This window comes from Alnus glutinosa, chromosome 3 (genome assembly GCF_958979055.1).
Source record: "Alnus glutinosa chromosome 3, dhAlnGlut1.1, whole genome shotgun sequence".
NCBI classification, from domain to species: Eukaryota; Viridiplantae; Streptophyta; class Magnoliopsida; order Fagales; family Betulaceae; genus Alnus; species Alnus glutinosa.
The window spans coordinates 2,657,771-2,792,187 of NC_084888.1; the positions used below are offsets into that span (position 1 = coordinate 2,657,771).

At 35.1% G+C, this 134,417-nt stretch overlaps 12 protein-coding genes across 17 annotated transcripts; 6 read left to right on the top strand and 6 right to left on the bottom strand.

Annotated features, from left to right (window-relative positions):
- Positions 1-4,613: 4,613 nt before the first annotated feature.
- Positions 4,614-19,027, top strand: LOC133865063 (uncharacterized). 4 transcript variants are annotated; one of them, XM_062301536.1, is made up of 20 exons: positions 4,614-5,102; positions 5,541-5,795; positions 7,549-7,673; positions 7,962-8,006; positions 8,112-8,193; positions 8,285-8,353; positions 8,437-8,607; positions 8,700-8,765; positions 10,511-10,579; positions 10,667-10,789; positions 10,947-11,017; positions 11,248-11,493; positions 12,895-13,007; positions 13,182-13,276; positions 13,344-13,385; positions 15,635-15,781; positions 15,860-15,908; positions 16,025-16,086; positions 17,847-17,931; positions 18,555-19,027. In XM_062301536.1, the coding sequence occupies exons 1-19, from the start codon at positions 4,944-4,946 to the stop codon at positions 17,919-17,921; spliced, it is 2,064 nt and encodes a 687-aa protein (XP_062157520.1). In that variant the 5' UTR covers positions 4,614-4,943; the 3' UTR covers positions 17,922-17,931; positions 18,555-19,027. The 4 variants fall into 4 exon arrangements, with proteins under 4 accessions (XP_062157520.1, XP_062157517.1, XP_062157521.1 ...); XM_062301533.1 differs by having other exon boundaries at positions 17,847-17,908; XM_062301537.1 differs by lacking the exon at positions 15,635-15,781 and having other exon boundaries at positions 17,847-17,908.
- Positions 19,028-29,258: 10,231 nt separating this feature from the next.
- Positions 29,259-35,978, top strand: LOC133863739 (putative glucose-6-phosphate 1-epimerase). The gene is made up of 9 exons (XM_062299816.1): positions 29,259-29,490; positions 31,684-31,758; positions 32,507-32,563; positions 32,657-32,817; positions 33,326-33,466; positions 33,957-34,059; positions 34,159-34,258; positions 34,387-34,633; positions 35,658-35,978. Exons 1-8 carry the CDS (start codon positions 29,386-29,388, stop codon positions 34,599-34,601), a joined length of 957 nt encoding a protein of 318 aa, XP_062155800.1. The 5' UTR covers positions 29,259-29,385; the 3' UTR covers positions 34,602-34,633; positions 35,658-35,978.
- A 4,017-nt stretch (positions 35,979-39,995) lies between these two features.
- On the top strand, positions 39,996-47,714 carry LOC133863079 (uncharacterized). Of its 2 annotated transcripts, XR_009899366.1 has the most exons (3): positions 39,996-40,262; positions 43,579-46,904; positions 47,035-47,714. XR_009899366.1 is itself a non-coding variant. In XM_062299066.1 (2 exons), exon 1 carries the CDS (start codon positions 40,808-40,810, stop codon positions 41,984-41,986), a length of 1,179 nt encoding a protein of 392 aa, XP_062155050.1. In that variant the 5' UTR covers positions 39,996-40,807; the 3' UTR covers positions 41,987-42,199; positions 43,579-43,951. The 2 variants fall into 2 exon arrangements, 1 of the variants encoding a protein (XP_062155050.1); XM_062299066.1 differs by lacking the exon at positions 47,035-47,714 and having other exon boundaries at positions 39,996-42,199; positions 43,579-43,951.
- Positions 46,487-50,052, bottom strand: LOC133863080 (uncharacterized). The gene is made up of 2 exons (XM_062299067.1): positions 49,743-50,052; positions 46,487-46,878 (listed from the first exon to the last, which is right to left on the bottom strand). The coding sequence occupies exons 1-2, from the start codon at positions 49,846-49,848 to the stop codon at positions 46,682-46,684; spliced, it is 303 nt and encodes a 100-aa protein (XP_062155051.1). The 5' UTR covers positions 49,849-50,052; the 3' UTR covers positions 46,487-46,681.
- An 8,135-nt stretch (positions 50,053-58,187) lies between these two features.
- Positions 58,188-72,863, bottom strand: LOC133863686 (ribulose bisphosphate carboxylase/oxygenase activase, chloroplastic). The gene is made up of 12 exons (XM_062299733.1): positions 72,484-72,863; positions 72,307-72,392; positions 70,325-70,334; positions 67,420-67,482; positions 66,905-67,018; positions 65,978-66,039; positions 64,090-64,144; positions 63,710-63,911; positions 62,869-62,975; positions 61,462-61,517; positions 59,568-59,660; positions 58,188-58,505 (listed from the first exon to the last, which is right to left on the bottom strand). Exons 1-12 carry the CDS (start codon positions 72,800-72,802, stop codon positions 58,398-58,400), a joined length of 1,275 nt encoding a protein of 424 aa, XP_062155717.1. The 5' UTR covers positions 72,803-72,863; the 3' UTR covers positions 58,188-58,397.
- Positions 72,864-76,917: 4,054 nt separating this feature from the next.
- LOC133862616 (uncharacterized) lies at positions 76,918-77,869 on the top strand. The gene is made up of 2 exons (XM_062298457.1): positions 76,918-77,047; positions 77,124-77,869. The coding sequence occupies exons 1-2, from the start codon at positions 76,918-76,920 to the stop codon at positions 77,867-77,869; spliced, it is 876 nt and encodes a 291-aa protein (XP_062154441.1).
- A 1,367-nt stretch (positions 77,870-79,236) lies between these two features.
- On the bottom strand, positions 79,237-81,466 carry LOC133863920 (E3 ubiquitin-protein ligase RSL1-like). The gene is made up of 2 exons (XM_062300070.1): positions 80,414-81,466; positions 79,237-79,607 (listed from the first exon to the last, which is right to left on the bottom strand). Exons 1-2 carry the CDS (start codon positions 81,235-81,237, stop codon positions 79,541-79,543), a joined length of 891 nt encoding a protein of 296 aa, XP_062156054.1. The 5' UTR covers positions 81,238-81,466; the 3' UTR covers positions 79,237-79,540.
- A 4,980-nt stretch (positions 81,467-86,446) lies between these two features.
- LOC133864540 (E3 ubiquitin-protein ligase RSL1-like) lies at positions 86,447-87,921 on the bottom strand. Its single transcript, XM_062300912.1, has 2 exons — positions 86,877-87,921; positions 86,447-86,740 (listed from the first exon to the last, which is right to left on the bottom strand). Exons 1-2 carry the CDS (start codon positions 87,704-87,706, stop codon positions 86,665-86,667), a joined length of 906 nt encoding a protein of 301 aa, XP_062156896.1. The 5' UTR covers positions 87,707-87,921; the 3' UTR covers positions 86,447-86,664.
- Positions 87,922-90,715: 2,794 nt separating this feature from the next.
- LOC133862618 (E3 ubiquitin-protein ligase RSL1-like) lies at positions 90,716-93,914 on the bottom strand. Its single transcript, XM_062298461.1, has 2 exons — positions 93,133-93,914; positions 90,716-90,791 (listed from the first exon to the last, which is right to left on the bottom strand). Exons 1-2 carry the CDS (start codon positions 93,912-93,914, stop codon positions 90,716-90,718), a joined length of 858 nt encoding a protein of 285 aa, XP_062154445.1.
- Positions 93,915-97,532: 3,618 nt separating this feature from the next.
- LOC133864809 (E3 ubiquitin-protein ligase RSL1-like) lies at positions 97,533-101,172 on the bottom strand. 2 transcript variants are annotated; one of them, XM_062301226.1, is made up of 3 exons: positions 100,890-101,172; positions 98,023-98,993; positions 97,533-97,929 (listed from the first exon to the last, which is right to left on the bottom strand). In XM_062301226.1, the coding sequence occupies exons 2-3, from the start codon at positions 98,886-98,888 to the stop codon at positions 97,863-97,865; spliced, it is 933 nt and encodes a 310-aa protein (XP_062157210.1). In that variant the 5' UTR covers positions 98,889-98,993; positions 100,890-101,172; the 3' UTR covers positions 97,533-97,862. The 2 variants fall into 2 exon arrangements, with proteins under 2 accessions (XP_062157210.1, XP_062157209.1); XM_062301225.1 differs by having other exon boundaries at positions 98,023-99,004.
- Positions 101,173-116,113: 14,941 nt separating this feature from the next.
- On the top strand, positions 116,114-119,775 carry LOC133862920 (4-coumarate--CoA ligase 2-like). The gene is made up of 5 exons (XM_062298840.1): positions 116,114-117,175; positions 118,537-118,735; positions 118,869-119,082; positions 119,205-119,307; positions 119,396-119,775. Exons 1-5 carry the CDS (start codon positions 116,180-116,182, stop codon positions 119,513-119,515), a joined length of 1,632 nt encoding a protein of 543 aa, XP_062154824.1. The 5' UTR covers positions 116,114-116,179; the 3' UTR covers positions 119,516-119,775.
- Positions 119,776-124,049: 4,274 nt separating this feature from the next.
- LOC133862288 (uncharacterized) lies at positions 124,050-126,281 on the top strand. Its single transcript, XM_062298057.1, has 2 exons — positions 124,050-124,463; positions 126,158-126,281. Exons 1-2 carry the CDS (start codon positions 124,136-124,138, stop codon positions 126,220-126,222), a joined length of 393 nt encoding a protein of 130 aa, XP_062154041.1. The 5' UTR covers positions 124,050-124,135; the 3' UTR covers positions 126,223-126,281.
- The last annotated feature ends 8,136 nt before the right edge of the window (positions 126,282-134,417 follow it).

A 134,417-nucleotide genomic window follows, 5' to 3' on the forward strand; every position in this document is an offset into this window, starting at 1 on the left:
AGTGAAAGTTTGTAATTTTAAAATAGATCGTGTCCCTACACATTTGATCCTTTTCTTTTTTCTTTATTGTTTCTTTTTTGCTTACAAAAATAATAAGTAAAGAGAGAAGCAGAGTTTGGAAATAAAAATAAAATAAAATAAGATAAAGGATCTACAATGGTCTTTCATTTATAAAGGGTCTTTCAATATAGATTTTTCTTAATTTGAAGACAAATAGTGTTGAGACATGCTATTTCCCCATCTCTCATTCATATTTTATCCATCCCTTTTTAAATTTATTATAGGATCTGTATGACTCATTAAGAGTCAATGGTAAATTTGAAACAAATATAAATAAAGATGAATGAGAGATAGAAAAATAACATTTCTCTTGTTTAAAAGATCGGATGTAAATGCGTTTACCATGCTTTAGTGCAGTATGATTGGTTGTGCATATAGAGTTTTGTTTATATATATATATATATATATATATATATATATATATATATCAACTTCCTTTCAATCACAAGTTTACGTAATAATAACGATAAGAGAAAATGTTATTTTTCAAATTCTTATTCAATCAATTTGAATAACTGTTTTTAAAATTAATCATTGGATATTGGATATGTAAGGCCTATATGTATGAAAACAGATCTAGTAGTTAGTTTGAAAAAATGTTGAATGCGAGTTTGACAGATTTCTTTTTTTTTTTTTTTAAAATAAAGTCTAACAGGAATTAGAGAAATAGTAGGTCTCTAACCATAATAATAAGTAACAAGAATAATAGTAATAATAATGGTCAACATTGTCGTTTTGGCATTTTTGCTTTGTTTAGATAATCATGGTTAATTATTTTCCATAATACTTGTTAAGTAGCTTATTTATCCCTAAATCGGAGGCAACATAAAAATCATCCGTTAAAATCCGTTCGAGATTCCATTGATGCCAATCGTTTCCATAAACTCAAGTCCTGTGTTTTAGTATTATCAAGGGTCAAATATCAATAATTTGTTTGTATTTCAATGGTTCAGATTTTGTCGTATCAACGGTTATAACTTCAAATTAGGTAAATAGGAATTATAGGATAACTAATGAAGTTATATCTATCGAGTTCTTAAAAGTGATAATTGTTGATAACCGATAACATTAACATGACAAAATCTCCAACCATTGAATTTCAAACAAATGGTTAAGATTTGAAGAAATTTACTCCATAATATATCTTAAGAATTATAAGAGTGTATGAATGACATTAATGTTTCATGTTTTGATATCTTTTATACTTTTCCATTTGAATAATTCATTATTTTAGCAATTCCATTCAGAAAATTGATAATTTTTCCTTTTTGGGGTAAGTTCTAATCCTTGGCAAAATTTGTTATAGTCTCTGTCAACTTTTTTTCTTTTTCCTTTTCGATAATAATGGCACTGATTTTCAGAAATTGGACAAGATCGTTCAACTATATAGAAGATGCATAGTACATGTAATGTTATGATCAGCTTCCATTCGTTATTTTTGACATTGTCGATGACACTTTTTGAATAGTGACACGTCTATTGTTGATTGAGTCTTTGGTTGCAAAAAAGGAGTTGTCGGAGGTTGGCCGGCGGCGCATTCTCTAACAATCAAGTTAACGAGAGTCTTAATTGGAAGTAAATGATATTAAAAGTGTTAGTTTGCCTGAGTTAATGCTTTCCTTGTATATTCAGTCTTTCTTATCTTGTTTTTCATTTAAGGCCTTAAGATATTTTGGATATTCTCATTAGATGCTAGCACGTGTGAGTTATCATGAAAGCAACGATTAGGCAGTACTTTCAAAGCCTTGGCACGATTCGTGGGGGACAAGTCAACATTAGATGTAGACACTTTCCCTATGCAAAGGCTTGTGTTGACCGGTCTAGGACGGTGCGCAATAAATGCTCACAATATTAATAAATTAAGTGGATTTTGAACATTTAATGTCTTTACCCCATTTCACCCCGGCTTCTTCCTTACTAGTAACCTCGGACTTGGCATCTGAGATTCCAAATCTCATGGTTCCTCGAGCTTCCGAACTGACCCGATGTGCCGGGGTCTAGGCATCTTTGTAACAGCGATAGACTTACCTCAACTCTCCTTTGGTCTTTGGAGTATTAGTCACTTAGCCACGTATTCCTGATAACGTCATGGCTGGCCCACTTTTTGATGGTGAGCTCCATTCCTTAGGTTGGGGGAGTAGAATCCTCCCAAGTCCCAACAGACATATCATATACAATCAGAAGAATCATGAATGCGGAATATGTATAGTTTAGACATAATTGGCCAAATTTCGAACCTCTCAATGGATTTACATGCAAATGACCAAAATTTAGAGATTTTGATGCAGGTTGGATAAAAATGCCAAAAAAATAAAAAATAAAAAATAAAAATAAAAAACAAAAAAAAAACCCTACATTCAACAAGAGTTTTACCGGACAAATTCCACTGCATGCTTTGACTGGAATACAAAAGCACACTTATGAAGATTGTCTAAACCCTAGTTCTAATTTGATTCACGTTGGGTTAAGCCCATTTATTGAATTACAAAGTTAATACCCTTGATTCTTGAAATTAGAAAAAACATATAATTAATAGAAAAATGCAAAATCAGCCCATATGGCTATACTGATTTGCAAGAAGATCTACAAGATTTTAAAAGTGACTTAAAACTCAATGTAATAAGCATAAATGGCAAATAACTTCTCACCCCAAATTCCATTTAAAATTTTAAGAAAAAACTCAAAACTAGTCCGCGTAGTTTCACTAATTTGTAATAAGCTTCACGTGGTATCAAAATATTATGAGAGCTCCTTAGCGTATGCATAAATAACAAATCACTTCTTACTATCAAATTTCATAAAAAGAAAGTATATTTTTTAAAAGTAAATAGACTCGTTTCAAAATTGAGTTTTTAGCAAAAATAATGCTAAACATTACACTTTTTTGTTATTTAACTAATGTGACAATGCCAATTAACACTTACATACTTTTTTTTTTAACAATAATTAATTTAAAATAAAATAAAAATTGAGTGTATAACATTTCCAAACAAATTTGGGCTCTAAAATATATGACGTGCAATCATGTGGTACATGCATGTTTTTACCTTTCTTAAATTCTCAATTGAAAAAGAAGATCATGTGACATGCCCTTCCCTTTTCTAGGATAACCAAGCAAGCACAACAAAAGAAATATCTCTGCCTCGTCCATAAGCTAAAAATATCTTAGTCATGTGAACATAGTTTCACGTGAATCATTTTTTTTTTTTTTGCTCATAAAAGAATGTGAATTTAAATTCAGAATTATTTGCATTCTCTTAACTATTTTAATTTAAAGTGAAATAGATATGAATTATTTTATGATTAATATTAAATCTTACAAATAGTATATATGTTGTTACTGTATTTAAATTTTTAAATGACATGATGTCATATACACTGTTAAATATAATAAAATAAAATAAAGACTATAAAATAATTATATTTATTTTATTTGAAATAGAGAGAATGCTATTAATTATGTAATTCTCAAATATTGAAGAGAGGTAGAAATATATTATGAATACATTATTAACGCTAAATAGATAATATATAGATAGATATATCTATCACATAAGGGTGTGATCTTCTCGTAAAGTTTATTTCCATGTGATTTGAGAAATCGAATATCATGGATTTGAATATAATTTAGTTTGGAATCGAAATATATTAATTAATTCAAATGGATTTGTTGAAACTGGGACACTTCCCAACAGGCAACAGCTCCAACTCCGAATCCGTGTAGCCTAGTATGGGTCAGATTCAAAACAAATTATTTAATTGCATTAATAAGTTTAGATAGATAGACCGACCGACCGACATACTAATACTATTTAATATAATGTTATATGATGGCATAAAATTGGAATAATGTAACAGTTAAATTGTTGTATTACAGTTTATTAAATCATATTATTATAATTAATATATTTATTACGGAATAAGATTCTCTTAATTTCAAATTAATTAAAAGAAGAATTATTTTAATGATTCAGATTACATTCCACAACTATATATATATATATTAGTGCCACCGTATTTAAAAATAAAGTGATAATATAGGTAATGGAAAGGATATTCGTGAAATGGAAAAGATGTCGCTAGAATTTACTTGAAATGGAGAAGATTTTTCCATCTATAAGATAAAAGGGTGTGATCTAGTGATCAAGTTGATCAATGTGGTTTGATAACAATCGAACGGTATGGATTTGAGTCTGGTTTATGGATGTTCGGAGAGCACGAGACCCACGGTCATTATCAATGGGGATTGGTGAGATAGGAACTACCGAACTACTGAACTGTGAAGTGTGAACTTGCTAAAAGACAAAAGATTGTCACGTGCATCATCACGTGACAGTTTGTTACTTAAAACGAAACAAAAAGCTCCAGAATTTGCAAAGAAAGCAAGTGGCGGGATTCCTGCGTACAAAAACAAACGCTTCCCCATTTCCCCGCCCAGTTCGAGCGGCGATCCGATAGCCTCGCTACCCCCTATCTCTCTCTCCCCCCCCAAACAAAAAAAAAAAGAGAAGAAAAAATCACGAGAAGCGGATGGAGAAAGAGAGAGAGAGAAAGAGATAGAGGCAGAAAGTTGAGAAACAACCTCGTCATCATCATAGTCATCAATGCTCCCATTTTTTCCTAATCTCTTTCGTTTTGTTTTATTTGGTTACATGTGACAGCATAGCGTTCCATTTATTAATCCCCTAAACTTTTTCCTTCTTTTCTCTTTTGGCCATTCATTCATTCACCCACCTTTTTTTTTTTTTTTTTTGTTCTTCCGATTTCTAAATCTCCTCATTCTTATGTGAATGAATTTCTGAGAGAGATCTGAAAGATTTAATAATATAAGAAGAAGAAGAAGAAGAAGAAGAAGAAGAAGAAGAAGGAAGGAGGAGGAGGAGATGGAGAAGAAGAAGTATCCGATTGGACCAGAGAATTACACTCTCTACGAGGAGGTCGGGCAGGGTGTGAGCGCTTCGGTGCACCGTGCTCTATGTAAGACCCTCCGCGAGGAGGTCGCCATCAAGATTCTCGATTTCGAACGTGGCAATTGCGATCTGGTATCTTCCATGTTTTCAACGCATGGTTGAAGTTTCGATCAATGTGTTTTTGTTTTTTGTTCGAATTTCCTACATTTATAAATTGCTGATCGGCAAGTATTTGGGTTTCGATAGTATCTATTTGAGGATATTCAAGATTATAGAACAGAAAAAGAAAACGGAAAATCCCTAATCGTTCGTTATACTTCAATGTGAGCTCTCTCAATTAAGTGCATTTTGAGATATTACATAACTTTATTCGACCGGGGAGCTTGATTGCAAAATTAGCTTATTTGAGATTTAAGATTTGGTTTGTCAATTTTCGCAATGCCGGAATTACATATGGGGGTATAAAATGTTTTCTAATTCAGGGTTTGTATCATATAACTCTTTTGCTATTCTTAATTATAATGGTTGCTATTTTGTCTTGATATTTTCTTTCATTTGTGCTTTCCACAGAATAGCGTTTCTCGTGAAGCACAAACAATGATCTTGGTGGATCATCCGAATGTCCTTAAATCACACTGCTCCTTCGTCACTGACCATAATCTGTGGGTTGTCATGCCGTACATGGCTGGGGGATCTTGTCTTCACATTCTGAAGGCTGCATATCCTGATGGTTTTGAAGAAGCGGTTATAGCAACCATACTACGTGAAGTGTTGAAGGGTTTGGATTATCTTCATCATCATGGGCACATACATCGAGATGTCAAAGTGAGTATTGATACTTCATCATAATTCGGTTCTTCACATATATATATATATATATTTTGATAAGAATTCGGTTCTTCACATATCGAGTTTCCAACTTTTATCTTTGTCTAATTTTGCATCCCTAGAAATGTTTATAAGACTTCCTTGTTTGGGAGCTCTACCATTGTTTTGAACTAATACTGCCTTTTCTGATATGATCTCTCTTATCCATAGTTTTGTATCACTTTTAAGGTTCTTAATGTTTAAGTACTACAAATATTAATTTCATTTTACTAGGATTTGCAGAGTCTGAAAGCTTAACTCTAAATTTCTTGACATGAATTTGCCCTTTTTCTCTTCTCCTTTTCTTTCTTTAAGAAACTATAACGAACTTGTTTATGTAATTAATAGGATACTTGTCTGTTTTATGTCGTTGATCTTCAAAAAGCATATGAATGTCTCCAGCTCTTTCTCGATGTATAATGATTAACATCTGTGCACAGCTATCAAGAAATTTAATTTGAAAGTACTGATGGCAGTAAGCTATATAAATTTTTATTTAGTTTGAATAGCTGTAAAAGCTTTGTACTTTGTGCAATATTATACTCATCAATTATAGCATTTTGAATAGTTTGTAGATTTCATGGTAAATCAATTTTGTGGTACTGGAGGAGACATTCCCCTCTTTTATCTTCAAGAATCCAACAAGCCTACATTATCCGTATGCTAATTTACGTGGATTGTGCATGTTAAGAGGTTCTGGTAATTACCTGTTTTATTTGACTTGAAGGTGATCTTTCTGGTACCCTTTCAAGCATTTTCACCTTGGGCCTCTGCTCAGGTGGGTGGGGACTGTGTTATTGCTCTTAGACCCAAGAGAAGGAGATTAAGGTGAATATCTTTTTGTGGCTTGTAACCACTCATTCTAGCCCTCCCCCTGGTATCCTTGGTGCCTTTAACTTGAGCCAACATTACTACAGGTGCACTCATTGATATGTGATGCACATGCCCCTTGCATCTTAGATCTACTCTTGCTCATCTTGAGTTTAATTGGTTGGACCTCCAACTTCTCATTAAGAAGAATGGCCGCCGGCTGCTTTAGCTGGACAACTACCATGTCCACTCTTACTTGGTTGGGTTTGGGAACCCCTCAACCAGAGTAGGGGAAAGTTTGGGATGCTCCTTTCTATCCCAATGGGGGTTGGAGGCCAGATAGGGTTTAACGACTTCCAACCAGCCCTGCTCTGGCATACAATATGTTTAACGAATAATTTAAGTCTAGACCCTTGGATGCAAAAAATTTCCTTTTATGATAATAAAACATATAGCTTTCCTTCAGAATCATTGTTAACCAACTAGGTTAAATGCAAAGTGATAGTAAGATAGTGGTGAGTAATGTAAAAACTATTAATAGATGCAGTCCAAGAAGCTCAGATCAGATATCTAGCTTGATAAGAAGGGAAAAACTTTTTGACCAATCTTACTAACATGCCATTGAACTCATTAGAGAAGAGAGGATAAGGCCAAGACGTGTAATTTTGGTGAATTAAGGGATGTGGAAGTTGAACGACATTGTATGGGATGTTAAGTTTTGTGGCTAGAAAGAGAGAGGTCACTTCTTTGTATTGCATATTGCTACCTCAACTAATTCCCATGAGAGCTAATTAGTTGCTATATTGTTAACAAGTGTATTTATAATTGTTTCCGTAATTACCATCTGATATTTTTCTTCTAGTTCCTTGCTTGCCATTGTCTTATATTACGATTGTTATAGGCTGGGAATATTCTCATTGATGCACGTGGTGCAATCAAGCTGGGAGATTTTGGTGTTTCTGCCTACCTTTTTGATTCAGGTGATAGGCAACGTGTGAGGAATACATTTGTCGGGACACCTTGCTGGTATGTACTTATACTATCTGCATATACTCATTCCCTCAAGTTCCCAATTATGTTATTGTGCAAGATATTAATGCCATAAAATGTTTTCTTGTGCCTTGGTGCACCCTTAGCTGACATTACAGAGAAGTACAATCTTTATTCAATCAATTAATGTTTTGTAATAGTAGAAAATTTTCAGTTTATTATAAATTGAACAGAATGTTTAAACAGCATATGGCTCCTTGGTTCATTGTCTTATTTCTTGTTATGCAACTCAAGAATGAAGAATTTTGCGTATTTGTTTTGTAGGATGGCGCCTGAAGTTATGGAGCAACTACACGGTTATGACTTCAAGTCAGACTAAGTGTCCATTGTTTTCTTAATGTTTTTACACCTTTTTTGACTCCTCCCCCCTTCCCCCTCCTTAGACAGTTGTGTTTGCTCAACACTTTCCTGCAGGGCTGATATCTGGTCTTTTGGTATAACTGCATTGGAGCTTGCCCATGGCCATGCTCCTTTCTCAAAGTATCCTCCGATGAAGGTGCATAGATTAAATGTGACATGGTTTTATCAGCATCTTCTCTGAAACACCCAGGAGCTCATTGAACCTAAAGCAAGTTTACTGTTGCCAGGTACTGCTTATGACATTGCAAAATGCACCCCCTGGCCTTGATTATGAAAGGGACAGGAAGTTTTCTAAGGTATTCTCTCAACGATATGTTAAATTCACCCATTGATCATTGTTATGTCGCAACACTTTCTGATCGTTCTTCTTTGCCTTCAGTCATTTAAGCAGATGATTGCTAGTTGCTTGGTAAAAGATCCTTCAAAACGGCCTTCTGCAAAGAAGTTGTTGAAGCATTCCTTCTTTAAGCAAGCTCGTTCAAATGATTATATTGCACGGACACTTTTGGAGGGGCTGCCCACTCTTGGTGATCGCATTAAGGCATTAAAGGTTAGCTTATCATTTTTAATGATATGGCCATAGCAGTTCAATGTTATTTTGATCTGTACTATTATTAGTGACGTCTTTTTTTTCAATCACAGAGAAAGGAGGAGGATATGCTTGCACAAAAGAAAATGCCAGATGGACAGAAGGAGGAAATCTCACAGGTTGGAATTCTCTTAAATCAAGAAGAATAAATGCTGATATATTGCTGATCAGTCTGTTATGATGTTTCTTTAATTTTGAAGTTTTCTTTTGCAGTTTTGTTATGCTATATTTTAGATTGTTAATCAATACGAAGAACGATTTGATTAATTTATCAATTTATGTGACCAGGAGTCATTGGGTTTACTTTTATAAAAATATAACATTAATTATTTGGGAAGTATTTAATTAAAACGGCAACATTTGGGCAGACTGTACTTCAACCATAATCTGTGAAAACTGTTAGGTATGCCCTCATCGACAGGGAATTGCTAGAAAATGTATCCTAAAAGACAGGAAATCTGTACAATAGTTGCATAGAGTTGCTGCCTTCATGAAAGTTGCTTTCTGCCTCTTGCCAGTCACCACCTGAAATTGGACTTGCCCATAATCGCCGTTAGAATGTTCTTGGGACACCATACAAAGCGTTCCCTCCACACAGGTCGGGTAAAGCTCAGGCTTTTGCTCGCGGGATGGCTCCAAAGAATTGTTTGTACTCAAGGGAGGTCGAACTTTAAACCTGATATTTTACGAGACACCAAGGCTAAGTGGCTTTCCACTCGAGTCAACCTCTTGGGGTTAGGATGAAAAATAAAAATAGAATTTCTTTTGGTGTTTATGTTCTCGACAAAAAAACAACAAAGATTCTAACTTCGAAGCAATCTTGATAACAGGTATTTTTGAAAGTGAAATCCCACTATGTTTTTATTAAAACAAATAAAAAAATGATGACCGATTTAAAATGAAAGTAAAAGGGAATTTTGGTATTTCATGGGGAATTCTTTTTTGCGAGTACTTTTTATTCTAATGATGTACACTAAACAAATGGCAAAAAAGAGTAGAAGTGCTATGAAATGATATCTTTGGTCATTCAAATGAGTGATATATAGTTAAGATTTTCTTGAGATTTTAATAAAATTCCAGGAGGGCCTCCTTAATTGAATTGTAAGTTACTTATACTATATTCAATTCCGATTTTAACTAATACTAAAGCAAGTTATGCACCAAAAAGTTTGAATTGAACCACTTATTCAGAGTCTTTTAAATAATCTGAGGATGACCAAAATAATCTAAACCACATGGAAGATAAAATTTTTGGGTCCTTTTATATATTATTGGCTTTTAATTGAACGATATTAGACAACGCCCAATGTTTACTAATCTTCCAACTGTTAACTTCATCTGCTTTCATTCCCTTACTGCATGTACTGCATGTGATCCCTCAATGGTGATAGTTAGGCATTTAACAAACAGTGTAAGGATGCCATTCATGAGAAGATAAAAGATTAATATGAACGGGTTCTTAGAGAACGATGTGCATTTTCTTGTAGGCTCTTATTAAGAACAATATTGGTGACTGTAGGCTCATAGATACGTGCATGTCTACTACTTTTCATATTTTTAATTCGGAAATGTCTTGGTTAAGAACAATATTGGTGACTGTAGGCTCATAGATAGTTGCCTAGTAGATTTTTCTGATATCAGATAATTAATTTCTGTCGCTGGTGATAATTTATATGTTTACTCTGAGGATGTGTATCCTGCTTTCTCTTATGTTTGAACTGTATTTGTATCATGACCAGACTGTATTAGTGTCTGTATATCGACAACTTAGACTTCTGAGCAGGGTTTTTATTTCTTGATGCTGGTACAATCATTGTATGTTATAGGTAGCTAGCTTTTAATATATTCTTTTAATGATACGTAGAATGAATATAAACGAGGAATTAGCGGTTGGAACTTCAATCTTGAGGATTTGAAGGCTCAGGCTTCCCTGGTACAGCTGTCTATCTTTTTTCTTTCGTGATATAATCATGTGATATCTGAAGGTCCCACAATTTAATGGTGGTCCTCATTCTCTCAGATCCAGGATGTTGATGACCCCATAACTGATAATATTCAAGGTGGAAGCTCAAATTCTTTATCTGCGGTTGATGCACTTGAAAAGAAATCACAGTTCCAAAACTCTTGCCAAGTTGCGGATATTGTACGTATCAAGTATCATTTACTTTAGTTGGACATATTTGATGTTTCAAAACACTGTTTTTGAAGGTTATATATGTGTAACATACTCTGCTTTTAGATTTTTTTTTTAAAAATTTCTTGTGGAAGTTTCTTTGTGGTCCTGATCAAGTGTTTCATAGGGAGAAAATTATGAGACGCAGAATCAACCAACGCCTCTTCCACTAGTCTGCTCAACTATAAATGAAGCCAAGTATGTTATCAGAAATGGTGTTTTACATCATTACTACTCTATGATGTTGCTTGCTTACTTTATTAATTTTTCAATTGTGAGAAATCCTCTAAAAATACAAAGAGTGCTGCTTGTACCTAGCAAGTTTTGTTTCTCTTCTTTGAAATAAATGCCATAGCCAGACCTTTTAGCTATGATGATGCTTAAGTTGGCCTAAATTAGTTGTGTTTTTTTTTTTTTTCACTTTCCAGAGTCAAATTTTACAAATCTGATGATGAATCTAGCATTGCCAGTTCATGCAATGAACAGCACAGTTCATGGAATTCTTCACCCCGTCATGATGATCATGCTGATAGTTTTTTAGGTGAAAAGCCTAATCTGGAGAACAATGGGAAAATGTTGGAGGGTATGGCCATTCCCTCTTATCAGGGAAACGGAAGTTCATCGGCCATGACCATGTTAGCAGACGTTACTGTTCCACCTATTAAAGGGGAGAGGTTTGGCTCTTAATCTACATAATCATGGGAATTTTTGCATAATGAAACAGTTGGCTTCTTGTAGTTTGCGATTACCATCTTGTCTATTATTGTAATAGGGGAAAATGTAATACTGCACCTTCTCATTCTTCAGACTTCATAGCCAATATGAACTTTTTTTTTTCTTTCTCTTTATTATAATTACTAGTGTATTTTCTGCTTAAGTATATTATCAGGTTTTCTATGAAGTCACCATTAACTGCCTGTCATTTTAATGATTTCATCTAGCACAAACTCAACTCACCTATATGTATATTATCTAGTTTGTGCTGTCTACCCTCTGTCTTTATATTAAGTTGTTATTTCAGTATCGGTTTGATTGCTTTATAAAATTTTGATCTTTTCGTTATATTTCCTTATATTTTATTTTTGTTTGGATGAAAGATCAAGTAGTTTATTTGCATTAACCTCAGAACAATGGAGGAATGAAAAGCTTGAAGGGTAAATCATAACCTGACATTAAATGATGATAAAGAGTAAAATATGTCATTTCACAAAATCCTAGAAATGAGATCATGCCTAACTTGGTATTTTTTCAATCAAGTGCTAAAAGTAAGAATTAGAGTAATTTAATTTTCCAAAAGCTCAAAAATACAAATCTTGTTTGGTCTGAAGTTTCAAGATGAAAGTGGGTATGGTGTCAACATCTGATCTGATAGGTAAAACTAGCCAATACCTTTCATACGCTGTCTCCTATCATTCTGACTTGGCATTATCACAGCTCATCCCAACAGAAGTGTTCATAGAAGGAGAATACAATTTAATGGCATGACCATGGGCTTTTTATGTCAACGTTCATACATATATTGAACTTCAAGCTCAATTACTCTGGAAGCTGAGAATCTTTTTTAGTTCTAGGTTTTCTACTTTTTCATTTTTAACGACTAGGATACAATCATTTCAGCATTAACATTAGAAATGAATCGAAACTGCTTCATCCTCTTGATTACTAGAATTTCCAGTAAACAAGTCTGGAAAGGATAAGTGTTAGTATGAGTATGTTTACCTACTATCGGCTCTCATACCCTACTGCTACCTTTCTCACCATAAGAGAGGCAGGTCTGAGGCTCAAACTATTCGCTTAATGGAAACTAATATATTAGTGTATCTAGTATGCAGTTGTGTTTGTTTTTACATGTATTTATATGCACTGTTTAACTGGCATTAGTGTTAATTATTCTCTATTTGAGTATGTTGGCAGCTCGAATAGAAGTCCTCTTATGATTGTAGCATTGAATTTACTTATTTTTTTTTTTCAAGAAAAAGAAAATGACTACAGCATTGAATTACTAATCATTGTATGTGGTGTCTACCGATTTTATTTTTCTGCAAGTACTCATATAAATTTAATTGAATTTTCAGTGATAGGTTGCAAAATCAGTCCCAGAACACTGCAAATTGCAATGCAGCAACAGTTATACTGGCAGCAGATGATGTTCTCTCTGACGTTGCTTCTAGAGCATCCAAATCATCAGGCAGTGCTAAAAGTTTCTTCATACTTTACTTCTCTTGATTGTTATTTCCATGCAGAAACAATCTCTTGGATTTAGATGTGATTGGTTTTTTATTTTTATTTTTTATTATCACTTTACTCTCATTTTCTGGCAAGGTAATATCTGCATGTTTATTTACCCAAATTATTCTTGCAGCAAACAGTGATGAACTTGATGAGAAGGCAAAGGCACCAGTTGTTCAGCAGAGAGGGCGATTCAAAGTTACATCTGAGAATGTTGATTTCGAAAAGGTGAATTTTACTATTCCAGATCTGACATCTCTTTCTTGTGAGGGCTGATTTTTTCCCCCTCTTTCAGGTGGTCCCATCTCCTGTACTTCAAAAGAGTCACAGCATGCAGGTTAGGTTGGGTTGATTGTGCTAAAGTACATTTAGATTTCCTCTTGTGCCTCTCTCTCTCTCTCCCTCTGCACAAGATTCAATCCTAGGACCTACCTCTACCCACTCTACCCTTTTGCCACTTAAGCTAAGAACCTGGGCCTTTCTTTGCTTGTCTATGTTATGATTCAGTCGAGTTGCATGAATAACTAATCAATCTGAACTGTAAATAAGTTTAATAAATTTATTGCCAGTCTTAAAGAGGACAGGGCAATAGTTTCTCTCTCTCATGCACACACTCACTATCAGAGCAGGAGAAGCAGGAGAAAAAGACAGAAGCATATTGTTCCTGTATAACACAGTCCATATACAATTTCTGGTCACTCATTAATTTTTCACATTCTTGTCAATTGGTCATTGCTTCCAGCAAAACCGCTAAGAGTTATTGGTTCAACGTATCCATTTATCTTGAATTTTATCGTTAGTATTTGGCTTTTTTTCCTGCTTAAAGTTGCATTGTAGGTACCTTGTATTGCTAGAATTTATTAATATCTTTACATTACAAACACTCCCTCCTCTATTATGTTTCTTATTCAGAGCCTCCTTAGCCATGTTGAAAGAGGAAACCACAAAGTTAGGGCTTTTATGCCAATGCATATAGTGGTCCTTGGACCAAATGACATCTCCTCTCCCCATATATAAAGAATGGAGGGTAAGAACAAGTAAAATTCTACGCGGATTCTTGAGTTGCATTTACCTTTCAAAAAGATTTTCATTTATGATAAACACATAATGGACTTGACACACAAATAAGATAGTGCATCTATAAATTTTTAGTTCAAGATACCTAATTTGGGTTAGCCTGGTGCTGTCTCATGTTTTGGCAGTGAAATCGTCACCAGATTTTCAAGGAGACACTTGTAAGCCACCTGTAGCTTTTAGAACAAGCAACCCCTCATTTTATCTGAAATGAAAGAGAGAAGCGTAACCTTATACTTGTTTTCATTGATATCATGAGAGATCCCCCTTTCCTTTGTTCTGTACTCAGTACAACTTCATCTTTCTTTCCTAACGCTTAGGCTCTAGCTCCTTAGAGAGTGAATAAACTTTATGTCTATGTGTCTTTTGTTTCTTCAAAAGCTTAAACCGATAAGAAATTGTGAATTTAATCATTTAATTAAATATTATAACACTCTCTTTCAAATGTGGGCTCAAATTCATTTTTAACAAATGAGGCTTAACATATGAAATATTTAATGAATTGCGGGTACACTGTAGAGTCAGAGTTCGAACTTAGGACCTCTGCTTTAATACTATGTTAAAGCACTGGTTATCCCAAAAGATTAAGCTGATAGAAAATTGTGAATTTAATTATTTAATTAATATTCTAACACTGCTCTCAGTCTTTTTATTTTATTTTATTATTATTAGTAATAGATGCCCCCAATGGGTTTCAAACCTACGATCACATCCTCCACTCTATAATTATATGAAAAGGAGGTGCCATTTGAGCTAGGCTCATTAGCCTTTTCTTTTAATCACTTGCAACCATTTTTGACATCTTTTTTTCGGGGTTTGTTGGGGATGGGGGAAGGAGGGAGGGAAACTTTTCCTGGCGTTGTTAGAGAGTTGGTTTCAATGTCTTTGCATTGAAATGTGACCCAAAACAGCATTTTCGCACCCATTCTATAGATCCTATTTTAGCATTCCAATATCCAGGATATTTTGATGGTTGCAGTTTTTGAAAGAGCAGAAATGTTTTGAATTGGGTCCTGACATATGAGGGACATCATTTTCACGTCAATTCTGGACTTATGTTGTTATGTCCAAGGTTTGAATTCCAGGTGTTGATAGCAAGTCATATTTTGTCAAAAGTAGATGTGGGATTTCAAATTTAGTAAATCCAGTTTTCCTTTCAAATAATGCTAGATTTTTTCTGGATTCCATAAGGTCAATATGCTGAAAGGTTTCCTTGGTAAATTTTAAGGTTTGGGACTGTTTTCCAATGATGTAGCTTTTCACCACCTTATATAGATATACTAAATCGAATATGTATTAAAAGGTAATTTTGGTGATTTCAGACCCAAACTGAAATTTTCTGGATGTGAAAGAAGAGAGTTAAGTGTAGGTCATTGACCATAGAGGGCCGGAGGCTTTATATCCCTTTTGAACTATATTTAGCTAACAGTTTTGCACATGATATGCCCCAGAGATAGAAAAGTGTGTTTATATCATATTTTACTGAATCTCTTACTGTAATGGGTCATGTAGGTGATTACCTCGCACCCTGCAAATCCTCTACCATCACCTGTACTGTCGCCTATACCATCTCCTTCTGATGCTACACCATCAAATCTTGCTGGCTATTCTTTTTTCCCAGTGTTGCATTCTGTTTTGCTGACAAATATTGTTCAAAGGGTATGTTTAGACATATAGTTTTATTTTACATTCTAATTATGATTAAAGTTTCTTTATTTGTTATCTTGTTTTCAACAGGAGAGTATTTTAAGTTTAATGAAGCACATTGCTGCTGGTGACTCTACAGGTTTAGGCATTAACTGACCCTTCAGTTTGAACATTTGAACTTCCATATATATATATATATATATATATATATATATATTACATAATGTTAAATTAATTTTCCCTTCCACACTGCAGCCGACCTTGCGGTCAATAGAGGAGACCTGCTGGCACATATTGCTGCAATGGAGAAATCTTTGGTATGTAAATGGGGTTTTATGTCTGCTTTCACTCAAACAAATCATCATGAAACTCCCAACATTTGCATGCACTCTATGTCAAATTTTCTAACATATTGAATCTTATAATATGCTGCTCAAGAGCACACCAATTTAAAACATTATGATATACATCTACTGCAATCAGCTTGGTTTAAGAGTGTTGATAGTCGGGTTTAAGAGCAGCATAAGCAAAATGTTAACTGGTTTTACCACATTATGTTACAGAACTTAACTAATGCATCTACATTCAAGATAGGCACATTGAATGTTTGAACTAGTATTTGGTAAGTTTTTTGAATCACTAATAGTCTAAACTTATAAAGTGCATGGTTCTCGTCAGTTGGTTGCGCTCTTGGATTGACTTTATAGTGTTTCATGTTGTTAGGATAAGTTATAATACGAAGGTCAAAATTTCCATTATTTAAGGATACCCTTCTGTTTATTTTTTAAAACAAAATTTATAAAAAATTTCAAAGATTTAGGCATGGGTATTTTTGTAAATTCCGTTTAATTCTGTCAAAACTTAAAATTCTAGCAATTTTGTTCTTTTTTTTTTCTTAAAAGAAATTAGGGATATTTTTGGAATTTTAATAGGATTTAACGGAAAATTCTAACGGAGGGTTGAAATTGAAAAAAATTGAAAGATAGATTCCTTAAATTGATACATTTTAAAGTTTAAGTATGTTTTTTTAAAAGTAATTAAAAATCAAGGGTTATAAATGAGATTCTTCTAAAAATTAATTTGAGGCCTTTCGTAGGAAACTCCACACGAATGAAAGCGCAATTGTTGCTTTATATCCATACATCCACTTTTGTACACGAAAGTCTAATTGTTCCTTTACATGGATTGAAAAACTGTATTGTCAAAACTAAAGCACAATATCTCGTTATAAAAGAGAGGCTCAGTATATCCATGGCCCTCACAGTATATCCATTGGCCCTCACTTTATAGCTGCTACCACATCCTTTCCCACTACTGGCTAGGCAGATTTGAAGAACTCAGAAGTCCATGAGGCCCTCGAGCATTGTTTTCTTCATATCAAATAAAGTCCTAATTTCTTCATTTCATATCTCTTTCTCCAAGCCTGCAAGGTGTTCCTATGCATCAGCTTTTGTTTCATCAAAATACATCTGACTCAAACCCAGTAGCTTCTTACAAAAATCAACAGCCACCTCTTGGATTCTCTTCACCTCTTCCACCTTCTGGCCGTTCTCATCCCATTAATGAGTTATGGTATTTCGAGAAATTGTAGCTTTTAGCATCCTATGAAAATAGGATTTATTTGATCTCCCAATTGCAACAACTGATTTCTAGCTTTTTGCTTGAAAAAAGCCTCCTCGGCCTTGGCAATGAACACATACTCATGTAAGCACTCTTTCTCTCTTTTAGCATACATTCAGAACTACCAAAAGATGAAAGCACTGCCTGCTGCGCTAATTCCAGACGAACCCGAGGTTGCAAGACTTTCTGCTGAATATCACCATAACATTCCGCATTCTTTTTCTTCAAAACCCCTTTCAAGGATTTCAATTTTGTATAAAGCTGATACATAGGAACACCTTGCACTTGAACGTTCCAACCCCCATTAACCCAACCCAAGAAATTTGAATAAAGTTTTGACGATACCCTTTTTTAATTCCTTACTTGGAGCTCAGAACTTGAAGCTTTGCATGAATGACTCGACTTGGATATTTTTGCTATGTTACTTTAAGTTAAGGGCATTTATGTCTGATTGCAGCTTGAAGCAGCACATGATAGGGAGAAGGAGTTGCTTCATGATGTAACTGAGTTGCAGTGGAGGTATTTACATTGATATACCGCAGGTAGAATTAGTGATTAAATTATGGGAAAAATATAAAAAAGTTCTTCAAACTACAAGCCGTTTTAAAGTAGTCCTTGAACTATAAAGTGTAGCACTATGACCTCCGAAACTACTAAAGAGTGCCAAAAAGACTCATTTTGTTGAAATATTCCTATAATACCCTTACCACATGTCATATATTCAGTTACAAATAATAAAAACTAAAACAATTTTAAAATTAAGAAATATTAAAAAAAACTAAAACTAAAAAAATAAAAAATATAAAAGTGGCCGAACCACCCTTAAGGGCCATGAGCCACCCTCTTGCCAGCCACCCCTATATATATATATATTTTAAATTTTAATTTTAGGTTTTTTTTTTTTAATATTTCTTTGATTTTTAAATTTAATTTTTTATTATTATTTTTCAATTGAATATATGACACGTGGCAATGGTATTATAGGAATATTTTGACAAAAGAAGTATTTTTGCACTCTTTGGTGGTTTGGGAAATGTTACTATACTTGGTAGTATAGTAGGCTATTTTAAAAACGGCCGGTAGTTTGGAGAGTTTTTTTTTATAGTTTTCCCTTAAATTATCCTCAAATGCTAACATTACTTGAACCTTTGTCCGTTACATGCAGGCTCATATGTGCCCAAGATGAGCTCCAGAAATTAAAAACAGAAAATGCTCAGTTTAACAGATGATATGTTTTTATCACATGCCTCGTTTTGGTTGTATGCCCAGATTCTGACATATCAGTTTCAGGTATGATTCCATTGTCCAGCCGGCGCTCGGGTAGATGTAGAACAAATTCTTCAAAGCCTAGAATACTGACGAGTCTTAAAAAAAGAAAAAAGAAAAAAGAAATAAAAAATAAATAACATTAGTAAGGTTTATATTATGGGTATTATAGGTCTCTTATCTTGTAGTAGGTCATGAGAAACCAATTATTACGTATTTCACCAACTAATGCAGATTCATTGTTGGTGAAACTCATGTACATGATTTTGGAATTCTTTTTTTCTTCAAATTTTTTGCTTATAAGTTGTAAATATAAATGACCTTTATGTCAGTCACATTCTGAATCCATGTAGAATTGGTTTTTCTTTCTCATTTATTAGAATTTTCAAAACTTAACTACAGTAATTGGTGGTGATTTGTTTGTATGATAATCTTGTTCTTATTGAGTTGTAAGGAATCTTGGCTGAACAGGAAGATGGACATGATTGCTTATCTTCTGCTTGCATTTTGTCTTTCCTAATTTTTCACGACCGCTGTTGACCTTGTGACGTAGCGCTGACGGATAAGAGTGAAGAGAATCTATGTTCTCAAGCACAAACATTCAACTCACAAGTTGAAGAAAAAAAAAAGAACTTCAATTTAATGATCATCCATCCATCATCCTTCTTACATTGCCTCCCTATTTATAGTGAAGTCTTAGTGGCTTGTAAAGGAATAAAATAATAGTAAAGATACCATCAAATCCTCATTAATGAGAGGAGATTGGATGGACATGGTAATCCCATGATTTAAGGAAAAGTACAACAAGATAATTATCAAAAATAAAATATGGAAGTCAACAACTCTTTCATGATTTCTGCACAAAAATCCCAGGAAATCTGCTTGTACGCCAGTTGTCCCTGACAGCCTTCGATTCATCTTCACCACGAGCAGTCTCGGTTATTTGTCGAGATTGGATCTCGGCTTTTTGCTGAGACAACTCCCAACACATCTCGGCTATGTGCCGATTCAGAAACTCTGTCTCGGATATTGTTCGAGATGACATTGTCAACCTTTCGAGGTGCCTTCTCGGATTGTCCTACATCACCTTGGTTTTTGACAAACCACCACCTTCCTTCCACTGCTTTCTCTCTCTCTCTCTCTCTCTCTCTCTCTCTCGCTGTTGTAGGGTAGCTGAACCATCTATAGAGTTATGGAAGTGAACCAGAGGTTTCTACGGAGGTGGTCTGTAGAGTCAAAGGATTTCAAAATGGAGATAGGGGGAGGCGTTGCAAGCTTGAGGATTCATGAAAAATGTCACGGCTCGACGAGGTCCATTCTCCTCAACAGAGACGAAACAACATGGCTGTATGGCTCCTTTGAGAATCTTATGGTAGTCAGAGACTCAAGGGTCTTCTGGAACCAATCCATTCCTGGTTTTCCCAGAATCTTAGCCTAGAGATGCTCAAACAGACACGGTCACTTTCTGGTGTTAGAGGAATTTAAAGGTGGGAGAAGGACTGGTTTGGTCCTTGTGTCGGAAGGGAGACACGGTGAAGGTTGGACTCGCTTTGCCTACGAGTTTCATTTAGCCAAGGTTTTCCTCTGTTCTGGACAGGTTGGAGGCTGTAGGAAAGAGCCCAAGGCCATATCGGTGACGAAAAGGAGATCCTACGCAGAGGTCTGAGCGGAGACGCTTCCTCCGCTGGAGGAGTGTTTAGAGTCCACGCTTGGGGTGGGCTCCCCCACAGCTTCTCTTCAGACGACTCTGGAGCTGCCTTATTCGGAGGGCATGGATCTAGATCCACAGACAGCCTCCCCTGGCTCCATCGCGGGGGCTAAGCGCACCGCTGGGCCCTTTTCTCCTGCCCAGTAAGAGACCCATCCACGACTGTCTCCTGTGGTTGACTACTCAATCTCCTTAGCTCTGAATCCTTCCCTGTCCAGGATGGTTGTCTTCATCTCTTCCTAGCCTCTTAGAGAGAATAGAAATGAGCTAGGCTTAGTTTGTCCTGGCTTGGAGGTGGATATTTATGCAGAGGCGGAGCCCACCGCAATTCTATGTTACCCAGCAGTCAATCTTAAGGGGTATGCTGGGCCGCGACACTCCGAATGGATTTTTTAGCTAATCGAACAGCTCAGGCATGTTGTGGGACTCTCGTGCAATGGTTTTGAGGAACAGTTATTGGCCATGTTTATGGCCATTATCACCAGTAATGCTAAACAAGGAACATGCTCTTCCCTAAAGGCGGGAAAAAAAAATTCGAGAGAAGTGAACAATTTGTTCTGCTCTATAAATTATGATACACATAGCGGCAGTGCTTCACGTGGTAGGAAGAAGATGATGGCCCAAATAGATTTTTATGAAGCCTAACTGCTTTCATGGAACATGAGAGGGCTGAACGATGTTGACAAGCGGTTGAAAGTCAGAAATCTTTTGAGACAGTGGAAGGCAGACATTATTTACTTATAGGAAACTAAACTTGAGTTCATTTCTATCAACACTGTCTAAAACATGTGGGGTTGTCTTCATGCTAGTTGGTGCTTCCTTCCTTCTAGCGGGGAATCTGGTGGTATTCTCCTTCTATCGGACAAGAGGGTTGTGGAGAAGATTTAAGTGTATGTGGGACAATATGTTGTGGCCTGCTCCTTCAGAAATATTGCAGATGATTTCACTTGGGCTTTTGCGGGGGTTTATGGTCCAAATATCAACAGTTGTAGAAGGTCTCTTTGGGAGGAGCTGGCTGGACTTCTTAATTGGTGGGATTTGCCTTGGTGCATCGAAGGTGACTTCAATGTCTCCCGTTTCTCTTGCGAAAGATCGAGGGAAGTTCATTTTTGCCCTGCCCTGCCATGACAGATTTTTCAGACTTTATTTTTGAGCTAGGTCTTATAGATCTTCCCCTCTCTGGGGCGTTGTCTATATGGTCCAACAATTCCTCTTGGTCCGGACTTGATCGATTTCTCATCTCTCCGGATTGGGAAACTAATTATCCTAGGCTCATTCAGAAAAGGATTCCCAGACTGTGCTAGGATCACTTTCCCGTTCTCTTTGCCTGCGGTGATATTCAAGAGGGTAAAAAACCTTTCAAATTTGAGAATATGTGGTTGAAAGAAGCTAGTTTTGTGGATAAGGTGAGGCACTGGTGGTCGTCTTATAGTTTTCAAGGCTCTCCTGGCTTCATTCTGGCTCAGAAACTAAAGGCTTTAAAGTTCAATCTTATAAGGTGGAGCATTCAGGTGTTTGGTAATATCGATTCCCTTAAACAAGCTCGCCTCAAGGAACTGCACACTTTTGATAGACTGGAGACAGAAAGAGCCTTAGATCTTGAAGAGAAGCTGAGTAAAAGTTTGATTTCTAATGACTTGGGAAAAATTTCTCTTCAAGAAGAAATTAGTTGGAGGCAAAAATCAAGGGTTCGTTGGCTTAAAGAAGGCGATAAATGCACAAAGTTCTTCCATCGGCTTGCTAACTCGAACTGGAGATTCAATTCTATTGAGTTGCTTTCTGTCAACGGCTCAGTTACTTTTGATCCTCCAGTTATCGGAGATCACGTTGTTCAATTTTATGACTCTTTATTCTCTAAACATCACAACTGGAGGCCTAGATTGGATAACCTTACTTTCGACTCTCTAGAGGTGGAGAAGGCCTCTTGGATAGAGCTCCCATTTGAGGAGAGGGAGGTTTTAAAGGTGGTGAAAGGTATGAATAGAGATAAGGCCCCATGCTCTGATGGCTTCTCTATGGCTTTTTTTCAAGACTGCTGGGATGTAATCAAATATGATCTCATGAAGGTTCTTCTAGATTTCCATACTCACAGCTATTTCAAGAGAAGCCTTAATGCCTCCTTCATTGCTTTAATTCTGAAGAAAGCTGGGGCGATCGATATCTCTGACTTTTGGCCTATTAGTCTTATCAGTGGGGTTTATAAGATCATCGCTAAAGTCCTTGCTAATAGAATGAGTTCTATTATGGAAAAGATTATCTCTAAGCCTCATAACGCTTTTGTTAAAGGTAGGCAAATCCTGGATTCGGTCCTTATAGCTAGTGAATGTTTGGACAGTCATCTCAAGTCCGGTGATCCTGGGTTACTTTGCAAGCTGGATATTGCAAAGGCTTTTGACCATGTCAACTGGAATTTCCTTTTGTATATGTTGAGGATGTGTGGTTTCGGGGGGAAATGGTTCTCTTGGATAGCGCATTGCATATCTTTGGTTCGCTTCTCCATTTTGGTAAATGGCTCTCCAGTTGGCTTCTTCAGTAGCTCTCGTGGGTTGAGGTATGGGAACCCACTATCTCCTTTTCTCTTCACTATAGTCATGGAGGCTTTGAGCAAAATGATCATTGCTACTGTTGATAGAGGTTTTTCTCTCAGGCTTCTTTGTGGGTTCTGGGCCTCCGTCCATAAACATCTCTCACTTGTTGTTCGCGGATGATACTTTGGTTTTTTGTGGGGCCAACCCCAGTCATCTCTATCATCTCCAAGTTCTACTCTTATTTTTCGAAGTTGTTTCTGGTATAAAGGTTAATCTGGCTGAGTTTGTTTTGGTTCCTGTTTGTAATGTGGACAACATGGGTGAGTTGACTGGCATTCTAGGTTGTTGGACCTCCTCTTTGCCCTTGAAGTACCTTGGCCTCCCGCTAGGGGCTTTTTACAAGGCAAAGTCTATTTGGGATGTCATTGTGGAAAAGATGGAGCGTTGATTGGCCAGTTGGAAACGGATGTATCTTTCTAAAGGTGGCAAGGTCACCCTTATTAAGAGCACACTTTCCAACCTACCTATGTACTTTTTGCATCTCTTCCCCATCCCTGCTAGTGTGGCTAACCCCATTGAGAAGCTCCAACGAGACTTTCTATGGGGAGGGATTGATGATGAATTTAAATATCACCTTGTTAGCTAGGCTAATGTTTGCTCCCCGATCTCTGGAGGGTTGGGTATCTGTAACTTAAGAATGTTCAATCGCACTTTTCTAGGTAAATGGCTGTGGCGCCTTAGTATTGAGAGAGATGCTTGGTGGAGAACAGTGGTGAATTCCAAATTTGGCTATTTACGGGGCGGACGGTGCACCCACGTTCCTACAGGAGCTTTTGGGGTGGGATTATGGAAGAGTGTTAGAAAAGGCTACGAGACTTTTTCAGGCTACACCAGATTCGAATTGGGAGATGGAACCATGATTAACTTTTGGCACAATCTGAGGGTCGGGAAGTCGGGAATATGACTCTCAAGGCAGCTTTTCCAGCCCTATTTGGTATAGCCGCTACGAAAGACGCTTTTATTTCAAATAACTTAGAGTTCTTGGGTGGTTCCAACCAGTGGAACATGAGCTTTACTAGAGAAGCGCATGATTAAGAGGTGAATGTTTTTGCTTCTTTTTTTCTAGATGTTGCATTCAAGAATAGTCAGAAGAGGCAGCGAAGACAAGCTTTGGTGGGTCCATTCCAAAAAAGGCATTTTCAAGGTCAATACTTTTTTTCACTCCTTGACTTGTACTATAGGTGCTCGCTTTCCTTGGAAGTGTGTGTAATGGATCCAAGCCCCCTCAAGGGCGGCCTCCTTTTCGTGGTCGACTGCTCTTGGTAAGATCCTCACCTTGGACAATCTCAGGAACGGTCATGTTGTTGTGATAAACAGATGGTGCATGTGCAAGAAGACGGAGGAGTCTGTGGACCATTTCCTTCTCTATTGCTATGTGGCTTTTGCCTTGTGGTACTCTCTTTTCAATCGCTTTGGGTTGTCTTGGGTTATGCCACGACGGGTTATTGATTTGCTTGCTTGTTGGTGGTCTTCGGGCCGGTCAAGGAGTGCTACGGTGTGAAAAATGGCACCCACTTGTCTCTTTTGGTGCTTATGAAGGAAAATAAATAACCGGAGCTTTGAGGGCGTGGAGAAGACCTCTGAGGAACTTTTATTTTCCTTCTATCACACTCTGTATTTTTGGACTACGGCTTATGTGTGTTTCCTTATCTTTTAGCTTCCTTTTGTATACTCCCAGTGTACTAAGAGACATCTCATGCTTTTAATGAGATCGGCTTATTACTTATCAAAAAAAAATTTGTCTTTCCTAAACCCTAGTAGCCATTCTGAGCAGTCATATTCTTAAGTTGATCTTAATGTGTTGAACACTTGTATTGGAGCTATATGTTAACTAAAGATGTATTAAAATACAATGGTAACAATGGTATTTGGAGTATCTCAAGGTAATTGGCCAAAATGGTTGAAATAAAACATAACGATGTGCTTAGTACGAAAACCAAATAAAAAAGGTATCAATTTTCAAAGTAAATTAATCACTAAAATCAATGGCTATTGCCATAATTGATCTGCTGCCAGAAAATCTCAGGAGGTTGACTCTTTTCTACAAAAATTAAGTGTCTAATGAAATTCTAATGAATATTTTGGTATGGGAAGGGGGATGATCTTGTTACGTTCTTTTGTGTTATGATCAATAAGAAAATCTCTGTCGTGAAAACTGAAAACGAAAGCTTCCAAATACTTACCATGCCTTTTAGGTGACATATCATAGCCAAAGAAAGATTGAATCTCATTTTTCAGGACAGATTTGGTCTCATGATATCCCCTGATAGTTGTTGGGGGCATAAGTATAAGTATAAGAGTAATATATTCTTTACTCCCGTTGACGTGGTATGTTTTAAGTGATTTTTCTTTTATTTTTCAAGTGATTGAAATAGGAAGCCACTTATTTAAAACACGCCATATTAGTCGTGTAAAATGAGTGTGAATAGTAAGTAGTTGATATGAAAAATTACTTAAAACATGTTAGGTTAGCAGGTGTAAAATTAATATAATAAATAGGTGTGAAGAGTAACATTATTTTAAGGTTCTGTTTATTTCGGCGTAAAATATTTTATAGATAATGTTTACCGTATTTTCTGATGTTTGGTGCAATCGAAAATAATAGTCGTCTTCAACAATCTACAAATATTTTATAAATAATATTTCACAACGTATACAAAAATTATTTTCCTATTTCACAATCTCCCAGGGACTCGTACTGTTGTACACCTTCATGAACCTTATAATCATACATTTAATGCCTGATTAATGGAACTCAATGGTTTGTTCTCCTAGAGGAATACAAAAATCTTTAGAAAGAGTGAGTTTTTTTTATAAAGTTCAAAAAAATTTGATAGACAGAAATATAGATAAGATTTAGGGAGAGAATTATCGTCGTCTCATGGACTATATATAGACGTCATATAAAGAATTCAAACTTCAGCTGAGAATCCTAAAAATCAAACAAAATAAAAGACCAGGGGAAAAAAACACTAGAAGACACAGAAAACAATGTCTAATTAGGCTGAAATCAAGATCAAACCTCTGGTTACTTGCATTTAATTGATCCAACAACGGATTCATAAACTAATACAGGAAGGATTTTGTGCTTGGAAGCTGACTGATGTGGGATAGGACAAGAGATAATGATAGAGATTTAAAATATTAATCTTGGGGTCCAACCCATAAAAAAAACTTAATTAAAGGCATTTTTAAAATTTTAGGAAATTTTAAAAAAATTTGGGGACCTTTAAAAAATTAGTACTCCAGAATATCTAATTCCCCGGCCCTTGTGGAATAGAACTAAAATCCTGATGTGGCCTCCAACTCTCCAAGTGATACTTCATCTTTCATATTAAATTCAAGCATGGAGTACGATGATATTGAAGAATGAGATTAGTGAAGCAAAATATAAGAGACAGATAAAAGAAAGAATTGAATGCCTGATTAATGAGATAATTGAAAGAACCTGTTTGAGGAGATTATATGCGATCTGATCATAATTCAATTCTATTTATTCCCATTTAAAGGTAGAGAATGCTCATCAATATAAACACGATCTAATACTTTAGTTTTTTTTTAATGGACATAAATTTATGAAACTCTTACAAATTAGTTTCTATATATATATATATATATATATAAAGGTCAAATGATGTCGAAGATTGAAAAAAAATAAGGGGATACCATGAAGGTACATGGGTTTTTAACTTTTTATCAAATTATTTTTTAAGGTCTCTAAGGGGTAGCTTAATCGGTTGGGGACCATGTCTCATGCAGTGGAGGTCACTAATTCGAATTCTCTCTCCTCCTCTTGTGTGGACATGTCAAAATATATATATATATATATATATATCACTTATTAAGGGGTATACTCTCAAATCGCTCCGTCCCTTAAATTTTTTAATAAAAATTGTGATGCGTAGTTAGAAGGCCGCATCATACCCAATAAAATAGCTTTACATATACAAAAATGTCACGTCAACTTGATAGCTAACACGTGGCAAAAACAAAAGAAAAACAATAATTATTAAAGAAAAGAGGTAAGGAAGTAAGTAGGAACCACACACCAACCAATTGAGGCATGGGTGGTCGTCCCACCCGGCTCCCACCCAAGTTTGGCCGGGGTGGTGGCTCACTACCAAATGCATAGGTGTAGCGACCCACTCAAGCCCTCACTGGTGAAAATGGTGTAGGTAGATCACAACCAAAGTCCATCGCGAGTTAGATGACAAAATTGTGAGAGTGACGTCAACCCCCTCCTCTATTGGTAGGTGTGGACCGTGGCACCCTACTATACTGGCAAAGAGCATAAGTTACGTCCCACTAAATGCCCTCATTTACCAATGGCAACATGGGTGAATGAGACGACCTACCCAAACTATAACCGGCAGAAAGACATGTGTGAATCACAGCCCACATCTCCTACTAGTTAGAGGACAAGGTGGTAGGATGACCTCATCCCGCTTTGTTGGTGGGTGGGTGGGTACCCCCTTCTCCGGTAGTAGCATGGGTAAGGTGGGCAGAAAGACCCACACACACCCTCCGTGGGATGGTGCCCTTACTGGCGAGGGACGATGGGTGGCCATTCTCTACATTTTCATTTTATTATTTTTTAAAAATTTATGTTATTATATATATATATATATTCTCTTTGTCACGCGCTAAATCGAGGTTGCAATTCTATTATGTAGAGTTATCTTATACTCAATTTTTAAAAACTCTCTAAAAAAAAAAAATTTAAAACTTTTAACCGAGAGAGCGACTTGATAATAGAGCATATATACCTTAAAGAGTAATTTGATCGATTTTAAAAGGTATATCTTATGAAACTGTAAAATTTTTTTGTTAAAAAAAAAAAAAAAAAACCATCAGCAAAACATTTTATAAGTTCCTAATAATGATTTTATCACGTCACGGCACTGAGAAGTGACACCCATCTTTTTTGCATAATTGCCTTGAAGACGGTGAAATTATTTATTTAATTATATATATAAAAACAAAACACGAAGATGCTGGATCAGGTATTAAAATTAGAATGACGACAATACAAGTTATTTTCTTGTCTAGTGGGTTTTTGACTTCAAGAAACTCAAAAGAGATATATACATAAACCAAATTAATTTATATAAGAAAAACAATTTCACAAACCTAGGAAAATAGGAAGACAATTTTACAAATTACTTTGAAACATTTAGGGTCATAAGTTTTTATTTTCAAGACAAATATTTTAAAAGATAACTACAAACACTCATCAAAAAAAAAAAAAAAAAATCACTTTCATGTCACATCAAAATATGTTAAAACAACAATAGTCCTGTTTGAAATTCCCCCTTCCCTCATATTGGAGGATAAATTTTTTTTGAGTGATTATAAAATATAATTGATGTGATATAAATTTGAAATAATTTATATGAAAAAGTAAAAATAAAAATTATATTGTATTGTTTTTTTTTTTAAATAGTAATTAAAAAGTGTTGGTGTGATATAAAAAGTAAAAAAAATTAAGAATGTTTTAAGTTGATATTTTTTGGGAGAAGTAAAAATAAGAGAAAAGGAAGAGAAAAGAGAATTTCACGCCTATACTTACAGAATCATCTATAATTAATGCTTGAGTTAGAATGAGAAGGGAGGAGAAAATGTACTTATAGTTGAATAAATTATTTATTTATAATAGATACATTGTTCCCACCATTTCTTGGTGGGGCCATAGGGATTCATGCATAAATCATGTTATAACTGTAGGTGATTCTCTCTCGAGAACATCAAGAAAGATTATTTGACGTGGCAAAACATTTACCCCATGCGGAGAAGAGGGAATCGTGTGGTATACACCTTACGCGGTCTAGGTACTCTTTGGCCTTGAGGTAAGTTGCCTCTTAGGCTAGGGCGATAGGCCTTTCGTTGGATTGTTAGAAGTTAGAACCGAGTTTATCCGAATGACTTTAGTGAAACTCTGAATCCTTTGATAAGAGTGGTGTAATTGTCGTTGTGCTCAAAAAACCCTTTGGTGGTTGAGTATACCCGACATTACCAAACATACCCTATACCATAAGAGATTATTTACAATATCCTTTACGATGCTACAAAGTAGAATTATCAATCTTCTAAAATTAGGCATAATAACAAATAGCCCCCTACTATTAAATTACTGTTAAAATATAACTATCTTAATGACACGTGTAAGGTCATGATGTACCACTAACTGAAACCAACTTAAAGTTATAATTTTATACGAGCATTTAAATAGAGTAAAAAGAAAAATAAAGAATAAAGAATAAAATAAAAATCTCTCTCTCCGTCCCTATCTCCTATAAATAGAGGATAACGATAGACGATCTGCGAAGTGCGAAGAGGTTCAAAAATAATTCCAGAAGGAGAAAGAGAAATAAAGAGAGCGATTGTGATTGTTTCCGTGTGTTTGTGTACGCGAGAGAGAGAGAGATAGAGAGAGAATGTCGAATACTTCGTCTGGGGAAATGGCGTATGTGGAGCACACTGCGGGCATCAATGGCCTTCCCAAGGTCATTCTCCGCGAGGTTCGTGGCTGTTCTGCTGAGGTACCATTCGTTCAACGCACACGCTCTCTCCCTCTCTCTCTCTCTCTCTCTCTCTGATCTTTATTTTCTTTATTTGTTTCATGCATAGTATTTTGTGCTATTTCATTAATTTTCTTGTTCTTGAATTTTGGTTTTCGATTGATTTTGTGTTGTCTTTGAGGATTTATGCATTGCTACACATCAGGATTTTGTGTCAATGTTGAATCTATCAATGTATTGCGGAGCTTGATTAATTTCTTTAACGTTCTTCTTCTTAATGAATGGGACTGACAATTTTCTTTGTAATTATGTTCTGTTCATTCTTCTGCGCGACTATGCTGTGATTGTCCTTTGATTGATGTATCTTATGCTCAATTTCGCAACCTTGTTTTGCGATATTGTATATGATTTTATGATTTTTTTTTGTTTTGTTTTGTTTATATGATATGTTATTTTCACACGATGTGAACAGAAATTTGGAAAGAAAACTATGTTATGGGGGGGATCTGGATCGGAACAAGACTGCTTAATGCGTTGGTATCCCTTTCTTGCATTGCTCTGTCAACGATCTTCCTAGATTGAACCCTAGGGACTGGCATATGAGAAACTCTGCTGATTCTTCGGATGAGTTGGCAAAGTTTGGAGTGAAACGAGGAGAAGATTTATGACGATATTGGCTGATGAGTTGGTACTTTGGTACACGGAATGAAGTCAAAGTTTGACATGAAAGTTTAGACATTTTACTCTCTTTATTTCTTCAGGAAAACGTGTGGAAATTTTGTTTAAATCCTTATAATTTTTTGCTTGATTGTGGTGAAAGAAAACTATTGACTGATCGAAAATAGGAAGCAATAAAAGTTCTAGGCATGCAAAAGCAACTGTAACAATTCTCATTTGCCCAGTTCAGTGACCATAACAAATTTAAACGAAACTCGTAATGTTGGATTGTTTTGACATCAGTATTACTGCCTTGATAAAGATTCAAATTGGACTTCTCTTTTAAATCAGCCCCCTTATTTTCTGGAGATAATGTTTTGGTTGAGATTTCTAAATGCACTGAACTCAAAGTTCTTATTACTTTCAGTAAGTACTTATCAACTCTGGAAACTAGACCTGTATTTTGTGCAAATGCTGTCAATCTTTTTTTATTTACTATGAATTACATGGTCATTCTTTTTGAAGTTTACTTAAATTTGTGTCTACTTTTTCTTGCTTGGCTTTAGCTTCTCCTACTCTTTTCTTAGAGGTCAATGAAAAATTGTAAATTGTTACATACTTGTTATTTCTGTTTGTTTTCCTAGTTTTCAATATTAGATTCTTTTGCTTCTACAAGTTTAATCATACGTTTTCTATATGGTTTTTACATTGCTGACTTGGAAATGTAGAATTGCTTGGGGTTGATGCCTTCAATTTTTTAAATGAATTGTGTGTGCCTATAGGAGAAACATGAATGAATTCTACGGGCATGGGTAAATTTCAATGTTGTAGCTTGTGTGTGCAACTGTTGTGTGTACACTTTGTTTTTTGTGTCAACCTTGTCATTTGTTTATCATAGTTTGTGCCAAAATACTTCTGTGAGGACTTGTTGATGGAGATGGTGAATTAAATTGAGGTGTCTCAAATGGCCAAGGAAGTCGAGGCATGTTCTGTGCTGACTCTGGTAGGGACATTATATTTGTAAAGTTGGATGTGTGGCAATTATAAGTTTATGACTAGGTTATAAAATTGTGTGGAACCATATTTAAGTGCCTGTGTAATTTTCTTTGTTTCATACTAGCTCAGCAGCTCTGCAATTTTTATTCAATAGCGAATAGTGTCTTTTGTGCTATATCTATGAGATGTTTAGTGAACATCATTCTTTTGTACCACTCATGCTTTTTCCTTCTCTCTCTCTTATATTCCTTCACTTGCATACTTTTGGGAGCTCTTTTCTGGAGTGTGTTGCCTTTTATGCAACCTGAACTCAATCCATCTGCACCCTATCTTTGGAAGTGTAAATATTTAAATCTATTAACACGGGGAAATTGGTATTCACCACCTTGCTCTGTATACTTAATTGAATCTTATCTTCAGAAGGAGAATGGGATGTCTTTTCTTGATCACATATTTTATTGAACTTTTCTTATTGTTTTCCTTGTCTGGTGTTGACAAGGTGATAGATGCGGCTTATTTAGACTCAACTGCACTTTTTATGAGCTTGTCCTTTTGGAACAGGTGTATTTATATGGGGCTCAAGTTACCTCTTGGAAGAATGAACATGGGGAAGAATTGCTTTTTCTTAGTAGTAAGGTACGTAATGCATTATAATTGTTGCACAAAATTTGTTTATCTGGAGATCATAAATGACTTCAAAATCTATTTTTCATTTTGTTATTTTATAGACGAAAAGTGGTAAAAAAAAATATTTTTCTTGTGCCTGTTATATAACTCCTCTAATATCAATGCATCACAAGCTAAGTTCTAACGATGTTGTTACAGATGGTCGCGTTTAAGTAAACCAAAGTGTATACCAGAGATAGATTGTCATGTGTTATATCTAAACATAACAGAGTTGTTGTTTATTGGTATTATTCCTTTGGCAAACCAGCAATAAATGAGTTTCCGCCTACCCTAATATTATATGCCTGAAATCTTGCAAACATAAAAAATACAATAATACTAGATAACTATTCCTAATCCTAGAATGCTATTTGACTTAAATTACTTCACTCTACTTAATTTGCTTGCAATTTCTTCTTGGGTGTCGCATCAAATGACTCCCAAGAAACATTCTTATAATATTAAGTTTTTACAAAAAAGAAAAAGAAAATATTAGATAGCATTCTTGGGTGTCCCATCAAAATTCTTTGGTGTTACCATTTCTTCCTAGAAGTTTTTGTTGTATTGTGCTCCACCTCCTTGCTTTAATTGGTTGTTTTGCATTAAGTTTGCTATCCGCAGCTTTTCTTTGTTCTTATATTTTTGGCCTTTTTTTTCTCTTCTTCTTCTTCTTTTTTTTTTTTCCCCTTCTTCTTCTTAATATCTATGCTTCTTGCAGGCTATTTTTAAACCTCCAAAGGCAATCCGTGGAGGTATTCCAATATGTTTTCCTCAAGTATGTGGTGGTTCTTTTCTTTCAGCTTTTCTCTTCATTCATTATTGCTTTTCTTTTTCAAAAATTAATAAAAAATTTCTTCTGCATATGCAGTTTGGAATTCAGGGTTCTCTTGAACAACATGGATTTGCTAGGAATAGGTTTTGGATTGTAGATCCTGATCCCCCACCTTTTTTAACTAGTAGCCCCAATAAGGCTTTTGTTGATTTAATACTTAAGCACTCTGAAGAAGATGTGAAGATCTGGCCTCACAGGTGCATGACTCTTTTTTATAACATATTTAATTATGTTGAAGGTTATCATGTAATTGCTTACAAGGCATTTGGAGCATGTTATTTCTCTTCTGTGGTTGCCCTTTTTTGTTTTTCTTCAAATGCAGGATGGGGATCGGGGAGGGATAGTTTTGTGAGGTTGAGCATTAATTTTATTGATTTGTTTGTGAAACAATTATTTAGTTTATTGGAAAATTGTTCTTCTTCTTCTTTGTTTTTTTATTTTTATTTTTTATTTCCCGACTTTAGGATTTTTTGAAAAATTCTAAAGCATGTCACATGTGCATTTAAATACTTGTAACTCTGATCTTTTGAGTAAATAAAGCGTTGAACTAATTGTTTTCATATTTCTAGTTTTCTTAATCTTTTTTCTTTTTTTGGTGAGGTGTTTCTCTTGCATACTTTCTGTGTGCTTCGGTTGCGCCATTTCGGTTTTTAATAAATTTCGATTACTTATCAAAAAAATATAATATATACCTATTATTTGCAGATATGAGTTTCGCCTAAGGATAACTTTGGGACCTGGAGGAGATTTGATGTTGACGTCCCGTATTCGCAATACAAATACAGATGGAAAGTCGCTTACGTTCACGTTTGCATATCACACATATTTTGCTGTTACAGATGTCAGGTTTAATCGTGATACCTATTCTTGTTATCACTTTAGTTATTACTTATGTAGTTTTACCCCCCCACTCCCCCTCTCTGTATTCACTTTTCTGTAAGCAGTAAAAATATCTATCAGCATTGGATTTAACATTTCACATGCTTGCTATCTACCTTAAAAATTCCAGATTTTTCCACTAGCCAATGATTCGGAAGAAAATTGTCTCATCAAATTGATTAATCTTGGGACTTATCAAGAATGAAAAAACTTAATGAAATTTCAGATGTCATGCATATCTAATTTTGAGATATATTTATAATAGATAGTAAAATACCATTGTACGGAAGAACTTTACATCATAATCAGACGAGATACTTAAGAGGCTGGTTTGGTTTCATTAATTTCATATGACCCTAGATCTGCTGTTAACTCTTTTTTTTTTTTGGTATTTTGCTGCAAATTAACTATCATTTTTTTTATAAGTACAAATTAACTATCATGTTATTCTATTCAGTGAAGTTCGGGTGGAAGGACTAGAGACCCTTGATTATTTGGATAACCTGAAGAATAGAGAGCGATTTACAGAACAAGGAGATGCAATAACGTTCGAATCAGAAGTGAGTACTTGTTTGAATGGGAATGCTTTGAATTTTTCACTGACATTTTGTTCAAATATATAGTATTTGCTCCTTTAATTACTCTTTTTGATGGTAAAGGTGGACAAAACATATCTCAGTACCCCAACAAAAATTGCTATTATTGACCATGAAAGGAAGAGAACATTTGTATTGCGGAAAGATGGACTTCCAGATGCTGGTGAGTTGAGTCCCATCCACTTGCTCTGCCAGGATTTGAGTTTTTGCAATTTATGTGTGCTTGCGTGCACACACACATACTACAAAACACAGTTGATTCTGGTTTTATAAGCATCTTTCTCTCTTCAGTGGTTTGGAATCCATGGGATAAGAAAGCAAAGGCAATTCCCGACTTTGGGGATGATGACTACAAGCATATGCTGTGTGTTGAGGCTGCTTGTGTTGAAAAGCCCATTGTACTGAAACCTGGTGAAGAATGGAGAGGAAGGCAGGAACTATCTGCTGTTCCTTCCAGTTATTGCAGCGGACAACTTGACCCACGAAAAGCACTTCAAAGCGGCTAAAGACCGACTATCCCAGTACATATCTTGTACAGGTACTTTACTAGTAGAAAAGATACAATTGTAATGCAGCTTCAATTAAGGCTACATTTGTTTTGACATAAAATGGTTTCTGAGAGAATGTTTTCGGTTGAAAATATTTTTTGGGAAAAATCATTAATTGTCCATTTTTTGGTTGAGACCTTGAAAATAATATCGAAAATATTTCCCAAATATTTTTCCAATATGATTGGAAACCATCCAAAAACCACTCAAATTTACCTAACAATGTCAAATACGGTTCACCAACAATTCAAAAAAAAAAAAAAAAAAAAAACTCCCCACCAAAACATATGGACGGGGAGAGGAGTGGCAGAAGGAGATCTATTATTTTTTAGGAGGGTGAGGGGGAAGTTGTTGGAGGCTGCAATACAGGGGGTGGGGGCAATTGGGCAGGGGTTTGGGGTTGAGAGATTATGATGGATAATGGATTGACAGGCAGAGGAAGGTGGTGCTGAGACTGAGGGGTCGTTAGATTCTTCTATGGTGGTGGGGTTTACCATAGAAGATAAAGATGGGGTGGCTCCAAGGGAAGGGATGGCAGCTGGGTTTTTCCTTTATTTGGTGCTTATATTAGACTATTGTGATAGCTTGATTTGGTCTGAGTTTTGTGTATTTAAATTCTGGCTCTTAATGGTTTTCCAGGTGGATAAATTCAGAATTTTGGGCGTTTTGGAGTAGCTATATAAACCCATGACATTTCTGAGTAAAAGAGCATTAGTCAGAAATGGACTACACCTGAGAATACAGATAGCTAGACTTTTGTTTCTTTGCAATTTTATCTTCGTGTAGGGTTCTGATGTATTGTCTTTTTTGGGATCCCCTCTAGTATATGTGTTCAACCAATTGCACAATCTGGATTCATGAATTGCATTTTGCATCTTTCTCAATTGAGCCCTACTAAGTTTGGGATTGAAGCACTTAAATTCTTTTGTTTAAAAACGTGTTGCTATTTTTTTTTTTCTGCGCAGAAACAGAAAAAAGAAAGAAGTGTTGCTAATTGTAACTGAATTACTGCAGGGTTCTTTTGCAGTCTAGATTTTGTGGCGACTGCGGTCAGTGAATTCTTGCCAGGATTTTTTTTCGGAGGGCAGATTCATTATTAGCAGAATTGTCTATAATGTCCTTGAAGCACTATTTGGTTGAAGAAAAATGAGATAAAGGCAGTTCAAAAAATTTGTATATTACTAGGATCTACAAAAAGAAAGTGGTAGGGAAGAAAGAAAACCCGTCTAGGTCTATCGTTCTTTGGTTTTTGTTTGCTTTTTTTCTCCCCCATCTTTGGTCTGAATCTGAAAGATACCTTTATTTATTTATTTATTTTGAGCGTGCTGGATGATACCTATTTGTTTGAAGAATATGACTTTTGAATTGAAAGTGTTTTTACTACGAGGAATGCTAGACATCCAAATATTTGTTTCCAGAATTTAGTTTCAAACTGATGTGTCACAATCCTATGAGATTGTAGCACACTTCTCAAAATGATAGATCTCATGAGATTGTGACACATCAGTTTGAAACTAAATTCTGGAAATAAGTATTTGGATGTCTAGCATAGACATTCTTCTTTTACTACATCGGAAAAAATAAAAATATATAATAATACAATGGGTCAACATGCAAGTACAAACTTTTTTTTCCCCTGTCAAACAATATATATATAATATATATATAGAACATGGAGGAATAATTTCCGGTTGGAAATGATTCTTAAAATGGTTTCTTTGTGGAAGGAGGCCTGATCTTTTATATGTTGTATAATGGCAGTCTTTGGTAAGCGACGCACCATTCTCTTTTATTTTTATTTTTTTAAGAAGTAATCGAAATTCAAAATATTTCAACTTCATATATCACATCAAACTCTTAAAGAAAAAATTACTTATTTGATTTCTGGAGTTGTACCAAACTGACCCTTAGAAGTTAGAATATCAAAAGTATTTTAAAAATAACTATGTCTATTTGCCCAAAATGGTTACTGTTGTCGGCCAATGATTAATTTGGTACGATTACAAATCCTATAGACTAAATAAATAATTTTTCTTTTAAAAGTTCCTTATTTCGGCATGATTACTTCATTCACTAATTTCACTTGCATGCACGATGGCGTATTTTTTTTTTGACATAATCTAAAAGAGTAGCCTCCTCATCTATATGCATATCAGGGTTGTATATAAAAGGATATTAATGGCAATTATCTGATATTCGCAATTATTTATTATATGCATATGTAAATGGGAATAACAGTTTTAAGGAACGTGAATAAGGTTAATATAAATTCACCAGTAAGAGCTAGTTATTTAAGTTATGTTTAGTTTTTTTTTTTTTTTCTCATTTCATCTAAAACAGGCCTAAAACATTAAAAATATGTTCAAACTATTTTTAAAATCATTTAAAATAGACCATAATGAAAACTCAAAGAAAGTCCAAAAATCTTATTACCTCATATACACAATAACCGTACGAATGCAGATATTACACAAGAGAGCCGCGTAATACCTATATATAGTGGCACAAGAGAGAGCCGTGGGCCCCTTCAATTATATTTGTTCTCCATATTTTTGTAAGTTTGATAAATACGATTAGAACGCTTGCTAAAAATTCTGACAGTTTTATTATTAATTATCCTCTCGCATCCATGGAGTTACGAAGGTAAACATGTTTAGAACAATAGGACACTTGTTTACTATTAGAAAATTCTCACAACCTCGGAATTTAAAATGCTTGAAATTCCTGAGCTCACTGTGACACTATCATACTGTTATCATGTTTGTCCTTTGTTTTATATTTTGAAGAAAATGTATTATCAAACAATTCAAAATAAAAAACTCTTCAAAACATAGACACTTTTTATAAACGGATAATTGCACTGCTGGTTTTTAGGATTGAACTAAATTACGAATCACTCCATGTAGTACAAAAAGTCATGGATGATCATTGTGGTAAACTATAATTACAAATCACTCCTTAAACTCGTTTTCCGTCCACCAAGTTAACAGAGTCCGTTAGTGAATTACAATACAAATGATATTTAGAAGTTATATCACTATTTATATGATGTGGCAAATTAATGGACTCTGTTAATTTGATGGATGAAAAACGGGTTTGGAAAATGATTCGTAATTATAGTTTACCACAAGGATTCTCTATGAACTTTTTGTACTACAGTGAGTGATTCGTAATTTATGCCAACCCTAAGAACCAATAGTACAATTATTCATTTTATAAATTTGTGTTCTGCCATTATTGTATGGACATTTTGAAAAGGCATGTGCTTATTTTAAAATATTTTCCTGTGTCAGATACTATACTCTGAAATATTTTCGCTATCTTAAACAATTGTCTTATTTTGAAGGATTTGAGACATTCAAAAGTTCCTCAAAAAGGAGTAAAAGTAGATTTTAAAAATAAATATTTTATTTTTCTTAGGATCCGTTTAAGTTTGCGATTTTAAAAAGTGTGATTTAAAATCACGATTTTAAAATGTGCAATTTGAAAAAAATGAATTTTAAAAATGCAGTTAAGCGTTTGACAAAATCACAGTTTAACATTTAAAATTGAAAATTAGTCTTTAAAATTCTGCATTTTAAAAAAAAACATCATCTTACCTGCGATTTGAAAAATCGTATTTTTTGCGTTTTTAAATTGCAATTTTTAAATACGCAGTTTCCAAACGATTTATGCTTTGTGATTTGGTTTAAAATCGCACTTATTGTCTACGAAATTGCAATCTCAAACGCACTCTTAACATAAACAAACCTTAATTCATCATCACATTATTCGCACTATTAGCAAACTTTTTGTACCTACGTGGCGCATGATGTGGTAAGATGAATTATAAAAGCTTCTCAAACACTTTTATCTTACCATATCATATGCCACATAGGCTCAAAAGTCTGCCACTAGTGTAATGAAAATGTGTCTTATAGCACTACTCATTCCTGAGAGGTTGATTGGATAAACATGAATCCTGAGAAATCAATTCACTTGAACAATCTATGTTCTTTTATTAAAGTCTATATATAAACACAAAGCTTCCCTTCCAACACAATAAATTTAACAAGTAAAATATATGACCCGCTAAAAAAGATATACAAATATTACGAGAGATCTTCATGCAATTACATTCAAAACAATGTCCAACTCAATCTCAATAAAATAAGAGTGAAGCTACTCTTTATATTAAATTATCTTACTTATTTTATATCCGTTGGCGTGATGTATTTTAAATAGTTTTTCAAGTTAGTTACTTCAAAAAAAAATTATTTAAAACATAGTACGTTAGTCAATGTAAAATAAGTATGAAAATTGACATTACTCGATAAATAATATACTAAGGAGATACCCAATTCTACTACAAATCATATATATATATATAATAGCAGAAAAACTAAGAAGATTGCATAATATAGCCACTTCTTTTATATATATATATATATATATATATATTGGCTTTTTATTGTTTGTGGTTATGTTCTTTTGTAAATTTGACAGTAAATTCAAGGAAATAATGGTGAGTGAGAGAGATTACTACGTTGTTTTTTGCACGGAATATTAACCATATTAATATTATTATTAATTTTCGAGAGAACAAAGTCTTTTGTAGTGAAAAGAAAGTGATATTATGGTTGGGATATGATGGATATACTGTTTTGTTCATTAGGTTTTGTTTATGCTGTTGAGTAAAGATATAAGGATATGTTAAGCATTCATCTTCTAACTATCTCTTACTTATTTGCATACAATTTATGTTTTTTCCTTTTATTTTCGGTTCTAATTTATATATTATTTTGTATTCAAAATTGATTTTCTTTTGAAAATTTCACACTCAATTCATGGAAATGATGGTGAGACAGGAGAGTTTCCTATCGTTATTTTAAATACTAGGTATGCCAATCTTTTATTAGTCTACGCAGTTATTTATTTAATAGCTTTTTTACCTTTTTTTTTTTTGTAATACTTTGTTTGGTACATATTTAATTTGATGGACAACATTGATTTTTAAGGTTTTTTAAATAGATTAAGATTATTTTTCCTTATAATTTTTATTAATTTGGTAGCCTGCTAATTAGTTAATTGAGTAAGAAGTAGAAAATTTGTTACTCATAATCTCTTTAAGACATTTCAAGTAAATTAAATTACGATTAATAAATATACTGCACATAGCACGGGTTATAAGCTAGTTAATATAATAGTTGTAACTTGTCGTCTCATTTTTCATTAACACAAACTATTTTTATTTTATTTTATTTTTTTTAATTTCATCGGGTGAAGTTCAAGTTTCCCAAAAATAGAAAAGAATTCTTACTAAAAACAGAAAGAAGTTTCCCATACAGGAAAATTACAAAAATAATAAAAAATAATAAAAAAATAAAAATCCGTCGCTGCACTAAACAGACACGAAACTGAGAAAGAGTCAGACAGACAGAGAGATCGAAACCCAAAAACCTCACCGAAAGAGCAAGGAATCAATCAAAATGCAGAGCGATTTCTAGAGAGAGAGAGATGCTCAAATGCAGGCAGAGAAGGAAGGAGCTAAATGTTGCTCATTGGTCAGTGCGCATTCCAACTCTCTCTCTCTCTCTGAAAAACCCAAAATTTTCTCTCACTTTCTCCAGCTCCATACAGGTCAGAATTCGAATTTTCTGTCTCTCTCACAAACTTATCTGTGTTATCCCAATTCTCTGCTAAGTTTGAACTTCAATTCCAGAACTTATGTTCTCTAAGCTCTTAGTCCTTGCTGATCCATGTTAGTTTTCCAATTTTCGTGAATATTTCCGTACTTTTAGCTTCTCCATTTTGGTTGGTGAGAGGGTTTCGCTCTACTTACTTTGAGGTTTCTTCAGGAACTTTGTTCATTTTGTAGCTTCAGATTGTAATTAAGGTTAGGGTTTCTCTCTGTTGAAATGGAAATTCAAACTGAACTTTACCCTGATTGAAATTTGGAGGGAGAATTAAAAAAAATCTTTTAAGCTAAGGGACTCAGCTCTCCTTGAAGATGTATTGTGTGTTTTCATTGATGGGTTTTGATAAAGTTAAAGGGGTGTATCTTTTAGGCATGTGGAGAATGGGTTTTTGGATATGGAGTGAAAACCCCCAATTTAGCTAGGGTTTTGGTTAAAAAGAAAGTGGAAGTTGGTGGAGCATTGTGTATGGATTCTGTTTTATGAGAAATGAAACCACCGCCACATCAGCATTCGCGGATCAATCTTGCAGATGTCAAAGCTCAAATAGTTAAGAGACTCGGGCCAGGGAGATCGAAGCAATATTTTTATTATTTAAGCAGATGGTTGAGTTTAAAGCTAAGTAAGGTAGAGTTTAATAAGCTTTGTTTTCGAGTTTTAGGGCGAGAAAATGTTCCACTCCATAATCAGTTTATTCAGTCAATTTTGAAAAATGCTTGTCATTCAAAAGTTCCACCGGCACCAACTCCTGAGAAGGAAGTTCAGGCGTGTACAAGTGATGGGTATCAGCCAAGTGGGCCCTACCCTTTACTGAATGGGGCTGTCTTTCCATCCTCACCTCCAAAGGCAAGGTCAGAAATTCTTATTGGGTCGGTTGGGAAGGTGGGTTTTGCTTCGCCTCAATCAACGGTTACTGTTGATAATGTGATATCAGAAGATGGGGATTGTGATATATGGAAGTCGGTGCATCATCATCAGAGACTCAGAGAAACAGCAGATAGTGAAGGAGAGGTTTTGCTTTCCCACTCTGCTAAATTGAATCTAATAAAGGGATCAACAGATAGTGTAGTTTCTGTACATAGTAAAGACCAGAAGGAAGTATTAGTTGCTGAAGATGGAAAAGAAGTATTCAGTAGAAGTGCAGTCCAGGCCCCACTTGGGATTCCGTTTAGCTCTGTTAGTGTGGGTAGGGTCTGCAGATCTTTTCCTTTAGCAAGCATTGATAGATGCACTAGCTCATATGATAGCGGTGGATTGCTTGAAACCAATGCACTTAGGGAACGGATGCAGCTCATTGCTGCAGCACGGGGCCTTGAAGGGGTGTCAATGGAATGTGCCAATTTGTTGAATAGTGGGTTGGATGCTTACATAAAGGGGTTGATCAAGTACTGCATCGAATTTGTTGGGGCAAGATGTGGACGCGACTTGTCAAAGAAAAATTTCTACAAGCACCAGTTTCAGGGGAAGCTTGTTACTGGTGTCTTGCCAGGTCTTCATTTTCAGTCGCAACGTACCAATAGGCTTTTGGAAGGCATCCAAGAACAGGGACAGCATTTTCTGGTTTCATTGCTAGATTTCAAGGTGGCAATGGAGCTGAACCCACAGCACCTTGGAAAAGACTGGCCATTGCTACTGGAGAAAATATGTACACAGGCATCTGAGGAATAGTACTTCTGGAGCAGACCTTTCTCCCATATGTGATTGATTTAGTTACTGACCAGTGTGAATGGTCATAAAGGTCTGACAGCTTTGCTTGGGCATCATGATAATACTCTGATCCTAACAAGTTGATTGGAATTGTAGCAGGATTGTTTTCCTGCTTTAAACTTGCTCTTGATCTCAAATACCACATTTAACAGCAGCCAGTCAGAAGGGAGTTGAGTAAGAACCCCCCCTGTTTGGTTGCCCTGTTGTATCTTTAGCAAAGTTTTGTTTGTTTCTTATCTTCAGTGTTTTTTTTTTTTTTTTTTTGTAAATTACAGCCATTGAGAAGATAATTTTAGAATAGTTTTGAAGGAATAAGATGTCTAGCTCAGTAGGTAGGTAAAACTATATCATGTAAAAGTTATTGTGCGTGTATTTCAGAATTTAGAATTTGTTGGATTCTTGAATTAACATCACATTCTCAAAAGATTTTTCGTGATGAGTTCAGTTTCATGAATTGAGTGGCGTGGAAATTTGCTTTCTTTCAAACGTTCAGTGTACTAAAATTATAAATTATTTTGAAGCTTCTTATTCTAGGTGTATCATATCGTAGTTAATTATTTGGGCAATATTTGGAAGATAAGTTACTTCTTACTTTTAAAATGTATGAAAGCTCATTGTTTGAGGTGTAAGAAGCTTCCAATTACGCGAGCTCTCTGACAACCTTGATGACAAGCTCTTCTCTAAGGCAGAGAATAGGTTTGTACTCTTCAATCATCAGCCAGGAAAGACAGATACTTCAAAATAGCTGTAGTACCTGTATCTAATATGTATCTAATAGGACATGCTGAGATATGAAACAGGTATCAGATATGTATCCATACTTTTTTTTTTTAAATAATTCTTTTTCATTTACGTTTTGGGGCATAATTTAAAAAATAAGATCATGTTTTCAAAGTCAGAAACCTTTGAAATTCCAATTTTTTTTATAAATAATTTAAAGATAGATTATGCATCATGTGTTCTTTTGTCATTCATGATTTCTAAGTTAGTTTCATCATTTATATATATAATGTCTTTTGACGACTATTATTTATCTTTCAAATTAATAACTAGCATGACATATGTTTAATAATATTTTTTGTATGTTACTTGATGAAATTATCCTAATCGTATCGTATCTTAGATTTTCAAGAATAGATGTATTGCAGTGTTCATATTTCGTATCCTTTGGTGTTTCATAGATCACACGATGTAGTTTTCTTCAATCTTACATATATGGTGCATTCTCAAAGCTCCAAGTTGTACTAATTGCTGTACTGATTCAAGTACAAAAAGTTATTGCATTGGAAGTTTCAAGCATTTGACTCTCCCTTCCCACTATCAATGTTTATTCATTGTATCTACTATTTAAATCCTTTTTGATCCATCTGTATAGCCCTTGCCCATTGAATTACTTGATTGTGATTCTTTTTAGCTTTGATCTTCTCTTGAAGCATAAATATATTTCCTTTATATTCATTTCCATTTTCTCTATAGTCTGCAAGCTTGCAATGGAATGTACAGCTTCTGCAGAATTCTACCATAGATAATGTTCTCCTGAATTCTACATGCAGAAAAGCTTGAAGATATTGGGTAAACATGCTCTTTCAGCAGATTATACTGGGAAAAGCTATTCACTGGAATTATCTTCTGTATTATTCTTGGTTCAGCTATTCCTTATTCTTAAGTTATAAAAGTGCATCCATGACTCAAGTCACTCAACCACAATTTCTGAGATTCATGTATCATTGTGCCTATGGTCCATGGATCAAATAGCATCTCCTCCTCCCATAAATAAATGGTGGATGTGAGGTACGGTTCAATCCTGTGAAGATGTGTGATTTATATTTACCTTATGTATTATTTGTTAAGAAATGGCATTACAATTTCAGTTAAGTTATGTATATTTATGTATTATTTTGAGGACAAAGCACTGGTTTTACGCTATACCAGAGTCTGTAGCATGTATTCAACTCAACTAAATTTAAATTTAATCCCAGCTATTTAGGTAGGCTTAATTGACAGATGTCTATAGTCTGTCCTCTTTGCTATCTCTGTGACAGATGTCCAAATGAGCATCCGCTGGAAGATGAGCATTTATACTATGATAATTTGCAATCATGCTGTTCTCATTGATTTCTGTAAGAAAAATCTAATGTTCTGTTGCTGGCTTGGTCCCCAGTCACTGGCATGTTTTAGTGACAATTATCAGGTTTTCAAATGCCAACCAAATAATTATGTATTTTCGGGGTTTTAGACTTTAAATTCAATTTAAATAAGATGGTCGTGTCATGGTGTTGGTTCACTTGTGATTACCCAAGAGCAGGCTAGTGACTTCAGAATGGAGCTTCACGTTGTGAAGAGAATCATCGTTTGTGGAGAGATTCGAAAGTATTGTAGTAGTTTGGGATGTCACCCTAGCTAACAGGAAGTCAACATGTGTCATCATTTGGTAAATGAGAGGCTTCCATTAGCATGAAACGGGCTAAGGTTGACATGTATCTCATAGGACAGGAATGACATGTATCCCAGGGTACAAAAGAGTGTCATCACCCTAGGAAGGCTGCTGGTTTAGTACATCCTCCACGGCATAGTCATCTCTGTCCCTAGATTGTGTCACTGTGCTAGACAGTTTGCTACCCCGCTGTGCGAGCAAGAGTGTTGCCTTTGGCCAATGCCAGTGTGGAGGTTGTATATGGTAATCACATCAGGTGTGGAGAATCTACTGGGTCCCATTCTTAGAGGATATAAGGTGGAGGTACCCTCCTTGACATTGCCAAACCTCCTTATACTTCTTGGGCCCTGCTTCCAACCCAGGCAGGCATAGGATGCAAATTTGGGTCCTTGAAATTGATGTAAATTCCCAACTGTGCAGAGATGTGTTAAAATGTGGACCCCTCAAATATTGCTGATACAACATTTTTTCATTGGTTGACGGATGCTCTGCAGCTCAAGGTGTATAATTCTCTTCTCATTGTAGAAGTAGTGGTTTGGCTTGGGCACCCCCAATTTGGCATCTCAATCACCGAGTCTTTTTTTCAATAAATGGTAACATTTTATCTCTTTGACCAGCATATATGTTCATATTAGACCAATCTATGAGCTATGAATTATATCGGTTACAAATTTAAAACATAGAGCTGTAGTAGTTTGCTGGCTCATAATAATCGCAGAACATTTCTGCTGACAGTTCCTTGGCAAAGCTTTTGTATTTGAAACAAAAATTAAGCAGAATTTGACATGAGCCGGTGCTGTGCCACTATTTTTTGATACTTTAAATTCACTTCTCCTTTTTTTGATGAGATCAATTGAAATGTTTGTTTAAGAACTAGCTAAAGTAGATATGGGATGCAATAATTTGGTTGGTCACCACTATTATAAAAAATATTCTGGTTGATTACCTGTTAATATTCTAAATGCGGGTGAGAGAAACCGATTCAGAAACTATTCATAATTATCAATCAGAAATCAGAAAGAAAATGAATTTAGAACTATGGAAAATTTCCATGTATGTTTCTTACGGATGTCATAACTGGGGAATCTCTTCACAATAAACTAGTGTAGGGTATTTATTTAGCTCACCATAGCCTACTGATTTTATGTAGTATTTATTTTATTTTTTCGTAATCCGGCATTTTTTAATAATCCAAGAAATTTTGTTATACTTCTATATCAGATGTTTCCTTTACCCTTGTTTGACCTCTAAAACAATTTATGAGCATCTTCAACATCTGGTCATTGGTTTGTTGTTAAGGTCCTTAAGGACTTGAAGCTTATGCTGGTGAGTTGAATAACTGGGAGGCAAGAGGGGTTGGCTCTGAATGGTAGTACAATCTTGATTGTGACTCTAGCACTCAGACATTGTTATCAAATCTTTATTACTGTTAGTTTAAAGAATGTGCTTGTGAATTTAAGTTTTGGATTATCATTATGTTAATTAAAAGGCTTAAAGGCATGCATATGATTTCTAAGTAGAGACCATTGGAGAATATTCAATTTTCTTAAGCTGCTAAAGTGGATTTGGTTAGTTCTGCTCTTGAGTTCAAGAAAAGTATATGAATCACTGTTGCTGGGTTTATTAGAACATACTGTGTCTTATGAGCTGGATTAGATTTATTGTGAGACATAAGACTGATCCCATTGGACTTGCAAACCAATCTTGTCTCGTAGTTTATGTATGATCTCTCTTTTAAGCATCTCGACTATACATACCAAAAGTTATGATTTATCTCCTCCAAATTTTAAGATGTGCTTTATGTTGATTGGCTGTAAACCATACAGTTGGGACTCTGCCAATGATTTCAGTATCATTAGCAGTCTAGCACGTATAGTAATCAACATTTTCATTTGCTTTGCTGCTTGTATGTTATATTTTGATCACATTCTTTTCCTCTAATCCGTTATGTTAAGTTATACACTTATGTGTTGGATGTTCTTGCTTGCGAGAATACTGATAAGCAAAACGGCTCACTGGGTAAGCTATTTCAGAATGAGTTGATTGTGGATTCAACAAAATATTATTATATTTACACACCACTTTGTCATAATATACTGATTTGGTACCCTTGCAATAACTATGTACCATGCCACAGCAGTGTCGGCGATTTGATCGTAAAAAGACGATCCGATGTTACGTTGCTGGACATAAGCACCGTATTATTATTTTATCATATTGTTTTAAGCATGATCTGCAGATAAGGATGATGGCGCATTCTGGTTAGACCACAGAAAAACCCTCCAGAAGGCCCGTTGCTTGCGCTTGGGATGGTGTTCCATCAGATACGATTCTGATCGATTCAGCATTTCCCACATCACCTGAACGTCCTGATATCCACAGGTTTGTACATCATCGTGAAGCTTCAAAAGCCCAGCACCTGCCCAAAACAAGCCCACACAGCTTGTAAGTGATGGCTTTTTTACGCATATAATATTGGATGCTGGAACTGCTACTTTAATAAAGCACTGATCCTAGTCGTTGACTGCTACCAAGAATTTAAACACTAATCATCTGAATCTTATATTCCTTTCAGTTGGGTGATATTTATTTTGTGGTGCCACTAGTGGTACTAAAGCCATAGATCAGCTGCCGCGGACGACTTTTTTGGGCGTTCTTTTGCACACAAAGTTGTAGTTAAAATAGTACTTTAAAGTTGTAGTGCCTTGGCATAAAGTTGCACTGAAAAAGATGTTGATCCTACAGAGTGCTCAATGCTCATCTTTCGGCGTGAGGGCAAAAGTATTGGTTGGTTACCACTTGCCACATGAATGAGGGGTGGCGGCACAGAAGAATTAGAAATTGGATTGTGCAGGTAGTAGTATGGCATCGGGATTGGCCGTAGGTCACGGGCTGAATTGCAGCATGCTTGAACAACAAATGAGAGGGGTCCCCCAATGGGCCCGCTTGCCCGAACATATCTTGACAGTATGAGGTGCAGGTTCACCCTCTCAGGCAGATGAACCCATCAAGGTCCTCTCTCAATTGGTTGTCTAAAAAGCAACATTCTCTACTTTAGCTACTTACTTTTTCAATACACGTACCCATAAATCTTCTAAATATAGAAAAAGGGTAGAGAATACTACGGCGCTTATCTAAATATAAAGAATCACTGACACTACCTTAATTTTAAAGATTCTAGAGATAATGGTTGGAATAAAATTTTGGGTCTTATTAATTAAAAATGTAAAGAATTTTTATGTTTTAGGCAATTTATTGGAGATGCTTGTATACTTTACAAACTAAACTAATGGTTGTACTTGTAATATGTGTATTTGCCACATCTTCTCTTGCAAAGTCTAATAATAATAGTAGCATAAAAAGTATTGGATTTCATATTTCTAAGAGTTTTTGTTTAAATAAATGAAAAGAATCAGAGCAGCTTTGGACAACATCCTTCAATTATTATATAACTTTTTCATAAACTTGGTTGATTATATATTATATTATTATGGGCGGTGGGCATTACTAGACTATTCATGAAATGAAATTTGATGTGACGAATTCGTACGAACAAGCATTTTCCTATTGTCTTCTAGTGAATTAGTCTAGTGGGAATAAAATGGGATCCCTCATCATGGAAGTTCTTCTAAGCCATGTTTTCTCCCCACCCCTCCAGTGATACAGAGACTACATATTGTAATATGTTTTCACCAACATGGTTTTGTTGTAATTGCCTATTGAAATTTTACATTCTAAGTTGTAACAATGGCTGCCAGACTCTTATCAACCGACTGATATCCCTTACAATTTTCCTGTTTTAGGGAAAAGTTTAGGGGTTGTGATAGGGCCTTCTTGTTGGAGCATGGGCTCCTTGTCCCAGCAACTTGTTTGGGCAAATGATCTCTTTGTTCAGATAAGAAGGCTCCATCGATCGGAGCTCTCTTACAATCCGTGCCAGAAATAATTTCCGACGAGTCCATTATCAACCCTTTGTATCAAAGGAAAGGTCGAGAAATTGGTTTTGTAGTTAATTATACTTATTTTTTTTAGTTTTACTCAAAAGCAAAAACAACAAGTTTAATTTGCATATACTCAACAAATTTGACACGAATTCATCGAAAATTGAATTGATTTATATGATGTAATATTCATGTTTGAAATTTGAGGTGAGGAGGGGAATTGTTTTGTTAAAACCGGTGGAATGATGTCCCCTCTTCTTTTCAAAACAATTTTCAAACCCCCAACCAACCATAGACTTCCCATATCTGACATTCCGTGTGCGACAGAAAAAGTACACAACGTTGAAAAAGAAGAGAAAGGGAGGAACAGAAGGGGGGCCACGTGGGCAGGAAGTAGGAACAGAAGAACATAAGTCATGGCTTATTGAGTAACATGAAAGTCGGGCCAACGAAAGAATCTACGAATTATAATACTCTGGGAAATAAAATTAAAAAAATCGTGTGAAAATCTTCTTCTAAACGCAAGAAATGAAAACAGAAAAAGATAGGATGAGGGATAAACGTGAATATATATATATATATATATATATATATATATATAAAGCTTTTATTTTGTTATAATTCTTTTAAGTGCGTGAAAATAGTTTCAATTCAATAAGGAAAATGGACTGAAGAGGAAAGTGATTTCATTGGTACATATGGCAAATGTTATATATTATCATTAGTTGGATTGAGAATTTAATCAGATATATATATTTTTTTTTTCCCTTCTTTATCGGCTCAAGACAAATAAGTTTTAATCCCGGCCTAATAAATTAGAGTAGATTCTTTTAAAATATTTTCAATCAATTCAATTTTTCTTTCTGCTAAACACACCTGGCCGGTATGAGGTATGCCCCCAAAGAAAAAAAAATAAACCATTTTTTTAAGAAGAAGAAGATGACGGTCGATGAAGATGATGATATAGAGAAAGAAGAAGAAGAAGAAGATGAAGATGATGAAGATGATGATGAGAGGAAAAATAAAAGAGTACCGACCATTTTTACGAGATCCCGACTAAATTAGAGTAGATTCAGTTAAAATATTTTCAATCAATTCTAGCTATTTTTCTTTCTGCGAAAACACAACTGGCATGGTATGAGGTATGCCCCCAAAGAAAAGAAAAAAGAAACCATTTTTTTAAGAAGAAAGAAGATGATAATGATGATGATGATGATGATGATGATGATGATGATGATGATGAGAAAAGTATATATTTCAGAAGAAGAAGATGGAAGAAGATGGAAGATAATGATGATGATGCAGAAGAAAGAAGATCGAAGAAAAGTAAAAGAGTACTGACCATTTTTGCGAGCCTTTACGCGAACAGAAACAGCAAGCCAAACACGCTTGACTGGGAAAAGCATATTGTTCCACAAATCCATCAACTTTATTTTCTTCCTTGGCATTCGTCTCCTATTCCCACCGTCGCCACCTCCTCCTCCTCCTCCTCCACCAAGGCGAACCGCTATGGCTCTTAACCCGGCCAGACCTGTCCTTTCTATATATCCACTTCTTGCTACCTTTCTTTATCTTCTCTAGCTATATTCTCTCTAAACAGATAGAGAGAGAATTCTTGGCACCTTTGAGCGCTGCTCAAGCCTCAAGCGTAATAGCGCCCACCCGCTTTGTCTGTTATATCTCTCTAATCAGTGCACCGACACGTGACCGTATGTCCTTTTTTTCTTTTACTAATTTTTCGTATTTGTTGGTATATAAAATACAAACTTATGTCGTCAGACACAAAACTATAAATAAATTTTATTTGTTTAGTACCGATATAATAAGTATTTCGGGAACTGTCATTTTAATATATAAATAATTTTTAATAAAATCTGTATTCACAGTGTATTATTAATGCTTGTCTGGGATTGTATCAATAAATTTAAAAATTATTTTTAGTACATAAAAAGTTGTACAAAACAAAAATTAACATGTTTGATAAAAAATTATAAATTTACTATTTTTTGTTAAATAAAAAAATTAAAACGTACTTTTAAAAAAAAAAAAAAACTTGGAAGTTTTTTTCTTTTCAAAAAGGTAATTTTCACTGTAAATTAAAAAGACTATTAATGTGTATGAAAATGAGAAAGGTCCTCTTTATTCCTAATGAAATGGTAATTTTACCCTTTCTAACTTCTAAAATAAACAACCGGTTTATTCTTCATCTCATTTGAAATGAGAATGAAATGGTGACGATCTTATTCCAAAAGAATAAGGCATTCTTTATTTTTATTATCATAAAATGCTCAAGAAACACGTGGTGCAGTTCGTATGGACATTTTTTTTTTAGCTTTTGGTATTTCTAATTATTTTCTATCGTCTAGCTTTTTGTCGCGGTCTAATTCTTGGTTAATTTATTTGCTTGGTTTGAAACGCGTCGGATTCCAATTGGCAAATGAAGTAAAAAAGTCCAATTAGATGTTCTGTGGCCTGTGATGGGCGGTTTGACTGTTTGAATTACTTTGAACACTTTTTTTACAAAATAAATAAATAAATCTAATTGACAATAAAAGAAGTATCACATGTACAATTCTCTCATACTTCTTTTATTGTTTTCGATTCTTTTTTTTTTTTTTTTAAATTAACCATTAAATTTATAAGATTTACATAAATGAAAGTATGAGTCATATAGATTCAATAATTATTATTTTTTTTAAAAAAAAGAACATGAATAAAAAAAATACTAAATAACATTTTTTTAAATTTAATTCAATTGGATACAAGAATAGTGTCGGTAATGTCACGGTCCAGGTGGTGATCAGACCATCTCAAAGCTTATTAATTTGAAAGGGATGCATCCCAATCAAACCAATCAACTTGTCTTCTTTCTTTTTATATCGTTTCGTAGGTTCCCACAAAAGTAAGAATTTAATGAAAGGAAGGATAGAGAGGATCCGATAGCAATTTGTTATACGAATTGCTAGCCGTTTGAATAATTAATATGAGAAAGTTCGGTGGGTCTTTATGTGGTGGCCATGCGAGCCACCCGAAGAAGAGAAGGAGAGGAGGCGGTTGTCATTGTTGGTGCAAGTGCAAGAACAATGACAAAAGAAGCGGGCCGAGACAATTAGATGGACATAAATGCTATTACTAATGATTGAGAAATGTCGAGAAAACGTGGTGAGTTTAAATTTTTTAGTGTTGGCGTGGCAATGTTACGTAGATTATCTTGTCAATTTAAAAGAAAAAAAATAATAAGATATGTAATATTTCAATTTTTTTTTTTCTTACAAAAACGAGGACAAGTCAAACTCAATCAAAATTCAAAATACCAAACAAGTCAAGTATATTCTTCAAAAAAAACAAAGAAATAAGTCACGTATATCTGAGTCAAAGATTAGTTGGATAATAAAATAAATGAACAAATACATTTTGTCTAGTCTAGACGGTCAGGATAACAAATCTCTTTTTAAGTCTTGAACTGAAATTTTGTCAAAAAAAAAAAAAAAATTGATAGAGTAACGCTATATGCCATGGCCCATGCATACAAGTTTTTTACAAAATTGACCGACAATTTTGATATTTGTTTTTAATAATTAAAGGCTGATATAAAGACTATTAAACTCTACTATATCAATTTTATAAAATATATGTGATACGTTTATATGGTTGCATTATTCAATAGTTTGGCTGTAGATGTTTTTTCGTCAATATATAATAAAATCTTAATCAATTTTCTAGTTAGCCATCTTCCGTCAAAACTTAGTCTAGGTGCGTCAAAGATTAGTTAGGTAATAAATGAATAAAATACTAATCAAAACCAAGTTTTTCCTTTCCTTATATATATATATATATTTATTCGACGATGATGATTTCGATGAATCTGATCCCCTAACTACACTACATTCTTGAAAGATTCGTTTGTTGTTCTTGCGGCCAATTCTCCATATATTATCTTCCTTGACTTTAAACATTTGTAACCCCAAAAGTATATATAATATATTGATATCTTGTCGCCACCGACAATTATTCAATGAGTGGAACATTACCATCAATTATCCAACATAACTGATAGAAAATATTTATTTAATTATTTAATTAATACTAAACAAAAACTTACAAAATAAACAGCAAATACGTCTTCTAATTTATCCTATTTGAAGACCGGCCCCCCATCACGTAAAAATCATTCAATTTTAAACAAATTCTTTAAAGAAAACAATATTGTTAACACTCAGCTAATTATCTCATGAACACTTAATTAGGTCTCTCATAAAAAATAAGTATTAGTGGGGCAATCGATTATTGCGTTTTACTCCGATTCTAACAGAAATTTCATCGTACTATAATTTTTATTTCAAGTCTCTTATAATTGACATAATAATTCACGTGGTATTTATTGTATTAATCACTAAACAATCAAATCTGATTGTAGCTAATTTGACAGTGTCACGCGGACTGTTACGTGAGTTTGTAAGTTCACGTGACATTTGTCATGTCAACCATTAAAAAGTTAAATTTAATTGTGATTGACATGACTGTCACTTTAATTTTCACGTCAATTAAAAAAATTATAGTAAAAATTATATTACTAGAATATTTTGTATGCGAATAAGAAGTAGTTAATCGAACTTGGTGGATATGCGTATCGTTGTGGAGGAATTAGATGATGGCTAGCTTCGTCAACTTCAACTAAAGAAAAGGTTTGGTGAGTGCGGTTCTTTTCTCTCTTTTTTTTTTAATATTTTTAAGTCTTGAAACCTTTTCCGCACCTAATTAATCCTAACAAGCATCATTTTTGTATTATTTTTTTTTATTATTAGTCCTACGTGGCCCATTTCTCCCAACCACCTTAATCTTAATCAATCTCATAAATATGATTTTATTAATTTTCTCTTTCTTTTTTGGTTTGGGTATATTGATCTCCTTCTCTCCATTTCATCTGATAATAATCTTGCATAAAGTCTAGTTTTTTATCATCTTCCAATAGGATTCTCTCCGTTTTTAGTGAAATGACGAGGATTAATTTTGATGTCAAGAAGATTTTGTTTTGTTATATCTAATGATATATATATATATATATATATATATATATATATATATATATATATATATATATATATATATATATATATATATAACGTCACATTATTTATAATTTTAAATAACATGGCAACATAAATAACCACTATTAAATCTCTAAAATCTAATTTAGACCATAAGATTGATAATTTCCGTTTCACTTGAAATGAAATCACGATCCATAAAAATATATTAATACTAAGAGTAATGCTATACAGTGTACTAGGGACGGAGGAATAGGGGGCTGGTATAGGCCATGACCCCCCTTTAATTCCTAAAAACAGAAAAATAAAAAAAAATAAAATGAGCCTACTGGTCCGTAGCAACAATTTTTTAAAACTTGGCCCCTGCCTATAATAATTTATGGCTCCGTCCTTATAGTATACACTACAATTTTATTATATTTTGTTGATATGCCATTGCCAATCAATAACATTAATAAAGTGGAGTGTGGTTGGTTTCTAGCATTTCTCTACTGTCAATGCTAGTACCAATAATGGTAAAAATAAAAGTTAAGGCTTTATATATATATTCTTTCACACTATTGATAAGAGTAAGACCCACAAAAGGTTCCACCATCTCTCATGTCATGGTATATAGAGGAATTGAAAATTAATGCGGAAATAGCATCATCCGATGCTAATGATGACGATAATAATAAGTTAATAATGTATTAATCCGACAATAAGTTGATATACTACCAGCCTATCAATCTGTTCTAACTGATTTTCACACATTGGTGGGAGATGTATATATATATTCTTGTTTGCATCTTGATTTGTTCGGATTAGGGAGTTTATCATCAAATTTGGGTATCAAATCAAATCAAAATATCAAATCAAATAGAGATCGATGAGATTACTTTTCCAATATACTGCTAAATATATGGAGCACTCTTCAACCCTTTAATTGTCTTGTTTCAAATAAAATTTCATGTTAATTATGGTATATTATGCCTATATATTCATGTTATCAACATGGCAAGACTAGCTTAATTAGGAAGATAATCACCATTCAAGGCAAAAAATTATAGTGGCTATTTTTATTCGCAGCCAGAAATTCGTAATCCCTGTGTCATGAAGTATCTAAATCCTATTGGGTGAGTGATCGATCCTTCCAACAAAAAAAGAATAAATCATTACATAAATAAATTATAGTATGTTAGAATAAATGCTTAATTCATTTCTCTTTTTGCTATAAGCTTTTTAAGATAATTAAGTAATGATTTAATATGGTATCAAGAACAAAGGTCTTAAGTTTGAACTTAACTTGTCTCCATAATTCATCCGTAATTGAATATTCCACGTGTTAAACCTCACTTATTGAGATAATTGAGTTTGAACTCACAGGTGAGTGAGAGTGCTAAAATATTAATTAATTATTTAAATTTTTGAAATAAGTGGTGATTGTTAAATCATTTCCATTTCAAATGGTCAGGAACTCAGAATTTAAAGTTGGTATATCTAACCAGATAATTAATAACAGTCGACAACAGTTTCGAGACCAACAACAATAGCAATTAGTTGACTACGTGTGATAGGAGGTTGGGTAAGGATTATTCTCTCAATTACCTTTGTAGAAAGTTGAAGTGAAGGGTTGATCAATTTCTTCATCATAATAAACTTTAAGTATTGGGATTATTCTTGGACACAATAATATTGTCAACACAAAGAGATAGAGGGAACTGCATGTAACAGCAGCCCCATACAATATATACAAAGCTAGGCCATTCCACCATGAAAAGAGCACCTTACCTTGGGGTAGAGTTATGCCATCCTGGCCAATCCTATTGCCTGTGCCTTCCTTATCCACGACAACAATGACATGATGCTTCTGTGATCACAAATGTAGAATATCTTGCACCAACCTTTCTTTATCTCACATCCATGATCCATGCTTTTGTTTAAAAACAATGTGATGCAGGAAAAAGGAATTTAGAAGAAGAAAAAAGGTGGAAAAGAAAGGGGCCGGGATAGAGTTGCATAGAGCATAGTCCAAAGGAAAAAAGAGTTTGGTGGAGCACTCTCACCACTAAAGAAGACAAGTCATACCTCAAATAAAAACTGAATAATTATTCATCAGTTATAATCTCCATTGGAGTATAAAAGGACGTACACTTAAAAAATAAACTTATTGACCATACTCTAACACTAACCCTAACCCTAATTTGACCGACTTTGAGCCATGCTTAAAAAATGACAAAATAATGTCACGTAACTCTCAAAAATTAAATACTAATAACTAAAAGAACTAAAATAAAGATAAATGACTCATTGTCTTGTCCCGCATCACAAAGAGACAAGATAAAGAGCTATAATTAAGTGCTCATTCTTCTTTATTTTATAATTTGCAAGCAACTAGCTTGTCTTCATATTCCATTCCACTGCACTGATTAATCAAGAGGCTCCTGCAATGGGAAGTGACTAAAAAAGTGAATTTCAATATATATATATATATGAGTGGTTTAGATGCTATAGTTTGGGTTAGTGAGAGAGTAGGAAACAATCCCATGTTATAAAGCTAAGCGTTGGATTCCACGAAATGTGGATGATCAGGTTTATTCTTACCACTAACATTGTTCAAAAGAATATCATGCACAACACCACCATTCAATTCCCCTCGATCGGTAAGATTTGTTTCCTATGTCAAACATACAAGTATATGTATGGATGATTGAGGAGTTACGTCACTCTTGAGTCTTGACAACGCAAACACATAAAATAGATTTGGGTTAAAACTGATTTTGAAAACATAACTTTTAGAAGTTAAAATTTTACCAAGGCCAAGCACCGGAGGAAGTATGCAAACAGAGCAAACAACGAGAAAGGTCCATTGGAGTTCCAGCAGAGCCACCTCCGATGATTAAGTCAGGATGGATAGATAAGAAAGCAAACTAACATAATGAGAGTATAAGAAATGATTGCGTACCTAATGAAGGGTCTTACCTTTTATATATAGGCTAGTCATTCTTGCCTTCCATTGTTAGGGTTTTAGGACCTCCAACTAAAATTCTATGAAGGGAATCAAAGATTATTGAATTCACGCAGTCACAATGTGAATATTCTCTTCTATGAATATTGGGGGAGGTTTATAACATGGGAAAGCCGTTATCTAAGTAGTCGTTATGCTAACGTTGCTAGTCGAGCCATCTAAGTTTTCTCCTCTGGTCAAATCCTATCATATGTTCTCTGTTATGTTTATTTTGTGTTGAATTTTGTGGTGTGGTCGGAACTTGCGGTTCAAGCTTTATCATCCTGACCCGAATCATAGGCTCTGAAGTCTGTTTTTCCGACCTGGATTGGATTGGTGGAGCTTATATGTGACCTACCAAATAGCATATGGTGGATTGATTTGATGTTTCCTTTCTGTTGGCCTATTGACAAATGTAGACACATTTACTCCCGTATTTGATAAGTAGTCCGTATATCACCCATTTTAACATAACATCATCATCAATTTTTGAAAGTGTACTTATTGAAGGAGACTCGTAACAATATAACAACAAGTAGTGATAATACAAAAACGTCAGTTTTGATGCTTGTAGTGTGATTTAGGCTCGACAAAATAACATTGTATAATGGATATAAACATCAGGTCATTTTTTATTTGTTATAGGTGGTTTCATATGAATGCCCCTTTCCATTCTTCTGTCTTGTCACAGAATCTCTGTCGCATTATGGGGGTGTAGTGTTGATTCGTCATAGTCGACCTTGGAGCCACTTGTTATTGTCTTCAACCGACGCATAGTGAGGGCGAGGAAGAGCTTGGGTCAATGAAGGCGTCCACATTGTCGTCCAATCGTCGTGCACTTGTCCTCTTCAACTCACTTATGTTTCTTCTAGAAGTCCATTACAATTTAAAAAAAGACCTTAGGCGAGCCACTAATTTCGTCTGGAAATGGTAGCCACTGGGAACGGGAATGGTGGGCGTATGGACAACAATGATAGCAACAAAACATTTTGCCATTCCAGTAATTATTCTAGTAAGATTGTCCGACCCGGATCGGGTGCACTTACCTGTCCGTATACGGGCAGCTAATGTAAGAAGGCACCTCACCTGTTTGGGCTCCTGTTCAAGCTGCTTGGACACCTACCCAAACAGGTACTCGAGCGGGACAGGACCCACCCACCTTCTTGCATTCAATACAGGCAGCTAATTGAAACAACATAAGAGTTTAATGCAACATAGTATGCACCTCTAAGGTCCTTCACTGATTCCTACAAGAGAGTCTCATGTCATCTTTGGCATCTGAAACCAACTCAAAGTTAACCCTGCTACCCAAGCCTCAATTTTGGAATGCATTGAGAGGTTCGATCCCTACAGTACATCCCATTTAATTCACAAAAGCATTTGCATTTGCATCTCAAGTCATCTTTGTCTACTGGGCTCAAACTTTTGGACTCTGGACAAAGGAGAATCAGCAAAAGGCTGCTCCTTTGGAGTACATCTTACATAGTTAACAAAAGCATGCACTAGGTATTTGCTTCATCCTCACCTTATAGAACCCCACTTTCAATAGGATGTTGGTTGGTGTTCTCGGGCAACTCTATCCTTTCCTCTTTATCATCTTTGTAATTCTTGCATTGTCATTAACATACAAAACCTCAACTGGTTTCAACACTTTTTCTTTTCTTCAATATCTTCAACTTTCTGATTTTGTCTGGTATGGATTTACATGCTTTGATCTTTCACTTGTACATAACGATATTAAAAACAAACCATAGAGGAAAGAAAAAAGAATATTCGACATTTTTTTTAAAGAACTTTTTGTCTAAACCTATAGGATTACCTATCTTCCCACAGTTTCTGTCATGCCCAGACTTGTTTGACACAAGCTCAGCCTTTTTCTTGTAGAGGGATCTTAGTATAAATCAATAACGTTGAACTCACAGAATAATAACATAATAGAAGACATTCAATAAAGCCCTACTTTCTAGTCATCAATGTTCTTCATGTATTCCTTGGAGAGTTTAGTCTCCATTACCAGCTGCTGTTCTTTGAGGAGAGAACACCCTGATTCAAATAAAGCCTCCACCGTTTGCTGTACAACCCACATGCGAAAACACATTGATGTCACCCATTTCAAATACAAATTTCAGCTATCTCAGACGATATTTGGAATAACACCACCACCAAAAAAGAAGAAGAATAATGATGCTAACAATAATAAAATAGAAACTACAGAAATAACAATACCAGGAAAAAAAACGGAGAAATACCAGTGAAAGGATGATATCGATAATACAGTAGTGTGGCTCTGGTTACTACCACTACTTTTCAAAGTTATACAGAACTTCATTATATCATCATTTCCTTATCGACAATATCTTGACAAAGAAAGCTCAGTCACACAGTTCAGCAACAAGTCAATAACCCAATTCACACAATTATGGCTGACATTTTTAGTTTATTCATGAAACATCCAAAGGTCATTTGAGAATCAGCAGCAATAGGTCTTTCCATACTTTTTTTCTTATTTACCTATAATGGGGCAGGGCATTTAGCAGAGACGGAACTAGAATTGAGGGGGTTCATTCATAAAAATATATATTTTAGGTGGGGAAGGGGGACACCTCACCGCAGTTCTGCCCCTGGCATTTAGGCTGTCCATTCACAATATATACATGCATAGGAACCTAACAGTAACATGATCGCAACAACAATTATTATGGTTCTGTGTACCTTACAATATAAGTAATATCTCAAACAATTTCCTCCTATCATCAAAAACCCTTTTCTAACATCATTCTAGTATCAAGCAGAACAATTTCCCTAAACATTTTAGTTCAGGGAAGACATTACAGATGACCCCATAGTTTAAGGTAGATAGCAACAATTAACCATTATATAAGTATATTCTATTTTCTTAGATTCATTGATAATAATTATGTGGAGAAAGATATACAAGTAAAATTTATAGGGCTCTACAATATGTATGCTTTGCCTTTTAATATTCAGTTTTGATGGAACAGAATGAAGTCATTGCTCAATAAACCAAATTAATAAATAAACTGATAAACTAGAACTTGCTTCATACTATAAGGATTTCCAGAAAAAGAGCTGATTTGGATAGAAAATAGTAGTGATATGATTAATTACTCACCTTTGGGGGAGTGAATACAGGAAGCTTTTCATTCTTTTTTCGTCTAAGCAGTTTGTCCCCAAGTTTTTCAACACCTCCAATATCATCGATCCACTAAAATGTAAAAGCAGTAAATAAAATCTGTACATGAATTTAACAATTTTCACAAGAAAAATATTTATGCCTGTCTAGGAGATTCATACTTGAAGCCTTAAGTATGGACTAAATTAATAAATATAGTGGCAGGATTTGTCACACAACAGCAGGAAAGAGCCAACAATTAACTACTTGAGAAAGACAAAGAAAATTAGCTAACCATCTGCCCAGAGAAAATTTTATCAAGTGCCATTCATGCAGGAGGCCAAGTCAACTGTAAGACCACAAAATATTGTGTATACCAGGCAACCAAAAAGGAATCTATTTTCAAGACTAAGAAGATTCATAAGTGAGTCAGCACATCCTCATTGTGAAAGAAGTTATGAAGCATGGCATGTGACTTCTAGATTTAGCTGCAAGTAGACAAATATCTGGCTCACATTTCCAATCAAATCGATTGTATCTTGTTTAAGTCATAGTCAAGGATATCAACCTGTTAGACTCAGGTAATCATGCTAGCTTGATAAGCTAGCTTCTGAAGTCTTTTAACAACCCTCTATGAAAAGCAGCTACTCCCACTGACCTTACCACCTTAGCATCCACAAAGTATGTTAATAAATCAAGATCCTTCCATTGAAAATCCTAACTAAGATGTTTTTTAAGATAAAAATATTGCCTCCTGATCGCTCTGTCACGACAATGTCACCAGCATGTAGTGGAAAAACAGAAAAATAGAGAATGATTATTCTAAATAGGCATATTACCTTGCTGAGAAGATTTGATAAAATGGATGGTGTTAATATGAAAAACTATGACCCTCGTGCTACCCATTTGCTAGGATTCTATGACGGCTATAGTCCTAAAAAGATTCACTGTTTTAGAAGCAGCAACACATTAAAGGTGGAGGCCTAAATAGAAGCAAATTAAACTGATCCTGTTGCAAATAGAACATACACTTTAGGATTTTATACAAGTAGGAGAGAGTTTGGCGCCATCCTGCTTTTTTTTTTTTTAATAAGAAATCGAAATATCATTAAAAAGCGCAAAAGACGCAATTCAGATACACAAGAAGTATACAAGGGGACACTTAACTAGAAAGAAAAAGACGGTCAATAACATCAGAAAGTCTAAAGTCCTAGTGGAAAAGAGTATTGAAGGACTTTAAATCCACCACCGTCTTCTTGCGGTCTTCAAAACTCTTATCATTTATTTCCTTACAAATACACCACAAAAGATAAAACGGTACCATTTGTCCCTAAAGTTCAGCTAATAATAAATGATTAATTTAATCATTTAATTAAATATTTTAACACTTCTCCTCACGTGTGAGTCAACAAGTGAGACCGAACACGTGGATTATTTAATTGAAATTGGTAGGGTAAATTATGAAACTAGGGTTCGAACTCAGTACTTTTGCTCTGAACCATGTTAAATCACCACTTATCTAAAAAACTTAAATTAATAGGAAATGATAAACTAAATTATTTAATTAATATTCTAACACATGATAGTTGCTTCAAGTGGCTAAAAGTTAATATAGATAATTGTAGCAATCTACTTGCTAGGTGTCTGACTGAAAAGAAATTGATATGTTCCTCTTCAACCCTTTTCTCCCCATAAATTCTCCACTTTATTTTCTCATTTAAAGCCCATAAATTACCTGCATGCTCCCTATTCATAATAATTCAACAGGTGGAAAAGCTATAGAAATTTACAATCTTTGTGCAAGAGAATAGAGGAGAAAACCCAAAAAAAAAAAAAAAAAAAAAAACCAATACTTTGCATAGTCTTTTACAATTCAAAACAGGATGTTATATACCTTTGAGATTGACTTGTCATATGTTCGAGACCTAAGAGCTCCATAAAAATCCAAAGCTGCCCAATCACCAAAGTGAATGCATCAATTAATAAACTAACTAACAGAAATGAATTTATACATTTTAACTCTCATTCAGCAAGGTAAAACAAGGAACATGATTGTTGAGAACAATGAAAAAACAAAAGCCCAAATATATGTACAAGGACTGCAGTGCAATACATGTAAAACAGCCCAAACAGAACAACAGTGTACCACTATATCTGTTAGCCTACCAAAACAAGAAAAAGAAATCCCAGTGGGATCATAAACCGAGAGTTTGTTAAAGGAAGAAAAGAACTTCGAATTTATAACCAACATAATCCATGGAAATGGGCAAAGATGTAAGAGGAACCTATACAAAGGAACATGGTGCCAAAACAACAGCAAGGATAAGAAGAAGCAAACAAGCTTGCAACACCTGGCAGTTCTGAAATTGTTTTTGGAAGCTGCTATTTCTGGATAGAAACAATAAAATTAGTTTAAGTGTACACTTCATCTCAATACTGGATTATTCTATCATTTTAAACAGTTTTTCCTCTAAATTATGGAAGGTTTTCCACTTAAAATCTCTATTGCACATCTCTCTATGTAGCAGCCAGCGTCCATGATATCAGCTTTAAATTGTTTTCTTTTCTTTTTTCAAAATTTTCAGGAAAGGACAGATCTAAAGGATTAGAGTCTCAAAATCATTACAGAAGCTAGATTAAAGTAGTGATGTAATGGGTGTTGATATGATTGTTTTGTGCAATAAAAGTAGGGACATTGTTATCCTCAACCTGAAGGTGGAGGTTGGGGGGGGGGGGGGGTTGCGGATTGAGTATACATAGCTTTATTTAGTGTCAGCTACCATGTTAAGAACCAAAGAGATTTCCCTAAGTAAAAACCATATTGATTTGATTAAGTGCACATTTAAGCACGTGAGGAAACATAAAACCTTTAGACCCTTAGATATCCTTCTACCTTTTTCTCTCGAAATAACTTGCATAACAGAAAAAAAAAAAAAAAAAAAATGTGAAGGGAACGTATAATTAGGTGTCATGATTCAGACCATCAAAGAAGAACTACCACAGAGAAACCTCAAAACCTGTAAAAATGTAGAAAGGAAAGGACTAGAATAATAAAAATTTGACTGGAACTCACAACTTAATGTTTAATAAGAAGAATCACACAAATAATGACAATGATGAAATGGTACTAGCTCTAATCTGGAAAACCTATGCAAGCATATTGCTTATATTGGTAAGATACAAAAATAACATCCAAAGTTACTGTCACAGGGTTTCCTTCAAATTCCACCGACTTCGATGCACTATAGAAGTTACAGAAAAGTAAACAATTCAGAAAGTACATGAAAAACAGAGTATTTACCTTGATTAGGAAATTTGTCCACTATTCTTATAACATCATCCCTAGAAATGCCATCTTTCTCATACATTTGATGGACAATATTGACGATATCTTCATGATTAGGCTGCCTGTTTCACAAGCAGTATTTCAGAAAATGGTTGGGTGACATAGCTCTGTTACTTGCACAATGAACGAGATTTGTAAAAATCACAATGTACACATTGCTAATAGTTCATACTATGTGGTTAAAAAAAACATATCACAATGCACACATTGCTAATAGTTGATACTACGTGGTTTAAAAAAACATAGTAGGTTAAAACATGACAAAACAGAGCAAAGAAAGTCCTTTGGTTAGTTTCTTGGAAGGTTTTAGCTGCCAAAAGTTGAGTATGAGGGGTAGGTGTAGAAGCTAGAACGATTGATTTGGGTTGGAAAATATTGAATCTCTGTGAGCTTTTATGGCTGGAAAAGAGGATTAAAGTAGCAGGATTTTATGTGAAAGCAAGGGGTTTTATATATATAGGAGACTAGGTTAAGGGTTTAATGGTAGAGAAGATTGGTCAAAGTTACAAAATTAGGTTTTGAAGGATGATAAAGTTGCTAGAAACTAAAGAGGAAGAAGGAGAAGAAGATGGGTTTCTAGGCGTCAAACACAAATTTCCTAGCATCACACCTAGGTTTTCCTCGGTATCACACCACACATTAGATTTACATTACACAAACCTCAAAGAGCATATTTGCTGGAGATTTCTCAAAGCTATTTGTGAATAGGTATTGTCCCAATCATAGCTAAATAATATAATTCTTTTAAAGGCAAAGAAGTAAATGAAAGGACATAATATAAAAATAATCTCCGTACCAGTAAAACTTTTCCATTCTTCCATCGCGAATCAAGGGAGCATAAATAGTTGAAAGATCATTCCCTGTAACAATGATAGGAATTCTATTTGTGACATCTGATTCTCGCCAGTCTTGTCCAATACTCACTCTTGTAGGATTATCTGCCAGATTCATCAGAGTTCCAACAACAATTTGATTGTTGACAGTCATTTGAGTGTTTCCTAGATAAGAACAGAAATATACTTTCAGAATAGTGAAATAGTTTTCAAAGTTCTAAGACAAGTAAGGAAAAACTAGGACTTAGAACATACAAAGACCATAGAATATATATATATATATTTTCTTCTTCTTCTGTTTGAATTAATTCTAATTTTCTATTCAAATCAAACAGTAGCTCACCGAATCTACCGAGGCCAGCATCAATATCATTGATCATCAAGCAGCTCATCTTGCCCTGCAGTAGTCAAGAAAAATGAGACTAAACAACAATGATAACATGAACAAACCACAAGAAAGATCCATCAGTGCAACAGCATGAATAAAAAGGAGGATCATAATTGCAGATTGACATTGAAAACATGATATTGTAAAACAAGTTTTTGGAACATAATGAAAGAGGAAAACTGATGTTGGTACTATTTTAAACAAAGATAGCAAAAAACCAAACAATCTAATAATGAAATTAAACTTAGATTTTAGATCAATAATAGAATTACAAAGAGCAAAAGGGGGCACAACAAAATTCACTAGGAGTATACAACGGGAAACCCCTTTAAAGAAATAGAAAAGAAAAAATATATATAAATAGTATTTCATTTTTTAGAGCATAGTACAAATCCTAAAAAGAAACAAAGCAGCTATTGAGTTAGAAAATAATGGAATCCTAAAAAGAACCGAAGCAGCTATTGGGGGATGTGGCTAAACTCAAGAAAATAAAGCCTTTAAAAATCTGATGTTTGTCTCTCCCAAGGACTTCTCCAAGCCTCCAAATTCCCATTTATTTTCTTTCCAACCGAATACTCCACATCAAGCAAGAAAGAACAGATATCTAAGCAACCAAAACCCTCCCACCTTTACATTTCATATCTTAGGTGGAGGACAAGTCAACTAAAGTACATGGCATAGTCAAATAGACTCCAAAGAGAGATGAGAACAACTAAAGAACCCTAAGTACCAAAGAATGTAAAAGTAAATGATCCAGTCTCTTCATCCCTTTAAACATGTAGCATCATCTAAGAATGAACTGTTTACGCTTCGTGAACTCTCAATAGTCAAAATATGACTCAAAACTGCAGTTCACACAAAGAAAGAAGTTTCAAAGCTGCCAGCTGAATAAGTCTCACATTCCAACGCAACAAACCAGCAGACGACCCATGTAACAGCCTTAGTTACTCATTTATCAGAAGCAGATAACAGTTGCAATGTCACCTCACCATACCGCACCACGTCTTGGCAGAAGCAGTATAGACACATTTGCCAACCTCAAAAATGTATTGGAAATGCATCCCACTTGCTTCAACTGCTCGTTGCCCATCCCATGAGTGCGCATTACAGAGCAGTCCCCCCCCCCCCCCCCCCCCAGCACTTTTCAATACTTCAAACTTACCACCACCCTCCATCCGTCTCTGCAAACCATCCCTCTTCCATGGCAATCCACAAAGCCCAATCAAGAATATGCAAAATTCTAACAGCCAAACATCCCTCATAAGTTATAAATTCATTAAATATATATTTAATTTTGAACTTAACTTTATTGAATTTAGATTTAAGGACTTTTCATTATGATGAATAATAGCCTATCAATTATAGTTACAAAATCCACAGTGAATGATGTTTTTTGATAAGTCATGATCAATGATAAGCCATCACCTTGAATTATCAAGATACTTCTATCCCATCTTCTAATATTGCATGCATTGTAAAGATTGGAATCGAGAAGAGTGTCTGAGCACTAGAGACTGAATGGAAAGCATGGAAGGCATGTCAGCTTATATCAGTCTCGTGATGAGTTGCACCTAGTTACAGCTAGCTCACTCAATTTTCCCTCAACTCTAGTCTCTCTCTTTTTCCGGCCCTTTTTTTCTTTAACAAACATAATTAAGTCACAGGTAAATGCAGCAAGCCCAGTATACTTCAAACAAATAAAGGAGGTAGAATCATTTGGATATCACAAAAAGAAAAGTAAATAAGAGAGAAATAAGCACAATAGATCACATTAAACAATACCCTTTAACTTCAAAAACCTAGACAAGCATATATCAACAGTGAAAGTGGTAAAACTTTTAACTTGGTTCTGGACCACTTGAGAAGCTGTTCTGTAGCGCTCCCGTATCAACTTTCCAGGCTCTCCTGTTAATTGAAATTAAATTTCATGTAATTTTATGCTTAATATTAAATGAAACAGTAGAGAGGAAGAACCAAAAAAAAAAAAAACACTTCTATTATCTCGCAGAAAAGAACAGCTAAAATATTTGTTTCTTGAAAATTGACAAATTGAAAGAAGTTGGAAACAGAAATGTAATTAACAAGATTTGTTGTTCAAAAATTAAAGTATAGGATACATTATTTAATTGAAACAAAAGTACATAACAAACAATTTAGAACCTTCAAACTAACCCACAGCACGAAACTGTGTTATTAGGTTTTTCATTTTTATTTTTATTTTTTATTTATTTTTATTGCTTCAAAAGAAGGCTAACTAATAAAGCACATATATAGACAAGTATATATATTTATAAAAGGGATAAACTATGATAATGCGCCACCATATTGATAGCACATCATCCATTAGATCTACAAACATAAAGGCAGTAATCTTTTACACTTTCTATGAATTGACAGAGCTCAGTGATATTTTTCTTTATTGTTAAGAGTAAATATGTTATGCATAGGTCAAAAAGGATGCCTTTCTTCATGTGGACAGAAGTACTAAATTTCATTATTTGACATTGTTATCACTTACATAGGATTATCTTCATCAATTGAATAGCTAGAATTGCTAAAAAAATCAATTATTATATGTGAAAATAGATGAAGCCTTATCAATCTTGGTATGGTGCCGCCCTATCATAGTTTTATCCCATTATACATTTATACCTATATTTATTTGTTAAAAATCAAAACTAGAATCCACCCCACCTGAACCCATCCCAACCCTTGGCCACTTGTACCACAACTCAGATAATAAGCAAGCTGTGCTAGAAACCCATCATACCAGCTCTTTCGGATTCCAGCTCTCCAGCAGACATAATGACGGGTTCAATTCCCATGGTTTGGAATATAAGTTCAGTCTGAAATGATTTTCCTTGCCCTTTTCCACCCCAAATACCTGTATCATGTTTCAGGAAAAAAAAAATTTAAATAAAAACCACGTGTAAAGAAACATCTCACTTTTTCTCTTTTCTTGAGCTAATAATATCATAAGTTTATAGCTAACATAGAGCTACTCTAGTCATAACTTAAGTTGAAAAAATTAAGAAATTTCTTGAATAGAAAGGTATAAATCCATGAAAACTCATATAGCACAATCATTAGACTAACAGTGTAATTCATATAAGTATGAATGAGGCTCGTCAATAATAATAATTATCGGTCATTACGTTATAAGAAGAGAGCAAAATGTTGCAATAGGAACCGCCCACAAAACAAATTTAATAAAATAATTATTTAACAACCTCTTTTCTACTTTATAGAAATTTCTACTGATAAAAAATAATTGTGAATACTTACCAAGGATCAAAGGAACCTTGGTATTGAGAAGATGAGCAATGCAGTTCTTGACAATGTGGGTTACTGCACCAACAACAAAATATATACAAGTTAACATAAGTTTTTTTTTTTTTTTATAAGTATATACAAGTTAACATAAGTATCAATATTTTTTAATAACTATGATTTATAAAGTGCATAAAACATAGAGTCCAATAAAAGTAAAACAATTTAGTAATCACACCACAAAAATATAATAAGTTCCTCAATACAAACATTTAAAAGGTTAGCATCAAATGTAAATGAAAACGGCGAAAAGTTACCATCTTTGACTTGAAAACTCCATGTGAGGTCAACAGTTTGAAAAATGAACACAAGATGTCAAAAACTACTTTGAAAAATCTAGACATAGACCAATTCAGTCATTTAAGCTTTCTGAAATTATAATATTATAAACAAATCCAGTCATTTATAGGCTTTCTGAAATTATAATATTATACATATATGATCCTTGCTTTTTGTTTCGGTATTGAAAAAAATTATTAAAAAATCCAGTATAGCAGGAGTCTCTTGAGCACAAATGCAATTTAATTTTGATATATTTTATTTTTGGATATGTAATAAAGATTTTATAGAGAATAAAAGCATAGATAAAGAGGATGAGTATCCTATATCCTCTCAAAATCTCAAGAAATTACAATAAAAAATTCAAGAGAAATTCAAATCCAAGAAAGAATTGTAATGTATACTAGCCAAAGCATGCAGCCGATCAAACAATGTAGGAAACGTTTTTAAAATGAGTTTCCGTCCAACACCATGTCGTTAAAATTTAATCCTATCCCTCCAAGTTCTCCATATAATACAAAGTGGATCAGCCCCCTAATCACACCACGGAAATGACAACTAAATCTTCTTCTGTTACAGGTCCAAGTTATTTGGGTTTTGTGTTTCCGAATGCCACTTTTCGACCGAGTCACCATGTGATGATGGGATGGGTCGTTGTATTCACCAATATCTTGGTCATCTAACCAAGGTAGGTTTGCGAGTGATGAACCGATCTCGGGGAAACTGAGTGAGAGAGAGCTTTAGACTTCTATGCTCTTTCCAACTTGTAAACACTTTAATCAAAGTCATCACCTGATGCAACATAGAAAAACAAAGCTAATAACCACAACTTACATGCCATAAATGCAAGAAGAGGTGATTTACCATCTCACCATATATATATATATATATATATACATTTTTTTATAAGCAAGCAAGATATCAATGAAAAGCAATCTCACCATAAATCTTATACATGCAACCGTCCACGATGATTTTTCCCCTTTTTTCTGTGATTATCAATAGTCAAATTCTACCCAAAGCAACTGTTTGGACAAAAAATGCTACTTTTTGTGGCTTTGCACGCAAAATATTCCCATAGAAATCCGACCACGGAACGACCTCTAAGAGCCTCAAGGATGGAAGATTAGAGTATAATAAATCCAAAAGAGTGTCAACTGCCCCTAACTCCCAATCTTACAATGGTCTCTGAGATTCAAGATTCCAATGCCAATCCCCTTCACGAATCTTGCAAAGGCATTTCAATTATGATATTAAAATTGCTTTAGGTATTTCAAACCGAGATTGAGAAGTCTACATGGGTCAACATGAGGGTCATGTCCTCAAGAGTTTAAATTGCCAATACTCAAGAAGAACTAGTATATTACAAAATCATTGATTAAAATACAAGCCCTTATGAGGTTAGTATCAATTTTTAAATCATGGAAGTTGAACTATCATCAAAAAAGTCTTGCTTACAACACAACTTTCACTGTTGCAAATCAATTCTTAAATTTCAGACTATAACAATCTTTATTAAATTCAAGGACACCAGCACGTCCAAAAAGTGTCAAGTTCACAGACATATGTGAACGAGAAAAAGAGGTGACTATATCAATTCTCTAGAAAGCTCTAGTTGGCAGATTTGATCAATAAATTATTTCCTTTACCCAGAGAAGTAGATGATTTAGTTCACATAACCTCGGTTAGCATGGTCCGTCTAGGACATTGCAGATTCCCTGATCATGAGTGGAGTTGGTCTTTGTCATTCCACATTTTTATGTTTATAGTGCTGAAGCAGGTTAAGAAACCAAAACCAAGTTGTTTCTATGCTAATTGATAATGTGAAGAATGAATAAGTTTTATCAATCTAGGAAATATGTGAGTCAATAACTTCTTGGTGTGAGGGATCAATAACTTCTTGCCGTAAGGAGAGCCCTCACATATAGAACTTCATAAGATACTCAATGATTAAAAAAAATGCCTCTAACCTAAGCTAAGAGCAATTGATGGCCTTCAATTAGCATATGGAGAAAATATGGGACTTCGATCGAAAACATCCCTATAACCATCTTAGATTTGAAGAATGGAAAGGAAAGACAATCACACAATTGTACAGTAACTGGAATTGCTGCATCCAAGAAGATTAAAGCTTCAAAAAAGTAATAGTAAGGAAAATTTGATCAGGATAGGACCAGCCACTAACATCAATTATCTGAAGGAATGATTAACATATAAATCCTTCCTACCTTGGATTAATTACTGATGAAGTAAATGGAGAATTTCACAAAGCAATTATATTTGGAATCCATGGATAGACATGATGTCTCACAAACTGTAACGTAGATTTGTCAACCACAAAAAGACAGAACAATGCAAAACATCGAAAAGGAAATATTGCTTTCAATACCCTTTTCCAATTTTTTTAAATAAAACAATAAAACACATGGCAGATAACCATTGGAATGACTGATAACAAACATGAAAATGCATCTAGCAATGGGAAGTTGACTAGAGTTTGGTCATTTTTACCAAATTTTCTTACTGCTTTAACATAATTCATCACAGTTTTTTTACCTTTTCCCAGTTTTGTAGGACTTACCAACTTTATCCTGTCAAAGAAAAGTAAATGGAAAAACGTAAAAACACAATCTACATCTTAATTGGCAAGATACAGAGCATCACATGAAAATATCTTGGGAAAAAGAAGAGAAATATTAAAGCGAAGTGCAGGAGCCTCAACAACATAAGTAACAACATTAATATGTCAGCTCTTCAAAATGACAATTATCAAAGAAGCCAGAAATAGCAAGATGTGTACTAGATAGGCGAACAAATAAAGCATTTTTGGCAGATAACTTACAATGTGGTACTAAAATATGCATAAGAAAATAAACATTAATTTTTCACAAAGTCTATGTAGCATTATTTATAAAATTGACCAACATATGATAGCAAACTATCTGAACTCAAAGATAGAAAATATGAAAAAGTAATAGAACACTGAAAAAAGAGACTCAAAAAAGACCTCTTCCCATCGAAGGTTATGGGAGAGATTTAACAACTTAGATTTCTACACCCTGAAATGCTGAAATCTAAAGAAACCGTGAAAACAGTTTATTACATTTAAAATGATCAAAAAATTCTGTAGAGCTCTTACTCTCTCAAAAATTTGCTGATTTATCATTCCAGTGGAACCAAGTGACAGAAACAAAGCAAAGTTTTCAGATAACATGTTCTCTAGCAACCAAGACCTAAACACACAGAAATTGCACGCTCTCAAGAAAGCAGTTGCGCTGTGTCCTATAATTCTCGTGGATTTTAATGTAGATATGTAGCAAAATGTAAAACATATATATATAATGCAATAAATAATAAAGTCCAGTTGATGAAGGACCCTCAAACCGAGATATCAACCAGTCAACCATGAAGTGATGCTCCATCAATTGCTGTTGATCAACCCAAATAAGAAAAGAATTCAGTAATATTATGACAAACCTCTTGCCATATCCAAACAAGTCTGGATGCACCCTTCTCAAATTTCAGAAAAGCCAGGATTAGAAAAATTATATCCTTTCTTCACCATGTTTATACCACGTGTTAAGATAACATTTTTTATTTTTTTTAAATGAATCACATACTAAGATACCATAAAGAAAACATGGTAGCGTTTTCCTTCTTTGGTCTGACTCTTAGACCTTGGAGAGCAAGATCGGCTGAAGTATATATAAATAGAATTGGAGGCTCAGCCCATTTAGGGTCCGTTTGGGTTTACGATTTCAAAAAGTACAATTTAAAAATAGCAATTTTTAAAAACGCAGTTAAGTGTGGCAAAATTGCAGTTTGACCTTTAAAATCGCAAGTTAGCCTTTAAAATTCTGCGTTTTAAAAAAAGTATCTCATTGCCTGCGATTTGAAAAAGCAGTTTTTTGTATTTTTAAATCGCAATTTTTTAAAAACGTAATTCCCAAACGATTCATTTTCTGCGATTTTGTTTAAAATCGCATTTTTTTGTCTACGAAATCGTAATTTCAAACGCACCCTTAGAGTAAACGCAACTTAAACACTCACTATTCCCACACATTGCTTTGTTTTTTAATGAAAGAAAATCCATCCAACTTATTCCCACCTAGAGAGAGAGAGAGAGAGCGTTCAACTTATGCCATAATTTCCATCACTAAAACAAAAGAAAGAAGGAATTTTTCACTCTGATCCGCCAGATTCGGTTCAAACCGGTCACTTGACTCACTTACATCAATTTTGTGTTATATTTATCACAAACATTCATACTCAACAGTGGTATGTGGTTCTCCCCATTAGCATAATTGAGGCACAACTACAAGTCAATTTATTTATTTTTTGAACACTTCTCCTTTTCTTGGTGCTGGTGTGTATGTGACCCATAAAATCCAAAATTTACCACCATGCCAGAAAAGAAAATACAGGATAGCAATATTAAGTGCACTAAATTCTAGTTCGCTAACAAGAATTTAGGAAGAGGATACTATATAATAACACATACATCATGCAAAAAAAAAAAAAAAATCATCAAAAGTAGAACAAAACACAAAAATAGAAAATTACCATGAAGAGAGGAGCAATATAGTAATCGCCCCGAATGTACTCAAATGACCTCGTTACTTTCTGACGATAATCAAACACAATATCCGCTGCAAAAATTATATATATATTAAGCAAACCACGAAAAAACTAAATTGCTCAATGAACCTCGGGAAATTCAAGACTCTGAAAAAAAATTACAGTCTCGTCCGAGAAAATTGCCGGCGAAGAGGTCATCGATGACGCCAGCCCTGGCTCCGACCGCGATATTCATGTTGTCAGCCTCTTTACCGAGCCTGTAGAGATAGTCCTTGCCCTCAGAGTCCTTGGCTTCCCACGATGACTGCTCGGAGAGCCTCCTGGGTCTCTCGGGCTCCCCGCGACTGTCGTTATCACCATCGTCGGCTTTCTCGGGAAAAGAAGACTTCGAACAGTGGAGGGAAAACGAAGGAAATGGGGACTTGTTGGTGGGAGCAAGCGGAAGGAAATGAAGGGGAAATGCAAAGGAGGAGAGCGCCATTTCTTTGGAATTGGAGTTGTAGGATTATCGTCAGGAAGGTATGACTCAGGGACTACTTGGCGCCACGTAAGAAACACGCCGTTAATAATTTAGAGTTCAGCGGTAACTAGAGAAAATCAATATGAACAAATTTAAAAGGACTAATAGAAATTATACTTATCATTTTTATTTCATAATTATTATAAAAAAATTTAATTAATTCTTGATTATTATTTTTTAAGTATATGAGCATTGTAGAATAGTTGTGAATAAAACATGTGATTTCTAACAAAAAAAAAATAAAAAGAACAAATAAATGTTTGCTTTGGATTGTCACATTAATATTGAAAGATAAAAATATAGTATATAATATTATTTTAAAGTTAATAATAAATGAGAAAACTTTACTTACATTCTAAAGTAAGACGCATTTTTCAACGTCCCTTTAAACTCTAAAGGCAAAAGTACACAGAACTTCCTCAAATTACCATTTCATTATCAATGTCCCTCAAACTACTAATTGTGTCAATTTATCCTCTCAAACTATCAAAAAATGTCAATATCTCCCTAATAACAAAAATACCCTTCATAAAATTATTAAAAAAAAAATCTAAAATAACAAAAAAGTTATATAAAAAAAAATAAAAATAATAAAAAAATAAAAATGGGTTTTTCTTTTTTTCTTCGTTTGTTTTTTTATTTTTTATTTTTTTTTTATAATTTTCAGTTTTTCTTTTAAAAAAAATTCTTATTTTTTTTTATTTTTGTTTATTTGTAATTTGTTTTTAAAAATTTTAATTATTTAGTTTATATTTTAAATTTTTAAATTTTAGTTCTTTTTTTTTGAATTTATAAGAACATTTTTGTCTTATTGAAAAAAAAAAGGGTCATTTTTATCTTTTTGTTGGTCTTAGGGAGAACATTGTCATATTATTATAATTTGAGGGGAAACATTGACACAATTGGTAATTTTAGGGGACAATAACAATTGAGTGGTAGTTTAAGGAAAATATGTGTACTTTTTTCAACTTTAAAATTTTGTAATATGGATGTTGATTTATCTGTCACTTTCAATTATCTTTTCTGTTAGAATTTTTCGTTAAATCTTAATTGATGAAGTAAAAATGACCAAAATATTTCTGTTTATAAAATATAATAAACATTAAAAAAAAAAAAACGATTCTTTCGTTTTAGTATATCTTGTCCATTGATAATGGTTTGTGCCTTTCAAGTTAAAGATCTTCTCAGCTAGTGGAGCTGATGTGTTTATTTGTTGATGATCTGCTCTGTGATCGTGTTCTTGGGTGTATGGTGGTCTGCAGATACTGACCAATTTAAGTTAAAAGGTCAGTGATTGAAGTTACCATGACTAGTTTTAAAAATCGGATACGGAATTTATGTCTTAGTAGTTAGTGGCATACATCTTTTTGTTGTTCTGCCTACCCTAAACTGAGATTAATATAATGTTCGGGTTCTACAGTTTTTATAACAATTCCTTTACAAATATAAATGGCAATTTAAATTTTATAAAAATGAGTGCTCCGTATGAACTGTTACATGATAATTCATATTTTATTTTGTTGATGTGATAATCGTCACGACAGTTTATAAATTAACGGCTCACGTTTTAGTGGCCGAGATTGTAACAAGTGACATCCAAATGCAGAAGGCTACCTAACCATTCGACTGCTCAGGTGAAGGCTAAGAGCACCAGATTCTTGCTTAATTAGTGTTATTTATTTACCGGGTATTTATCTTTTCTTATAGAGTTTTCTTAGCATGGCCTACACGATGTCGTTTGGCTTAAAACTACTAGAGTTAAATCTCAACCGTTCGTCTTCGGCTCAAAACATATAACCGCACGCTCGATCTAACTGTTTCTCCTGGCCTTTTCCGCTGATCTAACAAGAAAACCGGTAAAATGCTACTTTCTTTTTCCTCATCCTCGTCAATATATATATATATATATATATCATCGTCTTCCTCTCATTAACCCGCCTTATCCAAGAATCAAACCCCCAGTAGAACGAAAGTGAAACTAACCCTTTCCCCAAAACCCATCCAAGATCAACGTGGTTTAGTTTCATGGCTCACGAAGAAGAAGAAGAGCCTAGAAAGGTCCAATACCCATGGGACTCAAACTCCTACAACAGGACAATTAACGATAAAAAAAAAAAAGGTGGCAGAATAGGAGATCGATATTTGACGGTGGTAGAGGTGGGGAAGGAGTAGAGGGGGAGGCAGTGAACAGAGAGGTGGCTGAAAATTATATGCAAAAAAAAATTTCAACCTAACAGTGCCTAAAACTATAATCTCGTTTTTATTTTGCTTTTCTTTTTCTTTGAAAGAGAAGATTAAACTGAGTTCGAGTTTGAGAACATGGCCGCGGTGCAGTAGAGAAGTAAGCTGTCACCATTTTTGTAAGGAGTAACTTGAGGAAAAGGAGGAGAATGAACGTGCAAATGAACGAGATGGCCAAGAAACTTAGGAGCATGTTTTCTTTTATCTGGGACACCGTCAGTTTATGCAAGAAGCATGTTTTCTTCAATCTTCCGCATCCTTCTCAGTTCTCACCATGCACCAATAGCTGAGCAAATCTATCCATGCTTTCCAAATTTCAGCATCTGGACAACCATTATATGAAAAACAGGGGAAAAAGTGCTTACATAAGTGTGCATACTTACTATCCATGCTTTCCACAAGAACTTGGTAGTTCACAAGATTTGACGAACAGCTACGAGCAACAACAACATAACAAAAAGGGAGAGGTCAAATGGAAAGGAAAACAAACACTTTAAAGAAAAGCAGTGAGTTTATGACATGCAGGAACACTAAGAACAACCATTCACTCAAAATAAATGTATTGGATTGGGTGTGAATAAAAGGTGTGGCCGGTAGCCATGGTCGAGGTGTAGTCTGTTAGCCTTAGTATGCCATTGTTCTTGTTGATGAATTTTTTTGGAGCTGATGACCTGGAATTCCGGATTGACACTGTGCACAAAAGCTCCCAAAGTCGATGAGAATTGAGCAAGGGTTCTTCGAGATTTCTGCAAAATAAAGGGGTCGTCGGGGTGTCCCGACAACGCCTCCTCCGACGATCAAGTTAGAATTGATGAGGTAGAATAGTGAAAAAGAAAACACACTTTCTCTCTAGAAGATGATACCTCTTTTTCGATAATAATCAGACTCTTTTATATGTCTACTCCTCTTAAATATCCTTCATGTCAACATTTATTACCTGAAGATGCCTTTCTTTTCCTTAGTTAATTTGAGCCCACGAACTCAAGTGTTTATGGTCGACTCGTCCCTACTTTTTCTGAACGGCGGCGAATGATCATCGATTAATAACACAAAAGCATTAATTGGAGAGAAGTCTCTCCCTTCATTCAACTCACTCTGCTCGTAGTCGTAGACTCTAGCTCACCTCCTTACTGTTTCGAACTATGGCGGGAAATTCCTTAACAGTTCTCAACCGCTGCAACGCCGTCTAAGCTCAAGTTGTTTCCTGCAGCGATGAACCCGGATCCCAACTTCTCTGCAAAATTGTGTCAATTTTTGTGTTTGCAGGAAGAACCCTCTGTTCTCCCCTGTTCTGTAGTCTGGAAACAGAGGAAAAGAGATAAGTAGGAATCTTACAATGGGGTTGTCGGGAAGCCTTGGATCAGTAATGAAAAAGTTTTTCTCTATACGTTGGAGTGTAGTAGCAAGATCAATACCCATTCTCATTTCCTTTTTTCTGACTTTGTCATCAACACGGTCAGGCCTCCTCTCATTTACATAGGACGATGACGACGAGCTTCTCATTTTCAAATTCTTAGGTTTTACAATGATGAAAAACAAATTTTGCAATTTCCCTGGGAAAAAAATGACACCAAAAAAAAAAAATAACCACCACTCACTAACACAACACTCTCACCCCGTAAGTCCTACACAGTAAAACTTGGTTTTCTTTTGCCCAAACTTCTGTACGACGGAGGTGGAAGACGTTTTAAAGTGGCGGCGCTGTCTCTTTACTTTGCTCACCTCTGCTCCCCTGGTTTGGAATCCGGTTGTTCTTGAGAAGCTGGAGCTGCTTCAATGGCGACTCTAACTTGGTCGTCGGGGAGGTCACCACGTGTAAAAAAGCAAAAGAGAAAATGGAGTTGAGTGGCCCCGTGAAACTCACCGTTTTGAACATTGAGGGCAATTTTGGAACTTCAGCTTTTAAGTGGTCATGTGTTACACATGAGTCACATGACCCTCTATCCATCACTTTTGCCGGACTAAGTAAACGTTAGGAGCCCAGCTGCCAAAGATGTTTGGGGGTGTTCTTCTTCTTGTTTCCAAAAATTTTGTTTTGCAGGAGTTGATTTTCAGAGTCTCTTTGCTTATTGTATGGATCGATATACAAAGGACGAACTGGATCTAATGGCTACCACAGCAAGACGTATTTGGCTTCGTCGGAATGCTTGGATCTTTGAACAACGCTTTGAGCATCCTGATATTGTCTACAGTGAAGCTATGAAGGCATGGATGTCTTTCAAAAGGTGTAATATGATAGATCATAAAGTGTTTTCGAAGGTGGAGAGAAATGATGAGAACAGAAATAGACCGAATAAGTGGTCTCCTCCTCCTGCGGGGGTCTTAAAAGTAAATTGGGATGCGTCTATAAATGTGGCAAAGGATTGGGTTGGTTTGGGTATCATTGCTAGAGATAGTAATGGTCTATGTGTAGGTGCGAAATGTATCACGATACGGGCCCGGACGGATCCAAAAACAGCGGAGTTTATGGCAACACTACATGCGGTAAAATTCAGTAAAGAAGTGGGTTTTTGGGATGTAATTTTTGAAGGGGATGCGGCTCAAGTGGTAAAGGAGATAAAGTCTAATTCGTCAAATTTTTCTAAAGTGGGTCATTTTATTGAGAGTATTTATTTGGAGAAGCAATATTTTCGGTCCATCAGTTTCCATGCTATCCCTCGTTCTTGTAATATGGCAGCCCATACCCTACCAAAAGAGGCCTCTTCTAAGTTTGTAGATTTGTGTTGGCTGGATGACACTCCTATGTGTGTTAGTAGCATTGTTTTTAGGGAACAACCAAGTCCCTAAGATCCTTAGTTTTTTTGGATCACTATTTGATGTATTTTTTCCAGATTTTAATGAGAGCAGTTTCTTCTAAAAAAAAAAAAAAAAAAGTAAACGTTAGGAGGGTCATTTATCAATTTTTAAACATTGGGCGTCAAATTGCCAATATGTGGATATATCATGGGGGTAAAGTGTACTTTCTCCAAAAGCAAGAAAAAAATACAAAGTTTTATAGCCCTAGAAGAACTAAGAGACCCAAAGCTCCATAGTCCTAGAATGACTAAGAGAACAGAAGCTCCACTGAAAAAACAAAAGTTTCATTGGATCTAAGCTAGGGGGAAAGCAAAAACCTCCATAACCCTAAAAAGATTAGGAGGGGCACCATTGGGGGGAGTGAGGTGTGGAGCCTCCATCCTCCTCAAACACCTCTCTTATTTCTTCTTTTCCTCTCTAAGGCCGGCTACATCCGAAATACCTTAATGATTCATTTGGCAATGAAAAAAAATATTTATTATCTTTTACTTTTTTAAAAAATAAATCGTATTTTATTTAATTTTTTAAAAATATTTTCAAATTTTATCTCACAAAATCAAATTTTAAAATTCATACAATGAATTAAAATTAAACTCTAATTTCAAAAAATTAAACATACAAACGGACGACTAAAATCGCAAACGAAACCCAAACGGACGATTAAAATTGCAGATGAAATCTGCACTTCATAAATAATAACTTTTGCTATGCACATTCGTATGTGATAGCAGAAATTAAGACAAATGAAGTTTCTTCATAGTGACGCTCTCAATGCGCCGCCAACACCACTCAACTTCAATGCTCGAGTGTACGCGCACTGAAGTTCTTCAAATATATAACTCTACAATGATAAAATGAACATTTCTAGTCCCAAAAGGTTCAAAAGAAAGAATAAAGCCTCAATAATTGGTTCACTTTATATCACGAAAATAAACAACACAAAATTAAAGAATTTTATAAAAAATTTATCTGGAAAATTTGGGTTTCTAGTAAAAATAAATCTAGAAGATAAGCCACTCCATGACTCCAGTATACTATATAGCAAATCTTTTAAAGATAGACATTTTTTTTTTTTTTTCTAAATTGGGTTAGAGGCCTATTAAATCGTTATGCATCTCAAAATATGTGATTCTCACGTACATTTTTAATAAAATATGTAATTTTCACATATAATTTAGGCACATGAAAGTTCAATAAACTTTGTTTAAAATATATATATATATATATATATATATATATATATATCAACATAATTTAAAGAAAAATTTTGTCCTTCAAAAATTTGGCCTCCAGGATTAAAATACTGAAAAATAAGCAAGCTGAAAATAAGAAAAACAAATATGAGCAAATTTGAACACTTTACTCAACAAACAGTAGGAGAAATTTCATATTTCTTTGACATTAATCTGCTAATTTTACTGATGCTGCTCAAGTCCTCATACAACAGGGCACTTTTGTGCATCGCAAAAGACATATGCAAACCATAATAATGTCATGCAAAATAAACATCCTGACACATGACACATATTCCTTTCCCAGTACAAACATTCCCCATCAATATTTAAGAAGCATGATCAACATAAAAGAGTGGATATATCCATACTAATATAACAGTTGTTGCAACAACATCCTCCTTATGCTTTGTCTGCTACTCATTTAATCTCACTGGCAACCATTGTGATCGTTAGTCCATGATGCTCCACATCCATAGCAAAACTGGAATGTACACCTGCAACCACAATCAACAGGATCTCATTTGCAGTCGGTGTGACTCAATATTATACAGTCAATCGCATCAAGAAACGGATAATGGAAAAGCTTGGAATAGGTCAGGTTCAGGTTGCCAAAGCTTGACAAAACCTCTTCACATTCAATATTAGGGGTTTACTGGAATCAATTCTGTCAGCATAATATCTATCTAAAACCCATTGCAACTGCTATGACTCTAGACCACAAAAGTGGGCTAATTGGACAAGGCGTCGTTCCCCAATCTCTAAAATTCAGGCAAATTCAGGCAGGGAATGAGAGAGTGGAGTGCAGGGCTTAAGGTGCTCGGATACGCATTTCGGATTTCAGGCTGTTTCTATCAAAATCTCAAACCCATTGCAGCTGCTTTCAACCTAGACCAAAGTGGGCTAATTGGACAAAGCATCCTCTCCCCAATCTGGAATTCAGGCAGGGAATGAGAGGGGAATGCAGGGCTTGGAGTGCTCCGATAAGTGGGAATCACATTTCGGGCGGCCGGGAACTTGCCCAGGCACCCTGACCCCACACCCCCTCTTTTATTTCTTGCCCAAATTCCCTGAAATCAGGAGATTCCAATGAAAATCTCAATATATCCCCCCTTTCTTGGTCAGAGTAGAAGCCAAAATTAGTATGTCAGCGTGTCTGTTTTAGATCCTATAACATAACCAACACGATTATAGATATTTCCTGGATAATTATACTATAATTAAGTAAAATATGATCAGATTAAGCAAATGCTTTATGTTGTATGCAAATCATGTTTTGAAGATAATAGTAAAGCAAACTGACCTGCAAGTCATGTGTAAACAACCTTCAGTCCTATCCACAAAGTACTTGCAATTGGGACACCTTTTCCATTTCTTCTCATGAGCAAGCTCCCGCAGCACGAGATCATCTCTTCCTCTCTCACTCTCATTTAGACTCTGGAACTCTTCGCACTCTACCCCTGGATGCCAGGGGACAGAACACTGTGCGCAGAACAATCTATGGCAGAAAGGACACTCCGACGCCCTAATGACTTCTCCTTCTTCCTCATCATTCACCAACATGGCAGAACAGTCCTTGAAAGGACAGTAAAACACCATCTCAGACCCAAACAGCGCTCTGCACAACACCTCGTCCCACCTTTCCGTCACGTCTTTGGGAAGCACTGACCTGCAATCATCGAGTTCTAGGACAACCTTGCATTCCAATCCGGGGCAAGAAACAACGGTTATGCCATCTTGGATCTTTGTGGCCACATGTTTGCTAATGCAATCAGAACAAAAAGAGTGAACGCAGCTCTCGTTTCTGAACATCTGGTCATTATCTTTCCTTTCCACACAAATGTCGCAGAAGCAATGCGATGATTGTCCGGCTTCTTCTGTTGCCTCCTCCGGCTCTGGGTTGGGGGCCGGAAAACTTGCTTGGATTGTTGGTGATGATGATGAGGCTCCATTGTTTGCGATTTGAGAAGTGATCAGGTCGCCCATCAGACCCTCTTGGAGCTGCAACCCTTCCGCATACTTGGCATCCGACACTGGGAAAATCTCACCTTGGTCTTCTTCATCAAAGAGTAAAGAGAAGTAAAAGTCATCCACAAGCATAAGATCAGAGGCTGATTCTTGTGCCATTTTACAAGTTCTGTGTGAACGATCGATCAGCCCCTTATTCTCTCTTAGAAGGAGAAAGTCTGTCTCATCAAATATATATATATAGCACTGGAAGTGTCATGACTTTTCGATTACTGACAACTTAGACGACAAGTTTATAAAAAAAATACAAACTTATCTGAGAAGTTGCTTAAAAAAAAAAAACCTAGCTGAGAAGATGGCATCTCCGATTGGAAGTTTAATTTCGAAGTCCTTCATCAAGGGGTTTAACCTTTTGGATTTAACTTTAGCGTTTCCGGGAAAAAGAGGCACCAAGAAAAAGAATGACTTTTGACTTGAATGCGACGGCCCACGAGGCTTTTTTACACGGCCATGGAATTATAGATTTAGCATTTTCTTTTTAAATTCAGGACACGTGTATAATTTTATATGATTCATTATGTACGGACAAACATAATAAAATATTAAACACCAAAAAATCTTAAATGAGAAACAATTAAAAAAAAGAAATGCTAAAAAGTAAAAATTAAATTTTTATCACTCGATTATTTCAAACATTCAATGCATCAATCTCAATTAACCATTAGATTAGTTCTTAATGTTCTCACGGAATAGCTCAATCGGCTGAGGACCACACCTCATGAAGCGGAGGTCACTAGTTCGAATTCTCTCTTCCTCTCTTGTGTAGACATGTCAAAAAAAAAAAGTTCTTAATAATAAAATTTTATTGGGACATTCATGTCAATATTGTATAATAATTGTGAAATAAAAATGTGATTTATAGTATTTTTTTCATTTCTCATTAAAAAAGAAAAAAGAAAAAAAAAAAAGGACCTATGATTATCCATACATCACTCTTAATTTGATGGAGCTTAGAGTCTACAGTGATCACCCGTTTGATGACAGAGAAATGATTATTGAAACTTCAATAGAGAGAGAGATTTGGCTATTTTTGTTAAAAAAAATTGTTTGTCTTTTGATTTATGCTCTCAATGTAAAAACATTAACAAACAAACCACAATACACAAAACACTCTTAAATTTAAAAGCACAAAAACAATTTTCAAATTTATGTCACACCAAAACACTTTAATTTTCAAACAAAAAACAAAAGCAAAAAAATCAAATTCAAACCTTAGGTTTTCCTGCGATTTCAATTTATTCTATACGTATTCAATTTCGACAAGTAGGTCATTAAGTTTCTATCTAATTTCAAATAGGTTCATCGTTCAACCTATCGTTCAATTAATTAACAATTTATCACATCAGACTAATCAATTAATGCCACATGACTCTCACTTGATACATTATGTGTCAACTCTACGTGCTACATGACATGTTAAACAAGGGTCATGTCACATAATTGATCGGTCTAATATGGCATACTATTAATTAATTTGATCGTTTTTTGTGTGACCTATATGAAATTATAGAAAAATCTAAGGACTTAAATGCCAAAATTAAAAGCTTCTAAATTAATTGAAATCACTTGAAACCCTCAAAGGATTAAATTTAATTTATTTAAAAGAAGAAAAAAAAAAAAAAAAAAAAAAAAAGAAGAAGAAAAGTCCCCTCAAAACACGTTAACAAAATATATCTCTAAAATACGTTAAATGGATCTATATATCCAAACTTATCTAATAAGCTTAATAAGCCCTAACCCAATGTCCAGCAGGAGAATTCCTAACTTTATTAAAACCCAAACCTCTTTTGCTTTATACTTTCTTTTTTGTTTTCCTTTTCTTCCAAGGCCAATAGAGAAAGTGAGAAACCCTAGAGGGAATAAGGAAAGCACTTTTCTGGTAGACTCGTAGTCTTCCCAGGCGACCGAAAGAAAAGGAAAAATGAATGGAACCAGCAACCCAATTTTCCATGAAGAAGGAGAGATGCCCTTTTATTATTTACAGAAGAAAAGTTCAATTTTATAGTTAAGTGAGTTGATTCAATTAACAAAGATGGATCAAATGGTTGATTAATAATAAGATAATGATTAGATAAATGTGTAATTTCTAGCATTATAGTCTTTAATTCAACTCAAGTCTTCGTTAAAAAAAAAAAAAAATTGAATGTTTGATTCTTTGCCACATTAGTATGATGTAAAAATGGTGCGATAAAAGTGTAGTTTTTAATATTAATCTAAATTAAATAAACGAATTTTTCTTTAGAATAATGTTATAAATCACATTTTTATCCTATAAGTACTATCTTATAATGCTGACGTAACAATCTCAATCAACCATTGAATTTTAAAATGATTAGCAATATCACATTAACAAAATGAGATAAAAATGAAATGAAAGTATTGTGTGTATCATTGCTCAAGCTCCAAATTCAGAACAAGAACAACCAAATTTTATATTTGGAGCACGTGAGCTTATGGCTTATGCTTAAATTTTTTTTTTTCCTGATCGAGATTATACTTATAATTCTTCGATTTATTTATCTTCCTCCTATAAAATAGCGCAAGACCAGGATCCCAAGATCAACTATATATATATATATAAAGGTAGCCTAACATATTTATTTCATCAAATTCTACAGCTAAACTAAGTGAACATTTACTCGATCGAATTTGAATCTGATAGGACTATGAATTTTTAATCCTATTATTTAAATAATTAATTGTTTTAATTTCGTTCATACAATTCTTGAAGGCTTTTTAAATCCCTTAAATTAATTAATTTATCTGAACAAAGTAAAATTGTTTAACATTTTAATGAAGGTTAACTAATGACTAGCTCCAACAAATTGTCTAAACTATCGTATTCTTTATATAAATTTTAGCTAAGGGATGAATGTAAAGTCAGTTTATATAATTAGCCTAAATTATAAATTGTGTGCTATGTATTATATTAAAATGAATTCAAAGGTTCTTGGGGTATGCCAAAAAAAAAAAAAACGATTTAATTATTGGAGTCAAATTCTATTAAAAAATTTGACGATTTCGTTAGGTGCCATGTCAACATTAATAAAATTGACAATCCGAGTCACTCTTAATAAAAATATATAAATATAGAAAACTAGAATGTTTTCTTCTTTTCATACTTCCCCCGCGTACCTTTGCATCCAAAGCTAGTGACGATTCTGCTGAAATTCCAGGCCTTTAATTGCTCCTGATCTCAAATAGTCTCTTTGCTAACATAATCAAGGAATACAGTCCTAAAGTTTCAAAATTAAACGGGGTTGTAATCAATACGTTTGAAGGTCTATGGGTGGCTTTCTCTTTTTTTATTTTTTATTTTTAAAAAAATTAGTTTTATATATTTATATTTTTTAATTAAGAGTGATATGTCATTATTTTATTAGCGTTGATGTGACACTTAACGGAATTTGTCAAATTTTTTAACAGAATTTGACTCCATGGACTAAATTATTTCTTTGTCATACTACATGGACCTACGAATTCACTTTAATATGACATGTAGTGATTTGTAATTAGGGCATTAACCATATGGACTTTTTTTTTTTTTTTTTTTAATTAAGTAGTGAGGCTTGTTATTTGCTTTGTACTATCTCGTGAAAATTATCCTTAAATAGTGACCGGCCACTATGATGCAGGGGGATTCAAATCAGATGATGCTGAGTTGTCAAATTGCACATTGATGGCGCTGAATCACTTGGAACAGGCAGATCAGCGCAAGATTGGAAAGAAATCGTGATCTAGCATAATTGGAGCAATTTTCGAATGTACTGCAGTATTTTGGCTATAACTTTGGCTACGAGTATCCGATTAGCGCATATGACCCCAATTCGGAAAGCTCTCTTCGGCGCGCATATTGTAGCCACCTAGCGACGCTCGGTGCGCCTCGTTTCGAGCCCAAAATCCATTATTTTCCTTTCCAAAACCTTAATTTTAGATATTTTTTTTTCTTTTATGGTAACTTTTCGTTTACCGATTAGGAGGTGATTCTAATCCCGATTTGGGCCAGATTTTTGGCAGTCTGTTTATTTTATCTATATTTCGTTTTGTTAGGGTTTTCGGGATTTTGCTATTTTTTGTAAAATTCTGAATTTTCAGCTATATTAACCCGGCTTGTGGGCGTTTTTCAGCAGTTATTGATTGTTAATAATTTTATCGAATTCAGAGTTTGTCCCTGAGTTTGAGATAATTTTTCTGTCTTCTTCCTTGCAAATTTCCTGTTGGTCAGCCTACAGAATAATCGTTATTCTGTCCGGCGTCACACTACAACATGTGCGTTGCTTGCTACAAGTAGCTAGCGTTTGTACCCTTCATGGTACTGTGAATGCAAGGTGCCCATGGCATGCCCGAGGGGCCTTGTTGCTGCTTGCCATGGCCTTGTTCATTTGATCGAGAATTGCGCATCATCCCAGTATAAAAACTCGAGTCACTCGATGGACATCTTGAGGGATCGAATCTCGATCAATCGGTCGAACAAGTGATTAAAATATAAATTTAGTATTAAACTTTAGTGCTTGATCTACCGAGCTTGTGATTATGCCGACTGAGCCCAATCGCCATGTGTATTATAATTTTTCATTAACTTTGACCTAAAACCCTAATTTTCTCCTTTCTATTTAAGCATCTCATATCACAACTTACAATAGGAAAAAGAGGCCGTTTTTCATTTGTTTTGGAGAGTTTATTTAGAGTTCTTAAGCCTAAAAAAGTTTCTTATCATCTCAGTGATAATTCTCTCCATTCAAACAAAATAAATGCTTTCAGTCATTAGAGTTATAATTTGAAGCAAATGAGTTCATTTGTGAATGTGGAACAATGATAGGTAGGGACAAATCAGCTAACCCTTTTCATTTAAATGAGATTTATTTAATCAAAAGCAACTTTTGATGTCACATCAGAAGTTGCTTTTGATTAAAAAATTATTTTTTTATTAAAAAAGTCGGCTGGGGGACGGTAAAACGTCTCCCAAGTATCATTTCCCGTGAATGTGATCCACTATTTGTTATAGTTTAGGGTTCAAATCCATCATTTTTAAAAAGTAATGTTATATACTATCATTTATCTCACTCCTATTCTATTGATCAGCTGATATGAAAATGTTCATCACCTCTTATTAAATAAAAAAAAAAAAAAAAAATAATGTGCATTGTCATATATATATCAATCACACGTTTTCAAACCACTCCAGTATGGTATATCTATATATAGGAAACTTTTTAATAATTCAAAGATTTGACGTCCAGGACTGAAATAATAATAATAATAAACATAAGCAAATTAATTTAAACACTTAACCCATACAAACATTAGGAGATCGATATGACATGAATCTGCTAATTTCATTGATGCTGCTCAAGTCCTCATATGATCACCATGTGCACTTTTGTGCATCACAAAAGGCCTATACAAACCATATAATAATGTCATGTAAAATAAACATCTTGACGCATATTCCTATCAATACTAATATAACAATTAATTAATGTTCACGAATCACAATAACATCCTCATTATGCTTTGTCTAGTAAGTTAATCTCTCACGCAATCACCATCATGATCTTCAGTCCATGTTGCTCCACATCCATAGCAAAACTCGACTGTACACCTGCGCGCAACCACAAAACAACAGGATCTTATTTAATTGCATTAATCAATGAGACATGATCATCAGCTTTATTTTGTTAATCACCTCCTAATTAATTAAGCAAATGATTAATTGGTGTAAATTAAACTAAACTGACCTGCAAATCATATGTAAACAACCATCAATCCTTTCCACATAGTATTTGCAATTGGGACACCTCCTCCATTTCTTCTCCAGAGCAAGCTCCCTCAGCATGAGATCCTCTCTTTCTCTCTCACTCTCATTCAGTTTCTGGAACTCTTCGCACTCTATCCCTGAATGCCAGGGGACATAACACTGCGCGCAGAAGAGTCTATGGCAGAATGGACACTCCGACTCCCTAATGACTTCTCCTTCTTCCTTGTCGTTCACCAACATGGCTGAGCAGCCCTTGAAAGGACAGTAAAACACCATCTCAGACCCAAACAGCGCTCTGCATAGCATCTCCTCCCACCTTTCCATCACGTCTTTGGGAAGCATTGACCTGCAATCTTCGATTTCTAGGACACCCTTGCATTCCATTAATCCGGGGCAAGAAACAACGGTTATGCCATCTTGGATCTTTGTGGCAACGTGTTTGCTAATGCAGTCAGAACAAAAAGAGTGAACGCATCTCTCGTTTCTGAACATCTGGTTACTGTCCTTCCTCTCCACACAAATGTCGCAGAAGCTGTTCGATGATTCTCCGGCTTCTTTTGTTGCCGCCTCCGGCTCTGGGTGGTTGGGGGCCGGAGGAGTTGCTTGGATTGTTGGCGATGATGATGAGGCCCCTTTGTTTGCCATTTGAGAAGTGATGAGGTCGCTCATCAGAACCTCTTGGAGCTGCAACCCTTCCGCATACTTGGCATCCGACACTGGGAAAATCTCATCTTGATCTTCTTCATCAAAGAATAATGTGAAGTAAAAATCATCCACAAACGTAAGATCAGGGGCTGATTCTTGTGCCATTTTACAAGTTGTGTGTGAGCGATCAGCCCCTTATTCGGAGAAAGTACGTACTCTGTGTCTCGTCTAATATGTATAGTGGAAGTGGCGTTACTTTACTAATCAGAAGTTGCAAAGAAAAAATTTACTTATCCGAGAAGATGTCATCTCCGATTGGAAGTTTGGAAGTCCTTCATCAAGGGGTAACCTCCAAGAAAAAGAATGACTTGACTGCGATGAGGCTTTTTTCCACGACCATGGATTAATGTCCTAAAGTAGGGTCATGAAGTGTAAATTAGCGCTTTTTTTTATCTTCCTATAAATATTCGGGGATTTAAAGATATTATAAAAGAATTGTACGTAGGTATGTCATTTTCTTATTATAAATTCACGACACGTGTATAATTTCATATGATACATTAAAAGTTTGTTTAGATTTGTAATTTCGAAACTTACAATTTAAAAATATTGTTTTAAAACGTGCAATTTAAAAATGTAAATTTAAAAAATGTAATTAAACATTTAGGAAAATTATAGTTTAACTTTTTAAAATCATATATTTTTAAAAGCGCACCTATTGCTTCCAATTTGAAAACACAAATATTTTCTATCACTTTCAAATCGCAAATTTTGAAAAACGCACTCTCAAACAATGCTAACAATACTATTATCATGAAGACACGAGTAATTCTACACGTATATTAAGTGTCTATAAAAAAATAATGTGACTTTTAAAATTATCATTGAGCGTATTATTGATCAAATGAAAATTTTAAAAATCACTTCATTTTTTTTATAGACACAAACACTTAATATGCATGTAGAATTACTCTTAAGAGAATATAGAATCTCCACAAGAATAAAATCTTGTTTTTATACTCTTTAGATCGAAATTCCTAAAAGGAAATTTTGGTGCATGCATTAACCTAGCCTCACATTATTGGATGCATAAATCATTAAATTCGAAGTTGAATAGATAATAGAGTTAACGATAGACATTAATTGGGAGATTAATTTTCTTGAAAATCACATTTGCATGGCCCGCCATATAAAAGATTAAAAGACTAAAAGACAATTTATTTTTCTTCTTTTGTGCATGTCTTTAATGCCATCAAGTCACTTCATTTGATTCTACATTAATTTTTTTTAAAAAAAAAAAAAATAATAATAATAACAATAAATCATGAAATGTATTTCAATAATAAATATAGCCAGTTCTTATAGGAAGATGAAGCATAAAAACCAACCCCATTTTCAATTGCATTTGAGTGGTGGGTTTAAATTGAATCTTCCGCATCCTTAGGTTAGTTTTAATTGAGTATCCATTTCGTGTGATTTTTTTTTTTATATATATATGATAAGTACATATTTTTTTTAATTACAATAAAAATTTTTATTAAAAAAGTACATACTTCTCACATATTATTTAAAATATTTGGCTTGTAATTTTTATAACATCGTATATCTTGTAGTTTAATTTAAACCAACGGTCAAGATTGTATGCCTTTACAAAATCTTAAAAAAACACATTAACAAATATGCCTCTAAAATATCATAACTTTTCTTGTAGTTGAAGTCTGATTGAGTTCACTGACAACTCTTCAAAATTTAAATGGATTTATCCTAACTTGTCTAATAAGTTTAAAAAGCCCTAACCCAAAGCCCAGCAGGAGAATTCCTAACCTTATCAAACTCAAACCTCTTTTGCTTTATACCTACTTTTTATGTTTTCCTTTTGTTCCTAGGCCAATAGAGAAATCCTAGAGGCTAGAGGGAATAAGTAAAACACTTTTTTCGATCGTAGTCGATCTTCCTAGGCGACCGAAAGAAGAGGAAAAAGGAATGACACCAACCCAAGCCCTCTTTTGAAAGATAGAGAGATGCCCTTTGATTATTTATAGAAGAAAATAAAGTTCAATAAATAGGAGATATGACACAAATCTGCTAATTCCACTGATTCTGCTTAAGTCCTCGCCTAAGACAGGGCACTTCTGTGCATCGCAAAACACATACAAACCATAATAATTAATGTCATAATAATGGTTCCGAATGATGCTTCCGATATGTTCGTTTTAATCTGTGTTCTTTTTGCTCCTGTGACTGCTTTATACGGCTATTTGAGAAGACCAGGTCACTTGTTTGACCAATTTCTTTCTTTTTGTAATTATTTTCGTTTGTGTTGGGTCTGTTGTTAAAGATGTCATGACAAAACTAATTTTAGGGATCCCTAATAAAGTAGAAAATAGCATAATAAAAAATAATACAATCGCACAAGACATCAAGATTTAAGTGGTTTGGCTTAATAAGTCTACATCCACCAACAAAGACGACCTAAAAAATATTCAATAACAAAAGGTGGAGTACAAAGAGTAGTACAGAGAAAAACACTCAAACCCAAAAGCCTCAATATGACCAAATCTCACTCTCACTTTAAAGAGAATTATACAAAAGATCAGATACTATTCTAAATTCTCTAAACCACAGCGTGTGTGGCCAACACAAATAGTAAGAATCTACAAAGTGAGATCCACCAAGAAGTTGTTGCCTCTCTACCTTCTCTAAATGGCAGAACGTGTCTTATATATATAAACAAGATTGGCCAAGTACTTCACGATGAAGTAAGAGAAAACGTTAGCTTGAAGTAAAGAAGTTACGAAAACTTCTTCATGAAGTAAGGCAGTGGCAAAACGTGACTAACAAAAACGACCGATAAATAAAAGGGGGAGGCCCACTATGACTTTAATTCAAGTCATCCAAGACAGGAGAGTCCACCACATTTTCATTTTTAAGATCATCTACTCCTTTTAGAATCAAAGCGAGAATGATCCTTCCCGCTAACAATTCCTTAACGCATATATATTCCTTAATTTACCCGTGCAAACATTTCCTATCAATATTAATACGAGCAACATAAAAGAGTTGATATATCCATACTAATATAACAATAATATCCTCATTATGGACCCCTCCTCCCTTCCCCGCATTGAAAAAAAAAAAGCATCCTCAGTAGTCAGTATGCTTTGTCTAGTCATTTCAATCTCTCGCGCAATTACCACCATGATCTTTAGTCCACGATGCTCCACATCCATAGCAAAACTGGAAGGTACACCTGCAACCACAATCAACAGGATCTTATGACACATTAATTAGACTGTCAATCACATCAGGTTTAAAAGAAGAAATTAGTATATCATGCAGCATGTCTGTTTTAGATCCTATGACAGAACCAACATGATTATATATAGATTTTTCCTGGATAATTATACCACTACTTATATAAGTATTTGTGGCCAGTCTAAGCAAATACTACGTGTTATGTGCCAATCATATTTTAAAGATCATAGTAAATTAAGCCAACTGACCTGCTAATTAATGTGAGTGTAGAGATCATTTTGAAGATAATTATACTACTTGTTTTGTAGGCAAATGATTGAGTGTAGAGACCATTTGTACTTTAAATGTGGTTTCAGCAAGAGGATCTGGAGTGAAGTGATGCAAAAATGCTCTGTGATTTATTTTCTACTATTTGGGATGAGGTCTTAAGTAAAGGGTTGAGGGATTGGAGGGGTAAAAGCCTTAAAGCTGTTGTTTGCAAGCTGCTTGCATGGGTTTCTACTGTCTATAAAATTTGGAGGTACAGAAACAATGTGAAATTTAGGAACCAGTTGTGTACTAAGGAAAAGATTTTGCAAGATATCTAATGGGAAGTTACTACTCGGATTGTGGGCAAAGGTAAAGGGAAGTTTAAGGATACAGAAGATAATGTGATTCTTTTGTAATACCTGGGGAATTCCCTCATGTATACTGGTTTAGTGGCTGAGCTGTTCTTCAAAATTTCTTGGCAAAATCTTGGGATTGTAAGTTTGCTAGTGTATGTTGAATTGGTGCTTGCTGGTCTACTTTTCTGGCTGGGTTGGCGCTGGTTGTGGATTATGCCCTTGACTGTTTTGCTTGAGCCAGGCTGGTTTTGTTTCTGGAGGGTTTCTTGTGCTGCTGAGCTGCTGTGGTTCTGCAGGTTTGAGCTTCCGGGGGGGTAGATTTCTGGGTTATAAGATTTCCGAAAAAGCTTGTGTGTTTTGCTTGTGGGCTGTATAGATGGTTTTTTCTTTGTGAATCTGCATAATTTGTATAGATCTTTGTTGTTAGGAGCTATGATTTCGGCTATTTCTTAGAAGATTGACACTAGTCTGTCCTCCTTTGTTTTGTTGTTGTTGTTGTAAGTTGCTTAGCAACTTGTGCATGGTCCAGTGGGTTTTTTCTCGCCGGAGGGTTTTGCATCCTTTGTCTGTGTTGTTGTTAAAAATTTCATTCATCTCAATAAGAAAAGAAAAAGAGTAATGATGTTTATAGGCTGCTTTGAATTGTTTTAAGAAGCTTAATAGTGAAATTAGTGCATATAAAGCTGTGCTAAATACTATAAGAGTTAGCATTGTTTGGGATTGTTACGAGAAATATAACTTTTATATCAAGAAATAGCTTTTGCGAAAAAGCTTAATTTTAAGCTTTTCTAAAAAATGCGATTTGTCATTTTTAAGATAAAAGAGTAAAAAAAAAAGTAATTTTGCGTTTCATCAAACAAACTTATTTTTGCTTTCTACAACTTTTTACACATTAAAAATATGTTTTAAGATCCTCGCAATCTCAAATAGACTCTTAAAATTGGTTTGTTTCGAAAAAAAAATTTAAAAATACTTTTGATTCTTTTGCTCTAAAAAAAAGTTCAAAACTACGGCCCTGTTTGAAAAACTCTCACCTCCTTCTCCCTTCCCCCCTCCCCCTCCCCCTCCCCCACCTCCACCCTCACCCTACCCTCGACATAGCCACAGCTTTTGACAGAAAAATGCTGACACCTATCAGCAAATTTTAGTCCATAAGTAACTTCTTGAGCAAAATGCTCATGCAGATTGGATGTATTGACCGTTTCAATGGAGGCTTTTTTGACCATTTCAATGGGCTTTTTTGTCATGCCAAGGATAATATGGAAAAAATCGAAGAAAAAAAAAATTTCCATATTACCCCTGGCATGACAAAGAAGCCTCCCTTTCAAATTGAGTTGACCGTTTCAAGGGGAGGCTTTTTTGTCATGCCAGGAGTAATATGAGAAAAATCAAACATGTTCTACCTTGTTTCACACACTGGGCATTGGTTTTTCTCAATGTCGAAATGACAAGATCGAGTCTAGGGCAACTTAGCACGTCTGGAAAAAATGCCAAAATAGGGATAAGGGGAAGGGGGTGAGGATTTTCCAAACAATGCCTACATTTTTAAAAATAGCTTCAAAATAAGGGTTTTTTTTAAAAGCACTTTTTGACTTTTTTTTAATATACAAAAGCTCTATTTAACCCGCACCACACAATCCAAAATAAAATGGCTGGTTTCGACAATCCTATAACAGTTGTTAATAGTATTAAATAGCATTTAAAAAAAAAAAAAAAAAAAAGCAAACTGACCTGCAAGTCATATGTAAACAACCTTCAGTCCTTTCCACATAGTATTTGCAATCGGGACACCTCCTCCATTTCTTCTCCCGAGCAAGCTCCCTCAGCATGAGATCCTCTCTTTCTCTCTCACTCTCATTGAGTCTCTGAAACTCTTCGCACTCTATCCCCGGATGCCAGGGGACACAACACTGCGCGCAGAAGAGTCTATGGCAGAATGGACACTCCGACTGCCTAATGACTTCCCCTTCTTCCTTATCATTCACCAACATGGCAGAACAGTCCTTGAAAGGACAGTAAAACATCATCTCAGACGCAAACAGCGCTCTGCATAACACCTGGTCCCACCTTTCCGTCACGTCTTTGGGAAGAAATAGCCTGCAGTCATCGAGTTCTAGGACACCCTTGCATTCCAATCCGGGGCAAGAAACAACGGTTATGCCATCTTGGATCTTTATGGAAATATGCTTAGTAATGCAGTCAGAACAAAAAGAGTGAACGCATCTCTCGTTTCTGAACATCTGGTCACTATCTTTCCTCTCCACGCAAATATCGCAGAAGCTATGCGATGACTCTCCGGCTTCTTTTGTTGCCAATTGAGAAGTAGTGATCATCGCTGGGTAAATATTATCTGCTACATCATCAAAGAATAATGAGGAGGGAAAATCATCTACAAACAGAAGATCAGAGGCTGATTCCTTCGCTGGGAAAATATTATCTGCTACATCATCAAAGAATAATGAGGAGTAAAAATCATCTACAAACAGAAGATCAGAGGCTGATTCCTGTGTCATATTTCAACTTCTGTACGTGTTAACGATCATGCCCTAATTCTCTCTACGAAGGAGAGAGCTATAGTCCGTGTCTCGTCCAGGCCAGGCCGGGCCGGTTGATAGGTTTTGAGCCCTAATATAAGGGACAAATTTAAGAATATATATCAATTTTTTTTAATATTTAAAAATGATTTTTCTTTCTTTTGGGAATGCAAAATTACTAATTTAATTTTTTTTTTCTATTCAAATTTTTTTAACATCTCTTTTTTAATTGATAACAAGGCTAATCCTGAAATTGTGTAGGATTTTATCGATTCTAATTTTGAAAAATTTCTTTTTGCAGAAACGATGATAAAAGATTCAAGGCAAAAGAAAATTATGAAACTGGAGAAGAATTCAATTTTTTTTTTTATAGATAAGAATTCAATTTTTAAATGGTACTTTAAAAGGAACAATAGAAAGTTACAAAGAGCTAAACTTCTAATTGAATGATCTTTTGGATTAAACTTGACTGTTGTGGGAAAATGAATGTAGAGTCCCTAATTGACAACAAGTCCGTATCTCTTTAATAAAAAGTTGAGCACATAGCTCTAAAGGCAAACACATTGATTTAAATTAACACTATATTTAAAATATAGTGAAGTGGGTTGAAACTATAGTTGAATTTATTCCCTCAATAGAGATGGGCCAATCCTATGACCAAGAGGTTACCTCTGGATAAATTTAGAGGGCATGTGGCAGCAATAGAATTAAGAAACACTTGGGTGATAGCTACATGGGTTAGATCATAGTCAAAAGGATCCAGAGACGTGCGTCTGGATGAACGATTCTATGCACTTCTGCCTAATTTTAAGGGACATATTTGGTCAATTAAGATAGATGACACTAACGAGATACTTGTATTATAACTCACATAAACATAAAGTCTACTTAAAGGCATTATATTGAAACCATGTAATATCCATGCCTTGCTAGTGTAAAAGACATTGATAAGACCTTAGGAATAATGACTTTAGAGGAAATACTTGATCAAAAGTTCAACGCAGGTTGACACATGGACTTGTGTACGGCTGAAGTCATCAATTGTGAAAAGAGTGTGAACTATGTTCTCAACAACAAAGAATTGATGACATTCGCTTGAAATATAATGAAATAAAGTCACCCCCAATATGCTGTCGGTGGGAGAGCACATGGTAAAGGGTACGATCAAATAAAGTAATGACAAAAGCATGCGCACGTGGAGCCATGTCATGATCTAACGCCAATATGTAGGTTTTACATATGAGAGTTGGCATGGGAAAAATTATTGGTACCAAGGTAATCTTGCTCAACTAAGTTTATCACCGATTAATGTTATCGTGTGATCAAGTGGGAAATGATGTAGAGATAATCACACCATAACAAGTGTAGTCATCCCTACTTCAAATCATCTCCACGAAGGTTATAACTCCCACAAAGATTATGAAAAGGGAAGTAGAGAACCAATGCAACTTTTGATGCATTCTATAAATATAATGGGGGTCATAATGTTATCAATTTTTTTCTAACATATTCGTTTCTCTGCATGTCCTCCTGGATTTCCACCCTATATAACGTGAAAAATTCTTCCATCTGATCTTTTGCATTCATTCTTTCTCAAAAACTAATAGCCGGCCGTAGATGCTCTAAATCTAGCTCGCTTCAAGCCCGATATGAATTATATATTTATATAGACCCCTAGGTCGTGGGTTCAATGTTAATTAGACTAATTAGAACGGATATATATGATCCTCGTCGAATAGTAAGTAATTGGACTAATTAGAGTGCTTAGAGCACTTCTCAAAAAAATAAAAAATAAAAAATAAAAAAGAACACTTCTCTATGGTACTACAATTCGACTGTCAAGCTAAGAGGTGCCCAACATGTGTGTTGCCCGCTACAAGCAGGGTTGGCTCAATAGTACGTATAGGCAACTTAGGCCACCCTTGCGCCCTCAATTTTGTAAAGGCCCCACTAAAAAAATGCCTTTAAAAAAAACATCAAAAAAAATATATATTTAAAAAAAAAAAAAGGCAAGAAAATGTGAAAGGCTTTAAAAAAAAAAATAAGTAATGGTAAAAATCATATTTTTATCCAACAACTATTATATCATAATGTTGATGTGGCAGTTCCAAGTTTCAACCAACCTTTGATTAGTCCTTGTTAAAAAATATTTCAGGATTGGTTGAAACTGCCACATAATCATTTTATAGGATAGTTATGAGATAAAAATATAGTATATAGCATTACTCTTAAAAAAAAAAAAAAAAAAACCAAAAATCAAAAGAGGTCATTTGACATGCTACGAGGGCCTAAAAGAAAATTAAAGGGGACAAAGGATGTTTAAAACCCTAAAAGATTTCAAACAAAAGCATGTAGTCCTTTCTTTTTGTGATCTCTTTTTTTTTTTCGTCATCCCTAATCAAATCTTGAATACAAATATTTTATTAGCAATTTTGCTTCTAAATAAAACGAGAAGATCTTTTTTTCAATAATATTTTATATTTAATATAAAAATTTAGTATCTTGTTATATTATAATTAAAAATGCCTCAATTCACATGTGAATGCAAGGTGCCCATGCATGGCCTTGTTGCTGCTTGCCATGCCCACCTGGAGTGGATAGTATCCCTCGCTCGCTGGCAGCTTGTTATATACAATCAGAAAAGAGAAGAAATGGAACATTAAAGATCGAGAAGGGGGATCTTTCCCACTACATATGGGGAAAGAAGGAGCATGAGGGAAAAGAGTGGGAATGCGGTTTAATGGAATTCTTGTGACATCATTGGCTGCATACCATCCATATATGTCTGGTTTGAAAGCAAATTTGTTCTTGTTTTTGTTTTCAAACCAAATTCATATGCAAAATTTATGATTCGATTATGTGAAAAAAAAATTCAAAGATTTACCTTGTTTTCTTAAAACATTCATTACTACGTGGGTTTTTCAAATTTAAGATTCATATTTGAGTTGAATCCACTTTCAATTCCCAAACCATTAAGTCAATAGGTACATGTTAGAATCGAGAACACGAGTACGGACAAACTAGTTGTAACACTAAATTGTTTAGGGATCCTTGTGGTTAAAACTTATATTTTTATAATGGAAATTTTAGATTTTTTTTGTAAAAGAATATTATAAAATCTAGAAGATGAACCACTCCAGTATAGCATGAAAGATTTGGCCTCAAGGATTAAAATAATAAAAATAAGCAAGCTAAAAAAAAAAAAAAAAGAATAATAAAGGTATGCAAATAATACAAACAGAAATAAGAAGATACGTTTTGTAACACTCGAATTTCACACAGAGTGGATAGATTATAAAGACATTCATAAAAGTTAAGCCTCATATTAGTTCCTTACTAAATGAAACTGAACTTTATAAACGATTATACGAATATCGAATTACAACTTGACTAGTCCTTTTTTAATAATAGTGCAGATGTAACTAGCACTTTCCTAGGTCGTAGTCTCACAGTGGGAAAATAAAAAATCTATATAGAGCAGGTAAATTATAAATGCATTCATAGGTGCTAAGTCTCATATTGGTTTATTATTAAGGGAGACTATTTTATAAGTGATTATTAAAAAATAAAATTGCAACTTGAGTATTCTTTTTCGAGTAATAATGCAAATGTGGCTAATTTCCTTGAATAGTTACGCATTTCAAGTTTCCTAACAAGAAACTGCTTATTTCACTGATGCTGCTCAAGTCCTCAAATGACTGGGCTCTTTTATGCATCGTGAAAGATAGGTGCAATTCCACCACTTAAATAGATATACAAACCACAGTGTCATGCAAAATAAACATCCTGACGCATATTCCTTTCCCAGTACAAACATTTCCTATCAATATTAAGATCAGTAACACAAAAGAGTTGATATATACATACTAATATAGCGATGTGATTTTACAATAACATCCTCATTATGCTTTGCCAAGTCATTTAATCTCACCGGCAAGCACCATGATCGTTAGTCCATGATGCTCCACATCCATAGCAAAACTGGAATGCACACCTGCAACCACAATCAACAGGATCTTATTTGCATTCAATGTGACATCAGCTTTAGTTTGTCAATCACCTAAGCAAATGATTGGTGTAAACTGACCTGCAAGTCATATGTAAACAACCTTCAGTCCTTTCCACATAGTACTTGCAATTGGGACACCTCTTCCATTTCTCCTGCCGAGCAAGCTCCCTCAGCATGAGATCCTCTCTTCCTCTCTCACTCTCATTTAGTCTCTGGAACTCTTCGCACTCTATCCCTGGATGCCAGGGGACATAACACTGTGCGCAGAAGAGTCTATGGCAGAGTGGACACTCCGACTCCTTAATGACTTCTCCTTCTTCGTTATCATTCACCAACATGGCTGAACAGTCCTTGAAAGGACAGTAAAACATCATCTGAGATGCAAACAGCGCTGTGCATAGCACCTCGTCCCACCTTTCCAGCACGTCTTTGGAAAGCATTGGCCTGCAAGAATCGAGTTCTAGAACACCCTTGCATTCCAATTCAGGGCAATAAACAACGGTTATGCCATCTTGGATCTTTGTGGCAACATGTTTGCTAATGCAGTCAGAACAAAATGAGTGAACGCAGCTCTCGTTTCTGAACATCTGGTCACTATCTTTCCTCTCCACACAAATGTTGCAAAAGCTATGCGATGATTCTCCGGCTTCTCTTGTTGCCTCCTCTGGCTCTGGGTTGTGGGCCGGAGGACTTGCTTGGATTGTTGGTGATGATGATGAGGCCCCATTGTTTGCCATTTGAGAAGTGATCAGGGAGCCCATAAGAGCCTCTTGGAACTGCAACCCTTCCGCATACTTGGCATCTGACACTGGGAAAATCTCCTCTTCTTTTTCTATTTTTCTTCTTTTTTTTGGATGAATAATCTCCTCTTCGTTTTCATCAAAGAGTAATGAGAAGTAAAAATCATCCACAAACATAAGATCAGAGGCTGATTCTCGTGCCATATTACAAGTTCTGTATGAACGATCAGCCCTTTATTCTCTCTACAAAGGAGAAAGTCTGTCTCGTCTAATACAGTGGAAGTGGCATAACTTTACAATTGACGACTGCTGAGAAGTTGCTAAGAAAAAAAAAACCTTAGCTGAGAAGATGTCACGCCCAAGTCCAAAGCAAGACATGACGCCTAATAAATATGATATTAAACCTACTTGAAACATTTCTATAAAATTCTATTTCATCAAAACCAACTAATTATACCACCCAAATTACTTATAAAACATCATTAGAGCTCCACAAAGAATCCAATAAACCTTTAAACAAAACACACCTTCTCATTATAGTACTCCATAACTGTCAAATACAATAAATCAGAAATCCCAATTCATTTCTAAGATATATTCCCCCAGCACCATAATCTGGGTCCAATATATTAAGAAACTACAAACTCCAAGTCTCAAATTCCAACAAAACAAATAACTAACACTATGACATACTCAGCGAAACCTTTACTTCTAATATACTCCCAAGAATTACTCCAACATTCAGCTACCTGAGTATCTCAACTGGTGGGTCTTCCTGCTAATTCTGAAAAATTTAGGATAAAAAGGAGAGAGAGAGAGAGAGAGAGAGAGAGAGAGAGAGAGAGAGAGAGAGAGAGAGCTAATGCCTAGTAAGTAGCATAGATCATGGGCAAGTTTAAGCCCAATAACATTTCACATTCCAAAACACTGAGCCAAACAAATTCCACAAAAATATTTTTACAATGAATGTATCCAAGGGCACGTGATAGGAAAATCACCGTTATGCCACAAAGACATCAATTATGCCACAAAAACATCAAATATCATACACCAAGGATAAGTTCACGCAATGCTCACAGGTTTAACTTTCCATGTAAAAATTCATCAAGAATATTGATAATTTATACTATCATCAAACTTTGATAATATCCAATCCTTCAAATAAAATGAAACAATTCCCCATAATAATATAAAACAACATATTAACCAAGTGCATGTAAATTTCCACAACGAGTAAAATAAAATATCCAACAATTTAAAATAATTTAAATTCATGCACAACGTTCTCAAAATAATATTTAACAAAAGTATAGATAATTTTCCAAAAACTCCATTAACTAAGCTACTTACCTCATTCGCTAAGAAACCAAGTCGTCTCCCAAAAGTTACAACAACAACTCAATCTGTGCCTAAACAATTTATGACATTTCGTCAATGCCTCAAAACTAATATTTATTCTAAATTTAAAATAATAAGAAAAACAACCAGCACTATGAGTGACAAATCATAACATAATAATAATAATCATGCATTATCTCATAGAGCCTAAACCTTATTTCCATAACCAAATTCTATATGGCAGCCTTAAACTATAATAAGACGGCATCAAAATTTCTCAAATTCTTCCAAAGGAAAATAACTCAAAGTTACAAACTTATTCAATCAATGGTCAAAGACGTGCTTTAAGACTTGGTGACATACTGTCTTTACAAGCCAGAAAATTATCAATAAGACATTATTATTATTATTATTATTATTATTATTTACAGCTTAAAAAATTACGACACCCTCAAAAATAAACTTCCTTTCACTCCAACAAATCAAGGAGTACCTAATGAAGAATATCAGATGATTAATACGCAAATTAAATCTGATATAGACAATTGCATTTGCCCAAAAATGTGCTGTTTGAACAAAATCTTCAAATCATAGACTACTCCAATCGACAATCATACCAATTTTGAATAAAACAACTCCCCCAAACTCCAACATAACCCAAGTAAAATCATATATAAGAAGCTTCAATTTCTGTAAAAACATCAACTTCTCAACATTAAAATTCCCAATTCTTATTCATCAAAAAAATAAAATAAAATTCCCAATTCTCAAGTTGGGACTGTCAAAAGTACCACCACAAAATGAATCCTCATCTACTTTATATTAGAGAATAACAAAGCCTACGCAGTTAAAATGGAGAAATCTTACCTTGATTTTCGCTGGGTACTGCTGAAGTGTGGGGGGAGAAGAATTGACGAGAATGTCTCCTAAAAGGAAGGTAGTTTGCTCTTGATGGCTGCTGTTTATATCTTAAATGGAAGCTAAAACGTAGAAAAAAGAGTGAATCAGTGATCGCTTATGTTACAAGCAAGAGGAAGGCTTACAGCCACCAAAATAGGGGAGTTACTGCCGAAGGGAGAGGGAGAGGGAGAGTTCTGGCCTTCGGTTTACCGAAAAACTACGAGTTCCATTTGGAAAAGAAACAGACTGCTTTCGGTGAGCAAAATAAAAGAAAGTAACCAAGAAAAAGGAGGACTTTTTGATATATTTATATATTAAAGTTAATTAAAAATATAAGTTAGTAAAAAATATTTAATTAATGGAAATTACAGCGCAACAGGCGACAGCACCAAGTTGTGCATTGTTGTCGTCTAGAAAAAAATTAGGAATAGCAATTTTTGTGCGCATGTCGGATTTAAGCTCGATTGAGGTATGTGTATAAGAATTAAGGTTATATAAGTTAATTTTAACTCGATTTTTTTAATAAATAAGTTTTACCTTTTAATTTTAATTAGCTAATTTCGTGTTGAGTTTATATATTGTATAAAAAATTATCAGTTTTAAATGTCGTGTATTGAAGTTAAGTTGTATGAAATGTAAGTATAAGCCTATAGGTCAACTATAATTCTATTAATTTAATTAAACTAATCATACTTCTCGACCATGACTTATTAATTTTGTGTTAAATTCGTAGTATTATGTTTGTGATCCGTCAAAAATTGTGCCCAAATAAAAACATGGCCACTTGAATGTATATTTTAGAAAGGAAAAAAAAAAAAAAAATTGATGAAGAAGAAAGTGGAAGAAAGAGAGTAACCATAAAGAAAAAGGAGAGTATGAGTAAGAGAGACGCAGGGCGGGAGTTTGTAAAGAGGAGATAATTATAAAGGAGGGACATTTTCATTCTTAATTCGTAAGGAATAAAGGAAAGTAGAATTTTCATGAATGCTTTTAAATGCTAATGTTCTATTTGTTTTGGTGAAAAATAGTTTCTAGAAAATAATTTTGGTATTTTTTGGTGTTTTATGAGGGTGAAAATAATAGTCAACCGAAAAATGATTTTCGTTTGACAAAAAATATTTAATTAATTTTGAAAAACGTAAATCATTTTCCCTAGACCGGACCAGGCCAGATGGCAGGCGCAGTCAACCTTCACGCTTAAACAGTCGACCATCGCCAAATTTCAGCACCGATCTGTGCCGAAATCTGAAATTTTTTGCCGGAATTTGGCGACGTCCGGCCGCTATCACTGGCAGCCGGAGTCCGGCCAGAATCTAGCCAAACTAATCGAATTTCGGCTAGTACAGCTGGAGTTCGACCGGAATCTAGCCAAATCGAACGGATCTGGCCAAATTCCGGCCATACAATCGGAGTCCGTCCGTATTAGGCTAGATTCCGGTCATACAGCCGGAGTCCACCCGTATTAGGCCAGATTCCTACTAAATTAGTCGGAATCTGGCTTGTCGGAATCCAGGGACCAAACGTTGCCGGGTTTCATTTTTCGCAGTTGAGAATTTTTTCGTGTAAGTCAAATGCCGAAAAAAAATAATTTTAAAAAAATATTTAAAAAATAATAATAATTTCATATAAAATATTTTACGACAAAAATTATTTTAACAGATAATAAAATAATTTTTGTCGTAAAATATTTTCTATGAAATTATAATTATTTTTGTCGTAAAATATTTTCTTCTCCAATCGTACATCACACGAAAGAATGATATATCTTATTATTTTTCAATTTTATTTCTTATTTTATATTGCTAAGGGACTAGTAATATGTAAGTTTGGGGGTGTGATAAGCGTCGAATGTTACACATTCAAGTCCTTAACTTATATATGTTAATTCCTTAGCATTGTTATTTGTTTGATTTTGTATTATTTTAATGTTTTCAGGTTTTAAATAAAGATACAATTAATTCCATTAATTTTGGGCTTAAAGCACACTTTGAGAAGACCTAGAAGATATGTTTAAGCTTAACCAATCATAATAGAATACATATATAATGTGGTTAAGTTTAATCAAATCAAGTGAATGATTAAATCGGAATTTCTCTACTAAGAATCAAAATCGGATTGGATTTAAATTTTGATTCTGCATATGTCTCAGTATTTGGATCATAAATTTTTCTTCATATATCATATTTCAATGAAATTAGTGTCTTTGGAAATCTAATAAAAAATTTAACAAATATGTCAGAAATAACTTTTTCCAAATTCGGACGTTTACTATGTCAAAATCGCCTCGAAATGAAAGACCGTAATTCTGGACTAATTTGGAATCATTTTCCTACTTGGATTAAAGTTTCAATCTCCTACTTGGACAAGAAGACTCAAGAGACGATTTTTATGGAATTCCAAGAGCTTCTAGACCTCTCCTAATATCTATAAATAGGTCTCTAAACATTGAAGAAAGACACATTGCTACCTAGAGCAAATTTAGAGAAAAACTTCTTGAAGGCTTGAAGAGTTGAAGAGAAGTAATCATGGCAAGAGGCCATTGCAGCAACATCATGAGCGGCTAAAAACCTTTGTAGGGTATTGATGTAGCCTTATCAAAGCACAATGATTTGATTGTATTTTAATTTAGAGAATTTTAATTTATGCATGTTGGTTGTATAATTATGAGAATTGCTACAATTTGATATTATTCTTCATCTTTTAATGCAATTGTTCTTCAATTCATAATCAATATTGGTAGAATTATTCTCTTGTCATAGAAAGCTTTTTACCTTTATTGAACTCAAATCATTATTAATTTATGTGATTATGAGAATGATGATTATACAACGGGTTTAATTGACATATGATCAAGAGGATTAGATAGGTCATGCCTAGGGAAGACGAATCGTACTACACCCTAGTTTAGTGTAATTTAGGTAGACGATTCGTACCAACCGAAGATGGGTTATACTTCTTCATTGATTGTATGTATCATATTAAAGACGTAGCTAATCCATGCCTAGGGAAGATGGGTCGTACCGCATCTTAGCGGTTAGGTGGACGGTCCGTGCCAACCGAAAATGGATTATACTTATTCTTTAATATGGTAACTTCTTGTTTATTTATAGCATGCATAGAATGAATTTCTCTAATTAAACATGATTAACCATTGATGTGCGGATAGCGGTGAATTCAATACTCTACTCTCTCTCTCTCTCTCTCTCTCTTATATTTCAATTCTATTTTACATTTATTTTATGCAATTTAGTTAATTACAAATTCAACAATCTTTTCTTTAGTTATTTTTAATCTTTACAAACTTGATAGCAATACCCCTGCAGTCCTTGAGGTTCAACACCCTCTCTATAGCCTTATCCTACAATGATTCGTCCTATTGCGAGTGGTTATTTATTATTAATATGTTTTGGTAAACAAAAGACCACATCAATAAGGCCGGATCACGATGGGTTTCGGTGTTTAAGACCACAGGCCGAATATGGTATATAGGTTTCGAATGGGTTTCAGTGTTTGGGATCGCTGGACGGATCTGCTATCGGTCGGACACTGAAACCCACGCATTGGCCGGATCACTGCCGGCATGATCTCCTTTGCCGGTCGGATATCCGTCTCAGGCCGGATCTGCTACTGCTTCCATCTCCGGTTAAACCCATCACACCGAAACACATGAATCTGCTACTTGATGGACACCAAAACCCACAGACCGGCTGGATCTACTACCGGCCAGATATGCTACCGGCAGGATCTCCCAACCCGCCGGATCTCCCTCTCTTTCTCAATCATCTCATGTTTTCTTGGTTGGCCATCAAAGGCTGGGAGTAGGGGTAGGTGAAGGGTATTTTTGTCTTTTTAGAACATGCCATGTCAATTTATAAGCTTCTCTTTGTAAAACTTTAAGTACCCTAGCATTTTTCCACATATCTAGAAACCTTAAAAGCGATCCAAAAATTAAAAAGAGGGTTGCTACTTGCAACCAACTATCACCGGACGCACGACCTGTCGGAGAAGAGATGTACTTTGTTGATAACCAAAATGGAGAGCAGGAAATAGCTTCAAGCAAGATAGAAGAGCAAGTAGCAACCAAGGGACAAGACTAGGCCAAGGCGGATACCAAAGAGTGCGGCAGTGGCTTCAAGAAAGGAGGCTTCCGTAGGCGGTAGGGTGAAAGCTTGAGAGAGTAAAAAAGAGCTATGAGAGAAAAGGTGTAATTTCTCTTCTCTCAGTTTTCTTCAATTGTTAAGAAGATAAACTCGGTCTAAATTAATATTTTCTTAAATGGTATTAAAGTTTGAATACAGTAGGAATGCATCAAAAATTGAATTTTCTGTTGAAAATGGTGAATTTGAGGAATGGATGTAGCCCATTGAGCATGATCCATGTGGGCAACAAAGGATTGACACCTTGATTCAAGTTCTAGAAGGATTCGGTCAAGGCTAATAATTGGCAAGAAATATTTTGGGTCTATTCTAGAAGGATCGGATTGCATGGCTATTCTAGGCGCCACTTTCTTTCATTTTATGTTGTCTTTTGTTTCCTTCTATATGACTCTAGGCGTCCAGCTCTTCTTTCCTATTCCAGCTCTTTTTTTTTAGGCAGGTATGGATTTATTTTATCTTTGATTAGGAGGGTGGGCGTCCAGCCTTTATTGCCTTATATGTCTTGTGTGTTTTATGAAGGTAAGGATTTATTTCCTTACCCATTTTTCGGCTTTAATTAGGTTTTCTATGTTAGGGTTTTTTTTTTTTTTTCTTTCTCTTGGAATGTTCAGCCCTTTAAATAGGTGCATAAGCAATGGAAAACGGAGACATTGATTATTCATAAAACTTGTGAGGTTTATTCTCTTTGGTTCTTTGAAGAACTGCGCGAACTTATTGGGATTTCTCGTGGTGTTCATCTCGACTTATCAAACGGAGTTTCCACCACCGTTTGTGGCGTCTTCCTTATACCGAGGTTCTTGTTTGTCATAAACAACAGGTCGAGGTCTTCCATTCGAATCTGTCCATAGAACGATCTTGGGTCTCGTTATTCTTGACGGGGTTCACATCAGAGGGGGGGGGGGGGGAAGAGTAAATGTAGTAAGGTTTTACTTTGATATGATAATGAAAAAAAAAAATAAAGAAGAAAAAAGTCTTAAACTTACCAATTTAAAAATGACATCATTTTAGTTAATTTATTAAATATATATAATATATAAAGGGAACGTAGATGCAGTTATTAATCACAATACCCTAAAACCACTTCCGGCATCCGCATATGTGGATAATGGTTTTTGATAGTGTTTATGGAGGCCATGATAGTGTTGGGTCTCGTTATTCTTGACGGGGTTCACATCATTTGGTATCAGAGCACGGTTTCTAGTTCAGGTTTGCCTATCCTTTAACATCTTTCATTCGTTTCTTCTTTAACCGTCCACATCATTTATCTCTTCTTAGCCGAATTTCCTTTACCCTATCTGTTCAATCTTTGTTTGTCTTGTTGATGTCTAAACTATTGGTCCGGTCTCACATCTCTTAGTTATTTCGAAATCTTATTTAATTATTCTCAAAAGCTAGTTGCTGATCATCAAAAAAAAAAAAAAAAAAAAAAAAGAGAGAGAGACTCGAAGAAGAAGACAAAAAGGAGTTCGAAAAATAATAATAATAATAATAATAATAATAATAATAATAATTCACTATTCTGTGCTTCCAAAATTCCAAACTGCCATATTCTTTCTAATTCTAATCTGAAAATTTCCATATTCCTTGTGTTCAAATATGAGATTCCTTGATTAGTTCTGGGTAAATTGTTGCTGGAAATTTTGAGTTGTTTGTTTAGTTTCAAAAGAACTGAAAGAGAATTATCGAGTGGAAAAAGGCAAGAGTGGTGAGAACATCAGAGGGTAAAAGCCATATTATTTTGAGTGAAACACGAGTGGAGAGTGATCCACATTCTTGAATGTAAACACGTAAAGAAGTGATTGATGAGGTTCTCTTTTCTTTTCTTTTCTTTTTTTTTTTTTTTTTTTTTCTAACCTTTGTTTTGCAGCAATCATGTCTCACGATAGTGGTAAGAGCATTGCCAAAGATGATACAAAATTGGCTGATGCCGGTAGTGTTTATGGAGGCCATGATGAGTGAGATGAGGCGTGTGATGAAGATGGAGATGGAGATGGAGCAGGTTCACGAACAAATAGATCAGATGGAGAATAGACGTGAGGAGCAACCACAAAACGGTCATAATTTGCGTAGAAGGGAAAGAGTTCCACCGAGGGAGGAGGATGAAGAGCGTTGTGGGTCTAGTTTTGATGAAGAAGAAGATCGGGATTCCATTGTTAACAATAGGAGACCTGGAGGAAGATTTAGAGAAGCTAGGAATCGTGAAGATAACAACTTGGGTAGTATTAAGATGAAGATTCCGTCCTTTCAAAGTAGATCTGATCCTGAGGCATATCTTGAGTGGGAGAAGAAGATGGAGTTCGTGTTTGATTGCCACAACTACTCCGAGACAAAGAAGGCAAAATTAGTCGTGATTGAATTTTCTGAATATGCTATTACTTGGTGGGATCAACTTGTGATAAACAGGAGGCGGAATAGATAACGCCCAATAGACACGTAGGAGGAGATGAAAGTAGTGATGAGAAAGCGGTTCGTTCCAAGTTACTACTACCGAGAGTTGTACAAAAAGCTACAAGGTCTTAGACAAGGGAGTTGAAGTGTAGAGGATTACTATAAGGAGATGGAGATTGCTATGATCCGTGCTAATGTAGAGGAGGATCGGGAGGCTACAATGGCTAGATTTTTACTTGGCTTAAATCGGGAGATCCATGATAAGGTAGAGATGCAGCATTATGTGGAATTGGAAGATATGATGCATATGGCTATCAAAGTAGAACAACAAATCAAGAGAGGGAGTGGGACACGTGCAGGCCATAACTCTAGTTCTACCTCTTGGAAATCGAGTCATGCCAAGCCCCTGGACAAGTCACAAAGCCCAAACCCGAGCCCAAGTACGCGACCACCAGCTGCGTTCCTCAAGGTGAAATCGAAGCCTCTACCTTTAGGAATTGTGATATTAAATGCTTTAGATGTCAAGGCAGGGGCCACATAGCAAGTCAATGCCCAAACAAGCAAGTCATGGTGTTGCAAGCCAATGGTGAAATTGTGACCGATGATGAAGATTCTGACACCAACGACATGCCGCCATTGGAGGATGTTTCCGAGGATGAGTATTTAGCCCCAGACGCATTGACATTGGTGGCGAGGAGAGCATTGAGCTTGTAAGCAAAAGGAGTTGATGAAGTACAGCGGGAGAACATCTTTCACACTAGGTGTTACGTTAAAGACAAGGTATGTAGTGTGATTATTGATGGTGGTAGTTGTACTAATGTTACAAGCACAATTATGGTGGAGAAATTGGGATTGCCCATGGTAAAGCACCCTAGATCGTACAAGTTACAATGGCTAAATGATAATGGTGAGATAAGGGTGAACAAGCAAGTGTTAGTTGCATTTCGAATCAGTAAATACGAAGATGAAGTGTTGTGTGATGTAGTACCGATGCAGGCGGGACACTTATTGCTAGGGCGTCCATGGCAGTTTGATAGGCAAGTGAAGCATGATGGCTTTACGAACAAGTATTCTTTTGTACTTAATCAACGATCAATCACTCTTGTACCATTGACACCGCAGCAAGTATACGAGGATCAAGTGAGATTACAAAAGGAGAGTGGTCAAAAGAAAGAAAGTGAGCAAAAGAAAATGAGTGAAAATCAGAGAGAGGCCGAGAAAAATGAGAGAGAAAAAGAAAATCAAAGTTTAGCCCTTGAGAGAAGATCAGAGAGAAAGCAAAAGAATTTCCATGCAAAAGTGAGTGAGATCAAGCGAGCAATGTTTTCAAAACAGCCGATGATTGTACTTTTGTGCAAAGATGCACTTTTAAACACTAACGAACTTGACCTTGCTTTGCCTAGTTCTATTGTTTCTCTTTTGCAGGAGTACGTGGATGTCTTCCTCGAGGAAACACCACGTGGGTTATCTCCAATCCGAGAGATTAAACATCAAATTGATTTTATTCCCCCAGTGCAACCATCCCAAACCGACCAGCTTATAGGAGCAATCCCGATGAGACAAAGGAGCTTCAACGGCAGGTAAGTGAATTGTTGGAGAAATGGCACGTGAGGGAGAGCATGAGCCCATGTGCGGTTCCGGTCTTACTTGTACCTAAGAAGGATGGGACGTGGAGAATGTGCGTTGATTGCCGAGCCATCAACAACATAACGATGAAGTATCGTCATCCTATCCCACGCTTAGATGATGTGTTAGATGAGCTGCATGGTTCTTACCTATTTTCAAAGATTGATTTAAAAAGTGGTTATCATCAAATTAGGATAAAAGAAGGAGATGAATGAAAAACCGCATTTAAAACAAAATATGGTTTGTATGAATGGCTAGTTATGCCTTTTGGTTTGACTAATGCTCCGAGCACCTTTATGAGACTTATGAACCATGTTTTGCGTGCATTTATAGGCAGATTTGTTGTTGTCTATTTTGATGATATACTCATTTATAGCAAAAACATAGACGATCATGTAGTACATTTGAAATCCGTTTTAGATGTGCTAAGGAAAGAAAGGTTGTTTGCTAATTTAAAGAAGTGCACTTTTTACACCGATAAGCTTGTATTTTTGAGATTTGTTGTTAGTGCACAAGGTATACAAGTTGATGAAGAGAAGGTACGTGCAATCCAAAATTGGCCGAGCCCCACAAGTGTAGGTAATGTTCGTAGTTTTCATGGACTTGCTAGTTTCTACCAGCGGTTCGTGAAGGACTTCAGTAGCTTAGCCGCACCGCTTACCGAAGTGATCAAGAAGAACGTTGAATTTCATTGGGGAGAAGAACAAGATAAAGCATTTCAATTAATCAAAGAGAAGCTGACTAAGGTACCTTTGTTGTCTTTACCTAACTTTTCTAAAACGTTTGAAATTGAATGTGATGCTTCAGGTATTGGTATAGGCGCCGTTCTTATGCAAGAAGGACGACCAATTGCTTACTTCAGCGAGAAACTCAGCGGGGCAGCCTTAAACTACCCAACTTATGACAAGGAGTTGTATGCATTGGTTCGGGCTTTAGAGACGTGGCAACACTATCTATGGCCTAAGGAGTTCATGATTCACACTGATCATGAGTCCTTGAAACACTTGAAGGGCCAACACAAGCTAAACAAAAGGCTTGCGCGATGGATGGAGTTCATAGAGACGTTTCCAAGCGTCATTCGGTACAAGCAAGGTAAGGAGAATGTAGTCGTCAATGCACTTTCTCGTAGGTATGCCTTACTCTCCACACTTGATGCAAAATTGCTTGGTTTTGAACACATTAAAGAATTATATGCTGAAGACCACGAATTTTGTGAGGAATATAGAGCTTGTGAGAAAATCACCTCTGGTAAGTTCTTTAGGCTTGATGGATTCCTATTTCGAGAAAATAAGTTATGCGTGCCTAACTGTTCTATAAGGGAGTTATTAGTGCAGGAATCACATGGTGGGGGATTAATGGGACATTTTGGAGTTGCAAAGACTTTAGCTATTTTGCAGGAACACCTATATTGGCCTCACATGAAACGAGATGTCGAACAGATTTGTGGTAGATGTGTCACATGTAGGCAAGCTAAATCCAAAGTGCAGCCCAACGGTTTGTATACTCCTTTACCAATTCCTAGTGAGCCTTGAATTGATATTTCAATGGATTTTGTGTTAGGATTGCCTAGGACTAAACGTGGAAGAAATTCAATTTTTATAGTCGTGGATAGATTTTTTAAAATGGCACATTTTATTCCATGTCACAAAACGGATGATGCTTCGCATGTTGCTGATTTGTTCTTTAGAGAGATTGTGAGATTACATGGCATGCCTAGGACAATTGTTTCGGATAGAGATGCTAAGTTCTTGAACTATTTTTGGAAGACTTTGTGGTGTAAGCTAGGTACTAAGCTATTGTTTTCCACTACTTGTCATCCATAAACTGATGGTCAAACTGAAGTAGTAAATATGACTTTGTCTACTGATGAGTGCCAAAAAGTGTATATTTGGACCCCTTAATTTACATTAGTTAAACCTTTAGCTTTGTTATTTTCTAATGCTTTGGTTAGTTTTAGTGTTTTTATATTTTGTAGGACAATAAGAGAGAAATGATACAATTCAAGCAAAATACAAGGAAAATTCGGATGCAGCAGACTACTACATTTAGAATGATCATAACAGGACCAAAAGATATCCGTTTTGGGATTTTATTAGGTCTAAATTGAAGTTCAAGATGTCAGCTTTCCAACGCACCAAGTTTCAGTCAATTTGGAGATGCGTGAAAAAAGATATGGTTGTTTGAATTTCAGTCGACGGATCATCCCGAAAATCCGGAACCATCTCTCTTATTATTTTTCTTTTGCTTCATCCCTTGTCTTCCCAAAGCTAGAGCCAATACACGTTTTTCTCCACATTCTCAGCCACTTAATCACCTTTTTTTCCACTCAACATCATTCCATAAAACACTCATCACTCATCTCTCCACTCAATATAAAATACCATCATTCCATAAAACACTCATCACTCATCTCTCCACTCATACATAAAATAACATCCACTCACCCATTCCACACAAACCACTTGACTATAAAAGGAGACCAAGGCTGAAAATCAAAGGGGGGAGGAGAGGCATGAGCCTCTTTGTACATAACTTCTTGCTTCTCTTCTTCTTGTAGCTTATTTCTTTCCTTTTGCAACTCTTTGATTTTTATGCTTTTAATTTAATGTTTTAAGTTGTAGTTATTTTATCATGTGTAGCTAATATTTTCGTTTGGGGTTGAGGATGAAACCTCACCATTGAAGAGAAACCGAGTTTCTTGCTTGTTCATGCTATTTGAGTTTATGGGTTTGATTTCTCATTGTTCTACTTCGATTTTTATGAGATGATGTTTTGATATCTCTTGTGGTTTCCGGATACAAGTGATGATGTGGAATAAGTCTCATTAAAATTGATTGCTTGGTGTTTGATCTATCAAAACATTGGATATTCATTGTGCGTCGTTCGACTAATACATTGTTTTATCGGTTTGAATGATGATATCCATTGTGATTGAATGATACATTGGATGTTTTGATTTCAATTGGTACTCTTTGTGATTTGTGCTATGAACGGAATCATTGAATGTTTCAAATGATTTTTGAAGCAATGTAGAGCATACCTAAGATTTGAATGTGACAACCTCAAAATATGTGTGATGAGCATGAGATTATGTTCTTGTGATTTGGTGAGTGTGGATTCCGAAACCCTAGACCCCTTTATCTTCATTATTTTTGTTTATGTTTTCCATTAGAACAAAACCCTAAATTTGGAACTAGGTTAAAATAGGATTAGTTTGAATGGAGATTAATTTTCGCAACACAATTCCCTGTGGGATCGACCTCGCACTTGCATAACACTATATTGCAAAACGATTCGTGCACTTGCGAGTACTATTTTAAAACACATCATCTACTTTATTGAGGGCAATCATTAGAAAGAACATCAAAACATGGGAAGAATGTTTACCACATGTTGAGTTTGCATATAATAGAGCTGTTCATTATGCTACCAAATTTTCGCCATTTGAAATTGTGTATGGGTTTAATCCTTTAACTCCATTGGATTTATCTTCTCTACCTTTGACGGAGCACGTTAATTTAGATGGCAAAAAGAAAGCTGACTTTGTGAAGCAGATTCATGAGAAAGCAAGACTCAACATTGAGCGAAGAACGGAACAATATGCCACACAAGCCAACAAGGGACGTCGCAACCTGGTTTTTGAACCCGGAGATTGGGTTTGGCTGTATATGAGAAAAGAAAGATTCTCGGCGAAAAGACGTTCCAAATTGCTCCCAAGAGGAGATGGCCCTTTCCAAGTCCTCGAGCGTATCAATGACAACGCTTACAAGCTAGATTTACCTGGTGAGTACAATGTAAGTGCCACTTTTAATGTTACTGACTTGAGTCATTTTGATGTAGGTGATGATTTGAGGGCAAATCCTTTTCAAGAGGAGGGGAATGATGGAGATCAAGGCACCGCTTCAAAGGATCTCGTTCAAGTACCAATTAGGCTGGTTACGAGAGCACGAGCACGAGCAAAGAAGTTCAAGGATGTACTCAACGGACTCATCCAAGAGCTATGGGCTGGAGCAAATTCGTGGAGGCCCATTGAGCATGATCCACGTGGGCAACAAAGAATTGTCACCTTGATTCAAGTTCTAGAAGGATCAGGTCAAGGCTAAGAATTGGCAAGAAATATTTTGGGTCTATTCTAGAAGGATCGGATTGCATGGCTATTCTAGGCGCCACTTTCTTTCCTTTTATGTTGTCTTTTGTTTCCTTCTATATGACTCTAGGCGTCCAGCTCTTCTTTCCTATTCCAGCTCTTTTTTTTTAGGCAAGTATGGATTTATTTTAGCTTTGATTAGGAGGGTGGACGTCCAGTCTTAATTGCCTTATATGTCTTGTGTGTTTTAGGAAGGTAAGGATTTCTTTCCTTACCCATTTTTCGGCTTTAATTAGGTTTTCTATGTTAGGGTTTTTTTTTTTTTTTTTTTTTTCCTCTCTATCTTGTAATGTCCAGCTCTTTAAATAGGTGCATAACCAATGGAAAACGGAGACATTGATTATTCATAAAACTTGTGAGGTTTATTCTCTTTGGTTCTTTGAAGAACTACGCGAACTTATCGGGATTTTCCGTGGCGTTCATCTCGACTTATCAAACGGAGTTTCCACCACCGTTTGTGGCGTCTTCCTTATACCGAGGTTCTTGTTTGTCATAAAAAAAACGGGTCGAGGTCTTCCATTCGAATCTGTCCATAGAATGATCTTGGGTCTCGTTATTCTTGACGGGGTTCACATCGGGGGGGGGGGGGGGGGGAGAGTAAATGTAGTAAGGTTTTACTTTGATATGATAATGAAAAAAAAAAAAAAAAAAAGTCTTAAACTTACCAAATTAAAAATGACATCATTTTAGTTATTTTATTAAATATATATAATATATAAAGGGAACGTAGATGCAGTTATTAATCGCAATACCCTAAAACCACTACCGGCATCCGCATATGTGGATAATGGTTTTTGATAACTGTATCCGCATATGCAAATAACATATGGCATATGCGGACAATTATTATTCGCTCACATTTTCACTCCTAGTTCTCTGTCGGTCTTTATTTTTTTAATAATAATAATGATAATGTTTTTACGTAGTGGAAATATTGTAAGTGAATATTTTTATGGTAGATTTATGATTAATGCTAAAAATATTGTAATAATTCTACTTCTACACCACCGAAAGTACGAGTGTTTGTTTGTCATTCTTTCTTGGGTTAAATACGTTTTTTGTACCTGAGTTTTAAAAACTTTATTTTTTAGTACCTGAGTTTCAATTCGCATTACAGATGGTATCTCAGTTTTGGGAAAAAATCAAATTTGTACCTCAGTTAAATTTTTCGCCTAAAAATTAACAGCCCGCCAAGTGTCAACCCTCAGGGGTTGGCACGTGTTTTAATATAAAAAAAAAATCTTAAAAAATTAATTAAAAAATATTAAAAACTTAAAAAAATTGAAAAAAAGAAAAGAAAGAGGGATGGCTCAGCCACCCTTTGGCTACTATGGGGGTGGGCAGCCACCCCCATTTTGGCCAAGGGCCACCCTAGACCGACCGGGTTGAGGGTGGTCAAACCACCCCCGTGGCCCTTGGGCAAGGGCCAAAACCCTTGAACAAATTTATTTATTATTTTTTTTTTCTGCCATGGGATAGTTCAACCACTCCAGACCGGTCAAGAGGGTGGCTCCCCATGGTGGCCGCCACCCCTCTTCTTTCTTTTTCTTTTTTCAAATTTTTAAAGATTTTTTTTTTTTATACTAAAACAAGTGTCAACCCTCAAGCGTTGACATCTAGCAGACCGTTAGTATGTTTTTGGACGAAAAACTTGACTGAGGTACTAATTTAGTTTTCTTCCAAAACGGAGATACCATCTATAATGCAAATTGAAACTCAAGTACCAAAATATAAATTTTTCAAAATTTAAGTACCAAAAACGTATTAACCTTTATTTCTTTTGGCCGTGGAGTGAGGACATCAAAAGAATATCATTAAATACTAAGGAAAATGACTCTTGCATAACAGTTGTGCAAGGTCTTAGAGACATGAGGCGGGTCCTATGTGATGAGTTCCACCGCATGGGACTCATCCCATGTCTCTAGAGTGGTGCACAGCAGTTACACAACTGTTATGCACTAATCACTCCTCAAATACTAAAGGCTAAATAGAACTGTGGAGAGAGAGAGAGAGAGAGGAAAAAGCCCATTATTAGGTGTCCAATATCCGAGAATGGTAGGGCCGAGCCCACCATGCGCCTCACGTAGACCAATGGCGCCAAGGAGAGGGGAGAGGCCAGGTAAGGAGCCCACCTAATTGGCCCGGTCAAATGGACTCTCCACATTTTGGACCGCCTGAATTGTTTCTGGAATCCTGATTCCCCCTAAACAAGCAAAATGAATCAAAGCACCCTCCTCGACACGTTCTTGTCGACCTTAAGTGAGCAATTAATAATAACCTTAAAAAATTCGATACAACAAGTTGTACATTAACAATTGTATAATAAAAGTTAAGCCTGATTATCTTATATAAACTATTTTAGGTTGATGCAATTAACCAATTATAGTCAAACGTGGTCCGACTTTCAAGGCTACCAAATCCGGGAAATCAGGGGCAGGCATTTGGTGACACGACTCTTGCATGGGCTGCAGCATCCCTGGCTATGCTTATTATTGGGTTGGGCTTAAACCCTTAAGGGCTTAAAATAATAAGAAAAGTTGAAGCGGCTTTGGGGGTAGGTGAAGACATTGGTCCTGCAGGCTGCATCCAGCCATCAAAGTTGTCCGTCATGGCGTCATGTCGTGGTAGGTAAAACCCTTTGAAAAGTAGCACACCACAAACAAAACAACTACATTAAGCTCGGCCCCACCACCACCATCCAAACCCATCTCACCAACCAAACCAAATACAATCTCCTCCTCCTCCACCAGTCCACCAACTTTCGCCCTCAAAACAATACCAAAAATCCCCGTTATGTCCCTCCACCAACTACCGCCCTTACCTCCTTAACTACTTTTATACGACCAACGTTTCCCTCAGCTCCATCTCACCAACAAGATCGACCACAAACATTTTTTCTTCTCTCTTTGTGGCTTGTGCTTCGTTCTCGGTCGGTCTCAATGGCTATCCAAGCAGAGCAGCAGGAATTCATTTTCCGGTCCAAACTTCCGGACATTTACATTCCAAAACATCTCCCCATCCACTCCTACTGCTTCGAAAACATATCCAAGTTCGGCTCGCGCCCCTGTTTGATAAACGGTTCAACCGGCGAGGTACACACGTACTATGATGTTGAGCTCACCGCGCGCAAGGTCGCTTCAGGCCTTAGCAAGCTCGGCATTCGGAAGGGAGATGTCATCATGCTCTTGCTACCCAACTCGCCGGAATTCGCCTTCGTGTTCCTTGGCGCTTCTTATTTAGGTGCTATGACCACTGCTGCCAACCCTTACTTTACGGCTGCCGAGGTCTCAAAGCAAGGGAAAGCTTCCAACGCAAAGCTCGTTGTCACTCAATCTTGTTACTACGACAAAGTGAAGGACTACGCACATGAAAACGGTGTTAAGATCATCTGCATCGATGACTCACCCCCAAAAGACTGCTTGCATTTCTCGGAGCTAACTCAGGCCGACGAGAACGACATCCCGGAGGTGGATATCAGCCCCGACGACGTCGTGGCGCTACCGTACTCGTCGGGGACGACTGGGTTGCCGAAAGGGGTGATGTTAACGCACAAAGGGCTGGTGACTAGCGTGGCTCAACAGGTGGACGGAGAGAACCCGAACCTCTATTTTCACAGCGAGGACGTGATACTGTGCGTTTTGCCGCTGTTTCACATTTACTCTCTCAACTCCGTCTTCCTTTGCGGGCTACGAGCTGGTGCCGCTATTCTGATCGTACAGAAGTTTGAGATTGCTTCGTTGTTGGAGCTGATACAGAACTATAAGGTTAGTGTCATGCCCATTGTCCCGCCGATTGTGCTGTCGATAACTAAGTTCCCGGATCTCCATAAGTACGATCTGTCTTCGATAAAGATGCTCAAGTCCGGCGGGGCGCCGCTGGGGAAGGAGATTGAAGACACCGTGAAAGCCAAGTTTCCCAAAGCTCTATTTGGTCAGGTATGGATTTCCTTCCCATCTTGCCCTCTGACGTGCGTCCAACACTGTCTTTAATAAATCTAAAGAAATCTCAATTTATATGTCTCTTGTTTTTTTTTTAAGCCGTCTCTAGATATTCATCCTCTTTCCAAAAACAAGATATTTAATTTGGATATTAAAGGTCATTAATTATATTTTCATCCTTTTGTTAGTAATCGTATTAATTAGTTTAAATCAAAGCGTAAATTGGGACAGGCAGCTACCGTATATATTATGTTTTTAATAATAAAAAAATTCATCTCTCCGAGGATACATCAGGACCGTTGTTTTTATTTGGTGGGGTTTTCTTTATCCTATTCTTGGATCAAGCTCCGTAGGGTTCATCTCTAAGACTCTATCTCATCTGTTTTTTTTTTTTGTTTTAATATGTCCACGTAACGTAAGAGGGGAGAACGAGCATTTCTACCTCATCGTTATCAAAACTTGACCAACTTTTTCTTTGTCAATTGTGGTCGGTAGAAAAAAAGGAAAAGTCGAAATTAGGCTTGAGTGGAGAATACTTGATTACGCGTGCAGTAGATAGGAATCAACCGGATCACTATCTTCTGTAATAATATGCATCAGAAAATTTATGAGAAATTATTTAATTGAATATATAGTTAAATAATTTAATTTTTATTTAGTCCTATAAATTTTATTAGTGATTTTTCATAATTATTTATCTATTTTTAAAAAAAAAATTAAACAAATAATTATAAAAAATGATACTTATCCGAATCCAAAGCCTAAATTTACTGGAATCTGACGTGTTTGGCACTTTGGCTCTTTCTTTGCCATTTGCTTCTGATAAATACGAGGTTTTTGTTTTCGCTATTTCTTTACCTTTATTTATTTATTTTAAAAGTCTTAACGTCTTTCACTGATCAATACTTCTGGTGATGTAAATCTAATTAATCAGATATCGGAAAATTGAATTTAGAAAAAAGAAATTACGGTGTTAGAAAAGGTTAGAATTGTGAATTAATTGCCTATCGAGGATAACTAGTCAAATAATTGAGGCTACATTAAATCACCGGTGTCCGGTTGTCATAAAAATTAAAACCACCAGAAATGGATAGAGTTTGGTTACTGCATTATTCAATCCTAAACGCAACATCATTTGACCTGATAATTAAGCCTATGACTACTTTAATTGAAATAGGTTAATAAATAATAGAGACAATGTTTAAACTTAAGATTCTTTTTTTTTTTTTTGATAATATGTTAAATCATTATTTATTTTAAAAATTTAAGTAGATAAAAAAAAAATATTAATAATTTAAATATTTTGAAAATAATGTATTTCTCATTATTTTGTTTGGTGCTTGTATAAACAAGTGCAGGGATACGGAATGACAGAGGCAGGTCCAGTTTTGGCAATGTGCTTGGCATTCGCCAAAGAACCAATGGAGGTGAAATCAGGTGCATGTGGCACTGTTGTGAGGAATGCAGAAATGAAGATTGTGGACCCTGACACCGGTGCCTCTTTGCCCCGGAACCAATCAGGAGAGATATGCATCAGAGGAGACCAGATCATGAAAGGTACGACTCGACTCGACTGTCTATAGAGCGTTTGATCGATTCTCGATCACGTGTTTTAAGAACAGATTTTACTATTATTATGATAAGAAATTATTGTTTTCAAAAAATTACAACTAGCCTTGTTGATGATCAGGTTATGTTAATGATCCGGAAGCCACTGCAAGAACCATAGACAAAGAAGGTTGGTTACACACCGGCGATATTGGCTTCATTGACGACGACGACGAGCTCTTCATCGTTGATCGGTTGAAGGAGTTGATCAAATACAAAGGCTTTCAGGTAGCCCCTGCCGAGCTTGAGGCCTTGCTACTCACCCATCCCAACATCTCCGATGCCGCCGTCGTCCCGTAAGTTTCTAATTACTTTTTTTTTTTTTTTTTTTTTTTTTTAAAAAAAAAAAAGTGTTTTAACGACGTGAATGTAAAAACTAAATCGACACTGACATAAATAATGTTTTTGCCATTTTTAGCATGAAGGACGATCTAGCTGGAGAGGTCCCTGTTGCATTTGTGGTGAGATCAAACGGGTCTCAAATCACAGAGGATGAAATTAAGCAGTTCGTCTCTAAACAGGTGACTTTCCTTTCCTTTAAACCGATAAAGTTTATCTCTAATTTAGAAGATTATCTCTAACTTATCTGTTTTGAATCGGTGTATGTAGGTGGTGTTTTATAAAAGAATAAGCCGGGTATTTTTCATCGATGTGGTTCCCAAGTCACCGTCAGGGAAGATATTGCGCAAGGAATTGAGGGCAAAACTGGTAGCCGGCTTTTCAAATTAAATCCACGTTTATTGAATGAAAGGCTTGAAGAAATTAAGGAAAATGATGGGGGATATGAAAGCTATTGGACGTTGCAGCCACGACTTTCGTCAATTATTGTGCATTTGAAAAGAAAGCCTGTATAAAAAGGATTTGTGTTGCAATTGCCACAACACCTTTTATGTAATAGCAAATATTCTTTCTTTTTTCTTTACTGTGTTTGCTTTTGAGACAATTATGGAGCCAAATCCTACAATTAAACATGGCTTGTTCGAAATTAATTAAGCTTATATCAATTATAAGTTCTTTTAATTTATTCATGTTTCTTTTTCCTTTTGATGATAATGAATTACTACTAGATTTATATTTTATGCCTCTTAACTTCTAAAAAGTTCTATCAATTAAAATCAGAATAGGTGTTGTCTTTTTCTTGGCGTCTATTAACATTTTGTTGATAGTTTAAGAGAGCCATAAATTAGTTATAAACAGATAATTTAAGGGAGGCATAAATTACTAGAGCTATATACTGTGTATACTAATTTGTAAAAGAAATGTTTGAAATTATATTTCTATCCCACTTTATTGATGTGATACTGTCAATTAGTCCTTAGATTAGTCATTATTAAAAAAAAATAAAGGTAATAAATAAAATTTACCGACATCCAGGGACGGAGGCAGGGGGGCTGGCAGGGGCCATGGCCCCCCCTCAACTCTTAAGAAGGAATTTTTTTTGAGGGAATAAAAGAAAAAGAAAAAAGAATTATATGGTTTTTTGGTGTGAACCACGGCTATATCTTGGCTCTGACTGCTTCCTGATCATCATCACTTGATGACTTCACCCCCTCCACCATCTCAGCTGGCTTTTTTTTGGCCCTTGTTATTTCCTCATTTTGGTTCTGCTTGATCACCGCCATCTCTGGTCTCTCCCCTAGCTTTTCTTCACCTACCCTTGATCTTCTCTATCAAAGAAAGTTCTGTAAAGTAGTCTCACTTATAAACCTCTCACCCCTGTCGCTCTCTCTCTCTCTCTCTCCCTCTCAAGTGCGATCCTTGTATCTTCCGGTTGTTAGAACATGGAACTTTTTGAGTTCTTATAAGATAAATGTTAGGAAGTTAGCCAATGGACTTAAGGAAAGGGGAGTATTACGCGTGGAAAATCATAGCTTGGGAGCAGACAAATATGAAGATTGGCTCATAGCAAGATTTTTTTTTTTGGCCCTTTGGCTTTATATATATATATATATTCGTATTTTAACTCTTACTTAAAAAAAAATTATTTGGCCCCCTCCCATTAAAATGTCTGGCTCCGTCCCTGCCGACATCTATCTTTTAGAACATATGATTCACTTCAACCTAAAAATGCATGTAAAAATTAAAAAAAAAAAAGTACATGACCTCCTTTGCTATTAAGAGCATTCTCAGTAGCTTTCCAACCATTTTTCCTATACACTGGGAACAAAACCACCTTTATTTTTATTTTATTTTTTTCTAAGAAAAAGAACACTCGACTGCAACTTCCTTTCATTTTTTCTTATATCATTAAAATATTAATTTTTACTTTTACTTTTTATTTTTTTTATTCATTTCTTTTATTCTCTTTCTCGTTGTCTTCGTCTCCCCCAAGATGCAAACCCAGCCATCACAAATGAACACCAAACCCAACCGTCAAACACAAATGCAAACTCATCACTTGAATATCGTCGAACACCAACCACTCTATGGCGGTAATGTGCTCGACTGCAATCGGGGAGAGATATGGTCGAATCTTGAGGCAGGGCTCGTCGAGATCGGACCAACCGAGGACTCCCCCAAGATGTAAACCTAGTCGTCCCAGTGAACACCAAACCCAGCCGTCGAACACAGATGCAAACCCACCACCTGAATATCACCGAATACCAACCACTCTATGGCGGTGATGTGCTCAGCGGAAATCGGGAAGAGATCTGGTCGAATCTTGAGCCGGGAAAGGTTCGATACAGAGTTGAAGGTTTGCTTTGTTTGATTTGAAGTATAAAAAAAAGAGAGAAAAAGAAAAAAGGAAAAAGAAGATAATGTGGAGAGAGAGAGAGAGAGAGAGAGAGAGAGAGAGAACCAAAGGGGAGAGAACGTTGAAGATACAAAGGAGAGAGAATGAATTTTTTGAATAAACAAAACAAAGAGAAAGCTACAATACTTCTATGCATTGGAAAGTATTGTAGCACTCTCAGAAAAATAGAATTTTAGAAAAAATGCGGGATGATTTTTATAACTTTTTTAAATATTTTTTTAAAATTTATGAAACAAAGATTCCTATAAAAAAGTTGTTGTGAATGCCCTAAAAGGTTGGAAGGTTATCTATATATATATAAAAAAAAAAAAAAAAAAAAAAAAAAAAAAAAAAAAGAAAAAGAAAAAGTTGGAAGGCTTACTTCAATTCTACGGGTTAGTGCTAATGCTATCCCACATTCTTAGATTCAAAGTCGGAACAACAGGAAATGATATCTCTATATCATAAAGTCTTGTCAAAGTCTTGAAATCGGATGTGACATCGATCTACCATCTATGACGTAAAAATAACACCATCCATGTATATATGTATGAATATATATTTTATTTGTTATGTTTATCTTAAATGAACAATCTAGATCTTGATAGTAAATTATAAAAAGGTGGCCAAAGGATGCTAAGGAATGGTTGACTGGTTGTTGGTGGTTCGGCCATCAATAAGGACTTGCCGAACCATCCCGTAGCTAAATGGGTTGGTCTAATTACACAAGCAATTGGCATTTGTTGTTATGATTCGTACAATTCACTTGAAATGAATGGCATAAATAAAATAAATTCTATCCAACTCATAGTTGCTGAGGTTGGCTGAACCACCTTAAGCACTCCAAATTATTTATTTCTTTTTTTTTTTTTTAAAAAAAAAGGTATTTATTGTATCATGATTTACACGATTTATATAAAACGATGCCGAATTTCAATCATTTTTATCTTTAAGAATAGATTAGGATTCTCTACAATTTTAAATAAATTGTAGATTCTCAAATTGCATAATTTTGGCCATTTTTAGGCAACAAAACCATTAAAAAATGCCACATATTAAAAAAGTATCATATTACAGTTGAAAATTGAAAATATTTGCATCATGTTCTTACACTCTTTATGTTGTAAAAAAATTTTAAACCAAAAATTATATTTTAATTTTGTAAAGAATGAATGTCTATGCAAAAATGAACAAAAAGCGTTTTGAAAGAAAAATTCACTTTGACTGTCTCAATAACATGCTACATTTTTAATAAATAACATTTTTCTAAACGTTTCGATATCTATAATCTGACTTAAATTACATAATTTAAAAATCTACCAATTTTTTGAAATTGTAGGACATCGATCATGATCCTAATCAGGTGGGCATCAGCATCCCTATGGGACGTGCTAACCATGTGATGCCAAACGACGTTTGTAGCCCCATTGGGTTCGATGTGGAGGTAGGACGTTTCCAGTTTGGACGCAGCGTACTATGTTGACAAAGTCTTGGGCTAAGCTAAGCCACGTGTGATCCTCCCCATTGCATTTCAAAACTAAAAAAAAAAAAAACCTTTTTCTATCCTCTGCCCAATAAATTAATCCTCTTTCTAATTTCAAATTAAAATGTTAAAATGCTCCTCCAGCTCTTCCAGCCAACTTGAACCAAAATAACACTGAAGACTTTAGAATTTTAGTTCAACTAAAAGTTACTTGACCCAGCATCACCAATAATTTTATACACCAAACTTTTATTATATTTTACTGATACAATAGTGTCAATCAGTCCTTTTATATATATATATATATATATATTAACTATTGTTTTTTTTTTTTAACAAGAAAAAAAAAATCAAAGAACTGATAATTGGCTATACTACACATCAACAAAATGAGATAAACATGGGATACATGTGCAGTATATAACAATATTTCTCTATCTTCTAAAGCCAAATCTCAATTAATGCATGCGCGCCTTTAATAAAAGAGTAACAATAAAAATCACATTGTTATCTCATAATTATTCATAATGTTAATGTAACAGTTCGAACCAATTCTTAGATCAGTCCGTCTTGAAAAAAGAAAAGAAACAATGGAAGGGTTAATTGGAACTGCTAAGTATATTAGCACCGTGGACAGAGTAATACTACACTGTCATCTCATGCACCCCCATTCCACTCATCAACCCTTTTTTTTTAAAAAAAAAAATAAAAATAAAAACTTAACATAGGTTGATTGACACTACCACATCAGCCCAATAAAATAAGAGCAAAATGATGAGTTTAATATTTAATTTTACCCTCGCTCTTTACCAAAAGTCGCTTACACCAAAATCCAACATATGTATATATATATATATATATATATAAAATTGCTGAGAGTCACAATTAATCTTAATTAATTTGTCTACTAATCGAACAACTGTCATTCAAATCAGAACTCTTAATTTGTCTACTGAGGAACGTTAGATGGTGTACGTCTACAAAACAAAATATAAAATAGTAAAAAGTTTCAAATAAATGATGCACAACAAGAAGGCCGGAGTGTTACCATTGATCCAATCCTAAAAAAATAAAATAAAAAAACTCATCGCAATAAGGAATCAGAACTTGTATCAAAGAAAAGTAGGGAAGAATGGTTGGAAAGGCAATACTAATATTAATTATAACGATTCTCCTTGTGGTAGTGCAAGCGGATGATGATCATCATCACCTGTCTCCTTCCTATCCACCTGCAGCTCCCTACCCTCTCTTCTCTTCCGTCGATAAAATAAATCCAGAATGCGTTAAACGATGCGAAATACATTGTTTGGCAGTCCCTGAACGCCTTTCGCCACTCTGTGTTCAATTTTTAACGGTAATAAAATGTTGGCGGCACCCAAAACGCGATCTCTCGGCTGCCATCAAAGCCTGTGTTCTTCGTTGCTTGCCGCCGACAGCTGAATATCGACTTTCAGTCCCAGGTATATATAGAGTTTGATCGATGGTCGATCATGCAAGTGCAACTTTGTTTTATTATTTAGCATAAAAATTATTCTTTTTTTTTCATCTTTTGATCCATTATGGTAACAGCAACAGCCAACAAGTGCATGCATTTTATATATATATATAGAACTTTCGTATATTTATGTTTTTGCAATATACTCTTAAAAGTTTAAAAATTTAAAATATCGATACCCTATGTTTTTGTCTGTTTTAATTTCATCGATACCCTTAGAATTTAAGGTTAAACCAAACTATAAAAAGTATCCATTTAGGGTATTCATCTTTTAATTATTTTCAATTTCAACCATCTGTTACAATTTTCTGTTAAATCATTTCAAAATTTCTAAAATATCATTCATTTTTTTTTTTAAAATAATTTTTTTTTTCAAAGATTCAAGTATGAGTATTTTTACAAATTTCGTTAAATTCTGACCAATACTTACATCCTTTACAATTTTTTTTTTTACCCTAAAAAAGGGGAAGGGTATTGTGGAAATTTTGAAATAATTTAACAAAAAATTCTAATGGATAGTTAAAATTGAAAAAATTGAAAAATTGATATCTTAAATTGACATTTTTTTAAGTTTGGGTACTTAATTGCAAAAGTGATGAAAAATCAGGAATTATAAGTGAAATTTTCCCTAAATTTTGTTATTGTTTTTTTGTTTTTTTCTCTTTTTGATATAGCCAAAGATTTTACAAATAAAATTAACAAGGGAAAAAAATTTCTTTTGTGGGTAGAGTTTCAGTACTCCAAATTGGGTTAAAAGAATTTCCTCAAACCTAATTTATAAAATTGTCGTACATGTATATATCCTTTAAGCATGTAAGAACATGCTTTTTTTAATAGCATTAACTAACATATTTGAGAGAAATTCAATTAAAAAGAGATGAGTTTATCACAAACTAGTATAAAAACGTGTTCTTTTCACATGCTAAAAGACAATGTTATTTTCTCAATGCAAACACATTTTAGAGGAAAATTCTATCCCACTAACACGTCTTTTAAATTTTCAGTCTACCTTATGAGTTATTAATTGCTCATTATTTCCACAATTTAGGTGAAATATTTTGCTTTTACATCCACCAAATTAAATACTAGGGTTCATGTTTTTCATTTTGCAATATATATACTCTTTTTGTAACTCTTAATTAGAAAGTATGTATCCACCCTGAGCCCTTCTAGTTTAACTCTTTAATCTAGAATATAATACCGTACTCTTTAATCTAGAATATATATAATTACTTTAGAGCATTCACAGCAGCTTCTCTAAAGGGAGCCTATTCCCTAAGTTTTAGGGAAAATTTCAAGAAAGTTACAAAAACCCCTCCACATCAGCTTCCCTAAAATTTTCGTTTCCCTGGGAAGTGAATAGTGCTTCCCAATGCATTGGAAAACACTATTCACTTTTCATTCAATTGTTTATTCACAAAATATATAATATCTCTCATACTTTATCTTATTTTTCCTACTTTTAATTAAAATAAAAGCAAAAGAATAATATTTTAATGATATAGAGAAATATGAAGGAAAGCTACTGTGTGGTGTTTTTTGATAGAGAAGTAAAAAGTAGTTTTGTTCCTTATATTTAGAAAAAATAGTTGAGAAGCTACCGTGAATATTCTTATGTATATGATCATAAGAATCTCATTTGTGTTCTTCATGTGGCAGCTGGTGGGAAAAGTTTTGAAGCATTTGCTGCTACTTGCTACAACAAGTGCAAAGGCGAATATTAGTATAGTTTCCCATTAATACGAACCAATTAATGTGTAAATATAGTTACAACACTGCCTAGCTAGGAAAATGATAATTCCTCTAGAATGATCCCTAGCTGGATAATCGGCCTAGCAATCCCCATTTCCCTTTCCATATTATGCATGCTTGGTACTTGTATAATCTTTAATTTCTTCTTCTTCTTCTTCTTCTTCTTCTTTTCTAAGAACCCTATTTTTGTCTACTTTTGTGAGTGAGAACAAAATGGTTGCACTGGGATTTTTGTTGGGCTGTCCCTTCCCGAAGAAAATCGGAGATAATAATCCAAAAAGGTATTGTGTTGCTTGCTTGAATTTTATTGTCTACACGTACATGGGTGTTTATAAACAAGGGATCAAATTCCTTAATTTCAGCTATGTATTTGAAAAATCTTGTACTTGGAAGGAGATCCTTGTTTGTCACATAGCCATACAACCTGATAATGTGCTTCAGCTTTTGAATCAATGAAGGCTTGTAAAATAAAAATAAAAAAATCAAAGATTGATTGGGTAGCTAAAAGGACTACTTGGGCCTTGTCTGGCAATTACTTCCCCAGTTCCCCTCAAATATGAGGCAAACTTTTTTTTTTTTTTTTTTTTTAGTGATAGTAAAAAGTAATTGATGTGATATAAATTAGAAAGAATTTATATGATAAAAAAAAAATTATAATGAAGTGGATTTTTTAATTTAAATAATAATAAAAAACTATTGATGTGATGTAAAAAGTGAAAAAAGTTACAATGGTTTGAAGTTAATATTTTTTTTTTTGAAGTAATAAAAAAAAATGAGAGAGAAGGGGAGGAGAGTGAATTGCCAAACGGGACTTGGTTGTGCTAATGCCATGTAGGATTATAGGAATGCTATAGCATCTCCTTGTGTTCTTCTGGAATGGTATAGATGTCATTTAAAAGGATATAAATGTAATTTTTTAATTATATTTATGTCATTTCAAGAGAACACTGGGAGATGTTCTAGCATTTCTCTTTAATAAAAAGCAAACAAAAGCTGTGGTCAAAGAAAGACTCCCATTTTATGTTAGCCAAAGGTCTTTTCATTTTAGTAGAAAGTCAAACATCGCGGACAGCCTGATTGGCTTGAAACCTAGAATAACTGGTCTTGGGCATTTAACACGTGCAAGGGCCATGGTCAAACAAGACTCCCAGGGCTTGCATAGGATTTTAGGACCTTGAAATTTGAAAAAGACAAAGGCATGACCGACCTCTTTTACACTAAATTAAACGTCAATGGGTTGAAAATATATGTTCTTCCATTGATCCATGATTTAAGAATAAAGCATGGAAAGCACTGCAAATTAACAAAATGAAATTGGGATATTATAGAATTTGGACTTCTAGGACCCTTTGTAGGAATCGAAGTTCAAGTCGTTCGCTTAGAAAATTTTGTGATTTTCTGCTCGGAGTAATGCTATATACCGGACAAGTATACCAATTTAATGAATGTAAAAACAAAATATTTACATCAACTACATGCTATGGAAGAATCATGCCACATCAAAACGGGGTTTATCCTCATGCCAAGACCAATCAAGGATCCAAGAATTAATTTTTTTCTAGTAGTAGATGCACCAAATTGTTGGGTTCTTTCTTTTTTTCTTTTTCTTTTTAATTATAAAGTCATTCGTTTTTTTACTTCAAATGACTCTTAAGAGCTTTGAATTTGACCGGACAACACTTCTTAAGATTTTGTGGCGTTTGTGACAAGAACAACACAAATCACCTTTCTATTCCATAGTTTTAGAAGCAGAAGCAAATCTTAAACAGTCCGCATTGAATATTTGACCTATATATACATATGAATCTTTCAAGCAACAAATTCAACCATAGGAATTTAATGAACTCTAGATATCAAATTTGAAATTCAAAAGTTTCAAAGAATCATTGAGTGGAATCAAGAGAAGATATGGAAGAGAGAACCTCTAAATGTCAAGAGGGCCAAGAAATAGACTAATGAGATTAAGTGGTGTAGAAAACGGATACTGAAAGCTTCATTGAAAGACTTAACCATTAAGCCTTAGTTGTATTTCCACTTTATACCAAAACTTTCCTAAATAGCAAGCAAGATAACTCTCTCTTTTTCCTGACAAGCAAAACTCTGCATCTGTTTTCTTGCTCCCCTCCCTTTTACTAAACCATGGGGAGCCCCGAGTAGTTTACCGAGCAAATTTAGTTGTCGGAAACTGATCGGATCTGCCATAGAGTCGGCGAGAGACCTCCACAAGGCAGGCTAAAAGAGTAAGAGGACAACAAGCAAAGAGTTGATGCTTTCATTTCTTTGTCGAGACTGAAATAAAGTTTCTTTAAAAAGAAGGTAGGTATAATGCATGCAGGCCAAAAAGGGCTTCCTATCTTTCACACTTAACTAAATCTACTCCTAAAATGCTTATCCTAAGTTAATGGCCTAATTCTAATTGTAATTCAAATAACCTTCCTTGCCCAAGGTCAAGTTTTTATTCTGGTGATTCACTGAAAAGAATCTGTTGAACCGCATCAGCTTTGAACCAACAGACAAAATGGCAAGTTCCATTACCATTCAATAAATCACATAGGTTCCACTTTCCTAATGTGCAAATGGCTTAAAAAGGACGTACGCTTGGATGAGCTGTGGGGAGAGATGTACATTACTGAAATATGTACGATAATCATTTCTCATCTTCATTATCTAAAACAAGTCATTTGGCAGCTAGAGTCCTACTGAAAGTAACACAGAACATTAGCTAAGACTAAACAACTGAAACAATAGACTCCTAACTAAATACTAAAACAGGCCAATCCCTTTTCCATTGAACTTCCAAGTCTCCATCAACTCTCGCTACTTGAAAAAAACTCGATTAAGACGAGTTCTTAGCTTGACAGATCTCATTATAAATCTGGATTCAGGCATTGTGTGAGAGTAGAAATGTAGTTGAACTTCAAATGAGAGATCATCTCTATGGGATTGAGATAATCTTCCACCTACATAGGATCGTCCACTTCTCGTACTCATAGCTAATGACACGCGCAATGATAAATCCCAAGAAAGAACTTGCTCTGATACCACTTTTGATGCAGGATTGAAATTCTGATGCAGAACTGAAAATCCCGAAATTGGAAGCAGTATTTCTCTCGTTGGTATCACATTAACTCCCCTAGTAACGATTGGAATCACACCAATAAGAGGAATCACAGCTCAAGAAATGGAAATAGAATTCAACTCTTATTCTCTTCTCATTGCTGTCAGATTACGACCCTTTATAGAGCAGGGCGTTATTGGACTCCTGGTGAAATTCTACTGAATAATAAGGACTCATTCACAGTAGGATAATAATAATTGAAAACAGATAGGATAATAACAACTAAAGACTCTTTCACAGTAGGGTAATAACAACTGTTAAACAGATAAACAGATAATGAAAAACAGGAAATAACAAACAGCTGATTATAAGGGCGACAGCTGAAGGCTTGACATCACTTTCCTTCCCCCTCGGGGCTTCCTATTGATCAAAAGCACCATTGGCATCATGGCAGTAGAAAGAGTTAAGCTATAGCTAGGCTGCTACTGGGAATTCGCCAAGAGTGATTTGCTGCTTTTACCTCTCTAGGTTTCAAAATAGATGTAAGATGATACACTCCAGGGAACAAGCTTAAGCTGTCCATCACTAAATTATTCTATTGGTTTGATAAGGGCTAGAGCATTTGATAAGCAAGTAGCCAATATTGTAATTCTCGAGAATGATCCTTTCTATAAGCAACAAATACATGAGACTCTTACTTTCAAACTCCAAGGAATGTTGAAATTGACCCCACTTTCATTGTCTAATAATTGATAGCAATAAGCTTCACAAAAGGACCCTTGGAACCAACTGAATCCATTATAATGAATGATCGAAGTTCAATTCACAACTTTGAGAAAACAGATGAGATGGTATACCCATTTTGACACATTCAAGAAATCAGTCACTCATAGATAAGAGGTGTTGACAATGTGAGATTTACTGCATGGCTTTCAACCTCTTGATCCAGCTTCATTATTTTTCTGAGACTACTTACTCCTGTTTGGTTTGGGATATACTCCTTTCTAAATTCTATTCGAGTGATTGTGAAGAAGGCTGATTTGAAATCTTTTTTCACAATAAGCAAAAGCTACCGGCCAGATTCACCAAAAGACCAATGAAACCAAGTGAATCCATCTTCACACATACGAGAAATCATTCAGTGACAAATAAGATATCCTCCTTTATCCAAATCCCATTTAAGTAATGAAAGCTTGATTGAAATCAACTTTCACAGCCATTTTGTCCAATAAGAGATCCATTCCCAGTAGAATCGAAGGCTTAAAAATGGGTTTGCCAACAAAGGATCCATCTAAAAGAAAGAGTCATGACACTACATGTTCACACTCTCTTATTTCCTTGTTAAAGCACCTAAACAAATAATTGATATTAGTGCCACTACGATAAAGATCAAAAGGATTAACAAATTGTCAAGAAACACAAGAACTTTTGAGAATCTTTTGTTCAAGTGCGAATCTTTCTTACTACCTTTCCAACTCATATTGTAGCTTATCTTTCTTCTATCAACAGGGATGGTATATAGGAATTTAGGAGAGTTCTACGTTGACAAGTTTGATTTAATGGGTTTTTCTTGGTTTATGAATATTTTTGGTGTTTTTGTGTACGGACATACTATTGAAATGGCTATTTAGTAAAATATGGATTGAAGATGATGGATTGATGATAGAAAATACAAGATAAACTTGTATTGAAATGATAATAACATATATCCGAGATTGCTCAATCTCCATGAAATTTCAAGTAATAAGACAATTATTTTCTTTGCCCGTTGGGTTCTTATAGGTCCATTTGGTTGCTAACAAAATATTGCTAGCTGATCGTCTAGAGTTTTCTGTTATTGCCATGTCATCACTTGTTTATCCTTATCTGTTCTTATTTATCTTGAGAGGTGATTCCCGTACATCATATATACAACAAGGGTACAACACCCCTCTCACATGGGGTGGGCTCCACATACTGTGAGGCCCACCCCATGTGAGAGGGGTGTTGTACCCTTGTTGTACATGTGATGTACATTTATCATTTTCCATTTATATCTTACTTACAATTAGGCCGAACACCTTAACAAAATTACAAAGTAAAAAGTTCAACAAAATTAACTTATTTACAAACAAAAGCCCATTAGATAGAAGGCCCACTAACCTAAGGCCCGCTATATCATATCCCTTACATTTGATGCAAGTCATCATGTTGCCTTGGCGTTGGCCTATTAAAGGCATCCTTACAAAGGCACCATCTTTTTTCATAGGCTTTTAGGTCTGTAGGTCTGTTATTGGTGTTCTACTTGAAAATACAAAAATCAAGACCCCTATCTGGCTAACTTTTTGAGAAGTATATTCACTGTTTTTTTTTAGATACGTGAAAATGAATTACAAATTAAAGTCAAAGCTAAGTTTTAAGCTTAAAGAAAAAAAAAAAAAAAAAGTTACAACAAATTAGGGCCGGACAACCCAACAATAAACACCTAAGAATGCAATTACACGAAGGCAATGCATCAAATGAATGACGGGGGCCTATTGATTATTGACACGAATGCCAAGAATCCAAGCCACTAGTAAAGGTGGTTAAAAGTGTATATAGAGTCTAGATAACTCAAACACTAGTTGCGTAACAACTACAGGGAACACAGAGAAGATACCTAAAAAAAGCCCATAAAAAATTAAGGGAACAAAAAAAAAGAGGAGGAAGGAATAACACACTGGCAACTAGCGGAGCAGCGGTCTCCATGCCCAAGCGATGGTTGCCAGAAGCTCCACTGGAGTTTTGCGGCAGCTATGGAATGCGAAGGAAGCCTTTATGCGCGGCTCCTCGTTGTCCACTCGTCGGCATGTGTGGGACATACACCCGCGAGTAAGATCTACTTGCAGGCGCGTGTAGGACATGCTCTGGCGTGTGGTGGCCGAATAGAGCAGCGGTTGACGCAAGAGTGGAGCGAAGGGAGCAGATCATGGTGGTGTGGCGCGTGTGGTGGTAAAGCTTCTTGAAGAGAACATATTTGATTTTTAAAAAACCAAATCCAAGAACTTCAAGAAGGGGTCGGATCTAAGGCTTAGAACGGCATGTGAAAGTTGAAATCAGACCATCCACGGCGGAGGAGAGGCCAGTTAAGCTGTTGAACCTTGATAAATCGTCATGGGCGATGAATAAGGTCTCCAACGAGGCGGTTTGAGCCTCAGAAGAGGCGAGAAAGGGTGGGGGAAGGAGGAGGATGGGAGTAAGGGGGAAGGGGGAAGAGGAGGTAATGGATTTCATTACCTCATCCTCGACGACGGCCAGGGGAAGAGTGTTTTTTGTCTTCAGGAGAGGAGAGAGAATAGAGCGATTTTCAGTTTATTGTCAAAGTATATTCGCTTTTCAAATATTGAAAAACACTTCTAACACAATAGTTACCAAATGGGTTTTTTGATATGACACCGTTGCTAACAATTTTTTCAAAACAAACAATAAAATGCTTTTCAAAAAACAAAACACAAAACACTTTTTTTAAAAGATTTTCCACACCTTTACTGGCTTTACGTAAGAATATTTTGAAAACACATGCTCATTTTTTTGGGTGGAGGCTGGCCTCGACACGTGGTTGCCGTCACATCTGCGCCCCTCTACATGGTCGCCAAATATGTGTGGCAATCACCATGGTAGCTACCAATCTACCTGGCAGTCCTGCGGTGGCCGCCAATCTATATGGCAGCCTGTGGTGTCTACTAGATCTTTCTAGCGGCCATTATGATGGCTTATATATCTATATGGCAGCCTGCCAACCTCTACCCCTCACAGACGAGAGGTGGCAATTGCCACCCATGGAGGCCAGCCTTCAACAAGGCTAATTTCTTTTTTCTTTCTTTTTTTTTTGAAAAACACTTACCAATATACCAAAATGAATTTTATTTTGTAGACCCTACATAAAACACTTTTTAAAATGTATTTGATAAATGCTAAGGTGATAAAATACAATCATTTAATTTGAAAATAACAATCAAAATTTTCGTATAGGCTATAGGTTCTATATGATATTAATTTGTAATATATTTTGAATTAAAAGCATCAATATTATCCAAACAAATACATAGAATACTATTAGTGTATTTTAACTTGATTCAAATCATAATCAGGTTGAATCTGTTTGATTCCAAATTCAATTTTGTTATAGCCCCAAAACTTAACAATTGGATTCATAGAGTAGAGGTTGGCTTATGTGAAAAAATTACTAGAGATTTTTGTGTGCAAAAATAATTTTGTAATATTCGTAATTTCTTTTTGCATAAAAGATCTCTCGTAATTTTTTCAAACTCCATATTGTATGATAATTAGATCTTAATCAAGTTCTCCAGATTGTATGAGCTATTACTAATCCTTTTAATTTTTTCGTTTTTGAATTTTGCTAGTTTTCTTTATGATATAAACTTAGTTCTATATTCTTTTTATAGTTGAAATGCTATGAAATTGTCTAAACGTGCCAATTACCGTACACATGCGTTAGCAAAATGGACCGCTTCTCACATTGTGTTTGGAAGCATTCTCATATAATTTTTCATTCTCTTTTTTATTTGGATTAAGAGTGAAAAATATCCTCCCTTTAATCATTTTTCCTAGTTAATTAGAAAAAGAAAAAGAAAATCTTAATCAAGTCAAATTAAGATCGTGTTTAGATCTTTTATCCAGTATTTAGACTATCGAGATTCGAGACCATTAACTTTTGGACACGTATACAAAAGGGTCCCAAGCTGAACAACTTTTTACGAAACCGTCGTACAAAAAGGTCAATCATCGTGCGGCTACCTTCGGCCCATAAGTGCACGTGACGGCATATATGATCATATTGACGGAACTAGGTTTCCACACGTGCGTAATACGGTGAGTTTCTATTGGTTGTTCTTGTTGGACTAATGGTCGTCATTGTCAGGGAAACATTTCTCTTCTATTAATAGAGAGAAGCTCTACTGTACATCTCGCTCGTACTGAGCATTCACTTCATGCGACTGGTGCATTTGTGGCAGTCAGCTACATAACATGACTTTGGGCCCCAATAACTCACCAATAATTTAATTTACTTGATGAGATTGGTTGCCAACCGGACAGGAATATGATTTATTTTACTATTTAAATGGTTAA

Coding starts and splice junctions, on each gene's coding strand:
- LOC133865063 (XM_062301533.1), top strand. CDS start 4,944: ATGGAGAAGAAGAAGTATCCGATTGGACCAGAGAATTACACTCTCTAC. Junction 5,103..5,540: donor AACGTGGCAATTGCGATCTG/GTATCTTCCATG, acceptor TGCTTTCCACAG/AATAGCGTTTCTCGTGAAGC. Junction 13,386..15,634: donor AAAAGAGTCACAGCATGCAG/GTTAGGTTGGGT, acceptor TGGGTCATGTAG/GTGATTACCTCGCACCCTGC.
- LOC133863739 (XM_062299816.1), top strand. CDS start 29,386: ATGTCGAATACTTCGTCTGGGGAAATGGCGTATGTGGAGCACACTGCG. Junction 29,491..31,683: donor TTCGTGGCTGTTCTGCTGAG/GTACCATTCGTT, acceptor CTTTTGGAACAG/GTGTATTTATATGGGGCTCA. Junction 34,060..34,158: donor CAATAACGTTCGAATCAGAA/GTGAGTACTTGT, acceptor TTGATGGTAAAG/GTGGACAAAACATATCTCAG.
- LOC133863079 (XM_062299066.1), top strand. CDS start 40,808: ATGAAACCACCGCCACATCAGCATTCGCGGATCAATCTTGCAGATGTC.
- LOC133863080 (XM_062299067.1), bottom strand. CDS start 49,848: ATGCCAAGGAAGAAAATAAAGTTGATGGATTTGTGGAACAATATGCTT. Junction 46,879..49,742: donor CGTAAAGGCTCGCAAAAATG/GTCAGTACTCTT, acceptor TGTTTTGGGCAG/GTGCTGGGCTTTTGAAGCTT.
- LOC133863686 (XM_062299733.1), bottom strand. CDS start 72,802: ATGGCGCTCTCCTCCTTTGCATTTCCCCTTCATTTCCTTCCGCTTGCT. Junction 72,393..72,483: donor CAATTTTCTCGGACGAGACT/GTAATTTTTTTT, acceptor TAATTTTTGCAG/CGGATATTGTGTTTGATTAT. Junction 62,976..63,709: donor AGAATGGAAAAGTTTTACTG/GTACGGAGATTA, acceptor CTTGTGAAACAG/GCAGCCTAATCATGAAGATA.
- LOC133862616 (XM_062298457.1), top strand. CDS start 76,918: ATGGAGTTGAGTGGCCCCGTGAAACTCACCGTTTTGAACATTGAGGGC. Junction 77,048..77,123: donor CATCACTTTTGCCGGACTAA/GTAAACGTTAGG, acceptor TTTGTTTTGCAG/GAGTTGATTTTCAGAGTCTC.
- LOC133863920 (XM_062300070.1), bottom strand. CDS start 81,237: ATGGCACAAGAATCAGCCTCTGATCTTATGCTTGTGGATGACTTTTAC. Junction 79,608..80,413: donor TGTTTACACATGACTTGCAG/GTCAGTTTGCTT, acceptor TTGTGGTTGCAG/GTGTACATTCCAGTTTTGCT.
- LOC133864540 (XM_062300912.1), bottom strand. CDS start 87,706: ATGGCACAAGAATCAGCCCCTGATCTTACGTTTGTGGATGATTTTTAC. Junction 86,741..86,876: donor TGTTTACATATGATTTGCAG/GTCAGTTTAGTT, acceptor GGTTGCGCGCAG/GTGTACAGTCGAGTTTTGCT.
- LOC133862618 (XM_062298461.1), bottom strand. CDS start 93,914: ATGACACAGGAATCAGCCTCTGATCTTCTGTTTGTAGATGATTTTTAC. Junction 90,792..93,132: donor TGTTTACATATGACTTGCAG/GTCAGTTTGCTT, acceptor TTGTGGTTGCAG/GTGTACCTTCCAGTTTTGCT.
- LOC133864809 (XM_062301226.1), bottom strand. CDS start 98,888: ATGGCACGAGAATCAGCCTCTGATCTTATGTTTGTGGATGATTTTTAC. Junction 97,930..98,022: donor TGTTTACATATGACTTGCAG/GTCAGTTTACAC, acceptor TTGTGGTTGCAG/GTGTGCATTCCAGTTTTGCT.
- LOC133862920 (XM_062298840.1), top strand. CDS start 116,180: ATGGCTATCCAAGCAGAGCAGCAGGAATTCATTTTCCGGTCCAAACTT. Junction 118,736..118,868: donor AGGAGACCAGATCATGAAAG/GTACGACTCGAC, acceptor GTTGATGATCAG/GTTATGTTAATGATCCGGAA. Junction 119,308..119,395: donor AGCAGTTCGTCTCTAAACAG/GTGACTTTCCTT, acceptor CGGTGTATGTAG/GTGGTGTTTTATAAAAGAAT.
- LOC133862288 (XM_062298057.1), top strand. CDS start 124,136: ATGGTTGGAAAGGCAATACTAATATTAATTATAACGATTCTCCTTGTG. Junction 124,464..126,157: donor ATATCGACTTTCAGTCCCAG/GTATATATAGAG, acceptor TTCATGTGGCAG/CTGGTGGGAAAAGTTTTGAA.